At 40.3% G+C, this 123,463-nt stretch overlaps 7 protein-coding genes across 9 annotated transcripts; 3 read left to right on the forward strand and 4 right to left on the reverse strand.

The window, feature by feature from the left end:
- Positions 1–382: 382 nt before the first annotated feature.
- LOC125247955 (zinc finger C3H1 domain-containing protein) lies at positions 383–24,236 on the reverse strand. Its single transcript, XM_048159504.1, is given in 36 exon segments — positions 383–1,344; positions 1,442–1,504; positions 1,783–1,822; positions 5,177–5,278; positions 5,568–5,668; positions 5,812–5,977; positions 8,070–8,174; positions 8,258–8,365; positions 9,025–9,119; positions 9,203–9,401; positions 9,473–9,578; positions 9,694–9,913; positions 10,732–10,947; positions 11,915–12,101; positions 12,338–12,515; positions 12,604–12,726; positions 12,807–12,908; positions 12,990–13,111; positions 13,180–13,311; positions 14,746–14,855; positions 14,930–15,496; positions 15,580–15,690; positions 15,870–16,044; positions 16,126–16,251; positions 16,492–16,607; positions 16,824–16,961; positions 17,044–17,205; positions 17,278–17,489; positions 17,492–17,614; positions 17,698–17,818; positions 17,901–18,112; positions 18,210–18,471; positions 18,651–18,698; positions 21,178–21,254; positions 21,339–21,701; positions 23,669–24,236. Coding segments are annotated over 36 exon segments (5,802 nt in total). The 5' UTR covers positions 24,057–24,236; the 3' UTR covers positions 383–1,218.
- A 445-nt stretch (positions 24,237–24,681) lies between these two features.
- On the forward strand, positions 24,682–34,825 carry znf276 (zinc finger protein 276). Of its 2 annotated transcripts, none has more exons than XM_048158519.1 (11): positions 24,682–25,018; positions 28,922–29,192; positions 29,496–29,542; positions 29,617–29,865; positions 32,098–32,176; positions 32,258–32,341; positions 32,475–32,570; positions 32,672–32,747; positions 32,820–32,937; positions 33,100–33,199; positions 33,275–34,825. In XM_048158519.1, the coding sequence occupies exons 1-11, from the start codon at positions 24,934–24,936 to the stop codon at positions 33,540–33,542; spliced, it is 1,473 nt and encodes a 490-aa protein (XP_048014476.1). In that variant the 5' UTR covers positions 24,682–24,933; the 3' UTR covers positions 33,543–34,825. The 2 variants fall into 2 exon arrangements, with proteins under 2 accessions (XP_048014476.1, XP_048014475.1); XM_048158518.1 differs by having other exon boundaries at positions 24,684–25,018; positions 29,617–29,931.
- On the reverse strand, positions 34,527–57,305 carry LOC125247244 (Fanconi anemia group A protein). Its single transcript, XM_048158502.1, is given in 43 exon segments — positions 34,527–34,684; positions 36,810–36,893; positions 36,971–37,094; positions 37,171–37,246; positions 37,358–37,460; positions 37,533–37,595; positions 37,668–37,806; positions 39,261–39,376; positions 41,914–42,018; positions 42,170–42,229; positions 42,319–42,418; positions 42,491–42,648; positions 42,989–43,058; positions 43,128–43,256; positions 43,750–43,823; positions 43,902–43,925; positions 43,927–44,076; positions 44,167–44,260; positions 46,998–47,182; positions 47,255–47,354; positions 48,083–48,153; positions 48,768–48,886; positions 48,982–49,077; positions 49,607–49,683; positions 49,787–49,836; positions 49,992–50,052; positions 50,125–50,207; positions 50,370–50,429; positions 50,517–50,612; positions 50,694–50,804; positions 50,891–51,024; positions 51,095–51,236; positions 51,435–51,511; positions 51,673–51,785; positions 53,974–54,028; positions 54,174–54,266; positions 54,582–54,688; positions 54,778–54,845; positions 54,935–55,030; positions 55,104–55,246; positions 55,333–55,399; positions 55,469–55,578; positions 57,117–57,305. Coding segments are annotated over 43 exon segments (4,110 nt in total). The 5' UTR covers positions 57,181–57,305; the 3' UTR covers positions 34,527–34,621.
- Positions 57,306–62,148: 4,843 nt separating this feature from the next.
- On the reverse strand, positions 62,149–64,167 carry slc10a3 (solute carrier family 10 member 3). Its single transcript, XM_048158525.1, has one exon. It carries the CDS (start codon positions 63,835–63,837, stop codon positions 62,461–62,463), a length of 1,377 nt encoding a protein of 458 aa, XP_048014482.1. The 5' UTR covers positions 63,838–64,167; the 3' UTR covers positions 62,149–62,460.
- A 2,498-nt stretch (positions 64,168–66,665) lies between these two features.
- Positions 66,666–70,500, reverse strand: chmp1a (charged multivesicular body protein 1A). The gene is made up of 7 exons (XM_048158543.1): positions 70,345–70,500; positions 70,114–70,133; positions 69,944–70,021; positions 69,676–69,822; positions 69,459–69,587; positions 69,190–69,383; positions 66,666–67,497 (listed from the first exon to the last, which is right to left on the reverse strand). Exons 1-7 carry the CDS (start codon positions 70,349–70,351, stop codon positions 67,476–67,478), a joined length of 597 nt encoding a protein of 198 aa, XP_048014500.1. The 5' UTR covers positions 70,352–70,500; the 3' UTR covers positions 66,666–67,475.
- Positions 70,501–71,448: 948 nt separating this feature from the next.
- On the forward strand, positions 71,449–81,245 carry pdhx (pyruvate dehydrogenase complex component X). 2 transcript variants are annotated; one of them, XM_048158521.1, is made up of 11 exons: positions 71,449–71,699; positions 72,596–72,679; positions 72,805–72,905; positions 73,072–73,238; positions 73,870–73,968; positions 76,396–76,558; positions 76,819–76,966; positions 77,275–77,333; positions 78,323–78,481; positions 79,092–79,156; positions 80,591–81,245. In XM_048158521.1, exons 1-11 carry the CDS (start codon positions 71,528–71,530, stop codon positions 80,838–80,840), a joined length of 1,467 nt encoding a protein of 488 aa, XP_048014478.1. In that variant the 5' UTR covers positions 71,449–71,527; the 3' UTR covers positions 80,841–81,245. The 2 variants fall into 2 exon arrangements, with proteins under 2 accessions (XP_048014478.1, XP_048014477.1); XM_048158520.1 differs by having other exon boundaries at positions 71,450–71,699; positions 72,593–72,679.
- An 8,127-nt stretch (positions 81,246–89,372) lies between these two features.
- Positions 89,373–101,706, forward strand: cd44b (CD44 molecule (Indian blood group) b). The gene is made up of 8 exons (XM_048158529.1): positions 89,373–89,559; positions 97,910–98,078; positions 98,168–98,304; positions 98,390–98,470; positions 98,896–99,168; positions 99,694–99,753; positions 100,500–100,578; positions 101,201–101,706. Exons 1-8 carry the CDS (start codon positions 89,493–89,495, stop codon positions 101,382–101,384), a joined length of 1,050 nt encoding a protein of 349 aa, XP_048014486.1. The 5' UTR covers positions 89,373–89,492; the 3' UTR covers positions 101,385–101,706.
- Positions 101,707–123,463: the final 21,757 nt, after the last annotated feature.

Here is a 123,463-nt window from a genome sequence, read left to right on the forward strand (position 1 = left end):
ATCTGACTTTAGAATCCTTTTGAACAACCATTTTCAAGATTTAATCCAATCCGATCAGATTACTTTTGAAGAACTGGCTCCAGATGTGTGGCATGCAATGTTTTGTTTGTTTGTTTTGGAGACAGAAATATGCCTCATTCAATCTGATAAAAGAATTGTGGTTTGATTCGCTAACATGCCAGTATTTTAAAGGCAGCTATTTGGCTCAAATGTGATCGTTGAAAATAAATATTGCTAAATGAAGTCAAAAAGCTATTCTACATGCATTACATACACTTTTCCATTTGCTGTAAAGGTATACATTTCATCTTTGTTCATATGTAAAACACTGCTTGTATGAAAAGGCTTTATGCCAGAGCCACAATAAACACACAACACTGTATTTCTGTACAAAATAATTTAATAGAAACATTGTTCAATTATAAATTGAAAGAAAAAAACAGGTGTAAGATAATCATTCCTGCAGAATACGTTAATCAACGTGCGTGTGTGTGTGTGCATATATCCACGCACACACACACGCACAAACACATACAAACATGGATTTTTTAATTTATGAAGAAACAGTATTACATGAACAGTTGAATGAGGTCTTTTGGCGCAGTCCATGACTACAGACATGGTGAGTGTCGGCGAGTTTTGGCAGTCTGTGGAGAAGTTTCCATCAATATACCGACACTGGTGAGCCAAACAATACTTCCAATAACAGCCATTTAATCCATGGTTGGAGGAGGAGTAGAAAAAAAAAAAACCAAAACAAAAGGAGGAAAAAAAAAAAAAAAAAAAAAACACTTGGTGCTGAGCCCTTAAACTCTCCAACGGAGTTCATATTCACGAGACATGGTTGAGACACCATGAGAAAAAACCCAAACTGAAGTATTTTTAGAGGAAGGAGGCAAGCCACCTTTAAAAACAGTCACAGTCCGTCAACAACCATGACGCAACGTTAAAGAAAAATAAAAATCAAATTAAAAGTGTTAGTGTACAAATGGAACACGCAAATCAAAAACAACAGGTATCGTCAACAAATTTATACTTACGTACATGATGACAAAAGAGGCCCACATACTGGATTACTGGTAGCTCAGTGTCTCGACTGGACTCCTGCTCTTAATACTGAATACGAGTCTAATATATGAACCTGTGTCTGCGTATCTGTGGAAGTTTGGCTGGTCTAATGGAAGCATGTACTCTTGCTCTGGGAATGTGGTGTTCGTGTCACTCGGTTTGGCTCGGCTCTAACCCTAGCGGCTCATTTAGACTCACTCCCACCTCTTGGCACTTGTCAATTATTTTTTTCAGTGTGTCAGTTTTACCTCCTTCAGCCGCCTCAAAGAGCAAACACTGCAAAGACAGAGAGAGAAGAGCACATGTGAGCCAAACGTCCACAGCAGCAGAGACGCAAGCGAATGAGGTGTGGTGAGGTGAGGAGGCTGTTTACATCTTTCCAGAGAGCAGCGGACAGGGGCAGTTTCTGGAGCGCTTGCTGATAGAGCCGCCGGACCTGCGGACGTGCGAATAAGAGCACAAACACACCAGAGCGGGAACACACAGTCAGTTCGGTCGGACACATGCACAGTGACAACAAACATTCAGACTGCTCAGACACAAAAGCACACTCCATTTGTCTTCATCACAGGTATGCCATTTAAACTCTTACATATTCGTGCACTGAGCATACCCTGCAGAAAGAACAATAGATTCAACAGAATGAAGCCATCAAAACTCCACAGACATCGGTCACTGTATGAGGAATGACCTGACCTCTGACCTCTCACTCACCTCTGCTCTTTGCCTTTGCTCCTTCTCAACCGCAATAGCTCTGGCAAGAAATATATCGACAGAGGACGTCAAACACTTCACCTCATTTCTGCTTCCAAATGAATGGACATCAAATTCACCATATCTCACTACAGAACTGAAGAACTGCATGCAGATGTATTTCAGCCTTGAGCAGAACTGTGTGCCTTTCTTTGGGCCTCAACACTACAATCTTTGCATGTTCTGGATAAGACTGCTCTTAAAGAATTGCTCAAGTCAGTTCGGGCTGAGACTGTTCGGTTGCAATGTAACCTCAGAGACTCTTGCCACTCTATTACATACTCCATATGTACAGGGAAATACCCTTAAGCCGCGTTTCCACTGCAGGACCTTTCCCCAGGAACTAGGGACTTTGGGATGGTACTCTGTGTTTCAACTGCAGGAACCAGGGTCTAAATAAAGTTCCAGGTAAAAATTCTCCCCTCAGAAAGTCCCTGCTCACGAGGTAGTACTTTTTCATGAGTTCATGAACTTTCGGGGGTGGGACTTGGGTGCTGAACATGCTGATTGGTTGACTCCATGCATAATTTTATTTCAACCACCATTTTTAAAAGTCTGAGAAGTTGCTGGGAAAAAAGTTCCTGGGACAAATTGTTCCGGGTAATTTCAGTAGAAACGAGGCTTAAGACAATGTGATGAAGCACAGTGCAATACAGCATGAACGGAGCAAATGCCAAGACTATTACTGCACATTCCTAACTCCAGAAGCTGCCCAAAAACATGCTAGCTGTTAAACTGTTGGAATTAGGCTCGGCCTACATGGAGGAACAGCAGGCCATAGAATCAGTTAGTGCCGAGTTGTGCTTAGCACCAACCCCTCCGAAAAAGAGTGAAGGTCTGTTCAGCAACATTTAACCCTGCTCTCCTGGAGGGCTGGAGTGCAGCTCCAACACACCTGAAGCAGCTCATCAAGGTCTTCAGGATTACTGGGCTGCACTCCAAATGGGATAAATCCGTCTCTGAAGGGCACTTCAGACTGAGAACAGTCATGGCGGTCATATATAAGGGTCATTCCAAAATGAAGTGCTCAACACTAGCCACTTCAAAAGGCCCTTCTGAATGAAGGACTGTGATGAGGGGAAACAGATGGACGCTTCACTCCCATGGTTCTTTGTGCAGGCAAGCAGCATAATAAATTGTGCAATGACAACGGCTTCCTTAATTGGCGTGGCAGTTTTTTTTTGTCCCCTACACCCTTCATCTCTTCGAAGCTCTCACTCTGGAGTGCAAGCCCTTCGAAGGGATTAGGGCATAGGGGTGAGCCCTTCAGAATGGAATGCAGGGCTAGATCATAACAGACAGGATGTTAGAGCAGGACTGGAACTAAAGTCTGGAGCAGGAGCAGGGGTGGAGACCATTGGTTTAACCAATAAAGGTAGCGACCCCTCCAGCCGACTCAGTTGTGGTAGGGGTCAACTGCATGTGGCTTTACTGCATTTACTGAGGGAAATGGATGAGATTCATTAGAAGCTCACAGGCCACAAGATTCTGCCCTAACAAATACATATTTTAAAGTTGAAAGCCATTAACTCGACTCCCTTTGATACAATTAAATTGTCTGAAAATTGCCTAGTGGGACACTGACAAAGTGATAAACCTGTGCAGCCATGCAAATCTCCTTCAGAGAGACCCCTTGACAAGTAAACATACTAAGAGTATGAAAGTTGCCAACCAGTCTTCTGGTTTACAGCTAGCCCTCCACACCCTTGAAACTGTCAACATCTTGTGTTTCAGGGCATGAGGGTATTTGTTTCAGCCCCCTGAATTCCAGTAATGGGTGTAGGCAGGGGTTAAAATGGGATTTTGGAGGTGGGGGGACCCTAAATGCATGCAACTTAAACCATACAAAATTGCTTCTGCAGATCACCAGATTCAAATCAGAAACCAGCGAGAGGAGGAGAGTGTGATGTGAAAGTGTTAGTAAGCAACTGCCTAAACAGAACCATAATGGTTAAAGGGATATACATACATACAAGTTCTGAACCAGTACCGGTACAGTTATTTGTTCAGTAAGCCTGAAGGCCTGTTCATACCAACACAAATGTTTGGCATGAAAACCATGTCCGATTTGTTTAGAATACATAAATGAATAAAAAAATAAAAAGAAACAGCAGATGGGCTGAATGAAAATGCAAATTCACTCTCACAGCTGGTGCCACTTACAGAAAAGCAGAAATACCCTGTTTATTTTGGGACAAAGTGCTATGCAACTTTCTGTTTCTGACACTCCCTTCTGAAGAAGAGGAAAGTGAAACAGTATTTACGTATTTTCAAACAACCGTTCATATAAAAAAAAATAAAAAATAGTTATTGTGTTTACAACACCAAAAACAAGCGAGCTGGTTCTGGTTGTTTAACGATATAGTCTGTTTGTGAGCGCCACAAAGTCATGGCTTTATGTAACAGCAGCAGCAGCAGCTTTGGTTTTCTTCGTAGTGTGATGGAAAAGAGATTAGAACACCTCTCTGTAAATAAACCTGTTGCATGAAAGGCATGCGAATGTTCGTGACGATCTGAACAGATGCATTAACAGCCGTTTCTCACACCAAACATTTACGTTGTTGTGAACAGGTCTTTTCAGTCATAGCAGAAATGACCTAAGGTGGAATGTGAAGGGGGAACGCTCACAAATAAGCAAAGAGGAGGCCGCATGAGCTCCTGGTCCAAGAACTCATCAAGCTGAGGCCTATGGTCACCGGGAACAGCTCATAGTAGCCTTTGAGTCTCTAACTATATAAATTGACAGAAGTCTATTGGACCCAGGCCTCTTCCAAATGGCTGTGGGTGCAGGCTGAGCAAACAGGGCCAGAATGAGCCCTGATGAATGATTAAACCAGGAGTCGGGATTCTCAGGCACTGTGACATCAGAGCATTTGCTGCTCTGCCGAAAACCTCGCTAGGCCATCTCAATATGTGGTGCATGGTCAGTTGAGGTGTGTGAACCCATCAAGCTCATCTTCTGTTGGCAATGCAACAAAGGCAGCAAGAATGGCCACCTGAGAGACAGCGAAGACTAAGCTAACAGCAAGGGTGTGATTCACACCACCACTGGGGTCCCAATCTTACGCTATTAGGAAGCCAGCCATGTGTGAATGTTTACACTCATGGGAACAGGTGGTGTGTCTTAAGGAGAATTCACATCATGTGACCTCATTGGTCTTTACCTGTACATATGGAATATATAATGTTGAGGGAAAGTCTCAATTTGATAGAAAACAGAATATTTGTCAAATTACTCGTCTATCAAAACAAGCTATGTTAAAGAGGTGGAGAGCTACAGCAAAAACTTTAGAATATCATCTCATTTGGACACAGAAGCATTTAAGCCAGATGTATTTGGAGCTCATGAACTTACATTTTCCAGATGGCCAGACAGGTTGGGACGCTACTGCACAACATTCTGCTTTGCAATTTAAAATGTTCAACATTGCCATCCTGCCATTCCTGCTGCAGCAACCTACACAACGACAATTAACACTAAACTCGAGGACATTAAAGAAGCTGTGACTTGTATCCAGTGCCGCCTATTTACCAAGTTACAGAATAAAACAGTCCCCTAACATAGAGTGGACAGTTTACAACTTTAGTAACCCTAACATAAGAAATATTTACACCGTACAGATGATATAACAATAAGAAATGGTATCCGAGGAAAAGATCCTCATATATAATGGGAAATACTGGGACTTTTCACAAGCTTCTGGTCAGAAACCATCAGAATAAACCTAAGCAAGACTTCTGATTACCTTATGGCCAGTTCAGTATTGGTTGGCATGATATGCTGAAGTCTTTCCAGGACAAGGGAATGTTGGGATTGAGGGAAACATCCCAAACAGAAGGATATGACCTGCAATGCACACGGCACAAAACACAAACACACTACATCTACACTGTCCGTAATCAATAAAAAACAGAAAAATCCAAAAGAAACAGACTGATTTACAAGCTAAGAAAGATGAAGGACTAGTTTAAAGCTTCTCAATGACATACCTTGTTGTGGAAACTGAAGCTGCTCCAGTATTGTGAGGAGCTGAAGGGCAGGGTGAGTCTGGTTGGCACAGTCTCCAGACAGCGGTGCACCAGACCTGTGAACATCTTCAGCTCACGAACACTCGGCTGCAGCCCCAACATCTTACTGCTGGAGAAGGACAGATAGCTGGGGAGAAAGGACAAAGTGTTACGAGAGAAAAAAAACCCACGACTATCTGCACGCTGTGAGAATGAACACTCTGAAAGGGCTTAATGTAGGGATGCACCGATATGGAAACTTTGGCCAAAACATAACCAATAATTTGTAATATTTGGAAGCCGATAAATGCACCGATATTGAAATTTGGCAAATGCCGATAATTCTTTATATTTGGAAGCTGATAACTGATATATTGGCCGATAAATACAACAATATGGAAATTTGGCCGATACAGCTAACCGATAATTATTTATATTTGGAAGCCGATAACTCATATATTTAGAGATAAATGCAACAATATGGAAATTTGGCCGATAGAGCTAACCGATAATTCTTTATGTTTGGAAGCCGATAACTGATATATTGGCCGATAAATACAACAATATGGAAATTTGTCCGATACAGCTAACCGATAATTATTTATGTTTGGAAGCTGAAAACTGATATATTGGCCGATAAATACAACAATATGGAAATTTGTCCGATACAGCTAACCGATAATTATTTATATTTGGAAGCTGATAACTGATATATTGAGCGATAAATGCAACAATATGGAAATTTGGCCGATACAGCTAACCGATAATTATTTATGTTTGGAAGCTGAAAACTGATATATTGGCCGATAAATACAACAATATGGAAATTTGTCTGATACAGCTAACCGATAATTATTTATGTTTGGAAGCTGAAAACTGATATATTGGCCGATAAATACAACAATATGGAAATTTGTCTGATACAGCTAACCGATAATTATTTATGTTTGGAAGCTGAAAACTGATATATTGAGCGATAAATGCAACAATATGGAAATTGGTCCGATACAGCTAACCGATAATTATTTATATTTGGAAGCTGATAACTGATATATTGAGTGATAAATGCAACAATATGGAAATTGGTCCGATACAGCTAACCGATAATTATTTATATTTGGAAGCTGATAACTGATATATTGAGCGATAAATGCAACAATATGGAAATTTGGCCGATAGAGCTAACCGACAATTCTTTATGTTTGGAAGCCGATAACTGATATATTGAGCGATAAATGCAACAATATGGAAATTGGTCCGATAAAGCTAACCGATAATTATTTATATTTGGAAGCTGATAACTGATATATTGAGTGATAAATGCAACAATATGGAAATTGGTCCGATACAGCTAACCGATAATTATTTATATTTGGAAGCTGATAACTGATATATTGAGCGATAAATACAACAATATGGAAATTTGTCCGATACAGCTAACCGATAATTATTTATGTTTGGAAGCTGAAAACTGATATGAGCGATAAATGCAACAATATGGAAATTTGGCCGATACAGCTAACCGATAATTATTTATATTTGGAAGCAGATAACAGACATATTGAGCGATAAATGCAACAATATGGAAATTTGGCCGATAGAGCTAACCAATAATTCTTTATGTTTGGAAGCCGATAACTGATATATTGAGCGATAAATGCAACAATATGGAAATTTGGCCGATAGAGCTAACCGATAATTCTTTATGTTTGGAAGCCGATAACTGATATATTGGCCGATAAATACAACAATATGGAAATTTGTCCGATACAGCTAACCGATAATTATTTATGTTTGGAAGCTGAAAACTGATATATTGAGCGATAAATGCAACAATATGGAAATTTGGCCGATACAGCTAACCGATAATTCTTTATGTTTGGAAGCCGATAACTGATATATTGGCAGATAAATCTGCAACCTGATAAACATTTTATTCATCTGCTTACAAAAAAGAAATACAGTGGGGACAACTACTTTCATTTTAAAACCTTAACTACAGAAAACAAGTTCTTTTCTGAAAATCATTCACTAAATCGTTGCCTACAATGAACCAGTTAAAATTTCCTTAACTTTTAAAAATCAATTTTACAGTCTTATGGTAAACAGCAAAATTCTAATGTGAAAAACTCCCACACCGCTGACATTATGTCTTCTCTCTAGCATAAACTCTTCTAAAGTGCACAGGATCTGCTGATGCGTCACCGATACACGTCTAACAAACTATATACTTTACTTACTCCAGCCAGAGTGTGTGAATTAACTCCAACTTTGTAATAGTTCCCAAAGCTTTCTCAAACGCATCGATGGCCTCTCTCACACTGCCAAAGGTAGACTGCCAGAAACTGTTCAAAATCAAGAATCAGGGTTAGAAGAGGGTAAGTGTGGAGAGCAGAGCAGAGCAGACGCGGGCGGCAGCCGGACGCACCAGTGAAGGAAGTGCAGGTATGGCAGCTGATCCACCATCTCAAGCTGAAGATGATCTTTGAGGGTTGGAGCTTTCAGCAAGTCTTGAGTTTGAACACCAAGAACATGGCTGAAATCAGAGACATCAGATCTTGAAACAAATACTGCACGTAAGAATGAAACATGTCTGGTCACATGCCATCGCACAGGACCAGAATGACCTGTCAGAGAATATAATTAAACTTATCCGAAGAACCGGATTTTGTACGTTTCTTCTGAATTACCATGGTTTCTCCAGTCACTTGTAACTACTGGATAAGCATGTTTATAAATCATGTCAGAGACTGTACTCACTAAGAGCTTAACTGATTTAAAAACATAATTCTTGCCAAATTAAACATTTAAGAGAGTTAAACCATGAAAACAAGGTGAAAGAGAGCTGGATTTGGTACTCGCATGCCGTTTCCTGTGTGCATCGAGTTCTCTTTCAAGTCTCATTACGCTTTAATGCTTCAGAAAAGCTTGAGTGTTTAAAGTGGCAAGACTTTTCATGGAGATAATAAACTTTCGTGACAGTGCAGATTTGGCCCGATCGACCCATTGACAATTCCGTCGACTGTCCCGAGCGTCTTTCAAACAGGCCCCGGGACATCAGACAGTCCTTACTGTCGAGCCTTGGAGAAAAACTAGAAGAACCTGTTGACTGTCCCAGATGTGGAAAGCACAATTTAAATAACCCCTGCTCATGCTAGCACACATTGCAGACTGTGGTGTCAGTGAGAACATTACCGTAGTACATCTAGAGACTTCAGCTGATCTGGCACAGATTCACAGAAAGAGCGCATGAACTTGTCAAAGAGCTCTTCCAGAACACTGCATTTCCCCTGCACAAGACACAAACTCAGAAATGAGCATTAGGCCACCTTCACTGCGTTTCTGCTCTGATCACAGGACGCTGTAGCCTCACCTGAGAGTGCAAACACCTGCTGAGCTGGTAGAATATACGAGCGCTGCTGGCGCTGTCAGAATGAGCGCGTGTCCACAGGGCCTCAGCTTTATCTGCCTGTCCCGAGGACACATGCACTTCACCGGTGACCTCCAGCAGGGGGCAGTAGAGCGGGCACACTGCCAGCAGACGCTCACACAGCGCAACAGCCTCCTGACATCTGAAAGCATGGCAATCACATGAGCAAAAGCACAGCACTTCAGAAAGCCTCGTGATCGGAGCCGCATGTACCTGTCCAGCCGCCTGTAGAGATGAATGAGGTTTGAGTGAAGGGGGAAACAGGCCTGGATCTGCTCACTGGAGGACAAGCGCTCATCTGTGCAGCGGCTCACAGCATCTACAGGAAACACACAGATCACTGGCGTCAAACTCGCATGAACAATGAAAATGCTGAAATGAGACCTTTCATTATAGAAAGAGTCACACATGATATGTAATATAACGGGGTTCACCTGTGAAGAGGCTGATGATGGTGTCGGCGGGCGTGCGGGTGGCCGTTCTCCAGGGAATGAGGAACGCATCTGTGCACACCATTCTGGACGGGCTGGAGCTGGCAGGGTCATACAGAGAGGGCGGGAGACGGCAGAACTCAGTCAGGTAGATGTACGACAGCCACATCAGACAACGGTCCGGCACAGTCAAATGATCCGCAACACTTGAATCCAGCGCACTCTACAGAAACACAGAACAACCTCGTTTAAACATAAATGGAGACCATCAGAAACCGCTTGAATCTGTGATCAGAATCTGGTTGCATAAACTGCTTAGACTAGTCTTACAAGCCATCGAAAACCTTTTTAAATCCATTACATAAAAAGTTAGATCTAATTTCAGTCTGAAAAGTAAGACTGATTAACTCTTTACTAACCGCTAGATGGACAAACTAGTCTTAACATAACATATATTAATATTTTGAATTGAATTAATTTTTGATTTTCAGTTTTCATTTTAACTTGAGTAATCTAGTAATGTTATGTGCTAATGTCATTTTATTAGTTTTTAAATTATTTCTATATAGGTTTAACTGATTTTAGTTTTAACAATTTTACATCTTATTTCTAATTTTCTAATTTTTTTTTAAGTTTAAATTGAGTAAATTGAAGTTAACTAATATTTTATTTAAACTTTCAATTATCAACTTAATTTTTCTATTTTGAATAGTTTAAGCTTTCATGTGTTAACATTAGTTTGAAGGCGTGTTTACACCTTCAGTAACTACATCAGTTAACATGAACAAACAATGAACGATTGTTTTTTACTAACCAACATCATTAATGAAGATTGTAAAATATATTGTTCACAGTTAGCTCATAACTAATGTTAACAAATGAGATCTTATTGTAAAGTGGTACAGAGTGAACAATAACACTGGATCAGATATAAATCAGTCATTAAATAAACTAGAAATCTGCATTTATTTCACAAAATAAATGTGAGTGACCTTTATTTTGAAGTGCTAAACTGAAATAGTGAAACAGTAGAGTAGAAACTGAAAGTGAATCTCTGGCTGACGGAGACCTTGAGTATGTTGAGAGCGTTGTGCTGCCGCCCGTGTGAACGCTGAGCTGAACCCTGAACAGCAGCGACTCCAGCAGCTGGAAGGAGCGCACGTCTGGCCTGAGGTCATGTGACGCCTCCAGCAGGTGAGAGATCAGACGGCCGCACACGAAATCTTTGCCCTCGAAGGCGCTCTCCACGCTCATGTACTGAAACACAGACAAAACACAGCTCAAGCCTGTGGAATTTTTTTTTTTTCCAGCTATTTTTTTTAACTTCTTAATCTTGTGTCAAATGTACTTCTTAGTTATTGTCATATTTTGCCAACCTTGTCATGTTTTTGTTTAGTGTAGTTTAATCAATGAACATTTCCATCATGCTGCACAATGGTAATATGATATTCATGATTATTTTGCTCAAAATTATTGTCATTTGAGGAATTTATTCGTACGTTTCATCAGAATTATTGCACTTTCACCTATAAGCACAAATCAAGAGAATGTCGACTCATATGCATGGTTTATTTGACCTCATCTAGTTTCCTGATTTATTATAGGCTGTTTATCATATAAATTTACACTCTACATCATTAATGAAACTGGTAAAACAAGAAACTTCTCTCAAATTAAAATTGTGCAATTCCTAACAGTAATTCCCATAATTGCAATAATAATATAATTGCAATTTTTCTATTAAATCAGCAGCATTTAGTAAGTGCATTTATTCAGTAACTAGAAGTTTGATGGCAGATTTAGTCGCAGTAAATGGCTCGTGAAACAGACCGAATGATTGTGACTAAACCTAACCTACACTTTCATTTGAGCAGAATCTCTCAAATGGAGACCGCTGAACTCCAGCTAAAATCATTTTATCTTCAGATGTTTTTCTGCAGGGTAAAGAAAGCGCTTGCACGTGGTCGCCAGACTGAGAAGATTAGGTAAACAGAGAAAAGCTCCAATTGGGGGATTTAAACTCTTGACATCTGGCAACCGCAAGCATGAAAGCTCATAGTAGAGGCTTGTACAGCAGTCTGTAACATTGTGTCTTCTTTTCGACAAAAAGTAAAAGTTTTTATTTTTTAAACTTCATACTACTTCTTAGTCATGGAAAAAAATGTGGTTGATGAAGATTTTTTTTCGTCATACTGTTTAAGGAAATGAGCACGAGTCGACTCACAGTCCACCAGACGTCGTAGTGCGGCGCGTGCTCCACGGCCATCTCGCACATCTCCTGGAGCTCCTCCCTGCTGCCCCGGCGCGAGAACAGCGTCAGGTAGTGACACCACACCTCGGCCTGCTCGCGGTTGTCCTCCAGCGCGCGGGACAGCGTGTTCAGCGCCGCGTCCAGACACTCCGACACAGAGCTACGGACACACAGACAGGAGATGATGCTGCTGACAGAACTTATGCCTTCAGATCATACAATACCAGACTTGCCACATTTACCTGAACTTCCTCTAAAAGCCACCGAAACAAAGACAGAAATACACCAGCTGCATAAGAACCTTAACTAAACAGTTATTTCATTGGGCTTCACGATATATATCCTGATACTATGTATTCACAATATAGCGTCCCAGTGTAAAGCGTCAGCACTCACGTGTCCTTCTGATTGAGATATTTGAAGGCCAATTTGATCCACAGCTGCACGTCGTTGGGACTCTCCAGCACGCTGGTCTCCAGGTTACTGATGTCATCCGTCTCGCTGTCGAAGTACCGCTTGTCATCCTGCGTCACGCAGACATCGGCCCACGACCAGCGCTCCTGCACGCGCCCATCTGTCAGAGCGGATCAGACGTTACGCATTCACACCAGCCCTGAATTACAGTACAGTCATGTGATCATACGCCGTCAGGCGACTCTGACCGTGTCGGACAGGAACGGTGACGTCCACGCTGGTGTGATCTTCATCGTCCTGACCGGCAGTCTTTACTCTCTGAGCTTCAGGTCTCCACTTCCTCTGAGATTTACATGTGGTGAAGGGGGGAACTGACAGAAACAGTCAACCATCAGTCGCAGAGCAAACTAAACCATCAAACACAGACGCCACATCAAATAGGAGCACTCACTGTGTTTCAGTCTCTCGTTGACTTTGCTCACGAGCAGAACGGCCTTCTGGTCCGTCCCCATCCGGTCCTTATTGGCCCCAAACAGCTTCTTGATGTATTTTTCTGTGAACAGGAGGGTCAGAGCTCATGATCTGCTGCTCTGTGCTGATCGTCCAGAGACGTCACGTGATGCGAGGCGGTTACCTGTGGCGCTGCTGATGTCACTGGTGCTGCTGGAGTCTGCGCAGCCAATCAGAGGCAGGCAGTAGGACAGGATGTCCTGAAACAGCTGGCTCTCTGTGAGGGTGCAGTTCCTCATGTGCTGCCTGAAACACACAGACCGCTTCAGCCAAAGAGTCAAAACACAGTCAAAGCTTAAGCGGCGATGACGTACCACGCGCAGTCGTCGTCGTTACACGTGCCGGTGAGGTCGAAGCGGCAGAAACACTTCTTGGGCTCGATCACGTTGCTGTAGGAGAGCGAGCGGAGGGAGAGCTTCTCTTTGGTCCGGTAATACGGGCTGAACCTGAACGAGTGACAGGATTCAACTGTGTGAACGACCCACAGACTGACAGCTGGAAAATACTACCAATGAGAGCGAAGACCAAAGTATGCTTCAGTTCTGATGCGAGCGCTTATTGTATGTGTACAGATGAACGCGCAGCCTTTCAAAGTCTGTGAACAGGGTTCTGCAGGGTACCTGCAGGGTTTAAAATCAAATTTAAGGCATTTTGTATGTTGCCCTTATCTGACACCTACTTCAGGTCTTGCAGTCTCTACTAATGAGCTGGTGAGTTGAATCAGGTTTGTTAGATGAGAGAGACATCCAAAACGTGCAGTGCTAGGGGTCCTCCAGGACAGGTTTGGGAACCATTGATCTATGGTAACATCCAAACCATAAAATGACAATTTAAACAACTTTAGGCGATATATCCGAATTGTTTAGATTTTTTGAATGCACATTAGCTTCTTGTGAATCCACCAGTTAACAATTATAACACTACGTGCATTCTGCGTAAAAATATGGGTTGATTTTTTGCCATTGGTCAAAAAAAAAAGCAGAAATATAGCGGTTACCCTGGTTTCTTCTGTAAACAAAGCAGTGCTACGCTTATAAACACTATATTAGGCACTACATGGAGGAAATTTGTAAAGAAAAGTCAGTTCCCTTCAGATATACATTCGTGTTTGTGAAGGGGGGTTGTTTTTATATGAAACCCAGATTTTCATGAATCGCATGAATAAAATTTCAATGTCAGAAAGGTAAAATTTCATGCCCAAGACTTTTTATAGCCTTAAACATGATGAAACTCAATGTAAGACTTTTTAAGGATAAGGGAACCTGTTGACACATGCGAACCTTGTTCAGCGTTTATGAAATTTTTGGCCAATAAAACAGGAATATGTGCCATCGAGGGAGAAAATTTTGTTTGGTCACATGAATTCGCTGCATTGACCAACAGAAAGCTGCACGGTGTAAATGTGACTTGTGTGACCGGTGCTTTATTATTATTTACTTATTATATGACTTTTTATCTCACAATTCTAACTTTTTCCCCTCGCAATTGCAAGTTTATTCAAACTTTGTTTTTTACAATTGTGAGTTATAAAGACAAAATGCAAGTTTTAGTCAGAATTAGAGTTATAAATTCAGAATTGCGAGTTATAAATTCAGAATTGTGAGATAAAAAGTCACAATTGCCTTTTTTATTTTTTTTATTTAGTGGCGGAAACAAGCTACACTACACTACTTGCTACACTATTGAAAATAAAAAAAATTGGCTATATTTCACTCATGTGACCACACCTTAAAATTTTTTTTTTTTTTAAAAGAGCATGTTCTAGTTGGCAGTGCACGTACTACGCTGATAACGAAGACATCTACGTCACACGTACCATACGCTCACCCTAGCGCATGCGTGAAAACCGAAGCATACTTTGAGCTGAAAGCGAGCCAAACCTGTATGATTTAAAGACTAGTAAAGGACTGTGATACGGTCCGAACGGTTCTGGTTTAGCCTCCACTCGGCTCTGATGAGCTGCCATCGGATCGAAGTCCACCTGCACGACCTGCATGAGACACACAATCAAAAAAAGAGTAGGAAACATCTTGGACTTGATTAAAACTAGCTTTGAGACAGTACCTTCGCAGGAGACTCGGCGTGGTCCGCGGTGTAGCGGAGCGAGTGCGTCTCCTCCTGCAGGAGCTCGGAGAGGCCGGCGCACTGCGTGTACCTCTGACGCAGGTCCTCCACGTTCAGCCCCAGTAGCAGCTCTGGCAGACCGGCTGCGCCGCTAGACGCCGCTTTAGCGTGTTTGACTGGCATGGGTGAAGCAGCGGGCGTCTCCGGATGGCACAGTTTAGGTTTGGTGAAGGAGCCAGACTCTCGGAAGGAGCGGCGGCGGGTAGTAGGCGCCACCGCGGCAGGAATCTGCTGCTGCGGCTCGTCCTCCTCAGCCTCCACGTCCTCGTTGGACAGGGTGAGTTTGTCCTGTGTCAGGTCGTGCAGCGAGGGCTGTGGTAACGGGTAGAGCGTGCCGGGCGTCTGCGGGGCGGCAGGTCGTGGCTCGGCTTGCCGTAACGCCTGGGCCTCTTTGAGCTTCTGAATCTTGAGGGCGTATTCAGACTCCAGCTGCTGCAGGCGCTTCTTCTGAGCGATGAGCTCCGCGTAATGAATGTCCGAGTGATCCACGCGCCGCACCTTCACTGGCTGACAACAGAAACACAGATGTTACACACACACACACACTCGTTCACTGGCTTAATAGTATGCGTGAATTCTGCAGGTCTTACCGAGTAGATGGCGGCAGATGAACCGCGCTTCTGTGTGGCCTGAACCAGATCTCTCTTCAGCTTCACAGACTGCTGCTTCTTCAGGGCCACGCGGTGCTGAACTCTCTGAACCTGCGGGAAAACACAGCTGACGTTACGGCCAAAAGTAGGAATGTGCACTTAATCAAATGGCGATTTGGACTAGTGTGTGTGAATATGAAGTCCATCATTATTCAGTAATAATAATAAACATAACAGGAAGTGGATTGTCCTGGGCCCTGTGAAGTTTGGCGACGCAGGATTCTACTCACCTGCTCCTGTAGTTTCTTCAGCAGGACTCTGTTGGCGCTCACAATCTTCTCTGACGCCAGCAGCTGCTCTTTGAGTTTCGTCACTTTGCCCTCGGCTACTTTCAGAGACTCTTTCTTCTTGATTTCCTGTTGCTGGAGCTGCTTCAGCAGAGCCTCGTCTTTACACAGCTGCGCTCTGCAGGGAAACATCAGCATGAGTGCGTCTTCACGTGTCAAACATGCAGAGATGGACTGGTGTGTGTGTGTGGACACTCACCTGTGCTGACTGAACTTCTCCTGCAGATCTGCCACCCTTCCCATGATTTCCAGCTCCGAGTCTGAGCCTGCAGGAGACGGGACGCCCACCATGAACTCCAGCCGGCCCGATCTCTGCTTCTCCAGACTGCAGCACAGCACATGAGTGGTTAAAGTGGCCATATCATGCTCTTTTACAATGTCTTGATGCTGTTTTTGAGCTCTACTAGAACAGGTTCTCATGCTTGAATGTTCAGAAAACACATTTTATTTAAGATGAAAGATTTATTTAAGATGAACATGGACAAAAAGTATAAAAGGTGCATCAATGGGACCTATAGAGTTAAAAGCTTCTGAATGCATGAAGAAACACATGTGACTGCAGCACCTGGCCATGTCGTCTCTGAGCAGCCGATACTCCATCTTCTTAACATCAGGAAGAGCTTCTGCACTCTTCACTGGGTTGTTCTCCTTTTCTGACACTGAATGTTTCGGCTTGGCTGCCTGAAAGCAAAATACGATTAAAAACTGGTCTAATTGACAAAACCCACTGTGCTGATGTGCTAATCTCTCAATCCTGTTTCAACTACAGGAAATCCTCATCTAACATCACTGTGGTCCTGCCTCTACAATAAAGGTCCTGTTTGTGACACACCGGCCAAACAGACATAACGATAATTAAAAACACCAAATATTGGATGAATATTAGTCGTCACGCACCTCTACGGTCCTCCGCGCTTCTTTAATCATGGACTCCAGGCCTCCGAACACACTCTGCGCGGGGCTGCAGCTCTCGCCGTCGGAGTCGCTGTCGTCAGACGCGTTCAGACGCACCACCACAGACTTGTGTCGAGGCAGCTGTAACCAACAGAAGGAAATAACCTCAGAAAAGCCTTGATTCAAGCACTCTTTCCCTCTTCATCACAGCCGCGTCACTCACCACAAACGGGGCTTTGGGCGCGGGATGTCCCCGTACGAACTTGAGCGCTCGCGGGTGCGAGACGACCGTGTTGAGGCTGACGGCCGCGAGGTTGTTCCTGGGGCTGGGCTGAACCACGGCTCTGAGCGCAGGAGAGGGCGGCCCGCTGCTACTGGACGCGTCCTGCGGAAAGACAACAGCTCCGTCACACCTGACATCACGCTCACCGCACGACGGAAACTCGACGCTGCGTACCTCTGCCTTCACGGCCCGCTTGTTGGCCAGCGATTTGAGCAGCTCTTCTCTCAGCAGCATCTCCTCTTCCTCTTCCTCGTCAGCAAACGGCGGCTTCGGCGGCTGCTCCACTTCGTCGGGGGGCGGCAGCGGGGGCAGAGGTGGAGGAGGAGCCAGTCGCATGAACTCCATCTGCTGCAGATAATGCTGCGCCACACCCTGAGTCACAGGAAATCAGAGGACATTTAGACTACAGGAATAAAGTAAGGCGATGATCATGTGCCACCAGTAAGGGTTGAACATACCTGTCTGTGAGGTGTGGACTCCAGAGGAAACGCATCATGTGAAGGTGACGTGGCTGTGAACAAACATTAACACTCATGGTTAGTCAGAATCGTGTTTCAGTGAATTCAGCTCGTGTCGCAGCACCGGAGCATGTACCTGGAGAGCTGGGCTCACTGTCCGTCTCCATCGCCACCTCGTCGTAGTTGTCATACTGGTAGAGGTTTCCTGACGTGTCCAGACTCTGCTTGGCCAGTTTCCGCTGATCTCCGTCTGAAGACTGTAAGAAAGCACAGGTCACATGAGCGTTAGACTCTGCAGAGCCCCGGATGGCGGTGTCGTCGCGTGCGTGACCTTCTGACCTTGCTGCGCGAGCGATGTTTGGAGCCCACCAGCTTCATGAAGCGGTTGTACTGCTCATCCTGATTGGACAGGTCTCTGATCTTGCGGATCTCGTCCTCCCTCTTCCTCCGCTCCTCCTCTTCCTCCTGCTTGTGCCTCTGCTCCTCCTGCTGCCGCTGCTGCTGCTGCAGTTTCCAGGTGCGCAGCTGCTGCTTCCTCCACGCCTGCTTGGCTGCAAACACACACACACATCAAGCACTGCGCCCTGACAGATGAGGAGTTCAGTGTGAAAGTGTCTTACTCAGGTGCGCCGGTTTCTTCGCTCTAGCCAGCGGCGGCTTTGCTCTTGTCCGGAGTGGCTTTGGCAGCTCTCGCTCCCTCCTGCGATCTGCACAGGGCGTTTCCTCTGCCGCTCAGCTTGTTCCTGTCGGCCGGAGCCTCGCTCTTGTCCTGGGACACTTTGACGGCTTTGGTGATCTTGTCCTTGCTCTCCTTCAGCACCTGCTGCTCCTTCTGCTGCCACTTCCTGCTGGCCGACTGCAGAGCCAAGAGACGCAGCTGCAGCTCCGACAGGTCGTCCTCGTCTTCCCTCTGCATCACCAGGGAAGACAAGCGTCATTCTTTCTATTCTCAATGCGGCTATGACTATTCGACCCCGTTACTCCAAATTATGTGAAACATTTTGAACCAACTTTTGGTTCTGAACTAGCGGACACACACCTCTGTTTGAGGCTATGTCTACACTAATGTGGGCACATGGGAAAACACACCTTTTCTCTCCGTTCTGTCCTTCTGCTCACGCCGAGATGCATTTTTGTCTGGTGTAAAATTGGATACAAATTGGATACATGTGAAAACAAGCTGTAGTGTGGACTGTGAAAATGACGATGCATGTTTAGTCATGTGACGAATATCTATATTTAAGTGCTTTTCACAGTCACAGTGTTGCATCAAAACATGAAGGCGGTTGTGTTTTAGACACATGGAGTGGCAGCCTGAGCGCAACAGTGCGTCGTGAGATATTTTGATAATATAATGTCAGAAGAATAGCGTAGGCCTCATTTATCAATCTAATGTAGAAACGAGTGCAGAAATCATCTTACGACAGGGTTCACATCAAACATTCATATGCTGACAATCCTATCGTACAAATGATCGAACGTTGATAAATGTGGCGGCTGAAAACAATCGTCATTTAAATATCACGTCCATAAAAATTCACGGTTTAGAAACCTAGTTTTCAACACGAAGAAACGTAACCTGGCCAGGAAGAGGAAGTAATCTCATGAAAGAGAAATTCATTTTACACTCATTAACCTCATAATTGCAAGCAATTACATTCATTTTTATGTATATTTAATACCAGTAAGTAAAACAAAACATTCATAGGCCTATTGTAGTTCCCTTCACTACAAATCCTTTATGTTTAATGGTATTCAGAACAGAATAAGAATGAAAAAGAAGTTAATAAAACATAAATTAGTAATAGTGGCATTCATTAGCTATAAACACCACAAGTCAAGCTGACATTTTTAGGCTAAAGCGAAACTGATGAGCTCACCTCTCTCATTTGGCAAGAATCCACATATGTTTCTATATTTGCATGTAACATTTTGGTTGCTAAATTATTATTCATTATGTAAACAAGGCTTTGTACTTCACTAGTGTTCCAGTATCCATGTAAAACATCATCTTTCACATGCGCAAAAATGTGTGAGGTTGAGCGCTGGGCATGCTGATTTACAGCGGACCATTTCATTTGAGCAGAGAAACTTTACCATTTGGCTGACTGAATTTTAGTTTGATGATGAATAACTAATGTCAAGTTATAAACGCTTGAACTGGCGCCTGCGCGATCACTTGCATTTAATAAAATAAAGAAAACAAATACAATGTGTTGCGTGTCACAAAAACGAGCGCCACAGTTTTTTTCTCTTTTGTTAATCTGTTAATTATTTAAGTGAAATATATTTTGTGTAGTCCTATTTAGCCATTTTATTCCTTTTACATAGTTCATTTTGTTCAGTTTTTCCTCGGTTCACACGAGCGCTGCACGGGTGTGTGTGACGTGACGATGTGTGAATCCTGTGAATTCTGTTGTTTATGCTGCTATTTGCGAATGTAAAGCTAAACCCCTGAAAAAAAAAAAAAAAAAAAAAAACTTTATTTTTAATGGATCACAAACACCCATCTATTCAAATTTAATTTTTTACGCTAACTTAAAAACTTGCGTACACGAGCTGAGACCTGATGTGAGATTTGATCGTAGCCACCACCCACGTCCATATTGATAAATGCCAAGTTTTGCGTGGAAACGACTCGATGCACTGTTTTCTATCATACATTTCGTTTCATAAATGATGCCCAGTGAGATTTTATTACATTTTACACGTGCAGTAAGATGATTTTAGCATTTTCTGATGTTTCAGTTGACGTGAAACTGTTGTTAAACACCTATGTGGACTGATTTTAAATGAAAACACCATTTTCAAAAGCGTATTAAAGTTAATCTACACCGCTGACACATATTTATTCTTTCTAAGAGTTTTAAAGGGTCACGAAACAGTAAAACACATTTTTTGACATTTCTAACAGATGCGTACAGGCTGCACATCAATGAAAACAACAATAGCACTCGTCATGTTTAATATTAAGAGCAAAAGTTTATTTTTTTATATTTTTCAGAGACATTCTGTTCTTCCCGTTAAAAAGCCAAGTTAGTTTTAACCTTTTCTCTGCATTATTCATGAGAATGAGCTCTTTTAATCCAATGACTGCGCTGTGTTATGCATGTGATCGTATTACAGCGCAGAATTCAAAAGTCAATGATGTAGACCGAAAACAGAAGAACTTTATTCTTCCTGTTAAACTGACGTGTTGTTTGTTCAGAGACTGCAGTGCTCGTAAACGTAATGTAATATTATTAGACCTTTTAACTGCTCTTCCTCATCTTTTTCCTTCCTCATTTCAGTTGTTCATGACAGTTGCTTGTCGTCTGTAATGATGAGATTGTTATATTTTCCGAGCCTGTTTTTCTCCGCTCATAATTTAATATTCATGTGTCTGTATAATGAGTGCGTTGCAGGTCTGTGTTTTATTAGATATCTTCCTACACTCTACACTCCCACTTATTTAATATTAGGTCGAGAATCCAGAAGAATATGGATCACATTAGTTGAGTTTGCTCAGTAAACAGTCGTCTCCTATAATAACGGTCAATAACCTGCGCTCTGTCTGTGGTGTTGTCAGTGTGTGTGTGTTTGTGCACAGCAGTGAGTTTCAGCTCCTGTTTTGTACCTTGACTGGGCCGACCGGAGTCTCGTCACTCACAGCGGAGATGTTGAGGTCCGATTCACACTCCTCCTCCTTCGCAGCTGAGAGGAAACACAAGAAAAGAAGCTTCAATATAATATTCAGCAGAGGAACCGAGCTGTGAATATCGACAGGACCGCTGATACCGTCATCTGGACTGGCGTCCCTCTCCGCCCCGTTCCCGCCCGGAGTCGGCGCGGGTCTGGTGTTGAGAGCGTCTCTTTCCGCGGGCGTCAAGAGCTTCTGCCGGAGCGGCTTGAGGTTGAACGCCTGAAACGCTTTCTTCTCCTCCTCCCTCGCGGCAGAGACGGGCTCCTCCGGCACGGCCGGCGCCGGCGACGGCTCCTCGTCCTCCTTCAGCGCCATCCGCTCCTCCTTCCGGATGCACTCCAGCTCCAGCTGGATCTGCTTGTACTTCAGGAGCAGGACCTCGAAGCTCTCGTCCGTGGCCTCGGCTTTCGGGACGCTGTTCATCGGCCTCCTCGCCTGACATCTGCCGCCAGCTTTCTCTGAGGGGCAGCGGTTAAGAAGCACTCGCACCGCAGTGAGGTTAACCAATCAAAGAAGAGCACATTTACATACCGAAGTCTTAAAAACACAGTATCAGAATCGACTGGCTGGACATAAGGAGATTGTTTAGACCAGTGGTTCCCTAAACTTTTTAGCGTGGAGCACCCCCTGAGGTGATCACCATCCTTCTGCGTAATCCCTCTTCCACTTCCACTGCAGTCACGCCATTACTATTAAGGGACAATATTTGCCCCCTAAATTGATTTTCCAGTGCATATTTTTACCTTTATGAATAACTTTATAAAATAAATAATGTTTTAAATAAATGTTTCAAAGAGAAAAATGCAATGATGGTAAATCTAAGTAAAACTTTTAAAACCGCCAGCAGGTGGCAGCAAGTCACTGTTTTTATGAGTGAGTCATCGAGTCATTCATTCAGTAACGAATGGCTGTGAATGAATCATTGAATCATTGACTCTCACGATTCGTTCAAAGCCACAGAATTCGTGTGTTGTAGTTCTGCTGTGGTTTTCGTTAGAGCTATTATTTCATTGCAAAATAGAGTAAATACTGACAGTACTGTGTTTAAAATGTACATTTTATTTTTTGACCTGTTGTATAATAATGTCACATTTGCAGTCATGTGGATATTTGGGAACAATTGCATTCTTGCTCGCTATCATCATTAAAGGTCCCGTTTTTCGTGTTTTTTTGAAGCTTTGATTGTGTTTATAGTGTGCAATATAACATGTGTTCATGTTTCGCGTGTAAAAAAACACAGTATTTTTCACATAATTTACTTATCTGTATACCGCTGTTTCCACTGTCATAAAAACGGGCTGATGACTTCCTTGTTCTATGAAGTCCCTCCTTCAGAAATACGTAACGAGTTCTGATTGTGCCAGCGGTTCCTGTGTTGTGATTCGACAGCAGTTTAGCGCACCTTGCCCGGAAAGGTCACGCCTCTTACCATAACGTGGAGATGCACGCGCTCAGTGTTACTGTAAACATGTCTTTAATTTTACCCTATCAATCTGAGCCGGAATCAGACCCGGTGATTGGACTGCGGGATGAAAATAACAGCGTTTTGACGACATGGCGACAAACACACTCTACAAACGCAACTTTTGTGTATTCCTGTGGGCGGAGGTTAGTCAAAAAACTGTTTTAGTGACGTCATTAAAGAAGGAAGTAGAGGGATGTAGTCCAAACTGGCCGTTCGATGTAGGCGACTTCTGTTAAATAAAATATCTCGCTTGGCATTGAACTTTGAGCTTTAAAATTTTACAGATTTTATTTATACTCTAACAACAACATTACACACTAACTAAAGTTTGAAACATGGGATCACGAAGAACGGGACCTTTAAATACAAGAACTCACATGGTATGATTTTGTATCGGAGAAAGCTCGAGTCTTAAATTCAAATAAATCCATTATCTGTGTCTATATTTGTTCTTCATGCAAGTAAGTTTTAAATCCCCACTTTTAATAAGGTGCATTGTCAAGAACGGCAGTAATTTAGCGCAATTTAAAGCAGCACATTCTGTACGCAATCTATCATAGGCATGCTGCTTGTGTGGATACAGTCATTTTGACTGCAAATGATGAGGTAATTTGATTAAATGTACTGGATTTATGACATTTTGGCAGTAGAATTAAATGAACTACTCAGCATTTTGTTTGCGTACCCCCTTTTGTCACCTTTAGGGAACCACTGGTTTAGACTAACAGGAAAATTAAAATTAAACAAATGTGTAAACAATGAATGTATACACAATAGTCAAATGTTTATATCTTCATATCATGACAGCACATTATTGTGATACCGTGAAATGATGATTCCAGACTATTTTTCATAACACGGTATACCGTACCGCGATATTCCCAGTCTCATTACAATAGTACTTCACTTTCACTGCGGTAAAGCTCGCTATTCTCGTGTGTTGTGCTGATATAAGGATACGTTTCCTGCCAGGCGAGTCGTTTCTACAGCTGTGGTTCTCCGGGAACCGGTCCGTCCAGTCTCGCGTCCAGTCTGGCGGTCGGTGCGCACGGTATCTGAAGCGGCCCAGCGCGCCGTGACTGCGCTCCCAGAAGCCGGAGCGCGGCGCCGAGTCGAACGCCTGCCGGAGGCCGGAGGGGAAGGGCGGGTGAACGACTCTCAGCGGCACCGGGAGGCTGTTATTAAGTCCTGGCCCCGGTAAACGCGCTCTCTTGTTCATCGCGGGCCGGTTGGGTCGGGCGCGTCGCGGAGGCCGCGCGTTCTGCCTCTGCGGTTCGTCGTCGAAGATTTCCCCGTCCTCCAGCTCGCCCTCCTCTTTCGGAGACGCACAGCTCGCGTTGACCTCCATTACTGATCCTTCCGGAGGTTTCCACGCGTTTATTTATGATTCATGCTGATAACTAGGGTTCAGTTCGTCGCATCGCGTTAAAGGAAGCGTCAAACGCTCGACTAAGCAGCTTTCAGCGGAACATCTCACTCACCCTACTGCTCCACTTCCGAGTCTCGCGAGAGTTCACGCACTTCCCGCGGATGTGGGCGATTTCTTAGAAGTGTGGCAGTTTTGAGGTTTGTGGGGTCAAAGCGGGTCAAAGTGACGGTCACATGTTTGTTTTGGCAGTGAGACGCTGGAAAACATTGACTGGATTTATTATAGATCCTCCGTGTTTAGACAATAGTTTACTAATATCCCCTCAAATAAAGAATACAACATTAATATTATTATTTATTTTTCATTATTCTTGAAAAATAGATCCAAGTCAAAAACTAAAATGATTAAAACTGAAATAAATTAAAGTTAAAACTAACAAACATGACAAAAACACACAATTTCTAAAACTAAAATGAAAGCTAAAAGCTAATTTAAATGATTGATATTTTTAATTGTTATTAATAATAATAAAAATTAATAAATATAAATTAAATAATTATGAATAACAGTTAAATAACGGTGCTGCAGTTCTCTTGGCGGCCGCGAGCGGTGCTGTGACGCTGTTCCTGCACGGAGACGTCACATCCGCTGTTCCTGTTGACAGACAGCAGCAGAGCGCTTCCGGTCGTGTCATGCTCCGTCGTGTTTTCATGAAACATTGGATCATATCATGTGTGCGCGTTCATAAATGATATTTATTGAGGGCGATTCTTCATAACTCCCGCTTGCAGAGCGCGCGCCGCGAGCCGCCGATGAGATGATTGACGTGTGCCACTCATAACCAGAGCAGATACTGATGAAGATGATGAAGAGGAGGAGCAGAGCGAGTAAACGCGCGAGGACTGATGCACGCGCAGCGGACTCACGTGACGCGGACACCGGTGAGATGATGATGTTATGACTGCGGTTTATCATTCATCTGCTCCACATTTACATGTTTCAGCAGCACTAATGGTCATTTACACAACTGGCACATCTAAATATATCATGTTAACTGATTGGAGGATGCAGTTTAGTGTCGTATTCTCAGATCTGTGTAACAAAACTAGCCAATGACCCTCTCCTCATATCAAAACACAGTACAGTCGCTGTTATTCTCAACCTCGACAGAATTTCATGGTACTAATTAATATTTTTGCCATAATTATGATCAATCTTTTCCCACTGAAAATACAACAATTCTAATTTTCTAGTTTATAAACTATTGTTTTCTTTTTTACTCTTCAATTAAAGCAGTATTTCATTTTAAAATAGAGACCATGCCTTTAAAATCCAGTTTTTTGAAGGTAGATTAGCGCCATCTGGTGGGAGTAAAAAAAGAAAAACATCTGTAATACCCTGGTGTAACCACTAGATGTCCGTATAGCGCTATATCAAAAGAGTTAGACATTCTCTAGTGTTTATAGGCATAAATAACTATTTTAATTAAGTTGTGGATTTGGATTTATATGTACACATTTTAAAAGACTACTTTTTGTCATTTTTATTAGTTTGAAACGTTGATTTGAAGTGTCAGTTTTTGCATTAATTTGACTACAGTCAAACCTGAACACGGAGATTTTGACATTAGAGCTGCACGATTCTGGATATAATGAGAATCACGACTGTTTTTGTTTCAAATAGAGATCATGATTCTCCCACAAATCTGAACAGACAACTAAACAAATTATATAGTATATAAAAAAGTATATAACAATTATATACTAATTGCTGCAGTCTATTAAAAATATTTAAGTTAATTATAAAAATGAGTGAATGATTCAATGACTCACTCATAACTACTTCACTTGTTTCATTACTGGATGAATCAGTGTTTGTGAACGAATCATTCAATGTCAAGTACATCTTTAACAGTCACTTGTCGCCACCTAGTGGCGTAAACGATGTAATCGATAAAACAGTAATTTGAAGCGCCAAATTAGTTTTAAAAGGCGTTTTGATTGCTAACGTAGTGACTTCAGTGTTTATATTCGAACTATAAACCTTTATCTCAGTACTTCAGTGATCATCTGTGTATCTGTAACACAGAAATAACAATATTGTCTTGTTCACTATTACTTTAATCCGAAATCGATGTCATTAGAAATGAGATCACGTGGGTGTTTGAATCGAGATCGAGATCTTTTCACGATTAATCGTGCAGCTCGACATCAAAATTAGCAAAACTATAACACAAATGAACATGAATGCTTTATCAGAGGTTAATCAACCCAATTTCAACTAGTGATCGACCGATATTGATTTTTTATAACCGATACCGATTATTTGCATGTTTATGTACCTGATAACTGATATTTATTCAAAATAAATGTTAAAAGTCTAATGTTTTAAAATGGAGAAAATAAATGACAGGGGAGTTATATCACCTTTGCAGAAATATAATTTATTTTAAACAGATTTAGAAGGTTTATGTGCCATTTAATAGGTTTAAGAGTGAGGAATAATTCACTGGGTAATTTTAATTTAATTCACTGAATAATATTAGCTGGAATATATAACATTGTCAGGAAAGTAACAAACAAAACAGCATACATCATTGCATTTTCCAACTAGTGTTATTAATTATTATGTTTTGTCGGTCTAGATCATGAAATGCTTTCTGACAAAGTGCTGTTTGACTATAGCTTAATCAACCGCGATCGCGCATGGAGATAATAAATAATTAATTTCCACAAAGCGGTAGGCTATATTTATATGTGTATTAGCGAAATAATTGTTATGTAGTAAATGATAATATAATCTAGTGTGTTTAAACAAGATAATCTTGTCAAAAGTTTCATTCAGTGGCCGTGCTTAAGCCTCCTGATCATCCGTCAGTTGCTAAGCAATATGAACGAACTTTTTCTTCTAGACTAACGGTGAGCAAATACAACAGATAGAGAATTAAATTCAGCGCTTTTATTTTCAACATGCACTCATTCATGTCTGTTTTATTTAATTCATGTAAAGTTACGTCTTTATTGGGGCAGGACATGACGAATTACACTACGTGACTCAATGAGTTCGTCTCAATTGTTTAGAAACAAGCTGCATAAATTAACTATATCAGGAATTTATGTCTCAGATCTCATTTGTGCATGTCTGTTATGTTAAATAAAGTTGATTCATTAAAGCAAACCAAGTAGAACATATACTTTACCTGTGCACTGAGTTGTTGTTGACTGATCTCCTCAGACGCCCGGGCTGCAATGGCGGAAATCTCAAAACGGCCACAAGATGGCGCCGTAAATCGGCGAATCCGATATTACAAAACCGATACCCGATTATGGAAAAGTGCTTAAATATCGGGAAAAATATCGCTAAACAGATACATCGGTCGATCACTAATTTCAACCTCTTACTTGAGTCTTCTGGCTCACTTTTGCCATGTTGTTACAGCCGCACCGGTTCATTTGTGTGTGTTTGAGTGCGTGTTTTGTACTCAATGGTTTAGAGTTTTTAACCCCTTCATTGCTGTGCACTTTTTTCCTGCATCATGGCTGATTTGTAGATTATACACCCAAAAAAGTAACTGTATTTTTGCGCATTTCCCGTTAATTTCCTATGGGGGTCATTTTTGACCACAAACAACACAAGCGTGACGTAACTTTTTCAAATCAGGTCCACATTTTTTTTTTTTTTTTTTTTTTGTGGTCACATGGCCGCTGCCATAAAAGTCAGTTTTGTACCATTTTGACAAAGTAGCAATTTTTAAAATTTCAACTTTTTTTTTTTTTTGGTATAAAATGAGACCAAACACCAGAGGGTGAACAGTAGCCCGATTCTGGCCCCATCCACACGGAGACGTGTTTCTGTGTATACACACACATTTTGTATCGGATAGGCGTTTCATCCACACGAATCCGGCGTTTTCGGAAGGTGAAAATTATGCGCATTTCCAAGTCTTATTCGCTGGTTTAAGTGCATCTCTGTGACAGAATTACAGCGCCACATACTGGTCCGGCATGTATACTGCATCATTTTGAGTCGTTTCAGTGGTTTCGTGTGGACGCAGATATTTCTTGAGACGAGGAAAAAAGATTGGTTTAGGGTAAGCTCCGGCCTCTGTGTGAAAACTGTGGATTTGGCAACCCATCTGCTACTAGCAGGTTTCTCTATTGGTTAATCCATGAACTGTTTATTGATTGGTCAATTAACCTAACGATAAAACAAAGATAAATCTATCCAGTCTGATTAGTTTATTAACCCTGTGTTTAACTAATAAATATAAATAACCATAAGTTATACTGTTTGTTTTTTTTTTCAGCGTTTTATTCAAACATTTTCTCATGAAAAATACCTGCTTTATTTTTTAATGTTGGGGAAAGTTAATTTGTAAAGTACCAGAAATTAAACGACATTTATCAGTAATACAAATGCCTAAAATCAGTCTAAATTCAGTATATTGCTGATATATTTCAGGTGTCTGTATATTTGATAGAGATTTTTCCTTATGAAATACTAACTATTCAAGAACCCTGTTACAAACACTGAAGATCCCAAACTATTATATTACATTTCTAATACTTCAGATATAAAGCAGTCAAATAAAGTCGACACAAACATTTAAAAGCACATTTTCATAAAAACTTGACTTTTATTCAAATATACACACATAATTAACAGGTTAAGATCATTTCTCTCCGCTGCATGTGTTGTTCGTTGCTCATTTACAGTGATATTCTCCACCTGGTTGCATTTTTATTTAGTTTCAATTAATTTAATTTCAAGTTGACCTCCAACAAGAACTATTTGATGAAGCTGGTTTGATGACGCTGACCTCTGACCTCTCTGTCCTCCCACAGGCCGGATGAGCACGGGCTTCTGTCGGCTGTGTCACGGGAAGTTCTCCACGCGGCGGCTGCGGCAGGCGTTCGCGCAGCTGCAGGACGAGTCGTGCGGCGTCTATCCGCTCTTCTGCTCCGACTTCCAGCAGCTCCTCGGGGTCCCTATGGAACGAGATCCCGCTCTGTCCCAGTTCATCTGCAACAGCTGCCACGCCCAGTTCTACAAGTGCCACAGCATCCTGCTGGACTTCAGGAACAGGGTCAACCTGACGCCCCTCGCCAGAGACAGGTGACTGCACTCACCAATGACCTAACGGGATAGTTCGCCCAAAAATGATCGTTCTGCCATCATTTACTAAGAAGAAATTTAAAGAATGTCGGAAAACAAACAGTTGATGGACCCCAAATACACAAAAATACTATGGAAGTCAATGGGTCACATCAACTCTTTGGTCATTTTTTGGTGAACTATGCCTTAAAAATACATCAAGATGTTTTGAATTGTGAAATTGTTCCCTATTATTTTCATAATTCAAATTTTCATCACAATTTCGATGTCATGGTGACGGAACGATCCTGTGGTCTCCTTCAGGAGCAGCACCGAACGCTCGTCCTCTCAGGAAGACATGGCTTTATTCCGTAAGTGCGTGTTCACAGACGTGTGCGAGTCGTTGCCGTGTGTCCTCTCGTCTCACTGCTCTTGTGTTGGCCAGGCTCACACATCACGTCGGACAGAAGCTGTCTGCACAGTCTGGTGTCGTGGACGCACAGTCACGCGGAGGGCTGCCGTTCCTGCCCCGACCTGCAGGAGGTGCTGGAGGGCCAGTGCAGAGGCGCTCTGAAGCTGGTGTGGGCATGTGTGGACGGTCACAGTTACGCGATGGACACCAGACCAACCGCTGAGACTCAACGTGACGACACGGCCAAAGCGAACAGTGAGCAGCAGCGAACCGCGTGGAGAGGTAACAGCGTCCACACGGCGAGATCAGGTGAAGCCGCTGCGCCTCAGAATCACAGCGCGACGCCAGGTGAGGCGCCAAAACACGTGTTCATAAACCACTTAAAACAAACCGTTTAGTCCGAACAAAAGATTCAAATGAGCCGACTCTTCAAATGAGCGCAAAGACTCATGCTGCGTTCACACCAGACGCGACTTGCGCAAATAAATCGCGCGTAGTTGGACGCTTGAACATTTTGAGTTTACTCGCTTCATTCGCGCGTGAAAATCCCTTCACAACAGACGTGAATTCGCGTCATGAGAGGGGCTCTCCCGCTCCTTTATGTGTCCCAGACTCTCCCACTGCTTTCTGCACACTTCCTCTGAATAAACACAACTTGTCAGTGGGGAAATAATTGTAAATTACAGCGAATAAGCTCAATTGGTCGTCTTTAGTTGGCTTGTAGTCTTAATATGTATATATATAGCTAAAATTGAGTAAAGACCGTTTTTTACAACTTATCAGATTGTCCGACCTCCTCACTCACTTTCTTTCAAACACGATCCTTTTTATTTCTGTTTCTATAAATGTATGAAGATGTACCGCGACGATGATTTTGTCCTCCATTGTTGTTTCGAATTTCTGCCTCAGCTCGCTACGTCACGTTACTACTAGAGCAAGCTCCTGATTGGTTAACGCGGCGCGGAAATTCGCCAAAGTTCAGATTTTTCAACTTGCGCGATTCACGCGTTAAGCAATTCGCGTCTTTGCATTGACTTAATATGTAAATCACTCGCGCTTACCGCTTCATTCGCGTCCGGTGTGAACGCACCACTCATGAAATGGTTTCTGATTAATTTTTGGGTTTGTTTTTGGGTGAAAAAAATGCTATTTTAATTCACAGTGGATGCTTTGAATTAGAACATAGTTCCACTGATAGTTTGCCGTGTTCACAAAATACCAGGAAACTCTGTGACGTCAATAATCAGAAATGACCTTTGAACACCATTTTGTTCATCTACCCAAATCAGAAGGAATTTAGATTCACTATCTGTTAGGGCTGGGTAAAAAATATTGATTTCTCGATTTTAATCGATTCTCTTTTTATGAACCGTTATTGATTCTTAAATTCAAGAATCAATTAGTCTAGTCTGTTTTCAGTTGATGAATGAGCAGAATATGTAGCTCCTCCCATCCAATAAATCGCAATAATCTTTGTCTTTGTTACTTTTGATATGAAGCAAAGTCTCAGATTTCAAACGACGTCCATCTTATTATGAGATTCAACAAATAAATACCGTTTTGGCGCTGTTTAATGTGGCGTGACGGATCGCTTTAGCGCCTCAGTTAAAGAGAAGCATGTGATCATCCTCTCCTCCGCTTTAATACCAGTTACAGCGAAATAAACACATGAACATCTGAAGGTATGATAAAATATACAGTACAACTTACTGAAATCCGTATCATGTCTCGTGTAATCGCTCAATCAGTGTTTCAACCTCGGAAAGACGTCAATAAAACAGCTTCAATGTCACGTGACGTCACATTTACCTCAGAAAAACATATTCAGTGACCATAAACTCATTAGTCAGCTAGAAAAGTGCTCTAGAGAGCAGCATTCTGATATACATATTCATTATAATTTTAATGTTCTTCAATATTTAATGCATGTTTGAATAAATCAGCCACGATTTAAATGTTTATATTTAAAAAAAACGAATTGGAGTAGAAATATGATTATGTAACTCTAAACATAATCATTGAGTGTAATTTAAGTGTTTGTATATAAATAAGTTAATTTAACCTTCAATATTATTATAGTAGTACCAGCTGACTCTCATGTGTAGTTTACAGCATTAGCTGAGAGATTTGTTTCCTGTGCTGTAAAAAATTTGCCATGTGCTGAAACTGAAATACTACATCCGAAATAATCGATATTGAATCGAAATCATGTGAATAATAATCGAATCAAATTGTGAAAATTGTGTCAATACCCAGCCCTACTATCTGTCCAATTTGATAACTTTAACAATGAAAATAAACTCCATGCTTCTTTTGTATTAGGAAACTTTTACAGTAAGAACAGCAGCGGACCCAACATCGAGCCCTGTGGCACACCATATTTAACTTTTTTAAATATATGACACTTTTACATTTACATAACTTGTTACTGGTCAAATAAATAAGTGCCTTTGAGGCTGCAAGGATCATCTGTTCAAAAAGACACAAAAATGCAATATTTTCTTCATGTTTCAGACACGCGGTCCTGTGAGGAGACGGCCGCTCCTGCAGCTCCGCTGCTCATGGACGATGCGGACAGTGACCTCTCAGACAGGTAAACGCAGATGCAGATGCTCCTCAACAGCCCAAGAACACCCATGAGATCTGTTAGTGAAGCATGGGATTGTGTTTTCAGGAACATGTTGAGTGACGAGGAGTGTGAGGACAGGAGGAAGAGCGGCTCATCTGAAGACAGCTCCGATCTGAACCCTGACAAACGGTAAAACTTACACCAGCTCAGAGTTCAGCTGCCAAAACAGCTCAATAACCCTCAAATGATCATGTGAGGTGAAACACACCGGTCACTAGTGTGCACTGAATAAAGATCTCTCACACTCTTTCAATTGTGTCAGTTCTTCAAAGAGGAAAGAGACCAAGACTGTGGAGCCCAAAGCCAGGAGGAAACCTGGACCAAAGCCTGGCTGGAAGAACAGCATCAAGGCAGAGCGGTAAAACGACGCTTAATATTGTTTCATTGCACTGCGCTCTGGGAGCCCATTTTTGGGCGCATTTTGCGTATAGATTCACACTGTAAATGTTTTTATCATAGAGAGGAGCTGCCCACCATCTACAAGTGTCCTCATCAGGGCTGCACGGCCGTGTACCGAGGAGCCGACGGCATGAAGGTACTGACGCTCACCTGAAGCACATGTCCACTGACCTTATGAGCTGAACTCACTGAATGTGTCCCGCTGCAGAAACACATCAAGGAGCATCACGAGGAGGTGCGGGAGAGACCCTGCCCACATCCCGGCTGCAACAAGGTCTTCATGATCGACAGATACCTGCAGAGACACGTCAAGCTCATTCACACAGGTAACAGCGCGCCATTCTGCCAGTGACGAAATCACTAAGAGAATGAACAGGATGTTTGTGAAGAGCTGAAGGGATGCCATCCATTAAAGTGTCACAGAAAAGAATATGATTTCCGTCTTTTTCGTATATGAAGTTGTCTATGTTTATGGCTCCCGTCCCCAGAGGTGAGGAACTACATCTGTGACCAGTGCGGCCAGACGTTCAAGCAGAGGAAACATCTGTCCGTTCATCAGATGCGTCACTCCGGAGCCAAACCGCTGCAGTGAGTATCAGCCGCTCAGAGGCTCACCGCTGCATCACGTCTCATTCACCGTCGCCGTCTGTCTGTGTGTTTCAGGTGCGAGGTGTGTGGCTTCCAGTGCCGGCAGCGGGCGTCCCTCAAGTACCACATGACCAAGCACAAGGCCGAGGCTGACCTGGAGTTCGCCTGCGTGATATGCAGCAAGCGCTTCGAGAAGGCGCACAATCTGAACGTGCACATGTCTATGGTTCATCCTCTCATGCAGGGCGGCAGTGTTCCCGCTCCGCAGGATCCAGCTCAGACGGACCCGCGCCCACCTGACATCAGCTGTGTGCTGGACGGCCTGACGGACCACCCCGTATAGAGCGGATCCGGACACGACCTCTCTTCAGATGAGCGCGTGATCAGAGACACATCCAGAAACGCTGGAATAGCGATCTCGAGCTCGTCACATGTGTGTAAATGTCCCATCAGCACCTGCTCAGGGCTCTCTTCCAAACCACACTGAGCTGCTTTGTTAGGGCACCTTTTAAGTAAACAGGTTTGCTCACATCTGACACAGATATAATATTGTTTTTAAACACAAGATCTGATTTTTCCATCTCCGTTCTGAGCCACTTCCAAATGTGGTTTTAAATCTGATACATATCCAATATCTGGACATCTGACCAACATCTAAACACATGTATCCCATCCCAAGGCGAGGGAAATGCATTTACCCACCAAGATGGCTTAATCAGATCTGGTGTGCATTAACGTCAAAGAACCAGCTGACGTGAATGACATAAATCATTGCATATGCAGCCGTTCAGCGTGTCAGCTGAGAGCGATGGCCAGTGGAATCACTCTAGTTTGAGCAGGGATTCATGTAAACTGAAGAACACTGAGCCAAAGCCGCACATGCAGCAAAACCTGTGGCAGGAAGTGAGCAGGTTTAGTCTTGTCCGGTTCACAGCGCTCACTATAACCGCTCCGTAATCTCAGGGTTTGATCCAGAGTTTGATGAACGTGTGATTCACTTCTCTGCTGAACATGAGGAGACTGTGCTCCTTAACAATTTTAAAAGCTTTACATATTCTAAAATTTGATTTATATACATATTTTATTATATTTAAAAGCTGAATATTAAGTTAAAGTATAACTGCTTGTGTGTAGCGCATTAAGGATATGAAATACATCTAGATAACTAGCAGCAAAGGCCGGGTGATGTCCGTCACTGTGAGCTGCTGTAGTCTGGAGCGGGAGGTGCGGTGGGCGTGGCTTCACTGCGTCACTGGCAGCTGATTGGTGGGTCTCTCTGCAGCAGCAGCTCACTGGAGTTTGGAGCAGAGCTCAGGACAGACAGCAGTGAGAGCTCATCATGGTTTATTGTTACTCTCAGTCAAACACAAACACAGTCCCGTCATAACATGAAGAGTCCCATCCGTCACCTGTCGTCGTTTCTCATGTGAGGTGTGCGAGCGCCGCTGATATCTCTGCGTCCAGCTGCTCGTATTCTGAGCACAGCTGTGGGAGAAACACACACATCAGGAACAAACACTCAGATCTGCACTGATTCATCATTAACCGTCACTTATGAAGCGGCTTGTTAAAGGGTTTGTGTTTTAATGTGTCCATAATAAACAAATACATTCAGTTGTACGTGTTTCCAGGTTTCCAGCCACCTATCTTTATGAAAAATGTTTAATATGCACTGAATATCTGAAATCTCACATTGAAATAACACTTCAAATGAGCAAAAACGAGTGCCGTCCCAACAGTGTTGGGCTAATGCATTACAAGTAACGCGAGTTACGTAATCAGATTACTTTTTTCCAAGTAACTAGTAAAGCAACACATTACTTTTAAATTTGCACCAAAATATCTGAGTTACTTTTTTAAATAAGTAATGCAATGTACTTTATTTACCCATGTACTGACTGACAGAAATCGAGAGTAAGTGCAGAGGCGTTGTGTGAACATGATGGTTATTCTAGACTAAATGTTAGCGTACATTTACTCATTTACTTCTTCTCCTGTGTCCTATTCTTCTGCAGTCCAGAATGGCAGCACAGCTGAAAGGTTTGTTTGAGCTGCATCCTCTACTGTACAGACGTGAATTTGCATTTCCTTCAGCCTGAGGCTTATTCATTTCACTCTGGGTGTGAAAGGGCCTTTGCATTTGCCAAAAATAACACTTTTTCTTATAAAAACAAATGGCCCAGATGAGGAAAAGTAGCCAAGTAACGCAATTAGTAACGCAACACATTACTTTCCACAAAAATTATCTAAGTAACGCAATTGATTACGTTTTTAGGGAGTAACGCAATATTGTAATGCATTACTTTTAAAAGTAACTGCGTCCCAAACAAGCATTTAACAGCAGATGTGGTGACTTTACCAACCAGCTCTTTCATTTAACCGCCATATTGCAGTTTCTAAAATTCACTGAAACAAACTTCTAAAGGTCTGTTCAGTAATCACTATGTAACTGGATGACAATTTAAAGGGGTCCTTGACTATGATTTGACTTTTTTAACTTTAGTTATTGTGTAATGTTGCTGTTTGATCATAAACAACATCTGCAAAGTTACGACACTCAAAGCTCAATGCAAAGGAGATATTTTCTTTTACAGAAATCTCTGTTTAAAGGGATAGTTCACCCAAAAATGAAAATGTGATGTTTATCTGCTTACCCCCAGGGCATCCAAGATGAAGGTGTCTTTGTTTCTTCAGTTGAACACAAATGATGATTTTTAACTCCAACCGTCGCCGTCTGTCAGTCAAATAATGGGAGTGGATGAGAACTCGAACAATAAGAGTCAAAAAAAACATGCACAGACAAATCCAAATTAAACCCTGCGGCTCGTGACGACACATTGATGTCTTAAGACACGAAACGATCGGTTTGTGTGAGAAACCGAACAGTATTTATATCATTTTTTACCTCTAAAACACCACTATGTCCAACTGCGTTCATCACTCGTTGAAGTATAGTGCCAGACATAACTGTCGTTGTCAGAGCGCGATCAGACATCACTAAACGAGTGCTGAACGCAGTTGGACATAGTGGTGTTTTAGAGGTAAAAAATGATATAAATACTGTTCAGTTTCTCGCACAAACCGATCGTTTCGTGTCTTAAGACATCAATGTGTCGTCACGAGCCGCAGGGTTTAATTTGGATTTGTCTGTACGTGTTTTTTTTCTCTTATTGATTGAGTTCCCATTGACACCCATTATTTGATTGACAGACGGCAACGGTTGGAGTTAAAAATCATCATTTGTGTTCGACTGAAGAAACAAAGTCACCTACATCTTGGATGCCCTGGGGGTAAGCAGATAAACATCAAATTTTCACTTTTGGGTGAACTATCCCTTTAACATGATGGCACATGCTAATGGATGAGTTGAATCAACTCCAAAGATTTGAAGTGTTTTACCCGCAGGAATACGGACACTGGTGGTGTTTATGATGTGAGCTGCAGCACTTTATCTACACACCTCCTGCCAATTAATATAATGGTGTATAATTGCTCCATTACTGTAAATACTACTGTCTCTGAAACAAGATCGTCCAGCCAGGGTGAGTGACCTCAAGCATGTAGGAAAATCTTCAGTGGAATTATCAGAAATGTGTGTGTGTGTGTGTACCTGTTTTCTCTGGCTGAGCGTCAGACAGTTGCGTGAGCTCAGAGAGATGCTGCTCATCAGAAGTCGCCGGGCCTCCAGCAGGACCTGAGACACACAGGACACACGTGAGGACGTACAGACGATTGAACCTGTGAAGAGACGTCACAGGACGCCGGTCTGACCTGCTGCTGCGAGCTGTTCATGAAGAGCTGACTGAGATCCCTGTAGCAGACGGCAGCGCTGTAGAGGAAGCCAGGAGACCGAATCGCTCGCTCCAGGACCTCTGACTCCACCGCAGTGAGAATGCTGGGAAATGAGCACAGAAAGCCGTCAGCAGATGCACACATGAGCGTTAGATTAAAACATGAGTGCTTCCTCTCACCTGTAGAAGGCAAACGGCATCAGTCTGAGTATCTGAGGAGACGCCACACGTGACGTGAAATGAGACAGTCTGTGATCTGTGAGAGAAGAAACCAACCAATCACAGACAGACAGAAACAGTGTAAAGCTATCTCATGTTTGATTGTTATTAATTACTGTTTATTAAGGCTGACAGGACTTGTTCACACCTGATCCAGACTGATCAAACAGCCGCAGCCAATCAGAATCGTGCACGAGGTGAGTGAGGAGATAGGCGCTCACGTCTCTGACGCGCTTCACACACGCCACAGCCTGGAAACACACATCATCAGTGACGGTCCTGTTCCTGCTGAGGGCATGTGTCTGAGTTGTGTTGTGTGATACCTGTTCGCTCAGGTGAGCGGAGATGAGCTCTATGACGCTGTAGAGAAACAGGAAGAGCGAAACCTACAGAAGACAAGAAAAGCATCAGAACAGGAAGCTCTCTGTAGACCCGTGAGATCATGTGACTGAACTGACCTGCGTGTCTGTCTCGTCCAGCTGTCTGAGAACCCGTTTCAGGATCTCACTGTCTGATCCCCTCAGGGAACTGTGCAGAGATGCGGCCAGCAGCCATGATGGAGCCGGTGGCGCAGCGGACACCAGTCCCCGAACCAGCCTATACAACCACACAGACGAATCAGAGCGGATCTTAATCACATTTAAGGCTCTTTAAGACTCTTTTAAGCTCTTTAGCTACTATGTACTATATAAAATAATAAGCTTATTGTGTTGATGTTGTGGTGGAACAATCAGTTATTAGCAAAAATCCATGGCGATAGTTGTTCTGGGTTGTGTCTGTTGCTAGAGCTATATGGGGAGGCTGGATTGGCTGAGAAGGGTCCTCTGTCATCATGCAGTACAAGAGCGGCCTCTAGAGGCAGAATCACTGATGCCTTGTGAGGCTGAGCGCTGTACGGAGAGCACTGACACTGCTTTTAAAACAGTGAAACGGTATGAATACAGAGCAGTACATTAGCCAGCGAAGTTGCATATTTTAAGCTAGTGATGTGAGAAAGCAAATTGTTCATGCAGCTGACAAAAACATATAAACAAATCAGAAACGCATCGGATTTCAGTTCTTTCTTATCAGCACTGCGGTACATATTTAGTTATTTTGATTAGATAATCAAGTGTTCTAAAATGAGAGACTATACATGTAATATACATTTATGTAATTTCAGTGCTCTGGCCTTTGCATAGATATTATTGTTCATTGTTAGTTTCTTAATTTCAACATTTACTAATACATTTTTAAAGTGTTACTTTTTGCTTCATTTTGAATGCATGTTTTTTATTTACTTCAATATTTATTAATATAATTAATATGTGAATATTCATATAATTTAGCACATTTTCATGGTTCTGTACTGTTTTTTTTTTGTAATAAAGTTCAGCACTGTTTTACTTGGAGTGTTATGTTTGTTTGTTTTTATCCAGTATCCATTTTAAAAATTATCGGTGATTAATCAGTTATCGGTAAGCACGGTTCAACCTAGTTATCTCTATCGGTAAAATCCACTTTCGGTCGACCTCTAATCCAAACTATAAAATGACTAAAAATTATGATTTAAACAACCATAGTTTAAGAAAGCTTCTTTTTGATCCACTGGTTGAATGAAGATGCAATAGGTGGCACTTATGAAACAGCAGAAATATAGCGGTTACCCTGGTTAGCTCTGTATACAACGCAGCTACACTGTTTAGAAATGCTACAAGTTCGCAGGTATGATATAAACGGCGTCATAATTCATCAACAATAGATCATAAACAATCGTCTGGCATAAATGTGCACTATTTATTGACTGTGAGCTGCTCTGAAACAGTGAGTCTGTAAAATGTGCTTTTACTTTGAAAAAGCTTTTGGAAGTTTATTATAGCATATTAATTAATACATATCGTGATTTTCTGTCCCCAAATTTAAGAGCTCTTGAAATGATAAAGACTTTTCTTATACCATCAAAGATATTCAAGACTATTATGGCCTTAAATTTGATCAAACCGAATTTGAGGCTCTTTAAGGACCCTGACTCTCTGATTGAACACAGTAAGTTACGCAGATGTGTGTTTCACCGTGAGCTCCAGCTGTAACTGTCGTCCAGCATCTGCAGCTGTTGAGGCAGCGTGTCTCGTCCGGTCAAACGCTTCCACTGTGAGCTCAGCGCCGCAGACAGACGCCTCCACCAACACTGCACAACACAGACACACACAGAGTCACGCACAGATGTCTAGACACCTCACAGACACACACAGTCATGCACAGACGTCCAGACACCTCACAGACACACACAGAGTCACGCACAGATGTCTAGACACCTCACAGACACACAGTCACGCTCAGACGTCCAGACGCCTCACAGACACACAGAGTCACGCACAGATGTCTAGACACCTCACAGACACACACAGTCACGCACAGACGTCCAGACACCTCACAGACACACACAGAGTCACGCACAGATGTCTAGACACCTCACAGACACACAGTCACGCACAGACGTCCAGACGCCTCACAGACACACAGTCACGCTCAGACGTCCAGACACCTCACAGACACACAGTCACGCTCAGACGTCCAGACGCCTCACAGACACACACAGTCACGCACAGACGTCCAGACGCCTCACAGACACAGTCACGCACAGACGTCCAGACGCCTCACAGACACACAGTCACGCTCAGACGTCCAGACACCTCACAGACACACAGTCACGCTCAGACGTCCAGACACCTCACAGACACACAGTCACGCTCAGACGTCCAGACGCCTCACAGACACACACAGTCACGCACAGACGTCCAGACGCCTCACAGACACAGTCACGCTCAGACATCCAGACGCCTCACAGACACACACAGAGTCACGCACAGATGTCTAGACACCTCACAGACACACAGTCACGCACAGACGTCCAGACGCCTCACAGACACACAGTCACGCTCAGACGTCCAGACACCTCACAGACACACAGTCACGCTCAGACGTCCAGACGCCTCACAGACACACACAGTCACGCACAGACGTCCAGACGCCTCACAGACACAGTCACGCACAGACGTCCAGACGCCTCACAGACACACAGTCACGCTCAGACGTCCAGACACCTCACAGACACACAGTCACGCTCAGACGTCCAGACACCTCACAGACACACAGTCACGCTCAGACGTCCAGACGCCTCACAGACACACACAGTCACGCACAGACGTCCAGACGCCTCACAGACACAGTCACGCTCAGACATCCAGACGCCTCACAGACACACAGTCACGCTCAGACGTCCGGACGCCTCACAGACACACAGTCACGCACAGACGTCCGGACGCCTCACAGACACACAGTCACGCTCAGACGTCCAGACACCTCACAGACACACAGTCACGCACAGACGTCCAGACGCCTCACAGACACACAGTCACGCTCAGACGTCCGGACGCCTCACAGACACACAGTCACGCACAGACGTCCAGACGCCTCACAGACACACAGTCACGCTCAGACGTCCGGACGCCTCACAGACACGCTCAGACGTCCAGACGCCTCACAGACACACAGTCACGCTCAGACGTCCAGACGCCTCACAGACACACAGTCACGCTCAGACGTCCAGACGCCTCACAGACACACAGTCACGCACAGACGTCCAGACGCCTCACAGACACACAGTCACGCTCAGACGTCCGGACGCCTCACAGACACACAGTCACGCTCAGACGTCCAGACACCTCACAGACACACAGTCACGCTCAGACGTCCAGACACCTCACAGACACACAGTCACGCACAGACGTCCAGACGCCTCACAGACACACAGTCACGCTCAGACGTCCGGACGCCTCACAGACACACAGTCACGCTCAGACGTCTAGACGCCTCACAGACACAGGGTCACGCACAGACGTCCAGACGCCTCACAGACACACAGTCACGCTCAGACGTCCAGACGCCTCACAGACACACAGTCACGCTCAGACGTCTAGACGCCTCACAGACACAGGGTCACGCACAGACGTCCAGACACCTCACAGACACACAGTCACGCACAGACGTCCAGACGCCTCACAGACACACAGTCACGCTCAGACGTCCGGACGCCTCACAGACACACAGTCACGCACAGACGTCCGGACGCCTCACAGACACACAGTCACGCACAGACGTCCGGACGCCACACAGACACACAGTCACGCTCAGACGTCCAGACGCCTCACAGACACACTGTCACGCTCAGACGTCCAGACGCCTCACAGACACAGAGTCACGCTCAGACGTCCAGACGCCTCACAGACACACAGTCACGCACAGACGTCCAGACGCCTCACAGACACACAGTCACGCTCAGACGTCCGGACGCCTCACAGACACACAGTCACGCACAGACGTCCAGACGCCTCACAGACACACAGTCACGCTCAGACGTCCAGACGCCTCACAGACACACAGTCACGCTCAGACGTCTAGACGCCTCACAGACACAGGGTCACGCACAGACGTCCAGACGCCTCACAGACACACAGTCACGCTCAGACGTCCGGACGCCTCACAGACACACAGTCACGCTCAGACGTCCAGACGCCTCACAGACACACAGTCACGCTCAGACGTCCAGACGCCTCACAGACACAGAGTCACGCTCAGACGTCCAGACGCCTCACAGACACAGGGTCACGCTCAGACGTCCAGACGCGTCACAGACAGAAGTGCTCTAAAGGACAGATGCTTTACCGCAGCAGACAGCAGCAGAAGTGGACACTGAGCGCTGAACTCAGACAGACACGCGTTCACTGCGTCAGCAGGACCAGCACAGCTCACGCTGCCACTCATGACCGCCTGAAACACAACACACATCAGGGCCATGATGCATTTTCATATCAATCTAGGCGTAGCCTTATATTGAAAATATTTTGATTTGAACCGTTTCAACATGGTGCACAAGAAACTATGTAAGTGATGCCGTTTGTCCTTAGATTTTGCCACTTACTTTGAGGAAGTGAGTCGTGAGATTGAAAGACAGCAGACCAGCAGAACAACACGCCCTCCTCTGAGAGACAAACACAAATCACACATAACTCACACGCCTCAACATCACATCACAGATCATGAGTGTTACGCTGAGGTGATGCTGGAGACCTGAACATGACTGATGTGTTCGATCATCCGATGGCAGTCCAGGGTTTTCCGGTCTGTTCTGACGCTCACCAGCAGGACAGCAGGAAGCAGCACAAGAACCCTGACAGACATGAACATCACCCATCATCACAGCACAGATCTCACAGCTGTACACATGTGTCAGGAGTCGTACCGGCTGACGTTATGAAGCGTTTGCTGATATTTCAGCTCCTGTCCGATGCTGTCAGAGTCAGGGGTTACCGAGCACCTGCTGTCAATCAGGTCCCAGAGGAAGTGACCCGTCTCATCTGATGCGCAGTGCTGAGTGACCACCACTTCGTACAGTAACGCCTACAGAGAGAGCAGATCCAGATGGATGATCTTCATGATAAAAATCCTTTCGGACACAGATGGCCTTATATAAACAGTACATGTGTCTCTGAAGAGTGAATGAGTGTACTTTGAGCTAAAGTGCAGTTTTCATCATGTCTTATAACGGCACAGTTACGTGACTCCTGCTATAAACGGCTTAGCCACATGTTGCTCAACCTCAGAAACACAACAGCAACAGGAGGACAAGCATCATGTGGGCATGTCTGGTTTGTGGCTTTAGTAATGTTTTTGCATAACAGAACCACTTCAAGGGCCTCTGAGGTCAGAAATCTAGAGAATGAGTGAAATCGAGCGGCACCTGTAAGAGCGACAGCAGGTCAGGCAGACAGCTGTCTGTGTGTTCATGGGAACTGTCTCCTGTTCGTGACCTACAGAGACACACACACACATTAGGTGAAGTACGACTGATCACTCTGAAACCCATGTGAGTCACTTACGCTGTGTGCTGGTCTAGAACAGCAGTGATGATGTGACCGCAGATCTGCGTCATGTCTCCTTCACATCCTCCATCATGTGTAGACATGTGCATATAATACTGTTCACACGCCCACTGCTCGTACTCCTGCCTGAATCAAACACACACCACGCCTGCCTCAGACTGACATCCAGGATTAAAGGGCTTCACATCAACATGGCTCAGAAAAAAGTGTTCCAATCAACTATTTCTGCTACTACTATTTATTATATGCAAATATAAGGTTCCTAGACTTTTATTGTTTTCATACCAAATCTAATAAAAAATTACATCTGAAGTTTTGCTATACAGATGTTGCAGGGACCTAATTTGGTGTTCCCCATCAAAAATGACTGGTCTTCAAAAAAAAATTGCTGATGATTGTCAAATCTTGGATTGTATCTTTTAAGCCACTTGTGTTATTTCAGTTAGCACAGGTTTTGCATTTCTTTTAGGAACTGATTGATTGTAGGAGGTGCATGAGCTCAGATCAATAAGGCCTACGATTAATCAGTTCCACAGAGAAAGACTAAACCTGTGTTATAGTACATCTGGGAGCAATGATTTCCCCGCATGCCATGTGTTGTGGATGTGTACTGCTGTACCTCTCTGGATCTGCCAGTGCATCTTGGCTCCGTTGAACCTGAAGTTCAGCTGAGAGCCACTCAGAGAAAGAGAGCTGATGAAACAACGAGATTATAATCAAACCATCTCAGCACGTTCACCGTCAACTGAAAGCATGAGGCTCTGTAAGTACCTGATACTGAGGCAGTTTCTTCAGGGATTCGGATCTGTGCGTTTCTCCACAGAGCCACAGCCGAGTCCTTCACTCGCCCAGTGAGATCAGAAACATCTGAGTAGGTATCAGACGTGTCTTCATCGCTCATGTGCGCTCGGGTCTCTGGGACGAGTCTGGCCATCACATACTGAGCCTGAGAACACACATGGACATTAATATATCTTCAGTCTGAAGATCAGATGAGTGAGTGACAATCAACATTAACACCTAACCGCTTTTGTACCTTTTTATAAAGTGTTTCTGGGACGAAGTTCTGCAGATCCTCTGACTGAGCGTTGGCTCTGCACAGCCCGTAAGACAGAACGGCCACACACAACCTGAAGATACACACAACACATACACGCATAACCAGCCATCAGACCTCACAGACACAAGCACTACGCTAGGGATGCAAATCAATACCTGGTAAACCCTTAAACAACAGAAAGATTTTTAATCAGACACTATCAAGTTAAATGGTTAAAAAGTAATTCTTGTAATTTAAACTGAAATGATCTAATTGTTGTTGTAGAAATGAACTAGTTGACGTATTTTTATGAATGAGATTTGACCGCACACTCACTTGCAAATACTTTATTATCCAACCAAAGATATAAGTGAGTGTGCGGTCAGATCTCATTCAGATAGATTTATCCCTCTTGACCTGCACCTTGGACGGTGTGCGTTTGTCTTTTTGGTAATCTAGTTTTTATTTAACATATTTAACACGCATCAGGTATATGTCTCTATCTTTCAAGCTATTGCTAGGAAAAACAGCAAACAAAAACAAGCCCAAAATAAACCTTAAAACGTTGCAAATAAGATCCAACCATCATGACTCACAACTGCCCACTTTAATAAACTCCATAAAGTGGCTTGCTTTATGAGAAGATCCCAAAAAACAAGCCCAGAAGTGCTTATATATGTGGACATTATATTTGGGAGCCGATAACTGATATATTAGCCAATAAATGCACCTGATATGGAAATTTGGCCAATACAGCTAACCAATAATTCTTTATATTTGGAAACAGATAACTGATATATTGGCCAATAGATGCACCAATATGTAAATTTGGCTGATACAGGTAACCGATAAATCTTTATATTTGGAGGCCGAGAAATGCACTGATATGAAAATTTGGCAGATACCGATAAATTTATTTATTTTTTTTACATTTGGAAGCTGATAACAGATATATTGGCTAAAAATGCATTGATATGGAAATTTGGCAGATACAGCTAACCGATAATTCTTTATATTTGGAGGCCGATAAATGCACTGATATGGAAATTTGGCAGATACCGATTTTTTTTTTTTTTTACATTTGGAAGCCGATAACTGATATATTAATTCTTTAAATTTGGAAGCTGAAAACTGATATATTGGCCAATAAATGCACTGATATGGAAATTTTGCTGACACAGCTAACCGATAATTCTTTATATTTGGAGGCCGATAAATGCACTGATATGGAAATTTGGCAGATAACGATTTTTTTTTTTTTTCATTTGGAAGCCGATAACTGATATATTAATTCTTTAAATTTGGAAGCTGAAAACTGATATATTCGCTAAAAATGCACTGACACGGAAATTTGGCAGATACAGCTAACCGATTATTCTTTATTTTTGGAAGCCGATAACTGATATATTGGCCAAAAAATAAATTAATATGAAAATTTGGCAGATACCGCCAAAAATTTTATATTTGGAAGCCAATAACTGATCTATTGGCCGGTAAATGCACCGATATTGAAATTTTGCTGATACAGCTACCCGATAATTCTTTATATTTGGAGGCCGATAAATGCACTGATATGGAAATTTGGCAGATACCAATTTTTTTATTTATTTATTTTTTTACATTTGGAAGCCGATAACTGATATATTAATTCTTTAAATTTGGAAGCTGAAAACTGATTTATTGGCCAATAAATGCACTGATATGGAAATTTTGCTGATACAGTTAACCGATAATTCTTTATATTTGGAGGCCGATAAATGCACTGATATGGAAATTTGGCAGATACCGTTTTTTTGTTTGTTTTGTTTTTTACATTTGGAAGCCGATAACTGATATATTTACTAAAAATGTACTGACACGGAAATGTGGCAGATACAGCTAACCGATTATTCTTTATATTTGGAAGCTGATAACTGATATATTGGCCAATAAATAAAACAATATGGAAATTTGGCCGATATAGCTAACCGATTATTCTTTATATTTGGAAGCCGATAACTGATATATTGGACAAAAAATAAATTTATATGGAAATTTGGCAGATACCGCCAAAATTTTTTATTTGGAAGCCAATAACTGATCTATTGGCCGATAAATGCACCGATATTGAAATTTGTCAGGCACAGCTAACCGATAATTCTTTATATTTGGAAGCTGAAAACTGATATATTGGCTGATAAATTCACTGATATGGAAAACTGGCAGATACCAATAATTCTCTATATTTGGAAGCCAATAACTGATACATTGGGCAATAAATCTAAATCTTAATATACATTTTTCTGAGCCCAAATACAAATAGCAAACAAATACAGTGGACAACCATTTTATTTTAAAACCTTAACTGCATAAAACAAGGAAACTGCGAGGAAACATCAAGATCTTTCTATTCCCAAAATCATTTACTAAATGTAGCCTACTTTAACATGAACTCTTCTAAATCACATGATCTGCTGATGCGTCATCAATAAAAAACCCTAATGGCCAGCAGCGTGTTCAACCAGAGGAAATAATCCATCATTTATGAGCTTTAATAACCTAATTTTCTTAATGGACCAATAATACACTGATATATAATGCATTTCTAATGGGTAGCACTGTCAAACATCACATTTTCAGGAGCCCGTCTTGTTCTGTACATGCATGTAATGATAATTTAGCCAATTCACTCCTCTGTCTGTTATCCCAGCACTCAGTGCCGGAAGATTCAATATGTATTCGTGTTTTGTTAATATGTTAATCATTAAAGTGAAATTTATCTTGTGTAGTCCTATTATCAGTCAGGAGCAGAATGGCTATGAGTGTAGCTGATGTTTGAGGAGTCAGACCTGAGGCAGAGGGCCATGTGTGAGCGTGTGGAGCAGATCAGAGCCTCACAGACACACTGGGACACAGAGAGAGCGACCGCAGACGAGCCCGTCAGCTGCACCCGAGGACACGCGTGTCTGCAGTGATGCAGCTCCACCTGCAGCGCCGCCAAACCCAACACGTGAGTGGCGCTCAGAGCCTCGACCTACAACACACAGCGTTAGACACACGCACACGGAGATAATGATGAAACACACACAATGGACACAATGGATACCTGGTGCTGAAGCAGATCCCACAGTCTGTGTATCAGGGCTGAGACGAGCCATCTGTGACCCAACAGAACCTTCACAAAGACAGCGGGCCACGAACCCTGCCTGAGAACAACATCACCGCTCACTCACAACTACATAATCAACTGTTTCAACTCCAGCTGTCCGATATTTACTGGAAAAGGATTTTAAAACATTTTTTACACACAATTTTACTTAACACTCAGAGGTCAGCGGTCACGCCGGCGATACCACCTTGCTTTTTTTCATATCAGTGTGAAATAGACTCAAAATACTCGTCGATGTTGCACATATAATTATGAGTTATACACCATTTTAATCTGAACAAAGTCCAATCTGATCGTTCTCAGAAAATGAACTGTAACTTAGTGAATACTAATCACAAAAAAATGAGACTTATGTATAAAGAAACGTTGAAATGTCAGGTTTTAAATCGTGTAAGTCAAATCGAAAACAAAAATTCTCTGTTTATGTAATCTGAATGAAAAAAGACACATGTCAGAAGTCCGTGATTCAGCTCATTATCCGCTAATGCGGCCACGCCCACGGAGCCAGCGCTATTCAGACGCAAATACTGAGGCAATCCATGCATACATCGTCTCAATCGTGTATTTATTGTCTTGAAAAGTGTTTATCTGCATGTTATAGCCATGATTATAGTGATCTCTGGAAGCCTCTGTTAGTTCCTGGAATGTCACATGATATGCCTGTTCTTCTAACGAGTCAACTGTGGACTAAATGTGCACAGAGCGCCCTCCGGCCTCCGGCTTAGAGGTTTTCAGTACAGGCAGATGATGACGTGTGTGTCGTACCTGTTAGGAGGGCTGATTCTGGAAGCATCCAGCAAACACAGACAGAAGCTCTGCAAAATCAGATTAGCGACCTGAAGGAAAAAGTGAGGCTTTAATAACACATCTATCATCTTTAATGTGAAATTAATCAGATGTGCAGCTCATTCAGAAAACATCCGCAGCCATCAGCTCATCTCTGTTCAATCGCTCAATGATAAAGTTCTGGATTTAAAACACATCGGTCAGATTTGGATCTGCTCAGACAGTTTTTTAGAGGCTTCAACGCCTATGATGAGTTTAAACCATCATGAATACATACTGTAACAGTGCATAATGCATATATTGGCAACTGGAACAAAGAGATGACATTAACTGGGGTTTAATTTCATTGATTCACTCATTTCTTCATGTGATTTCCTGTGTTTGGGTCATTGACCTGTAGGACAATAAGAGCGTTTATGGTCTAGATGTTTGCACTGAATTTGTGCCAAACCTAATGACTGATAATGATCATAATGATTCAAAGAAGAAAGATAAGGAGAACAAGATAAGCACAGCTTTAGTCCAATTACACTGCAAAAGCGTCGCCTTTATTGATTAATGTGCATTTACTGCCACTTCTGGAGACTTCCATCAGCCGGCGACGAGCTGTGAATGATTTCTGAAGGATCTGCACACAGACAACAGCTTGAATCTGAGCTCATACGGCAGCGTGCGTTGAATCAGGCGAATCCAGGTTCAGCGTGATGACATCACTTCCTGTCTCTTCATCAGGATGCATGTTCCTCAAAGTCAGAGAGATCCTGGACAGCTGAGCGCGAACATCTGGCACGACACGAGAGGGACAGCAGGCTTTGAGTGTGTTTACCGCTGCCAGAGGCTCCATCAGTGTGTTGAGGTGTGTGTGTGTGTGTGTTTACCGCCGTCAGCAGCCCCGTCGGTCATCATTCTCCTCAGGTGAAGGAACTGCTCGCGCAGAATCATCAGGTGATCGTCCTCACTGGACTCACCCACACCTAACACACACAAACACACACACACACATATATATACAACTTAATGACACACAACAAACCACATGGCCTCTTTTCACTTCACACAAGTGTGTCTAACAACATTACTTTGTTTATTTATTAATCTATAATGTTATGTTAATTTCAACATTTAACTAATACATTACTGAAATCAAAAGTCACACCTGTTGGCATTATTGAATGGATCTGACGAACATGAACTAACAATGAACAGTTGTGTTTTTATTATCTAACATTAACAAAGATTAATAGATATCGTAACAAATGCATTGCTCTCTGTTGATCAATGCATTAACCAATGTTAACTAATACTGTAAAGTGTTCCCAAGACAAACGCTCAGGTGTTCTTGTAATCTCAGCTGCTTGGTGTGACTGAAGCTGGGAATGTTTTGTAATGACAAAAACACTCATTTGCACACATATGTAGCACAAGTTATAATTTCTTTAAAACTATAATGATTATTTTTGTCTTTTAAATCATGGAGGAGACGGACATGACGTGGTGAAGCACCTTGTTTCTGTCGGTACGTCTCTCTCTGACAGGAGTCTGTGTATGACGTGTAGAGGGCGGCCGGGATCTTATCTGCCCTACACATTTAAACAAACAACAAAACCTTCATATAAAAACTATTTAAAAGAATTACACTGATTTACTTTACTTTAATATTTACCAAAACAGTGTGAAACCTACTTCCTCAAGGCCTCAATGAAGGTCATTCTGGCATCTGACTTCACAGGAAGCTGCAATGAAGAAAAGCAGTTCAACATCACCTACTGCGAGTGTTCAGACATCTCCCTCCGAGAGCCTGAGTTAACCTGAGCTCACTGCGAGCGACGCTGGAGGTCATGTAGGGAAAACACCGGATATATAGAGACTGAGAGACGATGATACTGACCGCACGCGGAGAGAGGAGAGCAGGCAGGAAACGGGACAGGAAATACGGCCTCCTAAAAATACTGAAGACATGGAAAACGCCATCAGAATAGAGTTTCAGCAGTGTGTGTGTGTGTGTGTGTGTGTGACAGCACCTGGCCTCTATCACGGTCGCTGGGATCTTATTGGTGCTCATGAAGAGAGTTACGGCCTTCTCCACATCCTGCTGCGCTGGACTCTGAAAACACATTGACAAAGTACAGCAGTTTAGTCCCGTCAACAGAGCCTGAATTTACACATTTAAATTATATTCCAATTCTAGAGTCAGCATTTCAGTTTCAAATCAAATCATATATAAGAGGCAAACAGAAGCAGCATTCACACGGGCCACATGACTTACTTCAGTCGCACCGGCGGAGCCGTTCACCACCTCAAAGATGCTCGTCTCCTCCAGCGACACCTGACACACACACACACACACACTAGAGTCAGTCCCGCAGAAACACATCCATTCACTCGGTGAAAGTCAGCAGGGACGCTCTCAGACCTTCAGATCTCTCAGGCGTGTCTTGGCTAGCGTGACGTACTCCTGCAGGAGAGAGCGATACTTTCCTCCGACGTACGGAGGATGCATGACATGAACCTGAAGACGACATCACAGTTTTTGACATTCAAGTACAGCAATTAGTATTTAGAGCGCAGAAACGCTGAGCGTGTGTCTGACCTTCAGATACTGTGGCGGTTCAAAGGGAACCAGATCTGACAGGAACTTCAGGAGAAACACCGTGGACTTCCTGCTTTTAGCGTGAAAGCTGCTAGATCCACCAAGAGACAACTGAAACAGAGAATCAGCGTTAAATTAAGAAAGCACAAGAACATCAGATGTCATTAATTTGAGAGCGTTTGGACACAATGACCGACTTTAAACCAGTCGCTGTAGGAGGGAAAGACGGCGGGTCCCTCGAGAGACGCCTGACGGGCCAGCAGGAACACCGTGATCATCTTCTCCAGGTCGTAGCCGTCGAACGCTGATCTCAGCAGCCTGGACAGCAGATCTGAGCACAGACAGAGGCAGGTGTCATGACTCTCTCAGTGTTCATTCATCAGAGGATGAAGATCCTGTACCTGTGAGGAGGCTCTGCGTCTGCGAGTGATGGACCAGCAGATGAGACAGACACGAGAGGATGTGACGCCAGTTCACCTCATGAGTCTCCAAGACCTGCTGCAGCTGATTCAACACACACTCCACACTGAAGACCACACAGATCTGACACACACACACACAGGTGTTACTCTGGGTCAGATTAGGCAGGAAGAGAAGAGCTTCATCATGACCATGGGCTGAATTCACAGAAATTTTCTTCCGTTTCTCAATGAGCTCGTGAAGGTGAATGACACTTAATCAATAAGCTCAGGTTACTGTGTGTGTAAATAATGAGCTCAAAGTGCATTAAAAGTCATTTACCTTACGGAAGAGAGCCGTCAGTAACGGAAGGGTTTTAGCAAAGGTCCATTCACTCTGTATAGCGATGGCATCTGACACTACACAAATCACAATTACACACCCTTTAAACCGCTATACAGATCATCACAAATCACACAAACCAGTGACTGTCTTCAAGAGTGAGTCATTGAAACACTCACTCAACTGTTTTGTTTCTAAAACTCATACCGTAACATGTGAAAACTCCCAGAAGTCTCACCTTTAAAGACGGGTTGGTGTGTAAGAACACGCATGAGCGAGTGTGTGAAGAAGCGCTGCAGTGTGTCTTCAGAAACGCACACACCGAACACTGAGGCGTCGAACACCTGAACCCTAATCACAACAAACATGAAGATCCATTACAGAGATCACACGGGGGAAACACCAGCAAATACATCTGAATAATGCAGGAGTCACTCCATCTCAATCCACCACAGCTTCCCAGAATGGATTATTGATTTTCAGAGATTAAATATTAATGCATCTGAAAGCAAAAATCCATACGGACGACCAACTCTGAAGTGGATGCAGATTTATTAGCAAAACATTTATTAAATATTCATCGGTAACCACAACTCCTAAAATGAAGAGAAATTTTACTTATTAGTTAAATAAATGAAAAAATCCTGGATTTTTTATTTTATTTTATTTTATTTTTTAGGATTTTATTTTTTTTTTACCATAAACTACCAAGAAACTGGAATTTCAGAAATCAAGATTTTCAGAGTTGCAGCACTGGAGTTCAGAAGAAGACAAATGTGACTCTTTCAAAAAGCGTAACATAATTGTGTTAAAGGATTAGTTCACTTTCGAATTAAATTTCCTGATAATTTACTCACCCCCATGTCATCCAAGATGTTCATGTCTTTCTTTCTTCAGTTGAAAAGAAATGAAAGTTTTTGATGAAACCATTCCAGGATTTTTCTCCATATAGTGGACTTCAATGGAGCCCAAACGGTTGAAGGTCAAAATTACAGTTTCAGTGCAGCTTCAAAGGGCTTTAAATGATACCAGACGAGGAATAAGAGTCTTATGTAGTGAAATGATTGGTCATTTTCTAAAAAAAAATTAAAATTTTATACATTTTAACCATAAAGGCTCATCTTGAACTAGCTCTCTTCTTCTTCTCTATTAGAATTCCAGCAGTGTAGACACTGATAAGTGTATTACTGCCCTCCTCAGGTCAAAGTTTGAACTACTTGTTATATACTTGCACTAGCATATTGTATATGACAATTTAGTTCAAACTTTAGTTCAAACTATTTCAAAGCTAGTTCAAGATGAGCATTTATGGTTAAAACGTTATAATTTTATTATTTTTTTTTAGAAAATGACCAATCGTTTTATATCCGCCCAAGATAATGAAACCATCCGCGATCGAATAACTAGTCGTTTCGAACCTGCTCGTTACGTGTGCGTCAGAACTGTTTACTCCCGCTAACATTCAAACAGGCGCTGCATTTTGCAAAGTCACAAGGGCGCGCTGTTGCACGTTCTACAAGCTCGCGCAAAACTGCTTCAAAGTGATTCTCAATCAATGAAAAGCGCAGATTTATGCCAAGCGATTGCTAATGAACTCAACTTGATGAATTATTACAAAGTCTACTTTATGGCCTTTATATAAAATGTTTTAGACGATTGTCAGAATCTGAAGGATCAGCCTGCAATAGTACAGACATTTCAAAATAAGAGTCCCGGTGTATTTCGGGCTTGTTTATAATTAAAAGTCACACGCTAAGTTTTTTCTTTTTCTTTTGGGCATTATTGGTATTTTGATTACACAATAAATTGTATTTAATTTGATTTCCATTTTTAATTCATAGTAAATTATTGTAGTCTCCCTCACATGAAGAAAAGACTAAGAACATTATTTGACACATATATTATTCATTTTATAAATTTTACTAGTAAAATCTGTGTCCCATTCACTAAGAGAGACACTATATGACATCAAGGAGAACAAAGGAAAAGGTGAACCATTTAAATGCTGTAATTTTGCATAATTTACAATGCATAATATTAGTATGTAATTAATGTAATATGTTATTTTATTAAAATTAATTTCAATAAATAAAAATACTGTTTAAAATCACACATTGTTTGTTTGTCACATGTAGTAGACCATTTTTGTGCCGTGGGTAATAGGAGGATTTTTCACCCGGCTACCACCGCAAGTATATTTCAAACCTGTGGGAAACACTGTAATGTTTTCATCAAAAACCTTCATTTCTTTTCAACTGAAGAAAGAAAGACATGAACATCTTGGATGACATGGGGGTGAGTAAATTATCAGGAAATTTTAATTTGAAAGTGAACTAATCCTTTAAAAACAAAAACAAAAATACATTAAAAACAGTTACTTTCGAAACATAGCCACACATGACTTCTTAAACATCTCAGCAACAAATAATAACGAAGATAAAAAAACAGTTTGATTTGACATGGAATGAGCCGTAATCATTGATCACCTCCAATCCTCCGACCTTCACCTTCACTGAACTATTTCTGACTTGATATTTACCAGAGCGCAGCGGCTGACGTCTCAGAGCCTCTCTCACTCACTGAATCCAGCAGCCCTGAGCAGAAAACACATCATTATTATCATACAGCTCATAACAGGTGCAGGGAAAATCATTATACACTCATTATTTTATAATATTCTTGAAAATATAACACACTACAAGACTCTACAGGACACAAACGCACAGTAACCAGACTTACAGGACATCATGGCGTCCAGAACCGAGCCGCAGGTCTCAGAGAGCTTGTGACAGGAGTCTTCAAAGGCCCTCCGCACCAGGACACACACGACAGCTGAACACAACAACACAACCTCACTGCAGCTCGGCATGATGGGAAACACAACCAGCTGGTTTTGGACCTTTATTAATTAAACATCATCCCTTTTATCTTTAGCAAGTACACTGTATTTTGTATTCCTGTTATTAATTTATCTACAGTATGTTGCTTTGCACTATTTTCAGTTGGTAGAGTTTATCTGTATATTTATATGCAATGCTTTGGCAATTCTGATGTAAAACATGATGAAGCACACTAAATAGTGCTTAATAAAGCACACTGAACAGGTGTGAAGCAGTGATGTGCGACGGAGAGGAGGAAACTTCTTACTGGAGAGAATCTGATGGTGCATGTGTTGTTCATCCGCTGCAGTTGTCATGGAAACACATAAAGCTTTGAGCTGATCCGTGATCCACGAGGTCACAGCTGCTGCATCTCTGAACACGACATCAGAAACATCACATGATCAGCCTGCGGAGTGACTGACGGTCGCGCACACGAGTGTAGGTGAGGTCATGACTGATACCTGTCCAGCATGAAGTCCAGCGTGAGGATGTTGTGTGTGTGCAGATGATACGTCACCTCCAGCACAGGCTGTGTGAGCAACAGAAAAAGAGATTTAATCTCATTCATGTTACTACTGCATCTGAAACAGTGATGTCAACTTTTACAAACACACACACCTGCAGCTTCAAGTATTCCTGCCAGAAGAGTTCAGGGCTGAATACCCCAGCAGACATCAGCGCTCGAGCGGACTTCACTAACGCACACACGTCAGTCTGAGAATGATAAACACACACTTCAGGATCTCAAACGAGTCAGGTGTATCAGACTGTCCTTCACACAACATACTCTCTGTTCAGCGCTCAGCAGCACACGATGCGTGTTAGCGTCCGTGTGTGCGATCAGATCCCGGATGTTTCCAGACAAAACTCTGACGGCCAGCAGCCCGACCGGAACCTGCATCTGCTCCGATCGCCTCCGCAGCTCGTCCTCTGATCGACACACATCAAGACAAGCATCACAAACACTGACGTTCACATCATGAAGCTCTAGTGTGTGACGACTGAAGGCATCTCACCCAGAACAGACGTCTGGATGTCTGCGTTGAGTCCGTCACAGCTGACGTCTCGGGCCTCGCCGTGTGACTGTGAATGACAGAATGAATCAGTTGTATTGAATGATATCGGTGCGGCGTGTGCCGGTCTCAGACTCACTGTGATCTCCAGCAGCAGCGCAGACGGGTTCTGGTGTCTCGTCAGCAGATCCACACAGGACTCCTGCAGCCGCTGCTCGTCTCCTCTGCGTCTCTTCAGAGATCTGTGCGCTGGACAAACAAATCAACCAACAATCACTTCATATTCACTCACTGCGCCGCTGAACGTGCTGGAAAATGAGAAACAGCTGATGATCGTTATGATGACTACATGTGTGTCTGTGTAAATAAATACAGGAATATATGAAAACCTGTTTCTGACACGCGAGAAAACAAAATCATGCTTTGGTGAATCTTAGTGATTATTATGTGACATGAGAATGAGATTAAAACATCAAAAATATGACTTTTGAATTTCAACTGTTCTCATAATTATGACTTTTAAATGTAATAATGACTAAGTATATTATAATTTTGACTTTTCGCCCATAAATATGGCTTTGTAGGCTGTCATAATTTCAACTTTTTAATGTAATAATCTCATAGTCTCATAAATATGCCTTTAATTGTCAACTTCTAATTTTATGTCACAGTCATTACTTTTTAATGTAATAATTATGAGTTAGTATGTCAACTTTTCATTCATAAATATGGCTTTGTATGTCATACTTTCGAGTTTTTAATTATTGTTTATGACATTCCATTTTTTTTAATGTAATATCATAATTTTGGCTTTTCATCTAGTAAATATGACTTTATATGTCATAACTTTTACATTTATGTCAGTTATGAGTTTTTAAATGTAAAAATTATGACTTAGTATATCATAATTTTCACTTTTCATCCCATAAATATGACTTTATATGTCATAACTTCAATTTGGTATGTCATAATTTCAACTTTTCATCCATAAATATGGCTTTATATGTCTTTAGATTTTTTTTACGTAATATCATAATTTCATCTAGTAAATATGACCTATAACTTTTACTTTTATGTAGTTATGACCTTTTAATGTAATAATTATGAGTTAGTATATCATAATTTTGACTTTTCATCTCATAAATATGGCTAATATGTCAATTTCAACTTTTTGTCCATAAATATGGCTTTGTATGTCGTACTTTCGACTTTTTAATGTAATATCATGACTTTTCATCTAGAAAATATGACTTTATATGTCATAACTTTAACATTTATGTCAGTTATGACTTTTTATGTAATAATTATGAGTTAGTATATCATAATTTTGACTTTTCATCTCATAAATATGGCTAATATGTCAATTTCAACTTTTTGTCCATAAATATGGCTTTGTATGTCGTACTTTCGACTTTTTAATGTAATATCATGACTTTTCATCTAGAAAATATGACTTTATATGTCATAACTTTAACATTTATGTCAGTTATGACTTTTTATGTAATAATTATGAGTTAGTATATCATAATTTTGACTTTTCATCTCATAAATATGGCTAATATGTCAATTTCAACTTTTTGTCCATAAATATGGCTTTGTATGTTGTACTTTCGACTTTTTAATGTAATATCATGACTTTTCATCTAGTAAATATGACTTTATATGTCATAACTTTTACATTTCTGTCAGTTATGTCGACTTTGATCTCATAAACATGACTTCAGTGTGTCATAATGTCGACAGTTTGAGAGATTATGGTGATTTATCGCCGGATGATCGTGTCTCACCGAGCAGAGCAGTGATGGAGCAGGAGTGTGTCGGCCGCTCCGTGTCTGATGTGGCGCTGAACATGCTGAGATAATCTCACTCGATCAGCTCGATCCCCGCGCAGTTACACTAACGTTACACACTAAACACACTGGAGCAGAGCAGACATCTTCCTCCTCTGACCCGCGCAAACCCGCGCGCTCGCGACAGAGCGGCCAGCAGCCAATAGCTATGAGCGCCTGTGTCGTCAGCCAATCACAGGAGCCACAGAGCGCGCGTCACCACAGCGCCGGAGTCCTGACGTTTATATAATATAAGATAAAAAGTGTTCATGAGAGTTAATGCAGTCTCTCTGTGAAGCCAAACATACTGTTTCACCTCATATTGTTTACAATAATCGTCTACTTTTGGCTCTTTTCTAAAATGGTGAATCAGGCAGTATAAGGGGTTATAAAACAAGAAAAATACTATAGTATTTACTATAGTAAATTGTAGTATACTGTATATATTATAGTATTTACAACAATTTGTGAATGGATGCTGCAGTATAACTTTAGTGAACTGTAATAAATACTGTACTATAGTTTTTACTACAGTAAACTGTAGTATTGTAGTATAATATACTATAGTTGTAGAAAACGTAGTACAGTTGGGTAAAGTAACTTGTTTATATTGTTATAGATGTTATATTACCACAGCAAATATAGAATTATCACAACAAATGAAATCAAGTACTTTACTATAGTATGGTTCAAAAACACGTACTATAAATTACTATAGTATTTTTTAATTGGTAAGATGGGCTAAAATCACATTCATAAGACGGGCCAGTTGTACAAACACAGCCATAAAGTTCAGACAGTGTCTTAAAGGGTTAGTTCACCCAAAAATGAAAATAATGTCATGTATTACTCACCCTCATGTCGTTCCACACCCATAAGACCTTTATTCATCTTCAGAACACAAATTAAGATATTTTTGATGAAATTCGATGGCTCAGTGAGGCCTGCATAGTCAGCAATGACATTTCCTCTCTCAAGATCCATTAATGTACTAAAAACATATTTAAATCAGTTCATGTGAGTACAGTGGTTCAATATTAATATTATAAAGCCACAAGAATATTTTTGGTGCGGCAAAATAAAATAAAATACTGACTTTTCAACAATATCTAGTGATGGGCGATTTCAAAACACTGCTTCATGAAGCTTTAAGAATCATTTGATTCGAATCAGTTGTTCAGAGCGACAAAGTCATGTGATTTCAGCAGTTTGATACGCGGTCTGAACCACTGATTCGAAACAAAAGATTCATAAAGATTTGAAGCAGTGTTTTGAAATCAGCCATCACTAGATAGGGGGAGAGTGGGGTAAGATGAGCCAGTGGGTAAGTTGACCCACCCCCTGTATCTTGGCACCCGTACCATTTTATTGTCATGTGACCATATATTTTAGAACCACCCGTCATTCGTGCCAGACTGTGAAAAGGAGAAGCACATTGGGAGGAGTGGAAGTCGCTTGTTTACTTTAATAACTGTTTTTGGCTCGTCAAAGTAAGATTTTAACATAACAGATGTAATGGCTGATTCATCAAAGCAAATCTGTCTAAAAATATTTATGATGCATATTGGTGATTTAGCAACATATTAAACCATGCAAGTCATTTAGCTAAATATTATTCTGAGTTGGTAAGCTAGCTAGCTTTTCCTAAAATGGCAGCTATGGGGCAAAGTGAGCCAATGCTGTGGGGTAAATTGAGCCAGCGTTTTAATTTACCCCACCATAAAGCACTGAATTTAAGTTAAATCTGAAGTATAAACTGGTGTCATTTCAATGTAATATTACACAACTGGTTTCGTTTATCTTTATTTTCGAGTTTATTTGATAGGAATAATGTAAGTACACCAAATCCTTCTCTGATACGAACCAGAGGATGTTTAATCATATATATCTCTCCACCTGTAGTCTCTAATGGCCTAACATGGTCGACATTGCAGAAAAACTACCATGTCAAGAACCTTTTGACTAAAATATTAATTAGTTTCATTGACATTTATTCATTTAGTTTTTATTTAATTTTATTCAACAAACTCCCTGTTTAGTCTGTTTATGGGAAGGTTTCAACTTTGATGTTCAACATATTGTTTCAGAAATGCAAACAATTAAACATAATGAAATTTCAACTTCATTTGGTTGGTTTTATGTTGTTTAATTTAGCTTTAAAAAAAAGAAATATTTGTAAAATATTTTTACAAAGAATATTTGTAAAAGGACATTTGATTATTAAATTAGTTTTTAAAATAGGAACAAAATCTTTAAAATTTCACATGAGTTTGATTCAGATTCAGTTAGATGGTCAGTTTCTACCCACCTACTGACTCGGCTCAACTTACCCCTAACCTGGGGTAAATTGAGCCAGAGGAACACTTTTTTTTAAGAAGCCATGTTTTTAGAACCCTTTGTCATAGATGTATTCTGATCATTTAAAATAGGAAACATCCTGAAATTACTTTAAATACTTTCATTGTACTTCTGCCTCATTTTCCCTTACCTTGAGGATCACAAAAGTAAAAATGGCTCATCTTACCCCACTCTCCCCCTATTGTTGAAAAGTCTTTTTTTTTTGGCACAAAAGATATAATCATCACTTAATAATATTAATATTGAACCACTGTACTCACATGAACTGATTTAAATATGTTTTTAGTACATTAATGGATCTTGAGAGAGGAAATGTCATTGCTGGCTATGCAGGCCTCACTGAGCCATCGGATTTCATCAAAAATATCTTAATTTACTTTCCGAAGATGAATAAAGGTCTTACGGGTGTGGAACGACATGAGGGTGAGTAATTAATGACATTATTTTCATTTTTGGGCGAACTAACCCTTTAAGAACTAGTATGACCAACCAGCAGTTAGTTAGGGGTAATCAGTCTTTTTAATATCAAAATAGACCAATCTATGGTTTTATGTAACCGACTTAAAAAATTATGAACATTGGATGACTAAATTTTAGGCTAAGTATGGTCTTAGTGGTTTATGCAACTAGCCCCAGGGGTTTTGAGTTCAAACCAGTTCTGATGAAATATTTATGTGCATTATTGTCATCACTTCAGAAAAAACATCTCATGATGGATTTTTCTATTGCCCTTGTGACGTGTGATGTTTGTACCGTGATCTACCCTTGTTTATCTGAAAATATATATATTCTTATTAAAATAAACAAATTAAACAAAGCTGTTTGTTCAAGCTTCACACGCATATAACGCTGTTAATCATTAAAAAAAGCAATCACAGTAAGCAGTCAGAAGAGCACTCAAACTACAGAGCGTTTCAGACATGTTTGACACACTGCAAAACAAATGCATCCGTTAGGAACAAACAACAGCTGTTTATTTGCTGATGGCGTAATCCTGGAATCAGATCAATAGAAAACCCAATGCATCAGAGCGATATCACTGTAAATGAGCAGAAGAGCAAAAACCACTGGAGTAAAGATCAACCACATGCAGAGCTGCAAGAGACCATTCGTCCAAACATCAACACTCGCCCGCCTGTGTTCTGAGGAACATCAGAGAAGATCCATGAAGAACATTGTTTTTGTCCAGTCAATCAGTTTCAAGCTGCACAAGGACATATAAAGGTAGAATATAAAAATAATCCTTACAACTCCAGCGCTTTAATCTACACCCAACCCTCATGTCTCTATGGAGCTTGACACTTTGGACCCCATTGACTTTCACTGTATGGACAAAAACAGCTCAAACATCTTCTCTGTTCCACAGAAGAAAAGACACGAACATGAGTAAATGATGACAGTGAACTATTCCTTCAAAGGAAGATGTTCGTCTTGTATTTGTATTGAAATGAGAGGGCCATGACTCTCAAAGCCATTCGTAACACCTGAGGAAACATGTTTCAGTGGAGAACTCAGGGCAAGGGTTAACACCGATCGCTGTTTTGATGTTAACAAAAATACCAGGTTACACTTTATTTTACAGTGCCGTAGTTACATTGTAATTACTCAATATGTACTTACTATAGAGTTACAGTTAGGGTTAGAGTTTGGTTTAGGGTTAGTTACATGTAATTATGCATAATTTACTGTTATTACTATGTAAGTACATGTAGTAACATGGAACTACGGCACTAAAATAAAGTGTTACCAAATACTTTCATATAGACAGCATAATATAACACATTTTAGAAAGGTAAAGTCTGTTTTTAAAAGATAAGTTGACTTTAAAGTGAAAATTAGCCCAAGCTTTACTCTCCCTCAAGCCATCCTAGGTGTATATGACTTTCTTCTTTCTGATGAAGACAATCGGAGTTATATTAATAAACATCCTGACGCATCCGAGCTTTATAATGGCAGTGAACGGGATCAATGAGTATGAGCTGAAGAAAGTACATCCATCCATCATAAACGTACTCCACACGGCTCCGGGGGGTTAATAAAGGCCTTCTGAAGCGAAGCGATGCGTTTTGTGTAAGAAAAATATCCATATTTAACAATTTATGAAGTAAAATATCTAGCTTCTGCCAGACCGCCTTCTGTATTCAATGTAAAACTTGCAGTTCAAAATGCTTACACTACGTCCTACGCCTTTCCTATTCAACTTATGGAAAAAGCGTAACTTGAATACAGAAGGTGATCTGGCAGAAGCTAGATATTTTACTTCATAAATTGTTAAATATGGATATTTTTCTTACACAAACGCATCGCTTCGCTTCAGAAGGCCTTTATTAACCCCCCGGAGCCGTGTGGAGTACGTTTATGATGGATGGATGGATGGATGTACTTTCTTCAGCTCATACTCATTGATCCCGTTCACTGCCATTATAAAGCTCGGATGCGTCAGGATTTATTAATATAACTCCGATAGGATGGCTTGAGGGTGAATAAAGCTTGGGCTAATTTTCATCTGAAAGTGAACTTATCCTTTAACTCGCATAGGAAACATTTTGCAGGTGTGATTGACGAGAGCAACCCTTGACCTCTGCAGTCATGATCAAATACATTTTAAGGCGCTAATACCAAAAGACGCCGGTTTGTCTTGTCAAAAAGCATTTAATCACATGTCACCATTGCGCATGGTTCAATCACATGAACAATCGACAGCAACATCTTCTGTAAACAGGGTACAAACAAACCATCTGAATTACAAAATAACAAACAGCAAAATTACTTAGAAAAATATCTCATATATCTTCCATAAACACTGTCATTGTAATGCACGTAAGATTAAAATCTGATTAAAAAAGGCTGAAATTAACGAGCGAAGGCCTTTGGTTGAGATACGTCCGCAGACCGGGTCCGTTCTGGCAGTAATGTTTGGCAGCGATTGGCTTGGAGTTGGCGATCAGGCGACGGTTCGCGAGGCGGACGGCAGGCACAGGCGTCGGTGGGCGAAGTGCACGAGGACCAGCAGGAGCATCTCTGACGTGCTGCTGAGGGCCACGATGAAGGGCGCCTGCGAGGCGTAGTCCGCCTCGGCCCGCTGGAACGACAGCTGCATGACGGCCAGCGCCAGGAGACTGTTCTGCACGCCCACCTCGATACTGACCGTCTTCCTCTGCGGCACCGCCAGCCCCGCTAGCCGCGCCATTACGAACCCCAGCAGCAGCCCGAAGATGGGCACGGTCACGCCCGCCGCTACGATCGGGGCGCGCACGTTGGCCAGGATGGAGGAGCCCATCTGATAGGCCATGAAGATCCCTCCCACGATGAGCACGAAGCTGAAGGGGCGGATGAGGGCGAGCAGGACGCGGGTGACGGCGGGCAGCCGCAGCTTCACCAGCATGCCTAGCGAGATGGGGATGGCGATGAAGAGCAGCGTGCCGAGGATCTTGACGAAGGGCACGTGGAGAGCGGCGTGGACGCCCAGCAGCCAGCCGTAGAAGGCCGAGGACAGCGGCATGGCTGCGGTCGCGACCACGGTGGAGATGAGAGTCATGCTAATGGCCAGGGTGACGTCTCCGCCTAGCAGCAGGCTGTACAGGTACCCGCCGCCGCCGCCCGGAGCCGAGCAGGTGATGACCAGGCCCAGCGACAGCGCCTTGGGAAGCGCCGCCAGCCGGGACAGGCCGTATGCGTAGAGCGGCATTATGAGGAACTGTCCCACTACGCCCAGCAGCAATGGCACCGGCCTCTTGAGCAGAGCCGTCAACACCTCCACCTCCACCTTACAGCCGAACGCACACTTGTTGATGAAGATCAGCGGCAGCAGCGCGAAGAGGATCGGGTTCTCCGAGAAGTGCGTCAGCCCGCCGGACTCCAGGAGCCGGGCGGCTGGATCGTCAACGCTGCCCGCCGCCACCCTGATGGAGTAATCGCTCCGCTCCTCGATGAGAACCGGCTCCGAGTCGCTGTCTAGATCCAGCAGCTGGATGAGCAACGGAGCCGTTCCCGGAACCCCTGAGCGGATGCTGATCACGTAGCTGCTCGCTGCTCCCGTCCGCCCGCCGTCCGTCACGTTGAGGATGGAGATGACGTCCGGGTCCAGAGACCTCACCCGAACCGTCTGTTTCAGGCTCTCACGACCCTTCCGGCCTCCAGAGCTGCGATACCCGCTGGAAATCACAATCACGCCACGCGTTTTCTGCGGAAACTCAAACTCCCGCGAGGAGCCGTCGCCGATGTGAAGGTACTGAACCGTGTTCTGCTTCTGATCGAGATGATCCGGATCTTCTGCTCGAGCGATTAACAGCAGACAGCTCAACACGAGCACTGTCTTCATGTCTCCACCACACGCACCGCTGAAAGCCTCTCATACAATCATCAGTGAATATTTCTCCTCAGACTGACACGGACAACATATTAAATCCTCACAGATCTGGTCACGATCACAAAGATCCGATTCACGGTCATCTCATGACGGCTAACACCGGAATTCACTCGGAAATATCCAGCACGTCGTTATTTCCGTGTATTAATATTTGTCATCCGTGAGTGTCCTCGTCATGTTTACTCGTTTCTGTCGCTTTATTTTACTCTCGTCATCTTGCTGGAGATTCCGGTCTGAGCAGCTCGAGCGGTTACTATGGGCGACTCCCTGTAGAAAAGAGAGAAGCAGAAGAATGGAAAACAACCGTTTAAAAGTGGGCGGGGTTTGGTTACGCGGACGCCGTCTCTGATTGGTCAGGTACGATTAGTTTACATAAAAACGTTAATTTTTTTACTTTTCGTTGCGTATTTACAATTCATTCGTCTGTTAACGTCATTATTCAATTGTCCAGACCGCAGCTAAAACGGTACGTATGCAGCGTTGGTCACGTGCCACCCGTTTCTTTATTCAACGCTGCAAGGATGGACCAATCACAGCGGTTTGTGATTACATTTCGAGGCGTTTTATTCGATAATTTCCGAGAGACTGCAGAAGCGGGTTTACATTTATGTATCAGGTACCATTCCTTGAAACTGGCACATCTAAACAATTATAATTTCATTATACAAACATCTCCGGTGAAGAATAAACGTCCGTTCTCGTGTGAATGAGACTGAGGTAAGGAATGGGCTTTCTGAGCAGCGCAGCGCCTCCTGCTGGAGTAAACTATGGACACCGACACCGGACCCAGTCCTTTCCCGCCCAATAAATCTCTTCAGAAAACACGGAAACTCCGGCTCGTGATCCTACGGAAGCCGATCGTGGACGAACCTCAAATCTATAATATTACCATAATACGCTTTAGGGATGTCGAAATATGCTGCGATGCTCCAGAATACTACAGAAATACTGTAGAAACCAAACTGAATATATTTGCCGCCAGTCAGAGACTTATATTTTTATTAACATGTTACTGAACTCTTTCAACACTCATGATTGTGCAATCATTACTGTTGACATGTTTATAAATCACTCATTTTAATCGTCTTAAAGGTCAAAATTGCGCCACCTGTCTATTACTCACTTCTTGATTATTCATTTTAAAACACATTTGATTTCAAGTCGAATTTGTGTAGAGCAGATTATATGAGCTCACGGAGATTTATTTGAAATAAATTAATAATTTTATCCAACAAGGACTAATCAAAAGTGACAGTAAAGACGTTGGTACAAAAATACTCTTCTTTATCATAACATTTCATATCATATCATTTAACATAAATTTTACTTGAGTATCAAATCATATTAAAATGATTTCTGAAGGATCATGTGAAACTGAAGACTGGAGTAATGTTGAGCTTTGATCACAGGAATAAATTACACTTTACTATATATTCACATAAAATTCAGCTGTTTTATACCATAATAATATTTCACTGTTTTTACAGTATTTTCGATCAAATAAATGCAGCTTTGATGAGTAGAAGAGGCTTCTTTCTTTAACCCTTATAGGGTCTTTTTAGACCCCAAACGACGTTTGCTCAAATAATAAAAAAGTTCTCTTTGTCCAAATGACATGAAACTTTGTACAGTTGTTAACACTTTCTAGATCTACAAATAAATAAAAAAATTGGAGTGATATCTTGTTTTTATGTTAGTGTAGAAAAAAAAAGTCACACTCAGGGTCTTCAGGGTCTCCAGAGACCCCAGGCAACAAAATGTAATTTTGTAACAAAATAATTGTTTTTTTAAAAACAAATGTAATTTTACTCTGTTTATTAATGTTTTTACTTCATATTTGTGCAGTTTTTGGAGGATTTATCATATATTTTAAATTTATATAAATAGGTTTTTATACAAAAACAGCTTTTTATGTAAAATTCACTTTATAAAAGACCCACATTTCTAACTTTCATTCATGGGGATAACATGGATAATTTGACATGGTTTAGTGTAAGATTTTTGCCCATCTTTTGGAAAATGCAGTTTTAAAAGTAAAAATGATCACTTTTACAATTATGACAATAAAACCTACTTTTTGTCAAAGTTCAGCATTTTTTTGTTCTGAAAAAAAAAAAAAAAGTTTTTCAATAATGTTGAATTTTGTCCATTTTCTAAGTGGAGTGTCATCATAATGTAACAATATTGAAAAACTGATTTTTTCATTACAAAAAATGCTAAACTTTGACAAAAAGTATCTTTTATTGTCATAATTGTGATTTCATAACATTTAGATATGAATCCAACTGAAAATACTTGTGTAAAGATGTCTTTCAGTCAGTCAAATAGCAAATAGTGGAGCTCTGCTGCATCTGCTGGATAAAGTGATCATTTGTTTACTTTTAAAACTGCATTTTCCAAAAAATGGGCAAAAATCTCACACTAAACCATGTCAAATTATCCATGTTATCCTCATGAATGAAAGTTAGAAATGTGGGTCTTTTATAAAGTGAATTTTACATAAAAAGCTGTTTTTGTATAAAAACCTATTTATATAAATTTAAAAGATATGATAAATCCTCCAAAAGCTGCACAAATGTGGAGTAAAAACATGAATAAACAAAGTAAAATTACATTTGTTTTTTAAAAAAACAATTATTTTGTTACAAAATTACATTTTGTTGCCTGAGTGTCTCTGGAGACCCTGAAGACCCTGAGTGTATGAGCGCCAATGAAGAGCGCACAAGGGTTAAAGAAAAGTGAACAACTTCATCCACTGATGACAAAAACACAAGCAAACATTCAGAGAAGAAAGATCAGAAAGTTTATTTGCATTCAGTGAAACCTACAGTAACGGTAATAAAGCATATATGTGAGCGGGAAAACCATCATCTGACAGATTCACCGCATGATTAACTACAACACCCATATCCCAAATAAAACTCTACATGTCATCTCAATTCATATCTTTCCCATTCCCTAAATCAGGCTGTCAGGAGTGTTTGTGTCGTGCCGGATTCCTTCAGGATCAGACCGAGGGAATCTCATCATGATTTGTCGGATGATATTTAACGGTGGCACTGGAACATGCCAAATAAGATCCACTTCAGCACTGATGTTAGAATGACTTTATTTATTTACATTATGAACGCACAGGAGAAACCCAACTAACTCCAGAGGAAACACACCGCCAGGATTTCCATTACAATAGGGAGTGTGTGTGTGTGTGTGTGTGTTTGGGCTGGACTCACACACTCCTGTAGTTTGACAGAGGCACTGAACGCAAGAAGCACCTACTGCACGTAAGGCATGAGAAAATAACATGACACGTTATGAGCAATAATCTTATGAGCAGATCAGGTTTAAATAAATACGCAAACCTAAATCAACAGTAAAGAGGAGGAGCGAGACCCAGCAGTTCCCCGACGGACAGCGGTGTGCGGAAACAGGGTTCCTGATTTCACTTGTCCAGAAAAAAAACAGGGAAAGATGACTCGTACTCGTTTGATGAAGGAGAGACAGAGAAATGAAGTGCTTGTGTTCATCATAAACGACTGGGTTATAAAAATCAGCCTTCTGATAAAGTCCTCCGAGCAGATCTCTGAACGCCGTCAGTTACGTAAAGCCGCCAACCTGAAACAGACACAAGGACGTCAGTCACACACACTGAAACATCTGCGCCACAGTCACTGTCAACACTGCCTCTTCAGAGGACTGACGATGAACCGCTTCATGCAGTATTATTGTAGCTGTCAAACGCTGAGGATGTGTTTATGAGCCCTGAAACATCTGCTGCCTTTAGAAATCAGTCAGCTGTTTTCACTTCGCTTCAATACAGACTGTGATACAGAAACACAGAGCAGATGACTGAGTTTGTATTTGTGAAGAGCGAGTTGTGACGGGGCTGATTCTGTCGGGTGTATTACAGTCTTATGACTTGTTCATGTGTCTGTCTGAGAACAGCACCTGATTGGCTCGCTCTAAACAGCACGTCATCACTTCCTGCGGAGACGTCTTGTGCTCTGAGCAGATAGAGCTGGACTGTACAGTGTGTTGAGAGTCTCAGAGACACTCAGGACGGATCGAAACGGTGTATGTGTCTGTTTTCTGACTGATTTTGGACTGCTCTCTCAATCTGTTCACTTGGCTTTCTAAATCGTTTTGTAAATATAGTCTAATTAACCTACAGAAGTCATTTTTTAGTCTTAATATTTGCGTCTTAATTTCTTCAATTTCAATCAGTAACCCATCAAGCTTTTAATGTGTTTCTGGCAAATAAGAATCCGTTTGAAGTATAAATGAGTTTGGATTCAGAGTGAATCATTACTATTGGTCGCTCTTTACATCCGTCTGAGGGTTCTGCACATAATTAACCAATAAAAAGTATTAAAAAGAGATTGTGACTAAACCTCATTACTCCTTTAATTGTCCACCAACCTATATCATGAATCAAGTATCAGACACATCTCTGCTTGTTTGCAATGCAATGTTTTTTTTTTTTAAGTAAATAAAGTATATCCTTTACTTAATGCATATGCATTTGTTATCGAATCACAGCCATAAGTTCTTAACAGCTTGTGTGAAGCACTTCATTAACATGAGATTTCGACATATATAGCTACAGTAAACTTAAAGGAGACCTAAAATGCCTCTTTCACAAGATGTAATATCAGTCTCTGGTGTCTCCAGAATGTGTGTGTGAAGTTTCAGCTCAAAATCCCCCCACAGATCATTTATTATAGCTTGTCAAATTTGTTCCCATTTTGGGCAAAAACATGCCGTTTTTGTGTGTGTCCCTTTAAATGCAAATGAGCTGCTGCTCCCGCCCCCTTTCCAGAAGAGGGCGGAGCTTTAACAGCTCAACAACAACAAAGCTGGAGAATCTCACGCAGTCAAAATGAGGATCGTCAGTAACGGTGTTCAGCCTTACATTGTTCAAACCGGAGTCGACACTGATGGAGAGACTCAGGAAGAAGTTACAACTTTTAGACGTTTCTGAATGGTTAGTGGATAAATTTATGTAGTTGCTGTGGAGTTGATTCAACTCATCCACTAGCATGTGCCGTCATGTTCATCTTTTGTGTTGAATTGACCCTCGTTTGTGAAGCAGTCCCGATTAAAATGACGGCATGACAACAACACTCTACTACAACAACTCTTCCTCTTCTCTAAAGCAGCTCAACATGGCCCCGCCCCCTTTGTTGTGTGTTCTTGGGGGCGGGGTTTATGTTTTGATCTACAGCGCAGGCCTAGTTCCAGCTGATCTGATGTTCAGGTGACAGTGGTGTGTGTGTGAGTGTGTGTGTGTGAGTGTGTGTGCAGTACCGTCTGGACAGCTGGTCCTCTTTGTCCTGCACTCGCGCTGACGTCTCTCCCAGCGAAGAGGCTCCCGCCGGCAGCTGGCTGAGCTGATCCTCCACCTCCAGGCCGCTCTCCTCGGCGATCTGCAGGATGAGGTCATCCACCTGCTCCTGCGGCGTGGTCAGCGTGGTGGCCGAGCTCATGGAGTCCTCCATCACCTGCACACAGACGCTCTCAGTGACCGGCAGCACCACGGGTCAGGGGTCAAAGGTCAGACACAGACGGACACTTACCGAGGTGTGGACGTCCAGATTCTGAACCTGCGTCTCAAACTTGTCCATGACGGCCGACACCTTCTGCAGGTCCATGGAGCTGAGAGCCTTATCCAGAGCTTTGGTCACCTGCGTCATGTTCTTCGCCACCTGTGGACAGGAAGCAGAATAAACCCTTACAGACGCTGATATCGAAGAAGAAGAGCGTAACAGGTCAGCGATAAAGCGGCCGCCTCACCCCCTTCATAGTGACGGCCGTCTGGACCTTCGAGGCCACGGCGTCGACGCGGGACGCCATACGCAGCCAGTTCAGGCCCTCGTTCTTCTTGCGGATGGCGTTCTCGGCGTAAACCCGCGCACACTCCACATTCTTCTGCTGGAGAGCCTGGAGATTCACAGCAACAAATGTTCAAACGCATTAACGTACACTGATTTACATAAATCACAGTGATGGAAAGTATGCCGATGACGTCACCCCGTCGGAGCAGTGACGTCAGCTGTCCTACCTTCTTGACTTTAGCCTGCTCTGATTTGGAGTCTTTCTCCGCCTTCTTAGCCAGTCGCTCCAGCTGCTTGGACGTGAACTGGAGGAAATGACACGATATAAAGCGACAGTCAGAGACCAGAGAGACGTTAACTTCATTACCGACAGAGAAATATATATTTATAAACTCACCTTTAGCTGGAAGAGAGTGTCTGTGTGAGAAAAACACACAATCATCAACACGACACGCCCTACAGCTCACACATGATCACATTTACAGCAATAACACACGAATCTCTCGACATCAGCGCGATCAATAATCACATCAATCAGCGTCAGAAGATGACATCATTATTAGACAGTTTAATACAGGATCAGGATTCGTTACAGTGATATTCAGGAATAACACGAGATTGTTCCTACCGTCCATGATAATGTCGACCGGGGTTTCTTAAAGATTGATGGTTTATTCGCTGTTTTCCGCTCGCTGTGTTTGTTTATGTGTGTCTCCGCTCGAGATTCTCTCTCTCTCTCTTCCGGGTTCAGCTGCGCAGCGTCATCGTCACGTCATGTGCGTCTTCTTCTTCTTCTGCGGCATCTTCGAAGTCACTTACTGCCATCTTCTGGAGTTACTGTGGCATTATATTTTCCCTCACCTGAAACGGTTCAAGCATCATGTCCGCTCCTGACGCACATTCCACTTCTTTTCTGCATTTAAAGGGTTAGTTCACCCAAAAATGAAAATAATGTCATTAATTACTCACCCTCATGTCGAATCATGATTCTGATCGTGTGTCAAACCACCAAACTGCTAAAATCACGTGACTTTGGCGCTCCGAACCGCTGATTCGACACGCTGATTCATAACGCTCCGAAGCTTCCTGAAGCATTGTTTTGAAATCGGCCATCACTATAAAAGTCGTTATTTTTTTTTTTTTTTTTTTGGCGCACCAAAAATATTCTCGTCACTTTATAATATTAATATTGAACCACTGTACTCACATGAACTGATTTAAATAGGTTTTTAGTACATTAATGGATCTTGAGAGAGGAAATGTCATTGCTGGCTATGCAGGCCTCACTGAGCCATCGGATTTCAACTAAAATATCTTAATTATTTGTGTTCCAAAGATCAACAAAGGTCTGACAGGTGTAAAACGGCATGAGGGTGAGTAATTAATGACAGAAATTTCATTTTTGGGTCAACTAACCCTTTAATGGCATCTACAGCTTCTCATAGACCCAGTATCTAATATTAAAAGCTCTGAAATTAAGCTGAAACGCTGAATGTATCGTCATCAGAGGGAATTAAGTTTAACGTGAATTTAAATCAATAATGATGAAATCACTGCAATATTCCACAATATTGTCCATTTTTTTTTAAATCACACCTATAGTAGGGCGTATTCAGGTTGATTGGGACACTTTTCCAATTCATCTTAATGGCAAAAGTGTCCCAATCAACCTGAATTCACCCTTTATAATCATTCTATGTGAATTGTGTGTTTGTCCTCCAGTCCGGTAGGGGCGCTGACGCGCTGCTGCACTCCGCGCTCCGCCGCCAGTCGAGAGAGTCGCGGCGCTGCAGCGGCAGAAGGACACAGTAATGGCGGCCTCCATGAGACTCGGGCGGAGGGGCGTTTTCATCGCGCTCAGAGTAATAACACAACACAAGTTACCAGCTCAGATTAGGGTAGTAACGCAGGTGAAGCCTCAGTGGACCGCGGGCTGGAGCGGAAGCGCGTTCAGACACTTGTTCCGGTCTCCGTCAGTATGTGGTGAGTGTCAGAAGGACAGCAGAGTCTCAGACTCATATTCATTTATTAATAACACAACTTACATCATTTACCGTGTGCCTGTGTGCAGACAGCTGTCTCTACAGTGATCAGTGATAATACTGTGACTCTGAATGATTGACAGGTTCAGAATAAACACAAGACCTCATTAAATATGCTGTCAAAACTAATCAATCATTCGATCTCACATTAGTGAGTTTCATGATGCGCTTGTTATTATTTTTACGACAAATAGACATTCGCAAAGCTCGAGATTCACCACATTCAGACAATTAATACAAAATGATTGATGTGTTTTTGTAATGTTTCTGTAATGATTTTTCAGTAAATCTGCAGCATATCTGCTATAGGAGATATAATAAGTGTTGTTGAACACACAGAGACACTCTCATACAGCATATATTAACATATAACCTCATTCAGACCATCACTGATCATGCCATGAGGTTAGTTCAGGTTAAACTTTAATCAGATGATTGTGACATGATCAATATTTGCTGTATTGCAGAAGCGCTCACATTTATAATGTCGTTTTGAATGGATTTGATGCCCTTTTCATTATAAAACTGATCAAAATGACCATAAAACAGAGACGAGAAATGGAAAGCACAAAGTTTTAGGCTCAAATAAACATATAAACATAGATTGTTATTACTTCATTATACACTGATCAGTGTGATGTGAATCACATTCCTTCAGAGTAATGATTATTTGACGTGTTATAAAAATCTTCCAGAAATACTTCATCCTCCATGTTGGCATTGAACAGAACCGTCCGTTTCTATGATGTAATATTAACCCTCTCCATGAATATATTCGCTCCCTCAGCTTTATTTGGGTCAGTGATGGTGTGTGTGATGCTGCTGTGTGTCCAGCAGGTGTCGCTCCTCTGAAGGTGGAGATGCCGGCGCTCTCGCCCACCATGGAGGAGGGAAACATTGTCAAGTGGCTGAAGAAGGAAGGTGAGAGCTGGATCGGAGCATGTTTTCAGGGGTTAAGGGGAATCTCAGATTTCAGGTGTAACTGCTGCATTAATGTGTGTTGGGGAGCTGACGGATGTGATGCAGATGTGTGTGTGTTCGAGCAGGTGAAGAAGTGGCCGCGGGTGACGCTCTCTGTGAGATCGAGACCGATAAAGCTGTGGTGGTGCTGGAGTCCAGTGAAGACGGCGTCCTTGCTAAAATACTGGTGAGTGCTTTACTCGACTGGCACAATAACACGCCGATCGTCACGTATTCATCATTTACTGTTAGGGAACCTTTGCTGATGCTCACACACCTCTGCTCCGACATTAATATTAATGTGCCGCTTGCAGCGATGTTCATATAAATGAATGATAACTGTGCCGTCTCAGGTGCAGGAGGGCAGTCGAGGGGTGCGTCTGGGGACTCTCATCGCTCTGATGGTCGCTGAAGGTGAAGACTGGAAACAGGTGGAGATTCCCGTCGCACCCGCTGTAGCTCCGCCCACTGCTGCTGGCCCCGCCCCTCCCCCGGCTCCCGTCGCTGCAGCGCTCAAACAGTCAGTATCTGCGTGATTTCTGTGGTTTGAGAGTGTTTATATAGATGTTCCTGTTTCTGAATGAACACTGTTACAATTCATGGAAAGATGACAGTTTAAGTTTATTAAACGTATTCTTGAAGGGTTGGTTCACCCAAAAATGATCATTCTCATGTTAGAAATGATAAATGGGATCTCTAGAAACACCATTTTAACTTGATTTAAAATACATACTGTGTGACTGAATCAGTCTTTGTCATGAAATACACTTGTTTGTTCGTGTTCTTGTATTTTTAAGATCTGAGGTGAATTATCTGTCTCTTTCGTTACGTCTATAAATGATATTCAAACTCACTTTAGCTGAAGCTCATAATCAGTGTCGGAGATCATCATTCATTCAGTCCAGCCATGACGTCACAGAGTAGAAACTGTTTCTAAAATAGAAATCGGCACGTAACGCGTCACGTCTGGTGAGAACAAAGCCTCTGATTAACACGGAAAAGACGCCTTTTGTCACGGGGCGTCTTGTTCACTTGATGAATGTGAGACAGCAGGGAAACCACAGGTGTCAGAAGCCAATGAAAGAGTAATCCTAGTGTCACATGACAGTAACGCGATGTATGATATCATGTTGATTTGTGATTTTGAACAGGCTGCGCTTGAGTCCTGCTGCCAGACACATTTTGGACACTCATGGTTTGGATCCTCATCTGGCAAAAGCCACAGGGCCCCGCGGCCTCATCACTAAAGAGTGAGTCTCACACACACACACACACACACACACGGAGCCGTCTCATTAGTAACACATTACCATGGCAACACTGCCTCCCTCCTCTGGGTGTCCATAGAAACGAAGAAACTGACACCTATTAATAGCTCAGATCCACTGAAGATGGCAATGACAGACAGTTATATTAGATTATGCTTATATTATAAGGGCGATCATCATCATCATCATCATCATCATTATATATATTTACTCAATGAGAATTTGATTGGTCCATCAGCCTAGGTTTCTTTTGTCAAAAATACCACTCTTCACCCGCTCTCTGTGTTCCTAAAGAACATCTTAAGGCTAAGTAGATCTCGGATCATCAGCGTTTCTGTTTCTCACTGGTATGTCTGTTCTGTAAATGATCTCTGATATGAAGAGCCGCACTTCAGTCCTTCAGCTCTCTCAAAGCTGACGCTCATCAAGCAATGCAAATATAATGTGGCACTCGCTCAAATAATAGTCTTGCACAGTTTATTGTTAAATTTAATTAATAAGGCCTAGGGTTGCAAAATTCCAGGAATTTTCAAAGCTGGAAACTTTCCATGGGAATTAACAGGAATATATGGGAATTAATTAAAATTGCAGGTTAGCCTATAATAACAGGGTACTTAAATGCAGTTGAAAAAAACATCTTGCAGCATAATTTTGGTTAAAACAATCATATTTAATGCAATTTCAGTTGAATTTTGACCCTGCACATTCACACGTCACATGACTTACTGCAGGGCTATTGAGGCCACACCCCCTGTGCATCCTCCAGTCCATAACATGCACATTTGATCAAAAATACAGAAAAAACAGTAATATTGTCAATTTAAAATAATGGTTTTCTATTTTGATATACATAAAAATATAATTTTCATCATCATTACTCCAGTCTTCAGTGTCACATGATCCTTCAGAAATCATTCTGATCATGATTTGATGCTCAGTTATTATCAATTATGTTGGAAACAGTTGTGCTGCTTAATATTTTTATAACCTGTGATTGATTGATGAATAAAAATTTAAAGAACAGCGTTTATTTAAAATAGAAATCTTTTGTAACCATAATGTTCAAAATTTTGGGGTCAGTAATTTTTTTATTTCTTTTTTTTTTTTTAAAGAAATGAATACTTTTATTCAGCAAGGATGTATGAAATAAGTGATATTAAAGTGATATTGTTAGAAAATATTTCTATTTTGAACAAATTTTGTTCTTTTTAACTTTATATTAATCAGTGAATCCTGAAAATAGTATTACAGGTTCCAAAAAAACATTAAGCAGCATGACTGTTTCCAACACTGATAATAACTGAGTATCAAATCAGCATGATTTCTGAAGGATCATGTGACACTGAAATTAATAACACACAACAATTGTTGCAATAAAAATATATTTATTTTACATATTTGCTAAATTAGAATTAATTGAATGCGAAAAATAAATAACTGTTATTTCATGCTATGACAAAATGTTTATATTTGTTTTTATATGATACATTTTATATAAATATTATAAATTTAGATACATTTCCAGAAATTTCCAATTAATTCCCATAAATTCCTGTTAAGTTTCCAAAATGGAAGATTTCCAAAATTCCCCAGGTTAAGTTCCCGTGGAAAGTTTCCGCCCCTTTGCGACCCTAATAAAGCCTGATAAATAAGGATTTCTTGGTAATTCATTGATTGCATCAAAAATATATTTTCATTCAATTTAAAACTTGATTTAAAATAATTTATTCTAAATTTACAAAAAATGTAGGAACAGCTGAAACCACTCGTACATGAAAATCACACTCTTGGTGGCCTTATGAACATGTTAAGATGAAATTTTGCCGCATATGTACAGCTGGATCAGAGGTCTGTATTAAAGCTGTTTATGTGTTGGATCTGGTTTTGAGGATCGCTCTGTGTGCGTCTTTAGAGAGCGTCATGTTCGCTGAGAGCGACGATAGGAAAGGGTGTGTGGAATGCCCTTATATGGACATGGTGTGGGCGTGTTTTATGTAAATGTGTCTGCTCGTTTAGAATACTCTGAATTCATCAAGATTAAGAACAAATTCATGTGCGTTTGCACTTGTTGTGAATGAGGTCATAATGTTTAGTATAAATATGAATAATCCACACAGTTATTCGTGAAGGTGTGTGCTGTTGTGCATGTGAAGAATAAAACTTGGACGTTTTAATGAAACATAATGAATAAAACTAGGCTTTTTTATCCAGTTGTCTTCATCAAACTGGAGACGTTTATTATTTCTCTTGAGCAGTGAAGTCACATGCAAACACAGTTCAGGGCTTGCGTATATCGAGACGTCTCTGATGTTGAACAGGTGACGCTGTAGTCACGTCTGCTCAGTCGGTACATCATTCCAGTGATCGGCTTTGCTTCATTTCTGTGCTTGAATGCATGTGTTCCTCCAGAGATGCTCTGAACCTGTTGAATCGGGCTGATAAAGGGCGTCCAGCACCTCCAGCAGCAGCCGTTCCTCCTCCTGTCCCGGTCGCGGCGGCTCCGCCCTCTGCCCCGGCCACGGGCCGCCCCACATACCCCCCCGTCTCTGTGCCTGGGAAACCTGGGCTGCCGGTGAGCCGATAATCCTCGCTCTGCACCACACCCTTCTCTAGGAGGCCATTACATGACACAACTTTAAGATTCGTCATAAAATAAACCCTTCTCCAAATGTCTCTCCTAGAAGAGCAGCAGGCGCTGTATTTTTGACCCCTCTCTCTCTCTCTCTCTATGTAATCAGATTACTTTTTTATTGTAACAAGTAACTTGTGTCAGCTTGAGATGTGTCGGTGTGAATGTTCAGACCCATCAGAGAGGATGTGTTGTGTTTTCAGGGCACGTTCACAGATATAACGGCCTCAAACGTGAGGAGAGTCATCGCTCAGAGACTAACACAGTCCAAGAGCACCATCCCGCACGCGTACGCTTCGGTCGACTGTGACCTCGGCGCCGTCATCAAGCTCAGAAAACAGCTGGCCGCCGGTGAGAAGAGCACTTCCCTTCACTCGAGAATACCACCAGACCTTACAATCCTGATCAGTGTTAGCTGCTTGTGCCTCTAGTGTAATGACGTGTCTAAACACAGTCCAGTATTTGACATAATTATGGATTAAGTGACAGTTACAATAGTTACAATTATCGAAGAAACATGATTTCACACGGTTTATGCCTGTATATTCATAAAGACCCAGTGATAATTACAGCTGTAGATGAATGATGCCGATTTTGACCAGGACGTTGAGTGTGAAGTTTGTCAGGTTCACATCTGTTGTGTGTGTTTGTGTGTTTAGAGGACATCAAGGTGTCGGTCAATGACTTCATCATCAAAGCTGCTGCCGTCTCACTCAGAGTAAGTCAGCACATATTCACTTAACGCATATATTTGTGTTTGAAAACTAGGAATCGCAATACTATATCAAGTCATTAATTCAAAATGTTGTTCATTTAAGCTTGTTTATGCAAATAAAATCATGATATAATTCGTTTTAATGGCCATAGTACGACTTTAATGGTTTGTTCCCTCCTTTTAAACGACTCATTCAGGATAAATGTACATAAATCATCTAAATCACACTTCAGGAACTTGTTCTCATTAGATGTTATGTTAGTGTGCCATAATCTCAAGATTATTTACATTCACATTTTCATAAACCAGCCAGGTTAATATATTCAGAATATTTGAATAACGTAGTGAAAGAGTTATAAACTTTTGTATTTGCATGATTTGTTTGCATTTGGAGGCAAACAGACGTTTGTAATCGCACCTAACATCAAAGTTTTTAATATATTTTTTATACTGTAATACTTTAAATAAAAAATGGTAAAAAGAGATGCTCTACCAACAGAAGAGTGCGACCAAAAATCAAACATTTACTGATTAAAAATGTGTGACATTTCAGGCATTATCAAGGCATCATCAGACATCACGACACACATCCTGTTTTCTCACAACTCTTTACATTCGTTCATTTAACACTTTTTAACTCATTTCAGACTCAAGGATTGTGTGGAAAGTCGACAAAATGGGAATTTTTACATAATTTTGTGTGTTTTTGTCTGTTTAAGTGTGAAAGAGAACTAAAGCGTCTTTCTGCGTGCTCGTTTCAGGTGTTTGTTCACAGACGCGCACCAGTACAGATCTGAGATCTGTTTGTGCCTCTTATCATGCTTGAATGGTTCATTAGCACTTGAACGAGCGACAGTGTGATCTTATACAGTTTATGACGGATGCTGCATTAATTGCATGCGTTAACGCGTTAATTTTGACAGCCCAAATATATATATATATATATATAATATATATGTTAGTAATGTCTGTGATGTGCTGCTGTCCTGCAGGAGATGCCAGAGGTCAATGTCGTGTGGTCAGCTGACGGGCCGCAGCCTCTCGACTTCATCCACATCTCAGTCGCCGTGGCAACGCCGCGTGGTCTCATGACCCCCATCATCAAAGACGCTGCGAACAAAGGGCTGCAGGAGATTGCTGCCACCGCAAAGGTTACGATCTTTAGCTTTAATAGAGTGTGTGTGGACGCTGACGGACAGCTACCGTTCCATCAGAGAGTATGAAGATGGTTATGTAACCATGGGTTCATCTGAAGGCCCCGATATACTCATGGAGACGTACTCCATTTAGGGGAAAAAAGACGTTTGAAATGTCTTTACAGTGATTTTGATACATATGACAATAACACAAACATTGCAAAAATGAGATCAAGACTCCTGTCACATTGTGTTTGTTTATCCAGCACTTTATAAATAGATTGTTTTCATGTTTAAAGCAGTGTCAGTGTCTATTTCGACTGCTTCAGTTTCTGCTATAAAGCATCTTCATGTTCATGAAGAAATGAACCAGAGGAGATTTACACCTCAAAAAAGGCGGGGCCTCAGAGCCACACCCACTCATTACATCATCACAACGCTGGCCAATGGCAGTTCAGAGGCGTTTACCAGCCGGAGCAGAAAGCTCCAAACGAACTTGATTTTGTTTGACATCACACCAGTTCGTTCTTCGATTCAGCTTGAAGAATATCTGGGCCTTGAGACGCTGTTGTTTATTGATTGTTTGTTTGAATTCATAGCATGTTAAACATGGTCTCTCCTTCAGGCTCTGGCACAGAAAGCGCGGGATGGGAAACTCTTACCGGAGGAGTATCAGGGAGGCTCGTTCAGGTGACTGACCTGTTTAATGTTTTGATTTATATCTCTTGTTCACTCATTCACTACTCTTATGTAGTGAACTGGACATGGTGCACTATATAGGGAATAGGGAGCCGTTTCAGTCAGTAAATACACTCCCGTGTGTATCTGTGTAAGCGCTCGGTGAAAAGCGTCAAAGGTTTCTATTTACAACATGTTTTTGAAGCGTTGATCATTGTAGCCAATCACAGACGTGAACACAATGTTTCAGAGTCCACTCAAAATGCTGTTATCGTCACATTTTTAAAATTTCAGTACCAAAGTCGGTGCTTTTCTCAGCCCTACATTGGGGTGATCAGTAGATCAGTATTATTACACAAATGCTGAAGTTTAAATCTAAATCTACAAGGGGGAATCTATTAAACTGAGTTTAATACAGCGTCTTTGCTGGACTGTGACGCAAATCAAGCGCTGTTGGCTATTTAAATAAAGCAGAAGCTCCTCAGTATGATTTAATCAGAAATACAATGACACAGAGGGAAACTACGCTCATCCAGACAATTCCTGGGACTTCAGTCCGGGTCTCGACTACAGCAGTTGTGAATCATGCCTCAAACATCACATTTGTGCTTCCATTCAAATTCAGGTGATTTCGGCACAAATGTTGCACTTTTAGTGCACTTTTTAAAGGGATAGTTCACCCAAAAATGAAAATTTGATGTTTATCTGCTTACCCCCAGCACATCCAAGATGTAGGTGACTTTGTTTCTTCAGTAGAACACAAATGATGATTTTTAACTCCAACCGCTGCCGTCTGTTAGTCGTATAATGTGTGTCAATGGGAACTCCGTCTATAAGAGTCAAAAAAACATGCACAGACAAATCCAAATTAAACCCTGCGGCTCGTGACGACACATTGATGTCCTAAGACACGAAACGATCGGTTTGTGCTAGAAACCGAACAGTATTTATATCATTTTTTTACCTCTAAAACACCACTATGTCACTAAGACATCACTGCCGTCATCAGAGTGTGTTTTCAGACCTTACCAACCGGATGCTGAACGCAGTTGGACATAAAAAGGAGGTAAAAAATGATATAAATACTGTTCGGTTTCTCGCACAAACCGATCGTTTCGTGTCTTAGGACATCAATGTGTCTTCACGAGCCGCAGGGTTTAATTTGGATTTGTCTATGCGTGTTTTTTTGACTTCCCATTGACATGCATTATTTGATTGACAGACGGCAACGGTTGGAGTTAAAAATCATCATTTGTGTTCTACTGAAGAAACAAAGTCACCTACATCTTGGGTGCATTGGGGGTAAGCAGATAAACATCACATTTTCACTTTTTGGTGAACTATCCTTTTAATATATATATTTTTTTCTTTTCGTTTTTTGGTTTTAAAGTTCTAAAGTTTTTACCTGTGTATCAGTCACTAAAATGGCTTGCTTGTTGGTTTCAGTATCTCTAACCTGGGCATGTTTGGCATCAGCGAGTTCAGCGCTGTGATCAATCCTCCTCAAGCCTGCATCTTAGCCGTGGGCGGCACCAGGGCTGAGCTACGGCTGACCGACGGCCTCCTCCAGACACAGCAGCTCATGACCGTGACTTTGTCTAGTGACGGACGCCTCGTGGATGACGAACTCGCCTCGCGCTTTCTGGAGAAGTTTCGCTCAAACCTCGAGCAGCCTCAGCGCGCGAGTCTGCCGTAGACGGAGGAAGAGCGGCGGGACTGAATGCACTCTGGAATTATGGGCCTTCTCTTATAGTTACTATTTATTCATTAAGATGTACATAGAGATGTACATAGAGAGAAACACTAGGTCAATTAATAATGTCATTTGTGGTGCATCTCCTGCCATAAACAGACTGGAACCTTCTCGTTATTTTGACACGCCGTGCCTCAGTAGTGAGAAGCGCTCAGTACTGGGTGAACGTGAATCCACTGTAAATCAAACGTCAATGTTTAAGCACCTTTATAACATACAGACAATATCTGATAGCTTACAGTAAGTATCAAATCATCAAAGGCATTAAATCATGCTAGGAACCTGTCTGTTTTTTTGTTTTTGGATTACCAAATAGTCCAATAAACTCCTGTCTTCTGCTGCACTGAATCCGAGTCATCTGTGCTGTGAAAGTGTGTGTGTGGGTGGGTCTTTTCACACCCTTGTTTGCGCTCTTCTCGCCTACTCAGAGGGGTTTTCCAGAAAGCCTCATCAGCTTTATCTACAGCGCTTTATAAAATACAGATCCTTTCAGAGCAGCTTCATAGTAATAAACAGGAAAATAACAGAATCAATGATGCAAACTTCAAATACGAGACAAATGCATGTTTTCATTGTATTTACACTGTTATGACCAGCAGGTGTCAGCAGTGTGACCACTTTGAAACAGTGAATCATTTTGCAAAGCAATTGGTTAAAAGTTTGAAAAGCTTAGTTCCTCCCATCACTAGTGAATAGACATGCACAAATCCTGAAGAAGATCTGTGCAGGTGGAGCTGGGGAGGTGGAGGAGTTCAGAGGAGCTCTTACAGCCTACAGCAAACACTGAACCAGACTATTACATGTTGAGCACGGGATCTCGTTTGCTGCAGGATCAGCAGAGATGTAACTGTCATAACATAAATGTTTCTCTTTGTGAGGTTTGGTTTGTGTTGTCTAAAATGCATCTTTATGCACAACTGCCAGCCAGCATGGAGAGCTTCTTGAGACTCCAGAGACACCAGCAGCTTCAAATACCTGTTTGCTGCTCAACACTGGCTATTTTTCATAGCTGCCCTTTTAATACAGTTAATTTTTTTGACAGGAACTTTCATTAATAAGCCTTTATCTGACCGAGTTCTGCTGTGCTCTAAATCACTCACGAATCTCATGATAATTTGATTATCTCCATTCAGTTTCACACAATATTAGTTGTTTTCATGCCTTTTGCACAACATTGGACCATTTCATGCTTTTCATCTTCAGAAAGATCTTTCTTCCTCCCATATTGCATTTACATTTAAGTAGGGTTTCCATAGATTTTGTCTGAGATTGATACCAGTTATCTAAAAAGACATGGATAAATAAACAAACAAACATTTTCTTAGAAAAACTAAAATCTGAAAGTTTATTCTACTGAAATCTTACTGATATGTCACTTGCATAATAATTTGGAACGCAGTGTATGGTATGATGTAGAGAAAATCACGTTTAAAATAGAATAATAATAATCAACCCAAAAAATTAGTTTATTATTTTAATGACATCCCCTTCAGCCAATAATATATATATATGTATATATATATGTATATATATATATATATATATATATATATATATATATATATATATATATATATATATATATATATATATATAGGGGAGAGCGGGGTAAGTTGTCACACTTTTCACACTGTCTAACATATACTGAGCACCATACATCACAATGGTATAAATGTCATACCAAATGAAAGAAGGAAGTCTTGGGCACATATGTTGTATTCATTACATTTTCATATCTTATCTCATTATGGAGTTGTAGACTGTTGAATAGAGAATGTGCACTTGTGACAATTTGCCCCATCGGTGGGTAAGTTGTCACATTACATTATCTAAAAATAAGAACACAACTACTTAATTGTGATTATTGACTTTAATTTTTAAATTCAAACCAGAACTGGAAATATAAACAATCATGCCTAGAGAATTTGGAAAAACAATTATTTCAATCCAAACACATTAAGTGGCAAGACCACTTTACTTTGAACTTTAAACTCAAACTTTCTCTGGCTTGCACATAGATCCATGATAACTGAATGGAAAACTGCAGATAACTCGCTTAACTTAACATGTTTAATCTCTGAACATAACTGACTTAACATGGTTAACCTCTTTTTTGAGCATGTTCTGTGTGTTTATTTGCACTGGGGCAAGTTGTCACATGTGATGACTTGCCCCAAATGTGTGCTAATGTTGGCTAAATCTCAAGGTTCGCTCAACATAGCACGTCTCCTCTATGTTGTGCAAAATAATAATTTTTAACATTCATATCTAACAAAGTTGTATTGCATAAAATTTAAAGTGCAAATGTTTTACTTTTTAAGCGAAAAAATAAGAAAATTGAAAGAAAAGTGATCTTGACCACATGTGAACAGGAAGGTGACTATAGAAGAAGAAGTCACACAAAGTGGCTATTTGATTTTTGAGATAGAGCCTCTAAAAAGTTTTCCAAAGTTTTTGGTCATTTTTAATGCACATTTTGTAAATTCAATAACTCAAATACCGAAAAATCTGTGTGTTATGCATCAATGACAAAGTACTTCTTTTCTTTCTGTATAGCTGCACTGTTGTTCATTACTGGCACACAGGATAACAGCCTTTACCTGTTTCAGGTTGATTTTAGTAAGTTTTATTGAAGATAGTAATGAAAAGTTGTACCTTTTCCAGACAGTATTGATGATAGTGACGGCAGTGCATCAGAAAATAATGTCGTAGTAAGAAAGAAGAGATGGCAGAGATGAAGAATATACATCATAGATTGTTATGAAAGTCTGGAAGCATTTTGTTACGTTACCCAATGCCAGTTTGGAAGATGTGATCTATACTATAACCAGAGGTCAGGAAAGATGCCACTGCCTATTGGCCTCACTACACAGACAAGAAAATGCTCCAAAAATGATGACTAAACAGGTCAAGATGGAGTTATGTGTGGAAAGTGTGAGCTGCACTGAGAGTCTTGTTGCTTTTACTTGTGCTACAATCATTGATTTGGAATTCCAAGAAAGAAACAATGTCAAAGTTGAACTTTTTAATGTTTTTTGAAACACTAAAACATGGTTTGACTATTTTCCAGGCAGCGAAGTTCCAGTTGAATTTGTGTCAAGTTTTTGACATGTGATTTCCATATAAAATATAGCAGCACAAGATGAAATGGAATGTTAATAAAGCGTTTTAATGTTTTTTGAAGCACTAAGCCCTTTGCACTACTTTTCAGAGAGTGAAAATGCATTACAAATGTGTAATATAATGTAACCTGAAAAGTTAGTTATAAATGACAAAACCCTAACAAAAAGGTCAAAGGTCAGGTTTTGAGAAATAATGTTGGAAAAAGATTTTAGTCTTAAATGTATGTCAAATTTAATGTCATTTATTTTTTCTAGCTGTGATTTAATAATTAGCCTCATAGAGGGTTAATGTGGTGCACTAACAGATCGGTGTGAGGCCATAAAGCGGAAATCATTTAGTCAGGCTCGGTCTGGCTTCTTTGGAATCTCCATAATCTCTATAAATATCCTTTCTAAAAATGTTGCGATATCTAATTTCAAAACAGACTTACAGTGCTGAAGAAGCTTCCTGTTACCACATTTTCATTTCTCTGACCGCGGGCTTGACCCCCAGACAGAGCAACGTTTAATGTCACTGACAGCCTCTGTTCCATTGAGACACTTGTTAGCAATCGCCTTTTACAAGACAAGTAGAAGCTTTAAAAATCCAGTGTGTGGTGTTACTGGTGTGTTTTATGTCAGAGAATAAAAAGTGAGAATACCTTGAGTATGTGTTCACCACAACCCTTATTTCAGGCATTTAGCCAAAAGCTCATTGTCTTCAGGATGATGAAACCGGAAGTGTTCACTTGCAGCTTGTTTCCGGTTTTGGCCCACAGAAATACATCATCCCTGCAGCGCTCTGTGTGCTAAAATACACTCACTCACTCAAGGTGTGCTTTAGCAGCGGTGAGCGGAACACATGCTAGCAATTTAGACGAAATTTAGTGTATTTGTGGCAAAATTTGGCGTTTATTTAAAATGAGCTAATCTGCTATCATTTCAATCTCCAACATGTTATTTAGTAGTTTAGACACTTCTTTAATGCTTATCTAACCAGCAGAAGACACCAGGCAGGTTTACATGGCAGTTGCGCAGGTGCGTTTAGGCGCATTGTTGGCGTGTTGCTATTTTGAGGCGCCATGAAATCAATGGCGCAGTATTTTTTGTGTTATTTAAAGGGTGTGTTAGTAATATGCGAAATATTAGAAATAAAAGGATTACAATGTAAAAGATTATTGTGTGCATAAAGATAAAAATGCCTACATGTCATAATGGATAGTCATTGCATGTATCAGAATTACCTATCTGCAGTAATGACGAATGAAATGGGCCAATCGTGGCAATACACACGTGTTTAAAGTGACTCATCAGGTTGAGGGTGTCTATATTCTGCCATGGCACGAGCACAGCTGGCTTTTAAAGGGAATGGGAGATGAAGCTCTGATTGGTTTATTGCACGTTATGCCCAAAACACACCCATGACTCAGTAAGAGACTAGGGACAACCCTTTTAGACCATACACCGGGTACGCCGACCACTTTTTCCATTGTTAAACTAGCAAAAGTGCATTCTGTTATTTTAGATGAAAAAATTGAATTTTATTGACAAAATATTTTAGTTTGTTGACAGCATGTTAAGCTGTCATATGTGTGAAATTAAACAAATTTACACACACTGATGCGGACAGTGATAGACAGCGATAGTCCTACATGTAATTGTGCAACAAAAACAGAGCAACACAAAGTGTTTTGTGAAGAATTTCATGTGTAGGCAGGTTATATTCATCTGTGTTCATGGACTGTGTTTGTTTTGAAGAGCGAGACATGACAGAAACCTGCAGGTTAGGTGGAATATATGATGAATCTAAGTATAACTGGAGATGTACGTGTGTTATTGAGAGATACTTTCCTACATGTGTTTCATTAGCACCTTCTGAGCTGGTGCTTGCTTATATTTTTGTGTTACTATGGTGTTGCAAAACTGCAACCACTTCCTGTTTTTTTTTTTTTTTTCCAGTTCAGTCTGACTTTGTAAAACCACAGTTCTTTAGAATCCTTCGTAAGGTGTTTAATAACAATTATAATCCTCGTTTCAGCTCAATTTTATCATATACCCGACTCTGAATTGCACTATGTAACTAGCATTATTTAAAGACTAATTCTGAATTCATACAGTATGATAGCGTTATAAATCTGAACCTGTTACTCACTGATAATAGTCATATCTCATGTTCATATTTAGACATGGTGTGTGAATAAGCGGCTACACTGTTAGCCCGGATAAGTTGAATTTACTTAAAAAATTTGAGGAAACTGGTTGCCCTAAAAAAATTAAGTAATGATTAAGTAATGTGAACTTAATAATTCGAGTTCATTTAACTTAAAATGTTTTGTAATATTAATTACTTTGTAGTTATTACAACTAGTATATTTAAGTTCAATGTACTAAGCAAGTTAACTTGCCACCAATCAAAATTCATCCATGCCTCCCATCATGCATTGCTGCATGAATAAATTATGAGCTGAATTGTTTTAGTAATTTTCTTTATTCTCACTATTAAAATTTTGCTGTTTTTCTGTGACTTTTTAGTAGCTTGTTTTCTAATGTTCAGAGTTGATCTGTTTATCAGAACATGCTGCTTGTCACCGTCGTTGAGATTCACAGGCTGATTCTTGATGTCTGTGTGTGCCTAAAATATATATATATATATTTTTTTTTTTGTGATAAGGACAACTTTAAAAAAAAAAATTGTATTGTAGAAGTTGATCCTCCGCTGTAGAATCACAGTGCTGCTGTAATCAATAATGTAAATCTAACGCAGAGATTGGGCTCTAAATGAGTTTAGTGATTCAGATGAAATAATGATTATGTGAAAACATAACCAACATCACCTGATCATCTTTTAACTTTGCTTGTCTGGTTGGTTTTAATACAGTTAAAACTGCCCAAACAAAATCTAATATTAAAAAGTCAAGGGTCAAGAGCTCAACTAAAACAAACACTGACCCTCGATGATGGTAACTTAAAAATTGTGATTTTCTCCTTTGGTGAAAAACTATAAGGTAAATGTTAGGAAAAAATGTCTGTAGAACAGCCAAAACAAATGTTCCAACTGCTCATCAACAGCTCCTTGAATTCATACACACCACGACAAAATGGCGTCATTACCTGCCGCAAACCAGTGTGAAGGAGGCGTGTCCAGGAGAAAAACTTCATAATTTAAGTGCATTTAACTTACATTTATTAACACATTCAAATACACCCACAAATTAGTAGAATATACTTATATTTTATAAGTAATGCAACCAAACTTAAATATTTTAAGTATATTGTAATTATATTTTTTAAGTAAATATAAAATCCGGGCTAAGAGTGTATAGTGTCTTATAACTACAGAAATAAGACGTTCATTTCAACATTTTCTGAAAGCTGTCAGGTGTCATCTGTGCTTCGCCTGTGTTAGTTCCTGTGTGCCCCGGTTGCCCTTTTGTGTGCTCATTTGTTTCCATAACAACCCATAGTGTTCACCTGTGTCTGGTTCAGCTCCGTCATTCGCTCTATGAAACCCTCCGTTCAGTTCAGGCCTGTGTCTGGTGTCTTCAGTGCTTAAGGTCGGTTCTGCAGTGCCAGTTTGTTTTGTTTCATCTAAAAAAGACTGACTGCTGTGCGTACATAGATCCTGCCTTTATAGGAACCAACCCGTGACAGGGAACGTTCTCAAAAACGTTCTGTCAAGGTTCTCTCAACGTTCTTCCAGTAACATTAATAGGACTTTTGTTCAAAGTTATCTGTTCTCAAAACATTAGCACAAAAACATTATACGTCATTCATCATATTTAACAAGCAATACAGCAATTTTTAAAGAATAGTTGAGTTAAATAAAACTACCCAGCAGGTCAGCAAACATTTAACATTTAAAAACAACCCAAGTTGGGTTGAAAATGGACTAACCCAGTGATTGGGCTGTTTTAACCCAGTGGTTGGGTTAGATGTTTGCCCAACATGCTGGGTAGTTTTATTTAACTATTCATTAAAAATTACTGTATTGTTTGCTTAAAATGAGTAATTAACATTTATTAATGTTTAATACATAAACATTTATTATTAAGTTTAATGAATAATAATTAAACAATAAACATGTATTAAATTGCTTATTAATAAATGTTCACCTTTTGATTATTATTGTTGCCTCTAGTAATTATGTGTTTGATTTTTAATTTCCAACATATTTTGGGTTCATTTTAAGCCAGACAGTCATTTTTAAACAATAGTTGAGTTAAATAAAACATTTAAACATTTAACCCAACTGCTGGGTTTGTCCATTTTCAACCCAACTTGGGTTGTTTTTAACCCAGCATTTTATTAGTGATGGAATGTTTTTTTTTTTTTTTTTAAATGTCAAAATGGAATGTTTTGAACGTTCAGAGAACATTCAGAAATAATGTTTTCATAACATAATAGGAATATTAGAAAAACATTCTAAGAACATATCTTACTAGCTGGTCAGTATATTTTTAAAATCATAAGTCAATGCAATGTGAACAAACTTCAACAAGTGTAATTTTATTAATTACCATATTCATAAATGCTGTAAAAATATACTGCTCATTTTTAGTCAGCTAATGCATGAACATACAGGGGACAGTTTAACAAATGTGAGGTGAATAAAGTTTAAAGTGTGGACTTATCTTTACTGATTCAGATTTTTTTTGAATTTGTATGTACATTTGTTTTTGTTTATAGCTCGTATCACCATAGCAACGGTAGCAATCATAACGGTATCAACAGCAACTGCTCTGTACAGGAAGTGAGAGGAGAAGATGTGAAGTACGTTCTGATGATGTCTTGTTTACTCAGTGTCATAACAACACTGATGACTGACAACACACCAGCAGTAATGTAACATTGTACTATATTCAAAACTCGTCATGTAAATACACAACTGCTTCTGTTTTTCATGAGACATGAGATGATGAGAAGCCTGAAAACAGCTAAAACTGTTCATGTTGAAGCTTCACTATTGCCTTCCTGTTTTGAATCTTTATCTGAAAGCTCATCTCAGTTGTATCTGTCATGTAATTCATGTTGGTAACGACTTCTTATACTGACTGAAAAGAAAATTCACTGTAACATATTGAAGAGTTATTACTGTGATGAGAGTTTGAGGACAATTCAACAAATCTTAATCATCACTAACTAGGCTTCATTTGATGTATTTATAGACATGTGACCTGGATATGTTCTTTTTTTGTGAGATAAATGGGATCATTGTGTAAGCTGAGAGTAGTTTGAAAGTACTTGGATATTCAATTTACCAAAATGAATCAGGAATCATGGCATTCAGCTTTGTACAGAAAAACATTCACTCTCTGAACACACTGACGGAGAGAGAGAGCGGTTAAGGGAGGAGTAGAAGGGAGTGTTCAAATACGCACTACCCTTTTCTCTCATCTCTATTAGAGCCGACACTGAAACCTCACCTCACATTACTCCAAACTCACAGCGAACTCTATCCCAGCTCTATTCTACAGCAACCTTGCCGGTCATCAGGATGTGGATGGTGCTGCTGGGACTCGTGTCTGGATTACTGGCCTCCTCTGGATCAGAGGCGTCCACAGGTGAGAAAACCCGTCAGAGGGATCATGTCTTTGTGTATCATTGACTATGAATGGAGCAGCGCTGCTGCTTGTGTGTGTGTGAATACAGTTAAACTCACTCCTGAAGAGAACAGGATATGCAGCTGAAAACTTCAGCATCTCAAGAGCGAACCAGCAGAGAGCTGGAGGAGTTTAGACTGTTTAAAAACCCAGTCGAATGGAAAGAATAAATCAATGCGAGAGAAATGTAATGGTGTGGGATGTGTAATGTTGTTTCCAGATTATTCCTCACTTGAAGTCTTTGAGCATCTCTTTGTGTTGTACCGCATATGCAGGAAATGAAAGCTCACACCCCCCAAAAAACAGTTTTCGCAAGACTCGGCGGTTGCTGTGGTGACATTTTGTGCTAATGTTTGTCACTAGTTCTTGAAAACTTTGACACTTGACTTGCCAAATGTAAGTTGGATGGATAAATCTGTGCTTTGCTGCTGCGCTGTATTGTTTTATATCATTGATGTCTTTTTCACCTCTTACACCACCTCTGAGGTTCTTTGTGCCTGAAATACCAATAAATGCCTAAATGGAGAACAGAATGAAACTAGTCAATGCCACAGTCAGCCACTAAACCATCTCTGATTTACTTTGATCTCTGTCACTTTGAGTGGAATTGTTGACGTGTTTTATGTTAAATCTCAGCATGAAAGAAGTGTGTTTGTGTTGAGGGAATGCTGAGAAACTCTTTGTTGGTTGGAGAGACATGCTACTGGGCAGCTGTAAATTTCAGCATTTCAAAAGAAATCCAGCGAGAGTTTCAACGGTATCAAAAGTCAACAAAACGCCTCTCCAGACTTTTCCTCCTGTTAGCGTCTCTGTGTGTAGCGGAGCTTGTTCTCAGCCCATCAAACGATTATCCATCTCTCTACAGCCCGAATTCCGGAAATGTTGGGATGTTTTTTAAATTTGAATAAAATGAAAAATAAAAGACTTTCAAATCACATGAGCCAATATTTTATTCACAATAGAACATACATAACAAATGTTTAAACTGAGAGATTTTACAATTTTATGCACAAAATGAGCTCATTTCAAATTTGACAGGTCTAAAAATAGTTGGGACGGAGGCATGTTTACCATTGTGTAGCATCTCCTCTTCTTTTCAAAACAGACTGAAGACGTCTGGGCATCGAGGTTATGAGTTTCTGGAGTTTTGGTGTTGGATTTTGGTCCCATTCTTGCCTGATATAGGTTTCCAGCTGCTGAAGAGTTTGTGGTCGTCTTTGACGTATTTTTCTCTATAGGTGAAAGATCTGGACTGCAGGCAGGCCAATTCAGCACCCGGACTCTTCTATGACGAAGCCATGCTGTTGTAACAGCTGCAGTATGTGGTTTTGCATTGTCCTGCTGAAATACACAAGGCCTTCCCTGAAATAGATATCTGTAGGGGAGCATATGTTGCTCTAAAACACGGCGACGCTTCTGGACCATGTTCACATATGGCTTCCTTTTTGCATGATAGAGCTTTAGTTGGCATCTGCAGATGGCACGGCGGATTGTGTTTACCGACAGTGGTTTCTAGAAGTATTCCTGGGCCCATTTAGTAATGTCATTGACACAATCATGCCGATGAGTGATGCAGTGTCGTCTGAGGGCCCGAAGACCACGGGTATCTAATAAAGGTCTTCGGCCTTGACCCTTACGCACAGAGATTTCTGCAGATTTGCAAAGCCTTTGTAATTTGAAGTTGAGGAATATTGTTTTAAAAGTATTCCACAATCTTTTTACGCACTCTTTCACAGCTTTACTTCTGATAGACTCTGCCTCTCTAAGACATCCCTTTTATAGCTAATCATGTTACAGACCTGATATCAATTAACTTAATTAGTTCCTAGATGTTCTGCCAGCTGAATCTTTTCAAAATTTCTTGCTTTTTCAGACATTTTTTCGCCCCGTCCCAACTTTTTTGAGACCTGTAGCAGGCATCAAATTTGAAATGAGCTCATTTAATGGATAAAAGTGTCAAATTTATCAGTTTAAACATTTATTATATAATTATGTACTATTGTGAATAAAACATTGGCTCATGTGATTTGAAAATCTTTTAGTTTTAATTGTATTCAAATTTTAAAAAACGTCCAACATTTCCGGAATTCGGGTTGTAGATTAGCCTGGTAATACCAGACTCTGCTACTTCACTTTGCTTCGTAGACAGAGTCTGGAATGGCATAATAGAGAAGTGTTTTCTCTCTCGCTAGGGGATGCTTGTCTGAAGTTTAAAATCATTGGTTACCCGTAAGCCAATCAGATACGTTTAGTTATGACGTATGTTATGTGCCTGTACAGCCGCATCGAAGCACAGACATCATGCATCTAACTCAAATCTATGATTGAACTTCCACTGTAAACCTGTTGTAAACACATGATGATGTGAGCGAAATACCGGAGTGAACATGGCTGTAAACGACTTTTGCAGATTATGTGAAGTTAATGCATCCCGAAGTTTGCATCCCGTGTCTCGTTTCCCATTTCCGCGGTCGTTTCGGTTTTCGATTTCTCTAACCTACAATGTAAAACTCGGCGCTTAGCATCTACGTCACGGCTCTCAGCCCGCCCTCTGTTCGTTGATTGGCCCGGCTGTTTCCAGACCGGTGGCAAACACAAAGCTATGACGCTGTATCAGACTGAGTACAGAAGCGAAATGAAATTGAGCGGAAGTAGGAAGTCTGACGTAGTCAGGCTAGTTGTAGATAGATACACATCTTCATACACCCACATGCTAATCTTCATCATCAGAAGAGAACAGGAAAACTGAACTTCTAAGAAAACAACAGTATCTCACATAAAGACTATAGTTTTAGGCCATGGCCAACAAAATTGTAAGTAGTGGCTGTGGCTTTAAACTCTTGAACACAATGTAGAAATCCTGTTGTAGTCCTTACATCACCTCAGTCATCTCTGAAGAGTCTTATACTTTGCTGAATGCTGCTTTTAACAATTTTTAACACTCAAGTCAAAGCTTAAGACTATTTATAAGAGCATTTCTGAGAAGTTTTATACAAATGGCCCCATATCTTTTTTTTTTTTTTTTCTTTTTTTTTGGTGTGTGTGTGTCTTGGAAACTTTTGCAAAATAGTCCCTGGATTTTTGCCAAATCAACAAAAGTTGTGCAGGAAGATTCTTTGGAGTTCATGGGTTAATCAAAATCAAAAGCCCAGCAGCTGATTACAATTCTGATAATAATTCTGGATGACCGAACATTATAAAATTTGGTATTTTCATTTAGGGTGTTTACCAAATTTTGTAAGATTCGGCCACAAGGTGACACTAGAGTAAGATCATTTCTGTTTTTGCTGATAACCATAAGGGCTGGAATAAAATGGTGTTTTCTTTTAAGTCCTTTTACCCCAGTTGACAATATTTTGAATTATGCCTATATACGATGAATAATATAAAAAGAGATTTTTATCCAAAGTGACGTTCAGTGCATTTAAGGAATAACATTTTTGCCAGCATGTGTTCCTTGGGAATTAAACTCATTCCTATAGCAATGTACAACTAGTTGTGGACAACTAAAAACTAATTTTTCATCTGATAAATGAGGCAATGTGATCGATCACAAATGTAATTATGTTATTAAAAAGTAACTGCAATCTAATAATGCACATTTTAAAATGTGTAGTCCATTTTGTAATCCATTACTACCCAACACTCAGAGCTGGGTAGATTGCTTATGAATTGTAATCAGTTACTGATTACAAATTACATGACAAAATTTGTAATCAGTAATATAATCTCTTAGATTACTTTTGTGCTAACCCTTATTTGATGTCACATATATTGTAGGAAAATTTTGTACTATTTTGACAGATACAGAAAAAAAATATATGCCAAAAAAATATTCTATTCACCAACAAGAGCCTCAATAGAATCTTTTTAAACTGCAATGTATGTACAGTTAATACTTCACAATACTAACACTAATGTACCTGTTAGTGTTTGCTGATAGTAACACTGAATAAAACAAAACCACATCTTATGATTTTATAACATATTTACTTAAAATTAAGTAAATTTAGAAAACAGCAACATTACAAAAACAAATATTGAAAAACATGAAATTCACAGCAGTATCACTGCTACATCAAATATTTCATCTATATTTCATATATTATTATTATTATTTAATATATATATTTCATCTATATTTCCCCCTCACCACCGGAAAAACTTGAAGAATCTCAAACGTATATAATTTGGCAGGTTTATTATGAAAAAAATATAAATGTAAAAAAAAAATTAAAAATTAGGAGAATCAATGAATTGAGAACAACTTACTGCCATTGTGTAAATAATATGTAATCATGTAATCCATAAAAAAGTAACTGTAGTCTGATTACAAGTATTTTAAAAAGTAGTTTACTCTAATTACAAGTACTTGGATACTTGGATCTGATTACATAATCCGTTACTACCCAGCTCTGCCAACACTGTACGATGCAGCTGTAACATGCATGCTCTGTTTTGGTTTAGTTTCATTGTGTTTTGGTTCTATTTTCCCTGTTCTGGTTTGCCTGTGTTACATTCTTTGGCGGTAATTAGTTCTGTGCAGCTGTTTCTGTTCAGTTGATTCTTCTGGCTAGTATTTAAGTCCTCAGTTTCCTTTGTTTCATTGTCCAATATTGTTTTGTATTGGTTATTTTCTCAGCATCTTCCCTGTGATTATACTATGTTCCTAGTGGAATTTACTATTAAAGACTGCTTTTGTTATCCTTTGTGATCGTGCATTTACAGCCTACACAGAACCTGTGTGTGTGTGTGAGATTCATTGTTTAATATAAACTGTCACGATTATGTTCTGTTTAGTTAGTTCCTGTTGTGTCAGTGTGAGTTCTCGTTAGTTTCTATGATTACAGATTAGTTCATCTTTGTCCAACTGTTCCCGTGTAGTTCCCTCATTTATTATATGTATATACTCCCTGTACTCTTCTGTTCAGTCCTTTGTCGGTTATTGTCTCGTATAATGTTATACTGCTCTGGCATTTCAAGTACAGTCTATTTTGAAGTGTTATCTGTTGTTTGTATTACTTAAAACTCAACAAAACCTGACATAAACAGGGTCTGGCACTATTTGTTCCACAAATGTTCCCAAACAATGTTCTTATAACAAACCTATCTGCTCTAAAATGCATTTTAATACCGAGCTATGTTGGGCAATAAGAAAATTAATTAAACACAAGTTTACTAATGTTGGCCACCTTCAATTGTGCTGTAAAATGTTATATTTTATGAATGTATTGCCGTATTGCCATGAACCATGTCATTGGCACTTTTCCCTGAGGTTACCTCTGAAATGCAATTTAGCAACATGCAGAATACTGTGATATGGTCAGTTATAGTAAAAAAAAATAAAAAAAAAGAATAAAGATGACTGTCATTTTCTTGATAACATGTATTCTTATACAGAATCTGCAATCATCTCTTGACAGGTGAAGTCATGAGAGAGTGCCAGCAGAGACATTCTATGACATTTACAGTGATAGCAAAGTTCAGCCAAGACCACACAAACCAGAAAGGTTTTCTGCAGGCTTTCTGCTTATTTGAGCTGATCTGATGGGTGTGAGAGTGGGCCACTTCCTGTGACATGGTCAACCTCAACTCTTATCTGCCAAGCTCTATAGAGTATACTATAACCAACACTTAATAAGGGAGCCTATAGCGCTGCTTTAAACCCCAATCTGACAATTTTGGAGGGCAACGGGTTAGATAATGGGCCGCTTCTTGTGGCTTAGTCCACTTCAGATCTCACTTGCCAAGCTTTATACTCATAAAGATATCTACACAGGAGCATATCCTGCTTTAATCCCCAGTTGATGAATTGTGTAGGGCAACAGATGAGAGAGCGGGACTTGACTTGTCCACACCAGCTCTCACCTGTCAGGCTCCATACCATACAGTTATTCACAAGGGAGCGTAGTGGGGACTATGGCCCTTTTTCACTTGGTATTAAGATACATTTTGGTCGATCAGATCACAAGTGGACAGCACTAAATAAATTGGGTCTAAAATGTTTTGAGCTTGTCCACTTTCGACCACTTCCAGAGGTAGTCGAAAACGCATTCAACCGGATTGCTTTCATAGTGGAAACGCTCATGTGGTCGAATGCGTTCAAACAGCCACTAAAGACCGTCTACTCTCCGCCTACTGACATAGCGCATAAACATTATGGAAAGCGCTCTAGCCAGATGGGATTTAAACAAAACTTTAACCAAGTTTGGATTGAAGGCCAAACGTACCAAGCACAATGCTCTCTCTCAATTTCCAACACGCACTCAATGCGTTCGGCCGGTCTTGTAGCTGTCAGTGCAGAAACGAAAGCTGCTGCTCTCCGTATGTTTTTCCATCATCTTTGGTGTGTTCATATGTATCGTGAGCTAATTTGTCCATTAGATCAAAAGATCTGAAAAAAAACATACATTTACCCAGCCATAGACCCTCCCCTCAAAGTAATCCGGACAGAAGTGATTAAAAATGGACAAAATAGACAGATTAAAATACCAGGTGTAAACGGGTATGTCTTCAACATCCACTTGTGATCCGATCAATCAAAACGCATCTTAATACCAGGTGGAAACAAGGCCTAAAAGTCACAATCTACTACTGCTACTACTGGACTCCCCCTTTTCTGTTTTTAAAAGGCGTACTGAAGCTGTACATCACCTTCAGCTTAATGCCCTGGAGGGGTTAAAAATAACAGAATGGAACACTTACAGTGATGAAATCCACCTTTTGTCCTAATAACCTATGCGGGGAACTGATGGGAAAGGGAATGCCTAAGTGAGTAGACCCACAAATGATCATTTGAATAAACTTCCTGAAGGCAGCATACTGCACTCTCACCTCTCTGAACTTCACCATCATCTCAACGACAGTCCTGAAAAGTCCAGAGGGTGAGACGGCGGGATTAAGAAGGAAGTTCTTCTTAATGGAGTCACTCTCCTTAATGTCTGACAGATTCAGCTACAAATGTCTCTCTATCGCCACCATTGCAGCCATTGAGCAGCCGATAGCACAGGCAGGCCATCTTCTTGGTGGTGCAGATGGCTAAATCTGTGGCCGTGCAGAGTTTCCTAACTGCCTCAGGAGGCAACCCCTCACCCTGGTCCATGTCTTTAAGTATACTGGCATGGTGTTCTGGCCCCCACCGGCCTGACCTGCTGACACATATGTTTTGCCCACCAGCCGCAATGGAAGGCAAGACGGGAGCCTTCAGTGAGGATGCCGACCAAGGGGAGAGATACCCAATGAGGTTCGCTTCTACCTGGGGAATCCTCACATACGCCTGAATAATTTAAATGTGCTGAGGTAACTACACGAGTGGTATAAGGATTTCTCCACAAGTCTGACACCTCAGTGTGCAGCTCTAAGAGAAATGGAAGGCTCACCAGAGAGGGATACTTATGACACAACAGGAATTGCTTGTCCACACAGCCATGAGCGACATCCTCCTTTAAACCAGACCAGTTTAAACTTAGTCTAGCCATAGCATGGGTCATAGGCTCCACAATCTACACAAAGGGACAAGGTGGACTTGCTTGTAATATTTAAGTCAACTGCCTCCACATCTAGTTCCTCAGAAGTAAAAGCCATACTCTCAGCCAAGCCGGAAGAGGCCGCAGAGCAGGCTTCCAGATCGGGTATGAGAGCCTTGGAGATAGCAGGCAAATCCCATGAAAGAGAAACCCCCTCAAGCTCCTCTGCCAGCTCCACCTGTGATCCCTACGATCATAGCCATCACGCTGCCTCAGCAGATGCAGGGCTAGAACCACGAGGTGCGGACACTTTGCCAAGAGAGCCAAGCGAGAGCAGAGCTTTTTATGCAAAACACACACACTTCACAGACAGCACACAGACAAAGCGGCTTCCTGAAGACAACAAAGGTGGTGATGTGTAATGCAAGCACTCTTTTATACTGTCACATGCTTCAGACACTCCACATAGAGTCAACATCTGATGCCATGTTGAGCATTGAATCTTGAAATTTGAGTTCAGGACACAAGCACATCAGTTTGGTCACAGGAGTCCAGTTAATAAGATAACATGCAAAATGAGCTTCCAAAACCACAGTTAGTATTTTAAGCTATGCTAAGCTTCCTTACATTGGGGTTCTATTAGTTCCTCATTATTCTATGCATTTATAGCCCTCTGTTTAATTTGACATGTGTTGGTTTTTGTTTTAATGTATAAACTGTTGTGCTTTATTTGTTTTCTGGAATGTCTTCATCTTTTTTTGTTTGAATAAATCAGCCTGCGATGAATGGCACAATATAAATATAATTCATTTATTTCTATTATTTCTGCCCTGTTTGTCTTTCAGTGGTGAGCGCCCGGAGCTGCAGCTATGTTGGAGTGTTTCATGTACAAGGGAGCGAACGCTATAGTCTGACGTATGAGATGGCCAAGAGCTTGTGTGAAGAGTTATTATCTTCATTAGCCACTATGGAGCAGGTGGAGGAAGCCTATAAAAAAGGACTACAGACATGCAGGTCAGACATTCAACTGAACATCACCAACTGACTTCATCAATCATGCAGGATCATCATCAACTTCAGGTCCACCTGTATTTTCTCTGCAGGTATGGCTGGGTAAACAGCACAGAGCTGGTGATTCTCCGTCACAAGGGAAATAAAGTCTGCGCTGGCAACCAAACCGGCATCATCAAGAAGATTCAAGATGGAAAGAAATATGACGCCTTCTGTTACGATGATACAGGTTTGATTTGTGCAACATGGTGTCTGTTTTAGTCAACTCATGATAATGTTTTAATGTATTTAACAAACCATTACATTTTAAACAGATTTGTCAGTGAAGTCCTGCGCAGCTGAGATCCTTGAGATTTTAAATAAAACAGATGTCACCCCTGTCACAGCATCTACAGGTATAACATTTTACATTTATGCATTTTGAAGACACTTTTATCTGAAAGATCTTACAGTGTAATAGCATGTTAACTGTAAGTCAGTAGCAATTTATTACCTTTTTCCCCATCACGTGTTTTAGTAATAATCATAAATGGTATCATTAGAAAGCTTTAACACTCAAAATTCATCCTGAGAAAACCGTATTGTTAGTTGACATATAGTTGCAAAGTTATAGTTTGGCATAATTTTAATAAAGTGATAACCTGCAGTACTTTTCTGGCATATTAAAAAGAATCTTAATGAGTAACAGTACAGATGAAAATATAAAAATATAAAAAATTATATGAAAATAATGTAAGTCAATATTTGAGAAGGTCCATTTCTCCACACAATCAAAGTTTGATGTGCATATACAAAGTCCTGCATAATTGTCATTTCACAGCGGTCACGACAGTCCAACAAGACACTGGAGAGGATGATAATGTAACTTCAACATCTGAGGTGTTGAGAGATTCAACAGCGTCTACTCCAGCTCTCTGGACACAAACCAGTGCCACAGTGAGCCCAGTGGAGGACAATGAGACTGATCAGAGACACGATACAAACTATACAGAGCATATAGAGGAGTCCACAACCTCACAACCAACTACACACACCACAGAGCTGGCAATGAGCGAGAGAACGTCCAGTCATGAAACACCAGCCAATAAAACAGGTGACATTTCATTACAGGAATATTAGCCAAATCTCAGTCCATCTTAATGTTTGACAAAGGATAATAAGTAATATACTGTTTTATCCTGATACTGTTTTATCCTGCTATATCTGGGCTGCATGTACACTTAAAAATAAAGGTTCTTTATTGACATTGATGGTTCCATGAAGAACCTTTAACATCTATGGAACCACTACAGGTTCTTTATAGTGTTAAAATAAAGGTTCTTTATTGACATTGATGGTTCCATGAAGAACCTTTAACATCTATGGAACCACTACAGGTTCTTTATAGTGTTAAAATAAAGGTTCTTTAGATTATTGAAATGTTCTTCACACTAAGAAAAGGTGGTTCTTAAGAACTGACCACTGGAAGGTTCTTTGGGGAACCTAAAATGGTTCTTCTATGGCATCACTATGAAAACCCCCTTTTGGAACCTTTATTTTTAAGAATTGTTACAGGATATGACATCTGACATCTCATTTGAACTGTGCTGTCTGTGTGCTTCTGTCTTTGTTACTCCAGATCCAGGATATGTCAACCCAAAAAACAGGTCTTCGGGATCAGATACGGTCGGATCATCAGGTTAGAAAGCCTCTTTTATAATATATAGATTATACCCAAATCAATTGTATTTATTTTGAGACTACTATTTACATTTACAAGCCTGGATTGACAATATTCTGATAAATTATCAACAGGATGGGTATTATGAGGGAGTTTCTTTAACTTCAGTGCTTGTTTCAGTGTGTTCAGTTAGGTTAGGTCAGGACTGAGGTCTGATCCTCCTCCCTAAAGGATGGTGAACGTGAATATTTGTGGCATTTTCAGTCTTAATACTACACATTTTAACAGTTTTGTCTGAATTAACATATAATATAACACACCTGAAACGCTCTATATCATTGACACAAGCGGGTTTAGTAATGCATGCATTAACAGAAAACAGAACACATTCCTAGTCAAGAAGAGACTCATAATGTGAATTGCTATGAATACATTTGCAATACAGTGCCTTGGATTTTTATGACTGAAACCAGACCAAAGAGCATCTTCTGGGATTATTTTTTGCCTTCCAGCAAGCAATGTTCCAAGATGTCTCCTTCTGAATTTGATTAATTGTTGACAACAGACAAACAAGTCATTTCCAAGTTATTTTCCTCACATATTTGAGGATCCTCAAAAGGGAAAAGCATGGAAATATATATTTTGTAGGTTGTGGTCTCATTGCTCAAAGTCATTGTTATTTGCACTCTGATTTACACAACTGCACTGAATGATTTTATCAGTTTGTTTGAAATAACATGTTATGTGTTATAATCCTTTTACAGACTGGCTGGTCATTTTATTGACAATTTTGGCAGTTGTTCTCATTCTGCTTCTCTGTGTTGTTGTAGCAAGAAGCAAAAGGTACGTCTTTTGTAATGCAGATATTACAAATATATATATATATTAAAATACTATAGATATGTTAAAATACTACATGTCTGTCACAATACTAACACCTGTGGTTTTTGTAATATTTGTGTTTCGTGTGCAAGTGTGTGTAGAACATTTGAGCGCTCATATCTTTGTCTTTAAGTCATACCGACTGGTTTTAGAAACTATACTCATATCAGCACCATTAACACTAACATACAGATGCACCATTAACAGTGAAATAATATCATTGTTGTCATCTTGATGAAAACACACTACTTCCCTCTGGAAGGATGGGCTGTGGGCTCCTGAACATGATGAACTGTGCTATACACTAAATAGCATTTTGATGTTGTATTAGGGTTAGTGTTGATATTTTTCAGACCTGGGACCTGGGAAGTTTTTCTTGCACTTAGGCCCTGTCCCAAATGGCACACTTCATGTGCACTTGGGGTCTTGTGGACTTACAATAGTAGCCACATGTGCATGTCCCTTAGAAGAACGTAGGGTGTCCCATGGGTCATTTTAGGTTTCAGGTTTACCGCTAGGGCTTAGGGTTATGTTAACAGTGTTATTGGGTTTTACTGAATGTGCGTATTTTATTTACCCTCAGATGGTGTGGCAGGAAACAGACACTGATTATCACAAAAAAGAGCAGCATTGCAGAAAAAGGTGCACCAGTGCCAGTCACTCGGGAGCAGGAGATGGTCACACTCGTCAACAATGAAAAGATCACCAGCAGCAACTCAGAGCTAGTCAACATCAATCTGGATGAGCCGACAGAGAAAACATTCTAAAACTTGACCAGAGAAAGTGATATAGCAACAAAAAACAATAAATGGGAATCATTGAGACTGAGATTTGAAGTAAATCAAAAGGAGGTGAAGGATGATAGGCTCAAATCTGAGTTCACGAGAACAGCCTGCTGTATTTGTGTGTGTGTGTGTGTGTATTCATTTTATATTTCAGTATTAGTAATTTTTAATTTTACACTAGTATACGTATGTGGAAAGTATTTTTTCCAGTGGCTTTGCTTGGTATAATAACACTGGTGAAATCAGTGCTTGTCAGATGAAAGACGCAACTAAGATTGTTCAATAAACTCAGTTGTTTCCATCACTTGGTCTCCTGCTTTCTGATCTTCCCTGCCTCTTCTGCAAACCCAAGATAAGGCAGAGTTAACACGACAATGTGTTGACTCTGAATGTATATTTTCTGACTGAGAGAGAGAGAAGTCTTGTAAAGTCCTCCAGGTGTGACAATTGAAGCCAAAAACACCGCCAGCATCTCTAGGAAGTTTATATGGCATTCAAGATGGGCTTATATAAATTATAATTAAAATGACAATATGTAGGCTACAAAACTGAAGTAGCCTAAATTATCGTTTATTATCTCGTTTATCTGTCAGTCTGAGGTGTCGTTGCTATAACACATTGCTATGGGTTGCGTGTGTCTTGCTTCAGACTTGATGGACGGGCTCTGCGGCACTTTCAAAAGTCTCTGTTTTCGAGGATTGAAAGCTGGAGTTGAGTGGATGACAGGCATGACCATAGCAAAAGTTATGTTTTAACAAAACAAAATGAAAACACTAGTGTAAATGTAGGTATTCCACAGTCTGCTTGGGAACCTATGCTCTCCAGCAGAATTATGTGGAGCAGAATTACATGGACAGACGAATTTACATTTATAAAGCGATCTGAATCTGCGTCTTTGAAACAATGGATGTTAACTGACATCAAAGCACTACACAAAACCATACAGCACCAAAAGTCGCATTAATGGTTAGCAGTGTTGGTCACGTTGCTTTAAAAAAGTAATTAGTTATAGTTACTAGTTACTTCTCACAAATAGTAACGGAGTTAGTAACTGAGTTACATCATTATAAAAGTAACTAATTACCAGGGAAAGTAACTATTGCGTTACTTTAAAAAAATAAAATAAAAATAAAAATATGCCAAATAAATTGAATGCCCCCAATATTACATATAAGTCTAAGAATAAATTATTCTTGATGCGACTCCTGACTCATGATCTGCTCTTGCTCACGACATGAAATTTCTCTGTGTTGGTAGCCATTAAAGAAAACGTAGTTTCATATTTATGTTTAAATAGTCCTATGTTATGTTTTAAATCCATTTATTCGATTATGAAAAGTTAGTGAACAGCATGAGTAAGATGCGCAAATATATCGGGAGACATGGAGTGGGTCAGATAAGATTTTGACCACTTCATTAAGTTTTGTTTTATAGAAAGCCTTTCTTTAAAGTGAATTTCGTTTTGTAAAAATTGTATCTTAATTTTAATCAATGTTTCATCAACCAATTGCTTTGATTTAATATATAACAAGCAAATATAGCAGACAATAAAATCATGACATGGAGGCGCGGGCGCGATCACTGGCGCGTGAACTGGAACGCGTCTCATAGGCTAAATGAACCGAAACTCAGAGGCTGCTTGCCTCGCAGACATGAGAAATATATCTATAGAATGCTTGAAATATCTACTTTAACGAAAATGAAGTTATTAAAAACGAAAAGAAAGAGGCTACTCTGATTATATAGCCTAATCTGAATGAAATGTGCGTTATCTCTCTAGGCGCGTCCATATGAGCAGATGATCAGCAATGAGAATCAGCAATGTCAACTTCATCTTTGCAGCCGACACTGATTCAGAAAACATTACTTTATTAATAAACAATTAAAATGTCTCCTTACTGTTTTTGTCACACTCATAATCATTACTTTTGCCGGTTCTTTATGGCAATTATGCGTGCCATTGAGTGCTATATAGCCTATATTATGTAAACGCTCCTTATTATGGTTTATTCTCTCCAGTATTTAAGAAATTAAATTAATATAAATGTGATTAGTCAACTAATAGCTTAAATGAACAACTACTAGTCGACTAGAAAAAAAACTCATTTCACATATTTTCGATCAAGCATCAAAAAGGGTATTCTGGTTTGAGCTCGCGCTTCGCGCGCATGCTCTGACAGACACACACACAGCGCATCATACATTATTATCAGTTTAAAATTATATTTGTGTATGACTAACCGCAGCACACACCAGAGAAAAAAACTTTGCAGGTCCTATGGCTGAGAGAGAGCTTACTCGGATGAAAACCGCTTCAGTGAGCTCAATTATAGTAACGCGGCATTTTTTTTGTCAGTAACGGTAACGGCGTTGTAACGGGAGAAAAAGTAATTCGTTTGATTACTCGTTACTGAAAAAAGTAACGGCGTTAGTAACGCCGTTTATTTATAACGCCGTTATTCCCATCACTGATGGTTAGTAGTATTCAAGTCACTTGTATTTAGCCTGTGTATATGTTACCAACAGTGTGTGAAAAGCAGATTGTATAGAATGCCAAGGGAATATAAAGAATCTGTGAAGTTTGTAGGCAAAGTATGAAAAGTCTGTTTTTGTGATTATGTTGCATACGAGGCATTCTATACAGGAATTACACAGCATGACGACCCCTTTGGCATTGTATAGAATGCATAGGAAATGTGTGAAATATAAACCATTTCAAACTTTGCCTACAAACTTCAGGCATATTCTATATTCCCTAGGCTTTCTAGGGAAATATAGAACTGCTGGTAACATATATTTTGACACACCGTTTGTTTTGTTTGGTAATGTTAATAAAAAGTCTTCAGTGCAGTCACAACATGTCTGTCTGTTATTTCTTACTTGAACATGTGTTCGGTTTCTTTTTATATTACTTGTATGGTACTCCACACATAACACTCAACACAGTGCCATCTAGTGGCTTTCTTAAGTAACAACAATCTGATGTCATGACACCGTTTACCATTTGATCAAACTATCATAGTTAGTAAAAGTATATATAAAATATTATAATACACTTTAAAATATAATTTATTCCTGTGATCAAAGATGGATGTTCAGCAGCTATTAATCCAGTCTTCAGTGTCACATGATCCTTCAGCAATCATTCTAATTGTTACAATATGGTGTAGTGTAGCAAGGATGAGGCTGAATAGGAACTTCCACAATAGACAGGTTTAATAAATAAAGGCGCAAGACAGCAATAACACACCATAAGCACATAAAACAACAACAAGAACGGACAGGGAGTGAAGGGAAGTGAGTCCTTATATAGGGAGTGCTGATGATAAAGTCCAGGTGCAGGTAACCCGTGATGATGGGGAGATGATGAGGTGTGGAAATGAGGAGGATCATGGGTTATGGAGTCCGGGACAGGAGGGAACTGTGGCACTAATTCATATTAGTGTCACAGTGATTTATTATCAATGTTGGAAACAGTTGTGCTGCTTAATATTTTTTTTTGGAAATAGAAATATTTTGTAACAATATACACTATCGTTCAAAAGTTTGGCATCAGATGTTTTGTTGTTGTTGTTATTGTTTGGAAGAAATGAATACTTCATTCAGCAAGGATGAGCTAAATTGATAAAAAGCGATAGTAAAGACCTATAAAAGAATTTCTGTTTTGAATAAATGCTGTTATTTTTAACTTTTTATTCATCAATGAATCCTGAAAAAAGTATCACAGGTTAAAAGTATATTAAAATGGAAAAAACACCATTTAAAATTGTAGTAATATTTCACAATATTACTGTTTTTTTTTTTTTTTTCACTTCTGTAATTTGATCAAATAAATGTAGGCTTGATGAGCTTAAGAGACTTTAAAATTAGTAATATGTCCACTTTTGACTGGTGCTTTTATATATTTTTATATATGTGTGTGCCCCTTTTTTACATTTGAGCCCCTGCAGAACTCTGTGCTCATCCCTGTTTGATTTATCTGTGTTTTAACATACTTCTGCATATAGAGCTTTTTAGATGGATGCCGAGGCTTTTTAGGTCGAGTAGAACCTGCGATCTCTGACCGAGTTTGTTTGCTGGCTTCTGATTTACACTATTTACTATTGGGTGAATGGGCTATATACACGGTTACTTCCTGGTTGTGGTTAAGCCAGCTCGGGCATTTCTGGTGAACTGTTAGCTGTTCATTATGTAGTCGCTGTACATCGACACAAAACCATCAATGGTTGACTTTTTAATGTTGTATTCATATATTAATGCAGTTATCACATTTACCTAATTTGACAATAAACCAGTTTTATTGATTGCAATAAAGACGAAGCTATTGGGACCGTTTAAGAAATTCAGTGTCTGTAATTAGACAAGCACATGAATTATTATTTCCAACACTTCAAATGTTATTTTTAATGTGATGACCACAAACATTATTTGTTCATCCTTCTGAGATTGTCCTCATTGTAAAACCGAACACTTCAAAATGTAGGAAATTCAACATTTGATAGAAAACACTTATTTAATTAATAATAAAAAGACAGTAATTACCACTTTAACCAGCAGGTGGCGGCAAAGTAGCATTTATTCGTGCATATATCAGCTATTTCCTCTAATCATTTTTGAATAAATATTAAATATTGTAAAATAACTAGGTTTAAAATCACATTTTGTCAATGTGAAGTATGAAATACTCAGAAAATCTCATGAAAAACAATAACTTTTCTTGTGAATGAATGACACAGAAAGCGCACCTTTCTCTCTTTATAATCACAGCAGCTGTCAGTCAGAGCAGCACAAGATCAATGATTTCAGCACACTTGTATAAACACACATTTTATTCAATTAATCTAACTAAAGTGCAGAATAAATATTTAATTTTTTAAGCTTTTTTTTACATAAAAGTGTGAAAACTGATGGCGGAACTGAATTTAGCAGAGGAGGAACACTGAGGTATGTCTTTATTTATTTATTTTTTATGCTGTCTTACATTTGAATAACTAAATTAATGCTATACCTGACTATTTAAGTGACTATATTCTGATTATAAACTAAGTATTACACTATTGATGCTCAACTCACCAGCACATGACTCTCACCAGAAGTTTTCCAGCTGGCTTATATTAATGCGGAAGTTCTAAAGAACCCTCCGTGCATATAGTCCATTGGCAGCAGGAGGGATCACACAGACCAAAATAGAAACAGACACAGAACTCACATTACAAAGTAGAATAACTGGCTGCAAACATGTTATGGTATTTTTGTGCTTTAGTACAGTCAAAAAAATGACATATAGCACTTTAAGTTACATGTGCGACCAAAACTCACTACATAATCTACATATTCAACCCAGCTGAATTACCTCCTCAACATATTTGCCTGTGTTAATCATACTGTCAGGTCAATAAAAAATACTTTAGTTATGAATCAGCATTTATTTGTTATAATAACTGTATGTACACCACAAATTAATATGCCTGAACACACTGTTATTTCACAGCTATGACACAGGAAATCATTTATTTTACCACTTTCCTTTTTGACTATAGTTTCCCCTCCCTTTACATAATAAATAAATGAAGAAATAAAGAAATAAAATCACATCACAACTAGGATGAGAGAAAATTATATATTTATGTAACCTTTCTTTTGATAGTATTTAATGTCAGTTGGCACACAGGAATCTGGTTTCCCAGCTTTTAGATGGAGAAATACACGTGTTTTCAAGTATGGTTACTATTAGAGCAGTTAAACTCGATGCAGTATGAATAATCAAAGTGGTGCCTCCCTTATTAACACTAGTGCTAAAAGTAAAACTAATCTCAGAAAATATCTGGCTGACAATTATTTATTTACAGAACTAAAATAAAGAATATGATAAATCATTTTATATGATATATGTTATTTATATATTTTTGTAAATGGAATAAAGATTATTGACCTAAATGAAATTACTGTCTGGTTTCTTTCAGTAACACAAATCAAATAAACCTTTAACTTGCAGTGAGCACAACACATGCTTCGACTGTAATAATATTCAGCTATTATTCTTTTTTAACATTTAACATTAACAGCTGAAACTATCACTGATGTGGAATTCACCACAAATTAAGACTGTTAATTCTGTTAATTTGGGAGTTTACATATCTGAATATATGACTTGGGTATCCAGCTCCTTTGAATTATTCACAGTACAACTGAACTCAGATGAAATTAACTGAAACATGTCCCGGACAATTTCCAGCGGCCACATGTCTAAAACTTTCTGTAGATTTCATCCTAAAAGTTTTCAGAATTATTAAACCATGCATACATCAGAACCAGTACAAAATCCCTTTATCAAACCCAGTCAGTGGAAGATTGGCAAGGCAATTTTATTTGTATAGCACATTTCATACACAATGGTAATTCAAAGTGCTTTACATAAAGAATAATAATAAAAATAGAACACAAGGAATAGAAATAACAGTAAAAACTGAGAATTTTGCTATCTGGATAGATGAGCTAGTCTTAGGGAGTTTTTTGTTGTTGTTATTGTTGTTGTTGTCCGTCAGAGTGGATCTAAACGGATCTATCCATCAGAGCGGATCAGAATGGATCTTCCTCACACGTCAGGACTGCTGCCTGTTAAGGCACTTCAAACTGATAAACACAGTTTCAATCTCCCCTTTTGCCAAGACACCTCAAACTGCACCACACAGCCCTAATCCCCCTTCCGGAGATATCTATGCAACGCAGTTCAAATTTCCCCTTTGGAAATTTCCCCCTTTGGAAAGTGTCCTGACTGTAATCCAGAGATATCTTAACCATGCACCACAGCTTAAATTTCCCCATGGTTTGTACCAAAAATTTTAACCTAATCACTTTCTTCCTAATTCTCCCAGCTCTTTCAACCAGACAGCAATTTAAGAAATTTAAAATGCATTAAAAGTCAGAATAACAAGATGATACATAAAAGATATAAAATACATTAAAAATGAAATAAAAACAGGAAAAGGAATTAAAAGAATAAAAAGATAATACTTATAAAATAAAATGCAAACAGTTCGGACATAGCACAGTGCTCAATCAGCAAATGCATAGATAAAAAGATGTGTTTTGACTCTGGATTTGAATGTGGCTACTGTTGGAGCACACCTGATCTCTTCTGGAAGCTGGTTCCAGCTGCGGCTGGCGTAACAGCTAAAAGCAGACTCTCCCTGCTTTGAGTGAACCCTTGGTATTTTTAAGTGTGTTGATCCTGATGATCTGAGTGATCTGTTAGGTTTATATTCTATGAGCATATCTGCAATGTATTGAGGTCCTAGGCCATTGAGTGATTTATAAACAAGTAACAGTACTTTCAAATCAATTCTAAATGCAACTGGAAGCCAGTGCAAGGACCTGAGGACTGGTGTGATGTGTTCATGTTTTCTGGTTCTGCTCAGCGTTCTGTACGAGCTGCAGCTGTCTTATGGTCTTTTTGGGAAGGCCAGTGAGGAGCCCATTACAATAATCCACCCGGCTGGTGATGAAAGCATGAACAAGTTTCTCTAAGTCTTGGCTGGAGACAAAGCATGTAATTCTTGCAATACTTCTGAGATGATAATATGCTGATTTAGTTATTGTCTTTACATGGCTAATGAAACTCAGGTCTGACTCCAAAATCACACCAAGATTCCTGACTTGATTTTTAATTGTTTGACCCCTAGAGTGAAGGTACATGTTCACTTTGAGAACTTCATCTTTGTTTCCAAATGCAATGACTTCAGTTTTGTCTTTGTTTAACTGAAGGAAGTTTAGGCACATCCAATTTTTAATTTCATCAATGCATTGGCACAGGGAGTCAATGGGGCTGTAGTCGTTAGGTGATAGGGCTAGGTAAATCTGGGTGTCATCTGCATAGCTGTGATATGCAATTTGGTTCTTTCTCATTATTTGGCTCAGTTGCAGCATGTATAGGTTGAACAGGAGGGGTGCAAGTATTGAACCTTGAGGGACTCCGCATGTCATGGATGTCCACTCAGACTTATGGTCACCGATACTCACATAATAACCTCTCCCTTCTAAGTATGACCTGAACCATTTAAGGACCATCCCAGAAAGCCCAACCCAGTTTTCCAGCCTGTCAAGAAGTATGTTGTGATCGACAGTGTCAAACGCAGCACTGAGGTCAAGTAGAACCAGCACTGATAATTTACCTGAATCTGTGTTTAGGCGAATATCATTTATTATCTTTATGAGTGCTGTCTCTGTGCTGTGATGCGGTCGGAAACCAGATTGAAAGTTGTCAAAGTATCCATTCAAGCTTAAGAACTTGTTCAGCTGATTGAAAACAACTTTTTCAATGATCTTGCCTATGAAAGGAAGATTTGAGATTGGCCTGTAGTTGCTCAATATGGTGTTATCCAGATTGCTCTTTTTCAGGAGGGGCTTAACAACTGCAGTTTTCAGGGATTTTGGAAAAGTCCCAGAGAGAAGTGAGGCATTTACCACTTCTAGGAGATCTGCTTCTAAATAGTTAAACATGCTTTTGAAAAAAGATGTGGGAAGTGTCTCAAGGGCGCAGGTTGATGTTTTAAGGTGCTGTACTGTTTCTTCCAAAATTTTACCATCAATTGCTTCAAAAACAGACATAATAGCTACTTTCTGAGGTTGTGATCTGATCTGTTTTACCCCAGTGCAGCTCAAGGATGTGCTGATCGCCTTTCTGATATTATTAATTTTCTCAGAGAAGAAGGAAGCAAACTCACAGCATTTGCTGTCTGAGAGCATTTCACTAGGAATCTGACTTGGGGGGTTTGTTAGTCTCTCTACAGTAGCAAAAAGAGTGCGGGTGTTGTTTAAGTTTCTGTTTATAATATTTGAAGAAGGTCTGTCTAGCTTTGCCTAGTTCCACATTGAAAGCATGAAGAATATCTTTATAGATGTTATAATGGATTTCGAGTTTTGTCTTTCGCCACATGCGCTCAGCTCTTCTGCATTGTCATATTTTGCACTGCTGTTGAGTTTCTCCACGGTGCTTTTTGTCTGCCAGTCTTCTTCCTGACTTTCACAGGAGCAATGTTATTAATAACATTCTGTACTTTTGAGTTAAAAGAATCAAGGAGAAAATCAACAGAGTCTGCAGATATGCTCGGTGTTAAAGATATAGCCTTCATAAACAGTGCACTAGTATTCTCATTTAAGCATCGCTTTTTGACTGAGATAGATCTAACTTCAACAGTCTGAGAAATATATTGACCTTCAACATTCCTGCTTCGCTACTGTTCAGAAGGTCTTGCTTACTCCGATTGTGCACATGAATCTCCACCCCATCTCCTCCCGAAAATAACCATAAATTACTCTGCATATCATTTCCATGCATATTCCCATCCACGTGACACCATGGTTAACGGTACAAGACATTAGGAAAATATGACTATAAATGCCATCACATTACATTGCTAAAACTCTTTCACTATACTTGTCTTGTTGTAGAAAAAAATAAATCATATAAAATACTGTTCAGAATGTTTTCAGTGAAGAGTTATTCTCATTCTTTTCCACCTGCCAAATTTTAATTGTTTTATACAAATCAAATTTATGCAATTTTGGATGTTTATATATTTTTAACGGCCTAATTTTTGCATTGTAAATTATTGTATGTACTGACTAATATTTTAAAAATAAAACGTGCATGTCCTTCAAATACAATGGCATTTTTCATAATATTAGGAAGACCATGAAACAGTTTATCTTTAGGCTACTGTGTGTGTGTGTGTCCAGCAGAGGTGGACAAAGTACACAACTTCCTTACTTGAGTGAAAGTACAGATACTACTGGTCAAATATTACTCCATTACAAGTAAAAGTTGTAAAGACCGATTTTTACAGAAGTACTTGTTTTATAAAGTACTTGAGTATCAAAAGTAAAAAGTAAATGTCAATGCATTGTTGTAATAGGCCCACTTACAGTAGCTTATGCCTCTGAAGCAACCTATGAATACACAAACCATTTTGTAGCGTCTGTGGAATCAAGAATGTTACAAAAGCTATAGAAATTAAACAACTGGTTTAAACTGAAACAAATTAAAAATGAAACAAATGACGACTGACTGTTTGTTGTTGGTGATTTGTCTTTTATTGCCACTGCATTCAGCAGAGGTTGTACAGTACTGTGTACAGTCAGACAATCACCGAGCGACTCCTTCAGTGTCTGTCATGATGTCATTATGTTGATAAGCTATCTGCTTTGAAGTGCGCATCACTGATCTTTATTTGTGTGAAAATATTTTCTCAGAACATGAGTTCTGTGGAGTTTCTTTTGATTTTGATCTTTTTTTAATTTGCTCAAACATACTGTGTTTGAGAGTAAAACTAATTATTCTGTAATAAAAGATTGCAAAACAAAAAGTCTTATTAAGGCTCAAAAATAAAGGAATTGATAAAAAAAATCTTTGCAGTGCGTGCAAATCTTTAAAAATCTTTATTTTTCTTCATGCACTTCAAACACTTTTCATTACGAAACCACAAATGTTGCTCTCTTTTCTGCTGTCTTTTTTGTGGGTCTAAATCTTTTGCTTGCGAGTGAAGCTGTATCTCAGTGGTCTCTACCCACCTGCGTGAACGACCTTTTTCTATTGGTCACTCTTAATTGCAGTGACAAGTTGTCCACGCCCACTACATTTTCCTGGCACTGCCAGAGCGAGTGAGGTTGTAGCAATGGCGAGCAACAGCAGGGCATTGCCAAGCATTAAAAGTCATTAAATGGATTTTGTGAATATTAAAGCCTTAAATTGCATTAAAAGTCATTACATTTTACTCCTACAGACAGTCACATTTTTAAGATAGTTTTGAGGAAAAATAATACTACCAGTTTATTTTGAATATAGCTTTTATAATTAATCACAGAAGCAGTTTGGTCATTGGGTCCTGGAGGAGTGAAACTGGGTGCTTCTCAGACAGAAGGCTGCATCAGTGTTGCCAATTTAGCGTCTTATTTTCCTCCCAAAAAGTGTATTTATAGTCATATTTTCTAGTGACTTCTTGGACAAACCTTATCCAGCGTACGCTCGTTTTCTGTGTGTACGTTTCTGTGTAACATTTTGTTTATTTACACCCTTTTAAATTGGGAACTACAGTAGCATATTTACACCTGGATATCAAATAACTGCTTATACTATTTTTTTAGTCCATGTCTTCAAGCTCATGTAGGAAATATTGAAAGAATTCTGTGATTTTTTTCACTTTTCACTTGTTTAATCAAACCATTTGGGCTCCATTTTAAATGCTCAAAACTTGTCATCATATCCTATGACCGTGTCACTCCTGTGGTTTTCTCTATGTGTCTTTGATAAGATGGTATATCTCAATGTTGTGAGCATTGCCCAGGGAGGACCGGCACCACGGTTTATGCGAGAGTGCTGTTACGAATACCTTGTTACTGGTAACATTAGAGGTGACACAGAGATATCAGCACTGATCAACATGGTCTTGTTGACAGACTTTCATTAGATTCAAGTTCTCTATTAATTCTTGCCCATTGGTAAATTACAGTAGTCAACATTTGAAGTGGATCAAAAAGGTTTTAGGACAACTTTGTAAAAGGTTTTGATCCACTTCAAATGTTGTCTAGTTTGCTGGAATAACTGTTTTCATGTTATAAATCCACTGACAGATTGTTTTTTCTCCAAAATTGAGCTTGTTAATATTTATTAAAGGTAACATTTTACTTGTAGATTTTAGATGTATCTGACCTGTCCACCTACACAAAATCCTGGACCAACTGACACTGACCAAAATTGTTTGTTGTTATTGTTCATTTCCATCAGTATCAACTCTTAACATCAGTACAATGCATATTGTGTGGTAATATATGGTACAACTGAAGCAGAAGAAATTGAGCAATAGCACAATTTTGTCTTTATTTTTTTGTTTTGCCAGAGCTCTTGCTTTACATATTACAACAAAACGCACCCCAATGCTGCAACAACTGCGCGAGGGCCTTGAGATATACGATCTTATCAAAGTCATGCAGAGAAAACCACAGGAGTGACACGGTCTGATGACAAGGTATGTAGAAATACTATTTTTAGCATTTATTTATACTGTAGTTATTTTCTTTTAGTATGCCACAAATTACAAATATTAAAATCCATTTTTATGCTTTTCTTTTTGGTGTTCAGGTTGACTCCCATTACATTTAATCCCCCTGACCCCAGAGATGAGCCCAAATGGTTTGATGAAAGAGTCAAAACTCATGGAATTATTGATATCCAGGTGTAAATATGCTACTGTAGTTCCCATTTTAAAAGGGTATAAATAAACTAAAACATTAATTCTAATTTCAAAACACTGTATGGGGCAAGCTTTGACCGAGTGTAGCAAATTTGCTGAAATTGTCTACTGTAGAAACTTACAGTTTCACTGATTCATCTATACCAAAGCATTACTTCTTACAATGTTTACTTTTTACTTTACTCTTTTGAATTTTTTTAAATGCATGCAAGGCAAAATAATATAAATTTGTATTTGGTGTAGATTTCTTAAAAAACAATAATAAATAATGCAATTTCTTGTGGTCGAAGCCACAAATCATTTATTGTGTTCCCTAAAGCTTATCTGTATTTTTCACGTTTTCTCATTCAAGGCATTTTCTCATTCAATTACTTGAACAAATCAAAATCAACTTAAAACGAGTGGACTCAGTGGTGGGCTTCACTTGATTCTGTACAGATTTTCAGGTGACAAGACTCAAAGTCAACACTCTGTGGATTCTGGAAGTCCTCAGCTTCTGACATTTGGGGGAAAAATACACCATTGATTACAAGAACAATCATCATGAGTCAAATGACTCTTCTGAGTTCATCCTTATGGGTGATATGATTTGGGACTGGCTCTCTGGGACCTCAGATTGTCTTAAAGAATTGTGGGACGCCTTAAGCCTTACGCAACTTATAAATGTACCAACAAGGCTAAATCCTAAAGTGCAACATAAATCTAGTTTACTGGATCTAATCATAACGAATGTTGCTCATACATTTATTTCAAGTGGTATATTCTGTAATGATATCAGTGATCATTGTGTAATTGCTTGTGTCTGGGATATAAAATATCAAAAGATGTTTTAAAAAATTTGAGGAACAAGCATTTTTGCATGATTTATACCATAGTGATCTTAGAAGAGTAATGTTGAATGGATGTTGAACGTTGGCATGGGAAAATTTTCAATTTTCATTTTTTAGTTTATTTCTAATAAACATGTTCCCATTAGGATCAGTGGTAGGGATAATCCTTGGTTTTCAGATTGTCTTTCAAAATTAATTTATTTAAGAAATAAATCATGGGCACAAACTAGATTTTCAAACAATCCTGCTGATTGTTCTACAATTAAAACACTAAGGAATAAGTGCATTTGGATAATTAGGAAGTCTAAATCAGAGTTTTATTTAAAGTCAGTTACAGAGAATTTAAAGAACCCTTCAAAATACAAAACCCTTTATACATGCTGGGTCTGTATTTGACAGTTTAAATGCAAATACAACTGTCTGGGATTACACCAGCGACTGGTAATCTGGATATTTTTGTTTTTAAACCTGTTTCAGTAAATCAAATTTGTAAAGCATTGAAAGGCATTGATAATAAGACATCTATGGGCCCAGATAACTTAGACCCTTATCTTTTGAAGGATGGCAGCGGATGTTATTGTTGAGCCAGTTACTCATATATTTAATCTAAGTCTTGTATCAAACTCATTACCTAAAATTTGGAAAGCTGCTTATGTTCTCCCATTATTTAAAGGTGGTGATCCCTCAGACATGAACAACTATCATCCCATCTCCAAACTTTCAATTTTGACTAAGATTCTTGAAAGGTAAATTCACAGTTAAAATAGTTTTTATTTGATAATAATATTTTATATTCTCATCAATCTGGTTTTAGAACTGTAAAACCATACAGTTTAGAACTGTCTAGTGCTATTATTGCTGCTACAGTAGTGTTAATTACTGATATTATTGGTGCCCTGGATAGAAAAACAACACTGTGCAGCCTTATTTGTGGATCTGTCTAAGGCGTTTGAGTCAGTGAATCATGATTTACTGATAAATAATCTTAGCAGTGCTGGTTTTGGTCCAGGAACATTGAAATGGTTTAGAAATTATTTGGTAGATTGGATTCAGTGTGTTCATGTGGAGGATCTCAAATCTGATTTTCTTGATATATCTAAAGGGGTCCCCCAGGGTTCCATTGTAGGACCTATTTTGTTTTCTATTTATATAAATAATTTGGGTAAGGACATTAAAAAAAAAAAAAAAACACTTATGCTGATGATACTATTATTTATACACTTGCTCCGTCTATAACACAGGCAGTGAAAGAGCTTCAGATTGCATTTCAGTCACTGGAAGATGCTCTGTTTAGTTTAAAATTAGTTTTAAATTCACAGAAAACAAAGTTTATGGTTTTTTCAAACGCTCAGGGATAAGTACTTGATATTTTTAGTATTTTTACATCTGATGGTAAAGTTATTGAAAGAGTACCTTTTTATAAATACTTGGGCATTTGGATTGATGATAAGCTTTTATTTAATGTACATATTGTTAATCTAATCAGTAACCTTATTATGGATTTTTGAAAATTACCTTTCATGTAATGTGTAACATAGCTCTAAGTGAATGAAAACATCCCGCAAAGTTTTAAATCTTGAAAGGGCACTGTATACAGGTGCATCTCAATAAATTAGAATATCATGAAAAAGTTATTTTTTTCTGTGATTTAATTTTAAAAAAACTTAAATATGTTCTAGATTTATTAGACAAAGTAAAATATTTCTAGACTTTTTGTTTTCATTTTGATGATTACAGTTAGCTGCTCATCAAAATAAAAAAATCAGTGTCTCAAATTATTAGAATATTTAATGTCAAGTTCTATTAAATGACCATTCTCAGGGTATAAATACTGGGTTTAGGTCAGTAATCCCAGCAGCAGTCATAGGGAAGTTTGCTGACTCATCAAGACCCTCTACAATGAGGGTAAGCCACAGAGGGGCATTGCTGAAAGAGCTGGTGTGCCAAAGCATATTCATGGAAAGTTGACTGGAAGAAAAAGTGTGGTAGGAAAAGGTGTACAAGTGAAAGGAATGACCGCAGGCTTGAGAAGACTGTCAGGTGAAGCCGATTTAGAGAGCTTAGGAGAGCTTCAGAAGGAGTGGACTGAAGCTGGAGTCAGTGCATCAAGAGCCACCACACACAGACGTCTTCAGGAATTGGGCTACAACTGTCACATTCCACGTACCAAGCCACTTCTGAACCAAAGATAACATCAGAAGCGTCTTAAGGCCAGAACACCAAGCTGACGCTGACAAACTAGTGGCGACGAAAGCAGACTGCGGGGTTTGCTCACGTCGGCAGTATCTGTGTCCAAAGTTGCCCTGACACACCAAACTGACGCTCAACAGCCGACGGCCAAGCAGCACGTCAGTTCTGCACCTGCGTGAGATGAAATGCCTTTCTGAAACAGCAGGCGGCAGTAGCTGAACAGCCAATCAGAATGATCAGATGGCCCGACAGACCGACGAGCTCCAACGCCGATTCAACATGTCGAATCGGCTGAAAAAAAGCAGACGAGGACCAACTTCAGCCGATGGTGCGAAACACACTGAGAAAACTTAGTCGGCCGACGAAGGAAAACTGCCTGACGGCCGACTGTTGGCTTGGTGTGTTCCTGCCTTTACCTGGGCTAAGGAGAAGAAGAACTGGACTGTTGCTCCGTGCTCCTCGAAATTTTGCATTTCATTTGGAAATCAAGGTCCCAGAGTCTGGAGGAAGAGTGGAGAGGCACAGAAACCATGTTGCTTGAAGTCCAGTGTGAAGTTTCCACAGTCAGTGATGAATATGGGCTGCCATGTCATCTGCTGGTGTTGGTCCACTGTGTTTTCTGAAGTGCACAGTCAACGCAGCCATCTACCAGGACATTTTAGAGTCCTTCATGCTTCCTTCTACTGACAAGCTTTATGGAGATGCTGATTTCATTTTCCAGCAGGATTTGGCACCTGCCCACACTGCCAAAGGTAACAAAAGCTGGTTCAGTGACCATGGTGTTACTGTGCTTGATTGGCCAGCAAACTCGCCTGACCTGAACCCCATAGAGAGTCTATGAGATGAAGATTAGAGACAGCAGACCCAACAATACAGAAGAGCTGAAGGCCACTATCAAAGCAACCTGGGCTTCATTACACCTGAGCAGAGCCACAGGCTGATCGCCTCCATACCCCGCCACATTGATGCAGTAATTCATGCAAAAGGAGATATTGGGTGCATAAAAATGAACATACTTTACAGAAGCCTGACATTTCTGTTTAAAATATCCTTTTTTTTTTTCTTTTCTTTTTTTTTGATCTTACGAAGTATTCTAATTTATTGACAAGTATTCATTTTTTTCAACAATACCACAGCAGTACAATCTTATGTTGTGTCATTTTACCGTATTTGGATCAGCTTGCTCCTCTGAATCTCAACCTGTAAGTATGATTAATAATTGATATTTAGATTTTCTAGCAATAATTCAAAATTCATAGTTTTGTATGTGTGGTAGGTTTTCCCCTACGCACCTGACTTAAGTTTACCTGATCTTCTGGGGTGTCTCCTAATCGACACCCAATAATATTTCGGTCAGTGTCTTGACCCTTTTAAACCTAGTGCTCGCTAACTTGCTGCGCATCAATAACCAGACCGACTCCAGACTATGCCTTAGAATATGCTTTATTCACGACCATAGGACCTCGTATCAATCACAGAGAATCCCACCAGCAAGAAGAATACAACAGTTTATATAGGATAGGAGCATGGCAAAGCATTCTACAATATGATGGGTTCTTCACGTCAAACCCTCATGTTACTAGGTAAAGCAAGATCAGCTCAAATCATGTGTTTATTAGTTTGTGGTTACTCAATATCATGGGGCTATTATATTTAGATAGTTTTCTAGCTGTCCCTAAGTTTCATTTCCTTTTCTTATATTTGGAAATAATTCAGAAACATGCTGACTTAGGCCCATGCAAGGTTTGAGGTTGCAGTTCTGGAAAATGGTAATTCTGGAGACTAAAATGTTCCTGATGGTTTCACACTTGATTCTTCACCTTAATTATTTTGCAGGTACCGTGTCTTTTCTTCTCCACCTGTTTTTGTCTGATCCCGCTGACCCAATGAGTTTTGCTGTCCATTGCTCATGCCTTAACTGCAATTTCTAGTATTGCATTAGTATTGCATCCTTCTCATAAGCATTTAATAATTTTTGACTTTTCAGTCCGAGTTTAATCTCTTTTTTGGCTTATTTTTCCTGTATAATAAAACCTGCCTAACAATTATGTACACCTGAAAATAAGGCTTTTTTTTTTTTTTTCATTTCCAGCCTTCATGAACAATTCTATATCACCTATAAATAAATACAAAATTAATAGTAGTTATTAAGATTGACGTGGTTTGGAATTCGTAAAACGTTCCTGGAAAAAAAATATGATCAGAAAATCACCTTGCATAATATATATAAATTAACCATTAAATTTGACGATGCAATGATGATAATCTTGGATATTTGAGAAAATCTACATAATTTAAATAAACTATCACTCTGATTTGAATTAGAAATGGATCAGGAGACAGCTTAAAATGTCAAAATATATTTGCAGGTATTTCAAAATTGATTTAACAACATATCAATATGTTGAATGCTAGACATGCTGAAAAATCAGACCATGACCGGGGAAAACAACAACAACAGCAACAACAACAAGCCATTGAACTTTTAAAGGCTGGAACTTCAAGGATGTATCGGATGTATCCTTCACGGCCTTAAATCACCCACAATCCTTTGCACACATTCCAGTTCACAAAAATAAACTGAGGTATAAAGGGCCAAACCTGCAGAAACAATAAATAAACAAGTACGTAAATAAATAATAGAGACGTTGGGCCTCATTTATAAAATGTTGCACAGAAACTGTCCTAAATTTGATCTTACAATTTGATCTTACATTTCTCAGATGTACCTGTGATTCATAGAATAAATGTAAAGCAGTGCACTGAAACAGTCAGCGACAGTTTGGCAGAGCTAAACAATGGTAATCTGTTTATTTTTGTCTGCGTCATCGGTCTCCATATGCGTAATGTGATCAAAGTGATTCTCACTTCCTTCTTCACTCAAAGTTTTTTTCTTGTGCTCCACCCCCTCCACCAGGCTGAATCCTCATTGGACAGTCACAGTATGTCATTCAATCATTTTTTTTTTTAATTTCTGTTTTTTTGTTTTGATCTATAGAAATGTGACCTGGTGTAACAGACACGCCAGGCTCCAGCACCCACCAATCACAACGTACACCTTCCCCTGAGTACTAATCACCGCCACCTGCACCTCATCAGCACGATCATCACCAGCACTACAAGAGACACTCACACACACAGCCACATTGTCTGGTCTCGTTCGCATTACAGGAACTTACCTCTATGCTTACCTCAAGGACTCCAGTCGATATCTACCTGTCTCCAGTGTCTCCGTGTTCCCTCCTGTGTTCCAAGTCTGTGTGTGAGTGTCATCCGTCAGCGTCATCTCCAGTCAGCTTCTGTGATCTTCCTGTTAATACAAAGGACAGTATTATCATCCATTCATTCTACTATCACTTCAACCATTGCCATTCACTTACCTGTTATCTGGTTTACCTCTGCTTGTGTCCAATAAACAACCTAAACTTTTACCTGCTGTCTCCGTCTGGCATATATTGTAACAGAAGACCGGACCATAACAGCGGGACGCAAGCATTAGTTCAGCCGATCCATTCCAGGATTTAGTGGACGCTCTCCGTCGCACTTTCCAGTTACAACCTCCACAACATATGCCCACACCGGTTCAGTCACCCGCTCCAGTACCAGCCATCACTTCCGCATCCACCGCCACTTCTCCTTCACTGCTAGTTTACGCCAGTCCCATGGCCAAACCGGCGCCCTACTCTGGTTCGGCGGAGGATTGCAACGGATTCCTCCTACAATGCTCACTGACCCTGGAGATGCAACCGCACTTGTTCCCAACGGAACATTCTAAGGTAGCGTTTCTGATTTCTCAACTTTCAGGAAAAGCTCTCCAGTGGGCCGATTCCATTTGGTCACAAAAGACTCCTGTCACTCAGAATTACGATGACTTTGTGGAACACTTCAAAGAAGTATTCGGAAAACCTTCATGGGATTCATCCATCTGTGAGAAACTTTATAATTTGAAACAAGGAAAGATGTCTGTTAACGAATATGCTCTTCAATTCAGAACCCTCGCTGCCAGGAGTGGCTGGAACGAACAAGCGCTATTCACTACATATCATCAGGGATTGGATCCTCAAATGCGGTTGCACTAGTGTGCCCGTGACGGTTATCAAGTGTGCCATGGATAATTACCAAATGACAATAAATAAATAAAATAAAATAAATGCTACACCTTGTATCTCTGTATTTCCATATATTTGTTTTATATTATTTAAAAAAAACACACGAACACAATGATATTGGTCACCCTTGTAGGCCTATGTGGGTTTTTACAAATATTTAACGAATGAAAAGGATTTTAAAGAGCTTGTGACAAAACCTCGTAACTCCATTGGATCCTCAAACTGTCAGTCAAACCTCATAATAATCACCTCGCAAATGAAGTGCGCACGCAGTTTGGACATCTCGTCTATGCAATGCAGAGGTAAATAAAGATCTGGGGCCGTATTCACAAAATATTTTATCTTACCACTAAGAGTTCTCCTAAATAGCAGTAAAAGTTCTTAGCTAAGAGTTTTCTCTTAAAACCTATTCACAAAGCTGCTGAGACAAACTTTTACTAAGGAATAGACTGAAGTCTTAAAGGTGCCCTAGAACGTTCTTTCACAAGATGTAATATAAGTCTAAGGTGTCCCCTGAATGTGTCTGTGAAGTTTCAGCTCCAAATACCCCATAGATTTTTTAAAATTAATTTGTTTAACTGCCTATTTTGGGCATCATTAACTATGCACCGATTCAGGCTGCGGCCCCTTTAAATCTCACGCTCCCTAGGACTGACATGGCAATTTTTAAGAGTTTCTCCTAAATCGGCAAGTTATGAGCTACTTTTAGCCTTAAGATGTTTTGTGAATACGGCCCCTGATGTTTGAAAAAAAATTGTAAAGCGTTTTCTTTACTCAAAAACAGTCTATAAAGGGTAACATTAATGTTTTATGTATTTGAAGAGCGGAGAAGAGTCTTCGTCTGATATGTCCCGTCTAGTTGTAGCCAATATGCTTTGCTATAGACCTTATGTAGCCCAGCCCCTTTTCAGCGCTGCGCTCGTTGTCTTTTGACTTGTATTTCCACAGTGATCTTATGTATTTATGAATTAACTGCTCATTTTAAAATCTTCCCGGTCTACTGACATTTAAGACATCTGCTTTAAACATAACATTGCTCATGATAACTTTCATTAACTCTACAACAGGTAAATCCACTTCACCACTTCACCGCAAAACCGGAAGTTCAAAGACAGTATCCTAAAGATGGCGGCGTGCTTGTTTCTCTGGTAAATAAGCCCTGCATTCCATTCGGAAGGGATCATCATCTCTATGCCCTGATCCCTTCAAAGGGTTTACCCTCCGGAGTGAGAGCTTCAAAGGGATGAAGGGTGTAGGGGTCGAAAAAACTCTTTTTTTGGAACGCACTTCTGCGTCATCTTAACGAGACAATCAAAGAGGCGCATTTATTGCACATTTTGTATGCTGGTGGACCCCCAAAAAACACGCTCTGAACGATGAGTAGATTGTGCAAGCTGCACCTTTTGTTTAATGTTAGTTAATTTATTTATTTTTTGGTTTATCACACCATATTATATATTGTGTCTATGTATTTTAAACTTTTTAATGGACTGATAAAGGGAGTTGTAAAGTATTTTTGTTGAAGTACAATGTTGTTTTGACCATAATAATGTACCAAATCTAACTCGTATAAATATTACAGTAGTGTAGAAAAATACTATATATACATTTATAGGTAAAATCGAGCTCCGAGCCTCCTGTACCCATTTTGTGATGCCAAACAACTTCCCTGTGCAAAGGATCATGGGGGCCCGAAGTGTCCATCAGTTGTACCCTTTGAAATCCTTCATTCTCAAGGGGGCTTTTGAAGTGGCCAGTTTTGAGCACTTCGGTTTGGAACGACCCTTGAACATGGCGGCCATGATTGTTTTCACTCCGAAGTGCCCTTCAGATGGCAATATATCCCGTTTGGAATGCATCAAAGGTCTATAGAAACAGAGTGACATGCGTCATAATCTGAAAACCACGCCCACCGGGGGGGAAACAATCCAACCATCTCCATTGACTTTGTATAGCGTGAGGCTGCCTCCTTGCCTTTTCTGACTTTTTACAAAAAATAGAACAATGCCTAAAAGCTGCTGTGTGACAAGGTGTACATCTAACAAGCTAAAAAACCCAGAAATAAGTTTTTATAAGCTGTCGACCCCAAAAAATGAATGTTAAGGACACAAAAGTGGATAACAGGCAGTGAGACAGAGCGCAACGGGTCATATTACTATAAGAACTACATTGGAGGGGAACGTAATTCCTGGGTGGGCGTGGTTTTCAGATTATACTAAATGTGCTCTGTCTCTATATAAAGGATGTAAGGTAATTATTATCAAATTTAACATAGCACTATTCGACTTGCTCTGGAACAAATAATAGATTAATAAGACCAAAGAATGCTTGTTTAATGTACTCAAATTAAATTATGTCTCATGTTTAACCACTATAAGAGCCAACGACAAATCCCAGAAGCACTGACCGAGATGAAGCTGTTCTCGGCATGTACACGAGCACTGAACGGCCGCTGACGGCCTGGAGCTCGCATCTCCGAAAACGTCAAAACAAATTGTAAAATAGATACTATTATTAAATATGAGTCACACATTTCAGGTCTAAACAACTACATTCTCCTCTAAAAAACCCTTAAAACTACAGTCCGTGGTACATCAAGTAGTATTTGCAAAAATGACGGTGGATTTGCTCGGCCTCCATGACTTCAAGCGGAGTGATACAAATGGTGAAAAGGTAGGAGTGCT

This window comes from Megalobrama amblycephala, linkage group LG15 (assembly GCF_018812025.1).
Source record: "Megalobrama amblycephala isolate DHTTF-2021 linkage group LG15, ASM1881202v1, whole genome shotgun sequence".
Taxonomy (NCBI): domain Eukaryota; kingdom Metazoa; phylum Chordata; class Actinopteri; order Cypriniformes; family Xenocyprididae; genus Megalobrama; species Megalobrama amblycephala.

Bases quoted from the DNA above. Each gene is read 5' to 3' on its own strand.
- znf276 (XM_048158518.1), top strand. From the start codon at position 24,934: ATGAAGATGATGAAGAGGAGGAGCAGAGCGAGTAAACGCGCGAGGACT. The intron at 29,932-32,097 runs GTGAGGCGCCAA...TTCATGTTTCAG, and splicing joins GAATCACAGCGCGACGCCAG to ACACGCGGTCCTGTGAGGAG. The intron at 32,938-33,099 runs GTAACAGCGCGC...TCCCGTCCCCAG, and splicing joins CGTCAAGCTCATTCACACAG to AGGTGAGGAACTACATCTGT.
- slc10a3 (XM_048158525.1), bottom strand. From the start codon at position 63,837: ATGAAGACAGTGCTCGTGTTGAGCTGTCTGCTGTTAATCGCTCGAGCA.
- chmp1a (XM_048158543.1), bottom strand. The intron at 69,823-69,943 runs GTAGGACAGCTG...GTGAATCTCCAG, and splicing joins AGCAGGCTAAAGTCAAGAAG to GCTCTCCAGCAGAAGAATGT. The intron at 69,588-69,675 runs GTGAGGCGGCCG...TCCTGTCCACAG, and splicing joins CGGCCGTCACTATGAAGGGG to GTGGCGAAGAACATGACGCA.
- pdhx (XM_048158520.1), top strand. From the start codon at position 71,528: ATGGCGGCCTCCATGAGACTCGGGCGGAGGGGCGTTTTCATCGCGCTC. The intron at 78,482-79,091 runs GTTACGATCTTT...TCTCTCCTTCAG, and splicing joins AGATTGCTGCCACCGCAAAG to GCTCTGGCACAGAAAGCGCG. The intron at 79,157-80,590 runs GTGACTGACCTG...TGTTGGTTTCAG, and splicing joins TATCAGGGAGGCTCGTTCAG to TATCTCTAACCTGGGCATGT.
- cd44b (XM_048158529.1), top strand. From the start codon at position 89,493: ATGTGGATGGTGCTGCTGGGACTCGTGTCTGGATTACTGGCCTCCTCT. The intron at 89,560-97,909 runs GTGAGAAAACCC...TTTGTCTTTCAG, and splicing joins TGGATCAGAGGCGTCCACAG to TGGTGAGCGCCCGGAGCTGC. The intron at 100,579-101,200 runs GTACGTCTTTTG...ATTTACCCTCAG, and splicing joins GTTGTAGCAAGAAGCAAAAG to ATGGTGTGGCAGGAAACAGA.